The sequence below is a fragment of the Somniosus microcephalus genome, chromosome 25, assembly GCF_052327205.1.
Source record: "Somniosus microcephalus isolate GS21.2 chromosome 25, FLI_Smic_1.0, whole genome shotgun sequence".
NCBI classification, from domain to species: domain Eukaryota; kingdom Metazoa; phylum Chordata; class Chondrichthyes; order Squaliformes; family Somniosidae; genus Somniosus; species Somniosus microcephalus.
The window spans coordinates 41,397,352-41,541,530 of NC_141011.1; the positions used below are offsets into that span (position 1 = coordinate 41,397,352).

The following is a 144,179-nucleotide window of genomic DNA, read 5'->3' on the forward strand; positions in this document are numbered from 1 at the left end:
TGAGGTGATTTTCACAACACTTTGTTGTGCTATGTCTTTCCAAGTGTAGTGAACCAGCTTGCTTAATCTGTGGATTGTTGACCTGGTTCCTTTTCATCTCCTAATTGCTAAGATTTCCATAACCTTTTTCACTTGGTTGGATTTGAATCCTGATCCTAGATTTCTGAGGCTGTGAAGGGACAAGGCCCTTCGGACCATCACCAAGGTTGAAAATTGGGTATGCTGAACTTGGGATTTAGAAGCTTTGAGTAGTATAAACCATGATGCAATACAAGTAGCTGTTTAATGGTTTTGAGTATAAAATGTTACAATTGATTAAATATTAAATTTCCTGTTTAAGTTTCCATCTTTGATTGGAAATTATAATTGAGCTTAAATAAGAAAACTATATTGGGTGAATGGCTGGAAGCATGATAAAGATGGAGAACTGTCCCAGTACACTGGGGTCACCTGCTTCTCCTGTCTGAGAGCTGACCTACAACCCTAGGCTCGATTTGGAAATCAGCATTGAAAGAATCTGGTTTGATTGTAGTTGTCATTGTGGATTTGTTTTGGGTGTTGATTACAAGTCTGAACAAGTTTTACTAACATACAAGAATATGTTTTTAATCACCCAACCTCAAAGACATGGGTCCATTAGAAAAGGTTCAAAGAGTGACGAGAATATTCTGCACCTCGGGGGGACAAAGTTTCGAAGAGATGATAGTTCTTCAATACAATGAAAGGCACAGATAAAGTTGAGTTAAACAATCCTGGACAATGAGTGTGCAAGAGAACACAAGTAGAAAATTCATGAGCCTTGAGGAAGGTTGCAGATGAAATTTCCCCATAAAATAGTGGACATGTGGAACACATTCCCAGAGAAGGGAATTGACTTGGGGTCAATTAGCACTTTATTTTCAAAGAGCTGGATCAATATCTATTGAGTAGGATTGAAGGTTAGAGATATTTAACCCCCCACCCAAGGGGCAATGGGAATGAAGCTCATGTTCACTAATGAACAGGGAAATCCATAACACTGACTAAATAATCATGCATAGGCTCTGGATGAAGTGGGTTTGTTGGGGTTAAGAGAAGTTGTATAGCTCTGGGTTTCTTAAATTGCATCTTTTGATTGTCACATGCCATTCATAGTCTTCAAAACTGAAAGATGCCTCCATACCATAATGTTGCATATTTAACGATATCAATTTTATTAGCATTTGTGATGGTTTTCAATAAAGTACAGAAAAATGCTTACAAAAGACTGGATCATAGTTAGTGTATATCACTACACTTAACACATTGTAAGCATCTTTTCTCATCATCCCGTTTCTGGATTTAACAAGCATGCTTCTTGTTAATCTGGCATTTTTAATTGACTAAAGTCATACATAGCTGAGCTTTCAAATACTAACTTCAGAACTACCTGTGAATGTGGTTTGCAAATGTGCCATTTCCTTTATGGATCTTTAAAGATTAAAACGTGTTGAATTCTTGTTGTGGAGAGTGATGTAGCCTGTCCTCCTGCAGCGGTGGGCTTTACACACTTGCTGCTTGCTTTCATGTCACTGTTGGGGAGCAGAGTTCCGCTTTACACACTTGCTGCTTGCTTTCATGTCACTGTTGGGGAGCAGAGTTCCCACCAGGGCAAGGTTAACGACAAAGCACAGGCTCCCATGTCTGACTCATTCATTTAAAGACTTAAGGAATCACTTTTTTGAGGGGAGGATGCATTTGATTGCATAATTGAATCTGCAATATGGGTTGAAATGTTTCGGTCAGTGAGTGAGTGGTGCCAGATACTGAGCAGTGAGTATAGTTGCACCAGTGATAGACTTTTGCTGCTTTAAATGTTGTGAAAAGGTTGGTTGTTGCTTTGCTAGTTGGCCTGGGGTGGTTTGATTTGTCATGATTGTGTCTACAACTGCATGGCTTGCCACTTCAGAGCAAATGAACCATCACCTGTATAGTGCAGAGGCCAGACTGGGTAGAGATGTTGGGGTGTTTATGAACCAAGTTTTTTTTTTTTTTTTTTTTTTAAATCGGCAGCTTTCGTGATCTCTTATTCTGGTGCGAGCCCACTACTTACCAGATTTTTTGAATTTAATTTCACAACTTGTCATTGTGATTTCGAGTTGCTAGTCCAGTACCATAACCACTATACTACTGTACCCTCTACTTACCACTATTGGTCAGTATTTAGTATTAGTGAGAAACTCCAGCCCTTATTCATCGTGCTGTGATTATCAAAACTCCACAACAGTTTCCTTGTAATGGACTACATTTTTGTCTGGATTATAACCATGGTACTGACATCACAAATCAGTTGATTTTTCATTGTCTCATATTCTTAAGGTAGAATATTTGCACACTGTTACAAAATAAAATAGTAAATAACCATTAATGAGTGACTTCAGTACTGTTGCACTTGGTGCTCAGCTGGTGGTTTTAACTGCATTATATGTCTAATGGATGGAGTGATTGCAACCCAAGCTTTGTGAAAATGTATAATACAAGGTACTCTATACATTTAAAAGGGTTTTCAGCATTTGCACAAGACTTACACCACAATCTGCTAGTTTGAAAAAAATAAACTGGTCAAAGCTGTGGTTTTTAATGATAAAAATAAATGTGACTACTTAAAGGTGAAACTGAGCTGTCATTTCTAGTCAACACTCTGCTAGTCAAGGTATGCAAGACATTTAAATTGAGCTTTTGGCCATATTTGGTTGCAGTTTCAACTGTTCACTCGTTTTGCTTTTTCTTTTAAACTGATGAATCTCACATGGTGCTGTTCCCAATTCAGAGGAAGAACTGTTTGATAAGAATGGAAAACCTTAGTGTAAAACAATGTATTCTTTTAAAATTACAATGTCTAACTGCGGCTAAGTAAACACTGGCTGAGGTCAATTAAGAGGCTGCAACCATTCTGGCTCTGGTGTTTTGTACTCCATTGTTTACTTTTTTTGAAGTGACACTTGAGATATGTAATGAAAATGCATGCTATATGCATTTCTGCAAGATACATATAGAGATGGAGGGTAGTCGTTTGAGATTTTGTGCCTAATAAAGGTCCTGTATCAAAATGGATCTGGAACCTCTTATGCAGTGGAAGGCACTGGGAAAATGAATGAGATCAAACCTCCGTAGATTGGGAGTGTGCTGATTGTATTGCAACATTCTATCTGAGATACATGGCTGCTGTTTCTAGGCTGACAATGTTGCTTACACTACCTGTGTTGCTGTGCTGGTTTTCATTAATATCGTGTCACAACTTAAATACAATTCTCATTCAACAAGCATTGAGACATTATTTGCAACTCTGAACATTACTGACCTTATTGCAGTCCAATACCACCGTACAAAGATGCTGGCATAGCGTAGTTTCATCTGGCCATCATTTCAGAGCCATGACAAAACTCTAGTGCATACAGTAGCTGTTTGTCTACATTCCTTTGGAAGTACTGACTAAACTGGTTCTTTATCACAGGGTTTGTTTTACATCATCTGCCTACCCAACTGTGATTGTGTTCAGACTCCCCTCACTTTGGGACAACTATCAGAGGGTATTCACACTATCTGGGTTGAATTTGAATCCAGCTTCCCTCATCAGAGAGAGAGATTACTACTCTCTGCTACATTTGAACCAGAATCCAAAGGTGAAAGGGTAGTGTAATAACTCACCGCACCACCCACCTTCCCCTCAGATAAAAGCACAGACCTTCATTTCCTCAGGCTCCCGGGTGATAGAATAGCATTCTAACCCTCTTAACAGGCCCCGTTTCCATTAGGTTTCAAAAACACAATTGCTTAAGCACAGTAAGCAGGTCCATCAATAAACAATAACACACCTACAATACAAGCAGGACACTGTGCTTATCATTTTCCAGATTACAATGCTGTATTTTCTTGTGTATAATATGCAATAATTCTGAAGCAGTTTGCTTTTAAAAATGACACTGTACCACATGCTACAGTCTATATAATGTGCTCTCAGGATAGAATGCAACCTTGCCTGGTATATCCAACTCCACAACAACATGCACCCAAAACTGTCCAGTTATTGTTGGATTAATAGGAATTGAAAAGGTACAGAAGAGGCAATGTAAAATACCATACAGGTGGAGGAAGATCCCACCGACTGTGCACAGCAAAGCTTAAAACCTTCGGTTTAAAATCCGATTGTCCCCCTCGACATTGAATAGCCCAGTTTGGCTTCATTGTTAATGAAGGACATTAGACCAAGATAGGTCTGGATGAGAAGGGGCCGCTCCAGGATCAGCACTCCATTGGCCCGGCCGGGCAGTGGTGCCTCTTTGTGAGCCTTCTTCACGGCTTGGATTAATTGGGTCTTAAAATTCTCCAGCTGGAATTTAATAAGAGAGTGTCACAGTACAGTAAAACTGACAAAGTTGACCGGTTTCAAAATTGGTCACTGACTGAACAGTGTACGTTGGGAATTAAAAGTGAATGGGCAACTTACTGAAATTCAATGACCGAAGCTTGTTAACTAAAGATTCATCTTTCATTGAAGGATGAATTAGCTCTATGATTACTCCTACAATTACATAATGACACCCTATACACTAAATAAGCCAAGGATAACCCTACAGTGCATGTACAGATGTCCTATAATCAATGTGCAGTTGAACATTTTGTTCAGACTGGATCCCACTCAGGTTCATTTGGTGGGGAATTGGGTAGCAATGACAAGAAATATTTAAGGGGAAGCTAGATAAGCACATGAAGAAAGGAATAGAAGGATATATCATAGGGTTAGATGAAGGGGGGTGGAGGAGGCTCGTGTGGAGCAGTTGGGCCCAATGGCCTGTTTCTGTGCTGTAGACTCGAATTCTATGTTAGTCAGACAAGTGATTTGTTACAGCTCAGAAACCAGCCTCTAGGACCTTTATGCCAAATTACGGTGCTTAGACAAGAGGCTATACTGCATAGCCAAGTGTAGAAAGTGTCAGCGTGTGGCATAGGATGCCATGTCATGCCTTGTCACTTGCCCTACTCATTGATTACCAGTTCTGGATGCTTGCCCTAACCAAAAAGGCTGAACGCTTCTTACCTGGCAGAGGGATGCGATCTTCTCATCTGCGTTTGCCATGGGGTGTTCAGTGAAGGTGGCATACGGCATATCGGTGGACCACGGATTCCAGCGGTTAACAAAGGACGGCGTATCCCGCTTGTCCCACTGAACGCGAATCCCATGTCCCTCTCTCCTGTGGAAACAAACTAGGTGAATGACGCCTCCACTTAAAAGTATTTACAGTGCAACTCCTTGGAAGCAATATTTGTGGCTTAACACAAAGGAGAAAAAATAGGCTTATAATTTAAACAGCAATTGGGGAACTGAGTGGTTCAGACACTGCCAAACAAACCTATGGGCACAGGCAAAGAAGGACTCTGAAATAAAAACAGAATGTGACAGATACACAGCAGGTTGGCTGGCATCTGTAAAGAGGATAGACAGGTTAACGTTCCAAATTCAGACCTTTCGTCAGAATAGGCTAATTCCACGTCTGAAAAGTAAATTGGTCTTTTCTCGTTACAGGTACGAATGGACTATTTTGCATTTGATCTCAAGATGTAGGTATGGTCGGCACGGCCGCATTTATTGTCCATCCTTGGTTGCCCAGAGGTGGAGCTGGAGGGCTTCCTTCTAGCAAATGAATAGAAACCAGTGGCCATTAAGGGTCAACCACGTAGTGTGGGACTGGAGTCACGTGTTGGTTGGTGGCAAGCTCCAGTTTGGATTTATGACCATGCGGTAGCTTTCATGGTTAATTTGCCAATTCACAAATTACCAGACTTATTGAACGTGCCATAGTGGGATTTGAACTCAACCTTCTGGGTTGCTAGTCCAGTACCATCACCATTTTCTGCTTTTATTTCAGATTTACAGCTTTTTCTTTGTGTTGATGAGGAGCTTGACTGATGGGAGTCCTGACACTCCAGGGGTTTGAGAAATCTGTAACAGATTTAATTACAAACTTTTACATAGAATTTACAGCGCAGAAACAGGCCATTCGGCCCAATCGGTCTATGGCATTGTTTAAGCTCCACACGAGCCTCCTCCCACCCGACTTCTTCTCACCCCATCAGCATATCCTTCTAGTCCTTTCTCCCTCATGTACTTATCTGGTTTCCCCTTAAGTGCATCTATGCTATTCGCCTCAACCACTCCATGTGGTAGCAAGTTCCACATTCTCACCACTCTCTGGGTAAAGGAAGTTTCTCCTGAATTCCTTATAGCATTTATTAGTGACTGCCTTCTAATTATGGCCCCTAGTTTTATTACAACTTCCATTGTATTAATCCAGAACCCAGTGTGGGATCCTCCACAGGGTCAGTGCAGAAAGACTGGATAAAACAAAGATTTCACTACAGTACTCACTTATTCAGAGACTTTGGAGGAAACAGAAACTCTCCAATTGAAATGGTATCCACTGCGTTAAGTGAAATTCGAATAACCTGTCGGCAGATGAGGCTGATGAAGTCATATTTACAGAGGAGCAGGGATCGCTCGGTGATCAGCACCAGACGCTCCTTCTCGTTGTTCCAATGGTCGATCCTGTGACACGATGGGAAAAATTCATGTTCATCAAAAAAAGTAGATAAATATCTAAAATATCTTTCACACCATAGAAATCACAATTTGTTCTGTCTCCCCTCCCCTGAAGTTTCTCCCCTCTTCTGAAGGCGCTGAGTCCTGTTGGAGTATAGCTCGACAACTTCCCCCAGCGCCTCATACTACACGTGAGCCCAGAAACTGAGCGTTGGCAGGTTATTTGACTGTGATGGTCATCACAGCTGAACCCGCCCCGTCTGCGCTTGATGTGTACACGTCAATACATACATGTGCACACACACGTATCCCAGCAGTGCTACCGTGACAGTGGATCGGGTTGGCCAATATTTCGGAACTATAAACTAGTGGGAAAACTGCACAACAAAGGAACAGAGGGAGGTGGTATTTTATCTGTTTTTAAGCACACAGTGGCCGAAGCAACTAAAAAACAGAACTCGGTACACAATCACCACATGCTGGCTCGCAAACGCACTGCATCTGACAGGTGTTGGGCAATAAATGCCAGCCTTGCCAGCAATGCCCACACCCCGAGAATGATTTTTTTTTTAAATCAGCAATGTCTCACAAACAGCAATGAGATGAATCGGTCAACCTGGGTTTTCCTAGAGGTTGCAGCTGAGATCTGAAGGCTGGGAAAACCCTCTATTCAAATATTGTTATCAGGGATTTTACATCCTACTGATCCACTGGAATAGCCAGACAGGAGCTTGGGTTATCGTCTCATCTGAAGGATGGCAATAATGTGAAGCTCACAATTGAGCTTTGCTCACTTGATAAGGCGTACCTTCCTCCTCTGAATGTGCAGACACCTGGCATTAAGTCACTGCTTTGTAACTCCTTCTGAAATCCACCAAGCAGTGTTAGGTCTAACAATGATCAAATGTACAATGGTCACTGGCCATCCCAATTTATTACTATGGAAATAAATCAAATTAGACAGTCTGTGCGTAGAAATTTGAAAGTAATGCCGATGTTTTTCCACTAGATGGTACCACCTCACTTGCTAGATCCTGGGTCTCACTCCACTCAAACTCTGCAAGAGACATCCAACAGCAAAGTATCAACCTCACAATACCTTTTTCAACATTTTGACTCTCCGAATCGTATGTTAAGTTCCTGAAAAATTGGATGTGGAAGTCGGAACGGACTGTTTAATGTTAGAATACTGGGTAACAGCATTACCTAGCAACCATATAGAGCAGTACACAATCCCACTTGTGGAAAGGCCTTAAGCCCCATCACTTACTCCGTCAGCAGCCACACACTCTGCACGCCTCCGTCCTCTGTTGGCATAGCGATGGATCGAATATCAGAAACAGCTCGTTCAATGGTCCCTGGCTGGAAGGAGGAGAGAATGCTTACGGTGAGGAAATGTCCCAAGACGAATTTTAAGAGGTTAAATATTGGTTGATAACGTCACAATATCATGATTAACCTGCAACTATTCACTTAAAGACTTCTATCGTGGTCTTTACGACCTGTCCACCAGTAACTTCTGCTGGTCTTCCTATAGCAGCAGGGAACAGCACTGAATCCCAGCCCATCGGCCTGAGAATGAAGGCCAGAGAGACACAAGGAGCAGCATGTCAGCTGAGAGCCTTAGGAGAAGGGGAGGTGACCATCACTCCATGTAATACAGACGAGTGAGGTTTGTGGGGCTGGTTTTATTCCACTTATTTCAATCAGACTTCATTCAAACCTCTGGTGATTTTGTTTTCTGCCTCCTTGTTGACTCATGAAAAATGAGCTCATGGTTTATTCACCCCAGGTTAAAACAACTCCCATATCGCCACAGCTACATCAAACACAAAAAACCTTTCTAAACACCGCACACCACTTGAGCAAGGTGCTATTAGGACAATGAAACTGCTTTCATGTTGTTTTAATGAAATAAATGAGAGATTCTCAAAGGCCTATTCAGACCACCTCCCCACAGGACATATCTGAGCAGCGGCTTTGGTCAGACCTCACCTGGAGGACTGCACTCGGTTTGGGGCACTGCACCTCAGGTGAGGATATATTGGCCTCGGAGAGGGTGCAGGGCAGATTCACCAGAATTATACCAGGGCTTAAAGGGTTAAATTATGAGGACAGGTTGGCTTGTATTCCCTTGAGTTTAGAAGACTGAAGCGCGATCTGATCGAGGTGTTTAAAATATTAAAAGGATTCGATAGCGTAGATATGGAGAAGCTATTTCCTCTGGTGGGGGAAATCAGGGGCGAGGGGGTATAATCTTAGGCCGTTCAGGAGCAAGATCAGGAACCACTTTTTCCACACAAAGGGTAGTAGGAATCTGGAACTCTCCCCCCTCCAAAAAAAAGTCTGGGACAACTGGAGCTTTCAAGACTGAGATCAATAGATTTTTATTAGGTAAGCATATCAAGGGATATGGAGCAAAGGCAGGTAAATGGAGTTGAGGTACAGATCAGCCACGATCTAACTGAATGGCGGAGTAGGCCCGAGGGGTTGAATGGGCTACTCCTGTTCCTTAGAAAAGACCTACCCAGTTTGCAGCTAACCATCACAAACATGCTCGAGACCCCAAACTATCCATATATTTTTTTATAAAAGCCAGCGCTCTCGTTCCCTAATCTCTCCGCTAGGCTCTGGCTATGAGTCACTCTATCTGAAATTAAATACTGTGATTAGGATAAAAGTGAAAAGGAGACGATCACACTGTGACAAGCTCTTAAACACATCAATCAATAATTCAAACAGCATTTAGCATCACTTTTCCTTTGAATTATCACCACTCTGCACAATCCAATACCAATTCTTTGGCAGAATCCTGGGCGGCAATCTCTCTCTCTTTAAAAATACTTCAAAGCAGCTGCCAGGATTGGAGTAAAAGTCACAAAATAATAGGAAGGGCCATCTTACTTCAAATCCATGGCAAGCAATCACTGAACAGGGCGCCATAGATACCAGGACATCAGGAGGAGCCGCTCTCTCCTGGACAGTGACGTGAGCTGCCCTTCCTCTGCCCAGAATTTGGTGCCTGGTTTACAGTTTAGAAATGTTGTGTATTGTCAGTGATAGATATAGAGAGAAATTATATAAATATAGACTAGATGGATAAATTCAGATAGATTTAAATAAATATAATCAGATAGATACAGATAACTAAACAGACAGGTGAAGGGGTAAATAGGTCTGCTGCTGACAGTAATTACTTATTTGGATAAATTTAGAAGACTACATGCAATGTTCCCTGTAAGCTGTGCTTTGTTCTGCGCGGCCTGTTTCTTTTACTGCGCGGTCCCTTTAGAGGGAGCATTGACTATACGGTAACGATGGTGTAGTGGTTATGTTACTGGACTAGTAATCCAGAGTCCCGGACTACTAATTCAGCGCGAGTCCAAATCCCACCAGTTTGAGAATTTGAATTCAGTTTTAAAAATCTGGAAATAAAAAGCTGGCACCAGTAAAAAGTGACCATGAAGCAGTCAGATTGGAAAAACCCAACTGGTTCACTTTAGAGAAGGAAACCTGCTGTCCTTACCCGATCTGACCTGTACATGACTGCAGTCCCTCACAAATGTATTTGATCTCTGAAGTGGCCTAGCAAGCCCCTCAAACTATCAAACCACAAGGAGACCCCCCACCCCATCCCATCACCTTCTCAGGGGCAACTAGGGATAAGCAATAAATGCCAGTCCTGCCAGCAAATAAAATATAGAATTAAAAAAACGTATAAATAAATATATATCTATAGATTAAGATTTAGAGATATAAATATTGAAAAATAGATTTAGGCATATATAGGAAAAAAATTATACATATATAAATCGAAAATCAAATATATATGTTTATATATATCACTATATATAACTAGATTTGTATATATTAATACATTATATTTTATATATAAAACTAGATTTAAATAGATACAGGTATAAATAAATAGAAATATATACAAAGATTTAGCCATGGATACAGACAATTAAAAAGCCATAAATCTATCTATGGTTATATATGTAAATATATATGAGAGAGAACTAGATGTAGATACAGGTACAGATGTAAATAAATAGAAATATATGCAATGATTTAGATATAGAGATTTAGAGCTGTCAGTGATGGAATGGCCTGGCCCGGCCCGGCCTCCGGCTCTTACCCTGAACACGAAGTAGTCTTTGATCCTGGCCTGCAGGGTGGGCTCCTTCACACTGAACGGTGTCAGGGTCTCGGGCCCGCAGGCCGCCGGAGCCGCGCTCTCCAAGCTGCTGACGGCCGCCGTTGGGTGAGAGGGAGGCGGCTCGGCTCGGGCGGCAGCTCCCGCCGGAAAGCCCGGGCCCGCGATGCCCTCGGTGGGGAGCACGGCCGCGTCCGGCTCCACCGAGTCATCCATCTGCAGCATGACGGCGGAGCAGAGCGGGGCCCCGGGGAGAAGGAGAAACGGCAGCTGGCCGGAGAAGGCGGGGCATGGGGCATGGGCGGGGGGCGGGGCCAGGAGCAGGGCGGGGGCGGGGCAAAGAGCGGGGGCGGGGCCAGGAGTCGGGCGGGGGCGGGGCGTGCGCCGAGGGCAGGGCCACAGGGTTTGGGGCGGGGCCAGCAGATTGGGACGGTACCCGGGAAGGGGCGGGGCCAGGGATCTGTGGGAATTGGGGGCACAGAGTTGGGGTTTGGGAGAAGATGAGGTTAAGTTGGGCCTGAGACTGAGGCAGGGCCTGGGTATCAAGATAGTGTCTGTACTGTGGGATGGGTACTGGGACTAGGAGAGGGACTGGAGTAAGACTGGGAGTGGAATAGGGACTGGAGTGGGACTGGAATAGGGACAAGGACTGGAGTGGGACTGGGATAGGACAGGGACAGGGACTGGAGTGGGACTGGGCTAGGGACAGGGACAGGGACTGGAGTGGAACTGGAATAGGGACAGGGACTGGAATAGGGACACGGAGTGGGACTGGGATAGAGACAGGGACTGGAATAGGGACTGGAATAGGGAGTGGGATAGGGACAGGGACTGGAGTGGGACTGGAATAGGGACAGGGACTGGAATAGGGACACGGAGTGGGACTGGGATAGAGACAGGGACTGGAATAGGGACTGGAATAGGGAGTGGGATAGGGACAGGGACTGGAGTGGGACTGGAATAGGGACAGGGACTGGAATGGGACTGGAATAGGGACGGGGACTGGAGTGGGACTGGGAGAGGGACTGGAGTAAAGACAGGGATCAGGGAAGGTTTAGGGTTGGGGATTGGGACCGGGAGAGGGACTGGGATTTGGAAAGGTTGGGGTTTGGGGACAGGCTGAGCTCAGGATTTTTGAGGACAGGGAGTTGTGGCTGGCAGAAGAGCTGGGGTTGGAAAGGAGCTGAGATCAGGATTGATGCACGGGCTGAAACTGAGGTAGGGCCCGCATATCAAGGGAGTGGTTGCACTCCGGGAGAGGCTGGTGAGACTAGGAAAGGAGCAAGGAGTGGGAATCAGGGAGTGGGGGACGGCTAAAGTAAAGGCAGAGCAAGGCTTTTGGATAAGCTAAGGCAGGAGGACAAGGGGGCTAATATTCAAGTCTGGGACAGATAACGTGTATTTCTTTACAATGCGGCTGACCAATAACTGAAAAAAGATACCAGGAATGGAGATTGAGGCCAGGACAGGGGAGAGTAGGGTCAGCCTTCTGGAAGAATTTGATCAAATAGGTCATAGGCCCCTCTTCACCCGAACCTATCTTGTATACACCGGTTTAGTGCCAGCATCACTGTGCAGAGACTAATCCTGCCCTTGCCTGATGCCCAAACAAGTACATTATCCACTTGATAGCGATCAGGAGTGGGAACCCATGACGATTTTACTCTCTCTAGACTGGAGGTGCTGAGGCTAACTGTGGCATTCCTGCTGTTGCTCCAGGTGAGATCAGGTAATTCGGCATAGACTGAGGATCCAACGCTGGGACCTTGTTGGTGTGAATGGCTCAGTATTGTGCTGGGCAGCGCAGTTACTCACTGAAGCCTTAAGGGGCATTGTTCTGGCATTTTAAGGGGAAGGTATCCCGACAGTGAAATTCTGGTGTAAATAATGTGCTACTATCACCCATCAGCATCACCCCTGTGCTCGCTGACCTACATTGGCTCCTAGTCCGGAAACGCCTCGATTTTAAAATTCTCCTCCTTGTTCTCAACTCTCTCAATGGCCTCACGCCTCCCTATCTCTGTAACCTCCTCCAGCCCTACAACCAGCATTCCCCCGAAGGTGCGTGGGCGCGTGGCCGTGCATTGATCGGGAGGTTCCGCGCAGGCCGCTCACCAGCTGTTGCCGCAGCGGATTTAAAGGGACCACGCATGAAAAAAATTAGAGGGATCATTGCCTACAACACTCCGAGATCTCTGCACTCCTTCAATTCTGGCCTCTTGTGCAATCCTGATTTTCATCGCTCCACCATTGGCAGCACTGCCTTCAGCTGCCTGGGCCCTAACTCTGGAATTCCCTCCCTAAATTCTATATTTCTTAAGGCTAAAGGGATCAAGGGATATGGGGAGAAGGCAGGGACAGGGTACTGAATTTGGATGATCAGCCATGATCTCATTGAATGGTGGAGCAGGCTCGAAGGGCCGAATGGCCTACTCCTGCTTCTATCTTCTATGCTTCTATGCTTCAAAACCACTCTGCCTCTCCCCCTTTAAGATGCTCCTTAAAACCTACTTGTTTGACCAAGATTTTGGTTGCCTGTCCAAATATCTCCTTGTATGGCTCAGTGACAAATTTTGTTCGATAACGCTCCTGTGAAACTCCATGAGATGTTTTAGTACGTTAAAGGCGCTGTATAAATGCAAGCTGTAAGTTGTTGTAGCTACTGGTCTCTGAATAAAGTGAGGACTTCCTTCATTGCTGTCTCTCTGACTAATTTGTACCATGTGTGCTCTCAGTGATTTGTTTGTACTCTTGTGCTAGTTCACATGAGGTGCGACGGTGCTGAGGTAAGCAGTCATTTTTTAAATTTTGCGCCCAATCTTCGCATCAGGATCGGAGCTGTAAAGGACAGATGGAGCTCACAGTTCCACATATATTAACCCTCGCTCAGGTCAGGGTTACCAAAGGTCAAGCAGAACAAAAAGCTCCCTTGACCTGACTCAGCCCAGCACCCTCAAGACACAGCTATCAGCGGTCAATCAGAAAGCAGAGGTCCCCACTATATTATCCCGCTGAGCATTCTCTGGGCAGGGTCAGTTGGAATGTAAAGCTCCACATGTATTAACCCCAGTAAGGAGGGATGGCACATCGTTAACCCATTGGACACACTCGGGTCAAGCAGAAGTGGCTGCAATTCTCTTGAATTTCTTGCTATTACAAATTCTCCCGCCTTCTCTCTTGAAGGGGTTGCCTCCTTGCTGGCGTACAGTTTCATTCACGCCAGTCGCTATTCGTACCTCGTCCAAATTGCAGTTCCTCCTGTGTGAGTCCAGGTCTAGTCACCCGGGTGAGTGGGGAGTGTCGCAGCCGAGCCCACGACCGTTCTCGCCCTTTGTCCACCCATTGCCACTTTTCACAAGGCTCACTGGACAGCAGTCAGAATCGGAGACATGACGGGGGTTTCCCCTTCCCCCAGCCCTGGGTTGCCTAGGCCAATTGCAGGATCCCTACTGTTGCCCTGGCTCAGGACATCTAACTCGGCGCAGAATCAGGGATCAGGTTTGGCACCTTGCTGACCCTGTACAGCTCAGTTTTGCACTGGCCGATTTGTCACTCTTTCTCGCCGACTGATACGGTCAAGCAAGTGTACCATGGTCAGATAATGTAGTGTATGTTCACCACACAATGGACATGCACTCTCCACACACCTGGAGATTAACCTTCATCCCATTGTGTACTCAAGACTGAACACCATGATGTGTATATGCACTCTGTGCCTATCATTGGTTAAACTTGATAGTTCACACACACCTTCTCTCTTGAAGGGGTTGCCTCCTTGCTGCCAATTCAGAATAGTATGTGAACTATTAGCCGTGGCTCAGTGGTAGCACCCTCGCCTATGGGTTCAAGTCCCCACTCCAGAGACTTCAGCACAAAATCTAACCATCTTTCACGACCTCAGGGCAACCCAAAGCACTTTGCAGCCAATGACCTATTTTTTGAAGTCTAGCCTAATGTAGGAAAATCTGCGGCCAATTTGCGCACACCAAGATCCCACAAACAGCAATGAGATAATGACCAGAAAATGTTGGTTGAGGGATAAATATTGGCCAGGGCACCGGAGATAACTCCCCTTCTCTTCAAAATAGTGCTGGGGATCTTTTACATCCACCTGAGAGGGCAGACAAGGCCTTGGTTTAACGTTTCATCCGAAAAACGGCACCTCCAACGGTGTAGAACTCTAGATCAAGAATTCAGCGTATGGTGGAGTCACGGGCATAAGTCCTTCCCCCATTCCACTAACGCTCTTCCACCAAAAAGAACAAGTTAAACATTAGTTAGGAGTCGGAAGGGAAGTTCGGTGAAACTTTTTCACCTAAATGTTACCAGGGAAGGACATTGAAATAAGTATTCAAACAGACATTGGATATATCTTTGGACAGAGAACAAATTGCAGGATATGGTGCAAAAGTGGTCGGTGAGGTTGAAAGGCGCCTAATGGCCTTTTCATGTTCCTAAAAATTATTATTCTAGACCCTGGTATACTCTAATGCATCGAAAAGATTTTCAACAGGCAGTAGGTGCCTGTAGGTGTCTATGCGAACACTAGGGGGCAGTAAATCCCGAGCAAAAAATAAATCTGCACTTGAACAGTAAAGAATTTTCCTTTGGAAGGGCAGGAGATTCAGTAATCTGCCTCTTTCATTACACAGATGAAAAAGGGAAGATATCTACTTGTCTTAAATTGGATGGATGTCCCATAGAGATTGTACAGTTAAAAACAATTAGAAGTGTAAACTTTAATCACTTTTATCCTGGAAGTGTATTTTATGTCTACATTTTCAAGTTTACATTAGATATTTCACACTTTTTCCTCAGTTTTCACCCCATCTCTCTGAAGGCGCAGACTCTTGCTGGGGTACGGTTCCATGGGTGCTGGTCACGGGCAATAGGCTCATATTGAGGTCAATTGTTGGGGAGGGAAGTTGCCAGATTGGCAAGTGCTTGTAAATTTCTGGACTCTAGGTCAGAAGAAACCAGCATGAAATGACTGGCTTTCTTGCTCTTTTTAAAAACCATATATATATATACATTTTGAAACTTAAAGTGTAATGTCCGAAGTGTGACTGAGACACACTGGATGGAAGTCTTTTATATTTGATACAAGGAATATATATATATGGAGATTGATATGGTCTTATAGTATTTTACTGTTATTTCTTAGTGCTGATGAGTGGAATTGGAGCCAGTTCAAATTCGAATTCTGTCAATACTTCCTAGTACTGCATTTCCTAGCCACTTGAGCCAGGCCCAGTTCCAATTCTTATTACAGAAACCGGATTTCAGTGTTTTTAATATAAATCTTTCTGTTGAAAACTGCAACAGTAAGCATGACGTTAAACAAGATCAATTTATGGTCACGGTCGCTTTTAATAACATTTCTGCCAATTCAGATTACAGTGAATACATTCCTTACTGATGGTGTGCACTTGTCATAAGTAATTCACTGTATGAGAAGACACCTTGGGTCAGAAAGGTGGGAAAGAGAAAGAAAGACAGCCTTGCATTTATACAGTGCTTTATCCCATCTCTTGTGCTTCGCGCACAATGGAACGGATTTTAACCAGCTACGCCTGACAGGAACGGGGCAGGAGGGCTGTTAAATTCGAGGTGGAGTACTTGCCGCCACATTTCCGATGCACTCCCGCTCACCGGTATCTTAACTGCACCTTTTTCTGAGTCAGTCGAGGTGCCAGTCAGAGGCAGGAGGGACCTCGTGAGTACATGTAACTCGGGGTCCAAGAACGCAATTAGGACCCCGATTTAGGACTGTTGTAATGCGGGAAATGCGGCAGCCAAATTGCTCACTGCAAGCTCCCACAATTTCCCTCGTGTCCCGGGCATCATTGATTGCACACGCATCGCCATCAGGCACCAGAGCTCCCGCCAGCAACATTCGCAAACGGGAACAGCCACCACTCCATTAATGCCCAGCTAGTGTCCGATCACAGAAACAGCATCGTGCAAGTTTACGCACAATACCCAGGCAGCTGCCACGATGCATTTATCCTGCGACAGTCAACCATTCCCCCCCACCTTATTTGACACCTTCAGAAATGTGGCAGGGTAGCTGCTGGGGGTCAAGGAATACCCCCTACAGATATGGTTTAGGACACCTCAGCAATTCCAGCACTCCCGAGCGACACAGGTACGATCAAAGCTAGGGGACCACCGGGATCATTATTGAGCACTCCATAGGGGGTGCTGAAGCAGAGGGTCAGGTGTCTCGACCGATCTGGGGGCTCCTTACAATATGCCCCACAAAAAGGGTCTTCTGCATCAGTGCTGTGTCCTGTGCAACACCGTGACAGGCCTGCATTTGAAGGAGACAGAGTAGCAGCAGTTCCCATCGGACGATGAAGACCAGAGGGAAGGCGAGGAAGCACCAGCAGGTGGAAGAGAGCCACCTCGACACCTTGCAGCAAGAGATGTGAGAGGAGTTAATCGCCCAGCGATTCCAGTGACCTGCTCATTCCCCTGCCGTGAAAACACACACAAACCCTCTCTGCATTACCAGTCCTTGTGACCTCCCTCACCGCTCCTTTAATCCTGCATTAAAAAATATTGAAACCATTCAGCCAGCTTCTTTATCAATGACATACTGACGAAGCAGATTCAGAAGCTGCTATTAAACCGTACTGCCGACCAAATGTGATAAAGGTGATCAATTTAATTCACAACACAGTAATTGCTTTCTGTTCATTTCTCACCCAAGTGTCAACTCGCAGTGCCTTTTAGGAAGGTTTCCTCACATTCTACCCCATTGAGCCAAGGTTACAGGGCACTGCAGTATAACTGAGGTGCACCTCCAATGACTCCGGCCCGAATGTTTCCGGGCACCTCCATGCTACACCAGAGGCCTTTGATTAAGGGAGAGCACAGAAAGTGAGCGTTGGGAAACTGTTCGATTATGGGGAGGATATCAATGCCAAGCCCTATGCAAGATGTCAGTCTCCTGTTATTGAATGAGTGCAGCAGGGCTCGGAGCTCACAGGTCGTAGATTTCTGTTGGGCTGCCGATGTCCTGCATCCCGAACACCAATGTGGAGGTGACTAAAGACAGAATTAGTCTGTGATTGAGATTAGACCGTTAGTCGCTACTGATGGGCTGAATGGCCTCCTGCACTGTATCGTTCTATGATTCTATAATATATTATGGAAAGTTTTCATGTTTGTTTTGCAAAAGCTAATTCCTTCAGCTGCCTATGTTTTTTTTTGAGTTTCTAAAGAAATGTTCAGATTCTTGCCTCAGACCTGCATTCATCACACAATTCTGAATTTAAATTAAGTGCATGCTTTTTTTAATATGATTTTCTTCCTTCTCTTCATGTAGGTGTTGACTCTGGCTGGGTTACAGTTCCCCAGGGGCAGGGAGGCCTTGGTTACCTCACCCAATGCTGAGCCTAGATGGTGAGTGTTAACCTGTGGAGGGCATTGTAGCGAAGCCCGATTCTACATTACAACAGTGACTACACTTTAAAAATAAAAGTACTTCATTGGTCCCAAAGTGCTTCACAGCCAATGTTCCCTCTTAATTTTTTTTTTGGCTGCGCGGCCCATTCAAATTTCCGCGCATGCCTGGTTTTTCCCCTTTGAAAGCTGGTGAGCGGCCTGCGCGGGACCGTGCAACCACGCAGCTTAACGGGAATATTGCTTGGGACATCCTGAGGTCATGAAAGGCGCTATATAAATGCAAGTCTTTTTTTTCCCCTTTGTTGTACTAAGCTCAAGAAGGTTCGATTGCTGCCCTGTGCTTGGAATGAGGTACGTGCAGATGCTCGGCGCAGACAGGATCAGACTTGCAGTGGTGCTTCCCCCTGTGGTTGAATAGCTCACGGCTCGCACGTACAAAATGGCCACTTGGCTGAGGTACCGGAGGGCAGCCGTGGCACCTTGTGGAACCGGACCTCAGAATGGGCCGGTGTCAGCAGGAGACTAGAGCTGGCTGGGATCTCCAAGCCCCCACTCACAACTGCAGCAAAGTCCCACCTTCTTCTTGCAGGGCCTGGAGAGAAAATCTGAATCAGTCGCAGACAGGTGATCGATGCACACACCAGCAGACAGCCTCTTCCCCTATTGGTTGCTGCTTAGTTACCGATTTTTAAATCCCCAACCGCAGTGACACAAAAACAAAATACTGCGGATGCTGGAAATCTGAAATAAAAACAGAACATGCTGGCAACACTCAGCAGGTCAGGCAGCATTTGTGGGGAGAGAGATGGGTTAATGTTTCAGGCTAATGACCTTTCATCAGAACTGGAAGATGTTAGAGATGGTGGGTGTAAATGATCCCATGGCACTATTTAGAAGAGCAAGGGTCCTGGCCAATATTACCCCGCAATCAACATCACAAAAAAATAGATTGGTCATTATCACATTGCTGTTTGTGGGAGCTTGCTGTGCGCAAATTTGCTGCCGCGTTTCCTACATTACAACAGTGACTGCGATTCAAAAGTACTTCATTGGCTGTAAAGCGCTTTGGGACGTCCTGAGGTGGTGAAAGGCGCTATATAAATGCAAGTCTTTTTTTCCCTGACCGTACAACGCCGATTCCCAGTCAGTCTTGAACCTGCATTTCGTTCTAACCCAGTGCAGGTACGTATAAAAGACACCTGTATTAGGGCTGAATCATTGCTCTCCCCTCTCTCTGTTCTAATGGTCTGAAGAGAGTTCGGCTGGGTTTAGGACTGGGGGGCGGGGTAGAGTTCGCCCAGTGGATGGAGGGAGGGGGGCGTGTCTGACCTGAAACTCCTCCTCCAGGATGGGATGCCAGTCAGGCGGGCTTTAGGACCGGGTGTATTTTAGCAGTGATGTGACTGCTGTGTGTGTGTGTGAGAGAATATTGCTCTGTCCTTAACACCTCTTCCATTTGAGCTGAGTCATAATAACGATCGAAGCTGCATCCTTCTGTGCGGCTGACTATCACATGACATTTCAGATTAAATGCCCTTCCCACAAATAATTTGAGAGAGGGATGAACCTGTGAAATTATCAACATCGTCTTTTGATTATTTTTTTTGAAGCTGTGAGAGATTTTTAATGAAAGGAAAACAAAAAGACAGACAGAGGGAAATCAGCATTCCAGGAAGCCCCAGAAATATTTAGCTTTCCCTGAAAAGATGCCTGTCCGAATTGGAGGGGAGTTTACACTGAGCGGCTGTTGAACTTTTTTTGTCGTCTTTTGGGAAAGTTTTGCAATTTTGGAAGTTCTCAAGAGGCAGAAATCGGGATCCTTAACAGTCTTGAAAGAGAGACAAGTACCATAAACAGCACGCCAAAAATGGACCAAGTGTCAGCAAGTGTGTGTGTGCTGTTCCTCGGGGTGACCGCTGCTATTAACTCGGGAATATTGCAGCCTGACATGTAAGTACCGATTTAAAATACGACAATAGTTAAAGACGCTTCGTGACTTTAAAAGTTAATTTTAGGATCTCCGAAAACTTTTATTGGTCCAATTTGGATATTGAAGCGTTCTTTCCAACTGGGCAGATGAATGTACAACTCGGACAGTCAGTGGCTGGGGTTTGTTTTGAACGGGAGCGCCGGTTCATTGCTTGGCTGTTGGATCAGAAACACATTTATTTCACTATCTGTCTGACACGATCGGGTCATGAGGTGGAGCCGAGGGGGAGGAGATGGGTTCCACCCCGGTGAATTTCACTAATAACTCTTTAGCATTTCAAGCAACCGTTTGATTAACTTCATAGAATGATACAGCACAGAAGGCGGCCATTCGGCCCATCGTGCCTGTGCCGGCTCTTTGAAAGAGCTCTCCAATTAGTCCCACTTGCCAGCTCTTTCCCCATAGTGCTGCAAATGTTTCCCCTTCAAGTAACTTTGTTGAAAGTTACTAAACTTTTAGAAAAGTTTCTCAGTAGCTGGTACTTTGTTAGATTATCCCCATATGTTGTGGCGTTTCATGTAAAAGCAATACAGAGTTTTTAAAAGGCATGTTTGTAATTCCTTATTACATTTATTTTACTTTGGCTTCAATTTCCTCCCCTCCTCTTCAGAACGTGCTGTTCCTCATTCCTGCACATGGCCCAAATGACCATTCTCGATGTGTCAGTCTTGATCGTGAGTGTGGGCAGGATATTTCACTGTGGAGGGCTCATCACAGCCAAACCCAACATCTGCATCGAACCACACCACAGGAGTTACTGGTTAGCCACCGGGAGCAGTAAACCTGGCTGATTGTGACCCGCCCCTTCGCTACCCAAGGGCGCCTGAACCCAACTGTTGCATTCCTACTGCCACCCTGGCTGAGCTCAGTTAATGCAACACAGACCAGGGGTCTAAGCTGGGATCTTACTGCCCTGTGCAGCTCAGTACCACATCAGGCAGTCCTTTTACACACTGAGCCATGGGGCAGACAAGTTGCTATGATTTTTAAAAACTATTTATTCTGTATGTTTATAACTCTCTTGTAAATGTACACATCTTTTGGGGGGGGGGGCAGGCGGGGTGGCGGTGGGGGAGTAGCATTCAGGGGAGGCATCAGGATTGTACAAACCTGGGCCTCGAGCAGATCCAAGGAAAGGGACACCTACACAATGGTAATAGCTGATCCCTAATCATTCTGTCAACTCTTTTTATATTACCTATTGCAAACGTGCCTTTTCACAATCTGATCTGATACCAGATTAAGTCGGTATTTAGTATCATTGTTTAGTAAAATGTAGGGCCCCCAAAACAGACCTTTTCACGAGATCCCCGGACGGAAAATGCCGCTCCCGGTAGCATTTGGAGATTATAGAGAGGTTCCTGCCCTATAAAACCAAAGGGACGAATATCTGAACCGAGGCCCCGTCTGCTCTCTCAGGTAAAAGATCACATGGCACTATTTGAAGAAGAGCAGGAGAGTTCTCTCCCCCACCCCGTGTCCTGGCCGATATTTATCCCTCAACCAACACCTAAAAACAGATTATCTGCTCATTATCACATTGCTGTTTGTGGGAGCTTGCTGTGTACGAATAGGCTGCCTCATTGCCCTTACATTACAACAGTGACTACACTTCAAAAGTAACTGTGGGACGTCCTGAGGTTGTGAAAGGCGCTGTATAAATGCAAGTTCTTTCTTTCTTTGTGTAGTTGACTGGCTCTCTACTGAACCAGTCACTCACTTCCACTGGAAATCAAATGAAAAATGTTTTTTTGGTACTGGAGTTGATATTAGCTTGCAAGTGAGAAATTAGCTCTGGGCTTGGATTTTCATTTGGGCTGTGATTCATGGGATTAAGATAAAGTTGGCGTACAACCTGAGCTGTGAAGTAAAGGATTAGCATCAGGCTGGGATACATACCAGGGCTGTGATATTAGGGATTAGCATCAAACTGGCATTCGTACCTGGGCTGTGATATAGGGGATTAAGACCAAGCTGAATACGTACCCGGGCTGCGATATAAGGGATTAACATCAGGCTGGATCTAAGAATCTCAAACTAATGTTCTGCTGTTTTGCGTAGAGAAAAAAATTCATTGCGTCCGCCAGGCCGGTAACTTAATATAGCACCCGCCTCGTGTATATGGGGAGACTTGGCACCAACATATTCGATTGTCACAGTCAACCGGGGCTGTAACATAAATCTCCTGTGAATCATTGTTATTTGATTATCAAATTAATCCAAAAGGTTTTCCTCCTAACAACCGTCTGGAGCAAAATATTTTTAATATTTTTCTTTCGTCCCCCCCCCCCCCCGCCATGTATGTGCATGCACCATCACACCCTTCATGTAACAAGATCCATGTAAAACACATCACGAGCAGGTAGGGTCGGTTGAGGAAGGGGTTTGTGCTATCTGCGATTCCTCCCATGGTGGAATATCTCACCACACTTGAACTATAGAATGGCCACTTGTTGTGCCTGGCACCTAGGGAGCCATACCCCAGGAAGAGTCTGTACCTGCAGGGAGGAGGGGAGTAAATTGCTGAGAGAGGGATGGGGAATTCACAGTGCTGGGGGGGGGGGGGGGGCGTCTGACATTTCTTGAATGAGAAACAGGAGAATTTTCTGCTAGCAACATTGTTAGTTGGTCATTAACGGAAATGCTATTTTCCCATTCTTTTTGTTAATAGAGGAATTCCAAGCCCTCGCTACTCACTGGAACGCACCTGCAGCGGGATCGCGCTGTGCAAGATAAACCTGTCTGTGTGAAATTCCTCTGTCCGCTATTTCAACGGGTCAAGTTAACCCGTTTATTTTGCATTTATCTGGCACTTTTAATGTAGAAAACGTACCAAGTTGAGGGGTTGAGAGAGAGGTGATGGAGAGGTAGAGCTGGGTGTGGCTGGCGCACACGTGGAAGCTGATACTATATCGGTGAATGATGTTACCAAGGGGCAGCATGTTGAAGAGGAAGAGGAGGGGACCAAAGAAAGATCCTGAGACCACTGTGTGGGGGTGGGAAGAGAAGCCACTGCTGGAGATGCTCTGGCTTCTCTATTTTTGTCAGGCAAGGGTATTAAGGGATATGGAACCAAGGCAGGTAGATGGAGTTAAGATACTGATCAGCCATGATCTGATTGAATGGTGGAACAGGCTGGGGGACTGAATGGCCCACTCATGTTCCTATGTTTGATTGGATAGGCAAGCGTGCAACCAGACAAGGGGCAATTCCATCAAGCTGGGCAGCGGAGGAGAGGAAGAGGAGGATGAGAAGGGGCAATACACCACAGTCACAGAGAGAATGTTGCTTGTGACTTTGTTTAAGCCTTTCGTGCTGTGGAAGGGATTGGAAGGATTCTAACACGGAGTTGCGGCGAAGGTGGATATGGATCTGAGAGACAACCGCACGTTCCGAAACCTTGGAGAGGAATAGCGGTGGAAGATGGGGCAGGAGTTAGCGAGAACAGAGGGCTTGAGCGCGGGTTTTTGGAGGAGGGGGGATGACGACGGTGGTTTTGAAAGGGAGAGGGACAGTGCTTGAGGAGAGGGAACCATTTACAATTACAAACAGTGGGTGGAGGAGCAATTCGGTGTGGGATATTTTGGGTTTCGAATCGCTCGAAGACACACTTTGTGTAGTATCTGTGAAAATCAGGTTAACCTCATGAGCATTGAATGAGAAATTTAGTGCCCCAATAACCTTTACCCAAGATTAATTCTTTGGGTTTTGTATTAACTTTTTTTTAAATGTTCAGTATCACAAACTTAGATGATGAAAAGGTGGCAATTGTGGTCCTAATGTATCAAACCTTGGTTAGACCACACTTGGAATACTGTGTACAGTTCTGGTCGCCATATTATAAAAAGGATATGGAGGCATTGGAAAGGGTGCAGAGAAGATTTACAGGGATGATACCAGAAATGCGAGGGTATACACATCAGGAAAGTATGGACAGGCTGGGTCTCTTTTCTCTTGAAAAAAGAAGACTGAGGGGTGACCTAATAGAGGTCTTTAATATCATGAAAGGTTTTGATAGAGTGGATACAGAGACAGTTTCCACTTGTGGGGAAGAGCAAAACTAGAGGCCATCAATATAAGATAGTCACCAAGAAATCCAATAGGGAATTCAGAAGAAACTTCTTTATCCAAAGAGTGGTGAGAATGTGGAACTTGCTACCACAGGGAGTGGTTGAGGCGAATAGTATAGATGTATTTAAGGGGCGGTTAGATAAGCTTAAGAGGGTGAAGGGAATAGAGGGTTATGTTGCTAGAGTTAGATGAGGAAAGACGGGAGAAGGCTCGAGTGGAGCATAAACGCCGGCATGGACTGGTTGGGCCGAATGGCCTGTTTCTGTGCCGTATATCCTTTGTAATCCAATGTAATGTCTCACACAATGAGTTGCCGAACCAACTGTGCTGGGAGGCCAAGTGCTTCCCTAGCACACAGTGAAGACGTGGCGATGGGGTGGCGGGTGGGTAAGAGAGAAACTTGCTCCCAAGAACTCTCACTTGCTTGGAGTAGATTATTATAGAGGGCTAATGGTAGAGGTCTTGGAGGAGGCTGGTCTGTTAGCCTAGGGTACCTTGGAGGTGGAGGTGGGAGATGAGTGAAAAATATAAGAAATAACTTAAGAAAAACGAAGTGTGGAGGCTGTTAAAGATGGCCAGTACTCAGAGTTAATCAGCCCTCTGTGGGGGTTCCTGCTGCAGATCTGTTGACTAGGTGCATGTTAGTATAATACGTTATTCCGCTACATTTCTCCTGGTTCTGCCCCACTCCCCCCATCTATGATATCTTGTTCAGTGAGGGAGGGTCCAGTTCAGAGATATCCTCCTCCCTCTCCATTCCACAGTTAGCAAGGACGGTCAAGGCCTATCTGATACCTCGCCACACCCAGTCAGCACCCCCCCCCCCCATCTTACTCAAACAACCACACTTGAAGCTCGAAGGAGAGGAGCCACCAAGTAAGCTTTCCTCAGTCATCCAGGGTAGGTGGACCAGCCTGAGGATGAAAGTGTTGAGACTGGGATGTGACATTGGGTTTCCTAGTCAGGACTCTTGCTCTAGGCCCTTATCGGGATGTCTGGGATACCTGTGTTTTTTGGGAGGGAGTAGAGGGAATGTTGGTGGTTAACACCTTTTACACAGAGTGTGCAGCACAGAAACAGGCCGTTTGGCCCAGCTGGTCTATGCCGGTGTTTGTGCTCCACACGAGCCTCCTCCCACCCTTCTTCATCTCACCCTCCACCCCTCTTCATCTCACCCTATCAGCATATCCTTCTATTCCATTCTCTCTCATGTATTTATCTAGCTGCCCCTTGACTCCATCTAGGCTAGTCACCTCAACCACTCCCTGTGGTAGCGAGTTCCACATTCCCACCACTCTCTGGGTAAAGACGTTTCTCCTGAATTCCCTATTGGATTTATTAGTGACTATCTTATATTTATGGTTTTAGTTTTAATAATCAATACCACACAGACTTCTGAATGGAACACAGAGGATGTGATCCTGATCCTGGTTTGCTCCTGAGCCAGGTATAATCCTGACCAAAGTAAACTTGGCTCGAACCTTCTCGGCGCAGAGGTAGACAAATTCCAGATGCTCCGTCTACTTTCTTAAAAATGTTAGGAAAGCCCATAGCCTGCAGGTAAGGATCTGCATTTCAGGAATTCCTACTTGAACTCTAATTATACAGACTGGCGTCTGAGATGAATCTAGTGTAGATCTGCCTGGCATGTGATCACACGGCTCTGGAAGTGAGCTGAGCTTGATACAGTGATCCCAGTTCACTTTGTTCCTTTTACATTTTTCCCTCTAATTTTTCTCTTATTTGAAGGGATTGACTCGCACTGATCCCACGTCCAGTGCTCACCCTTTCAGTTCCTCAGCCAAGCGCCCACTTTTTATGTGTGAGCGTCACCGGGCTATTTGACTGTGGAGAGGCATCACTGCCTGTTAGTCGGCCAAAATTCACACGTGAGCCTTCCAGCGGGGATTGCTGGATAGCGACAAGGTGGGTAGATCTTGACATTGTGCGTCAGTGTAAAGCGGGTGATAGCGAGCCGGCAGCCCATTTCACGTCACAGCCCATCGAAGTCAACGGGAATAAAAATCAGGAGCGATGTAAAACGGGCTGCTGACTTGCTAGCACCCACTTTACACTATTGCACAAAGTTAGGATCTACCTCAAGGCGAGGAGGGCTCAGGCTGAATCCCTCTCCCTTCCCATAGCCCAGAAGAAATGAGGCCATTTTAACTGCAGTTGGGTTTGACTAGTTCCTGCACTGGTAAGGCCAGTAACCCATCCTCGGAATTTCCAGGATTGTTCCTGAATATCTCCTACGTCCCGTGATCAATCTGGTTGTATCCTTGGCTGACGCAAAATATAAGTTGAAGGGCCACCACCTTTGACCAAGGCAGTGACCAGCACGACGATGGATGGCCAAGGGGCCAGACTTATTGACAGAACTTTTTATAAAAGTTTCATAAAGGCACGTTATTCCACCCACGGTGTGACCTCAGCATTCATCTGATAAGGGGCAGGGGGTTATTTATGAACTTCATTTTGAGGTCCCGGTAGTTTGAAACTGCGGGAGCCGTTCAAATCCATGAATATGTTAGTGCAAAAAAAAAGAGAAAAATTACCAACCACACTTTGACTTGCCGTAACATTGGACAGCCTGCTCAAGGGTGGCAACATTGATGCCTCTCATTTGCAAAACCCAAGTTTTAGCCCAGATTTTATTTTGGTTGCTGAGACGATGAGGCCTATAGCTCAGGATGCCATCAAGCTTGAAAAGAGATGGTGAGGTTAAGTTGAGTAGTAGCGGTTAGGTGACACCAAGCTTGTGTTTTTAAGACTTTGGGAAGAAGGAAAGACTGAATGAGGTGAGAGTCTCTCAAAACTGTGCACAAGAGTTAGAGGGGGGAGACAGTGCGAAATGTGTTGATTTTGACATGATAAAGGATTGCGAGTGGAGGAAGAGTGTGACGGATGGCCTATTTGGACCTAGGAAGGAACCTTTCCCATTGACCGTGATGGAAGATGGTTCATGCATGAGTCTGAGGAGTTATCTGAATTATCGGCTGCAAGAGGAAAGGATAACTCTAGTAGCATGTCAATAAAGTGGGAAAATTGAGATTGGCATTGATCTCCAAGTGGGAAAACCCCGGAGAGATGTGGTTTGTTTGCGTACAGAGATAGGAATGGCCTGTTCCTACTGCCCACGGGGTGAAACCTGCTTCGTTGTCTGAGAGAGGAACATTTGGACCCAGCAGCCTGTAGCAAGACACTTGGAGAAGGATTATGGGCTGGTGTGTGGCCCACTGGGAGGAAGCTGGAATAGCCCCAGAGTAGTGAGCCTCTGCAATGCTGGTTAATATGGTGGGTGCGGACTCTCTGTTCGCCTTCAAGAGGGAGCTGGACCAGCTCTTGACTGGGGCAGGGATCGCATCATATAGAAGGTAAGTGTCTTTCTAGATGCCACTTGGTCAATGTGATCTCCTGGATTGGTTTTGATCGCCTGAGAGGTTCGGAGAGGAATTTTCCAGTGTTTCTTTCCCCCTTATTGACCCTGGGTTTTTCTCTGGTGTTTTAGCCTCTGGCTGCGAAGGGTAGGAAATGTCTAGTCGCGATGCTCCAGCCATCATGAGGTGTGGGGCAGGCTTGATGGACCAGCTGGTCTTTTCCTGCCCGTTCATTGTCGTATGTTCGTCCACCTGTGCGTACAAGGAACTGCCTGTAATCCAGTATCGTTTAATCCCCTTGTTTAGGCCCAATGTTTGTGCGGAGAGGGAGGTGATGATGATTAGCCACAGGCAGCCGTGCACCCAGGCCTTCACCCGGATGGTTAAAGTGTGGAAACAAGGGTGTGGAGGACAGAAGTGGTGCGTGGGACATGAGAGGAGGTATGTGACCACAGCAAAGTCACTCAAATCAGCAGCCGGACGTGAATAGTTCACTGAAATGAACAGAAATTCAAAATCCAATTCTGTTTTCTATCCACATCTGTTGACTGAGTCATTTTGGTTGTACATTCTTGTTAAAAGGGGATTGTTAGGGAAGTTCCTTTTCTCCATTTTTCCTGAAGGTGATGACTTGTGCTTGAGTATAGATCCACAGCCTCCAGCCCATAAACCCACCCCACCCCCCGGTACCTCCCCTAAGCGGCCATTGTTCGCGTGGGACCTTTAACAGAGAGGTGCTGACAAGCTGTTCAGTGGTGTAGAGCATCACAATTGAGGCCGATTCTGTTGACATCCACACACACTTCCGGCCGGGGTCACTGGATAACGATCAGGAGCAGGAACCACGGCTGATTTCCCCTCCCTGGTGGAGGGGTGCTGAGGGCAAACATATTACCCCTAACTGCTCTCCTCGCTGAAGTCTGCTCACTCCATACAGGCCAGAGGTCAAACCTGGGACCTTCCTGGTCTGAATGGCTCGGTGCCCATGCTGCTCAGTGCATTTTCCCATGGAGCCTAATATCCAACACATAATAGAACAATTTTGAAAGGATTTTTTTTAGCAGGAATGATGCATCATAAACTTATCAGAATTATTTGAAAAATTATTGGAAAGAAAAGATAAAAGATGAAATATACCTTTTGAATAAATCTACAAATGAAATTATAAACCCTGTTTTTAAGCCTTTCATGAGCACTACAATAACCTTATTGTGAGCCTCAATCCTTTCTCTCTCTCTTTGTCTCACTCTTGTTCTCTCTCTTGCATTTTCTTTCTTATTCTTGCTCTCCCCTCTCTCTGTTGCTCTTGTTGCTCTTGCTCTTCCTCTTGTGTTTTTTCTGTCTGTCTCTTGCATGTTTTCCCTCTCTCATGTTTTCTTTCTCCTGTTTTCTTTCTCGCTCTCATCACTTTTTCACCCTCTTTCTCTCTCTCTTGCGTTTCCTCTCTTGCTCTTTTCACCCTCTCGCTCTCCCCGCGCTCTTCACCCCTCCTGTCTCCCCCCTTCCCCTCTGATGCTGGGCGTGCTGATGCTGCAATCATTCTTTCCTTCCGTTGGTACCCTGAAGTTGTGCGCCCGTTGGTCCTGCTCAGATTCACGGTTATAAAGAGGAGCAGGTCTTTTCATTGCCTCCAGGAATTTTAATGGACGGCAAACCAATGTGCATCCAAACGTAGAAATTCATGGGGTTTATTGTGCGAGGCCACGTTGCACCGAATCACTTACCCTACCCGTAACTCACTTGATGGCTCCCCCGGTAACTCAGCTTAGAGCAGGGATAAACCATCGGCGGCTACATAGAATATACAGCACAGAAACAGGCCATTTGGCCCAACTGGTCTATTCCGGTGTTTATGCTCCACACAAGCCTCTTCTCACCCCTCTTCATCTAACAGCCCTTTGTTACCTCTGGACTTGACTATTCCAACACACTCCTGGCCGGCCTCCCACCTTCTACCCTCCGTAAACTTGAGGTCATCCAAAATTCTGCAGCCTGCATCCTAAGTCCCGTTCACCCATCACCCCTGTGCTCACTGACCTACATTGGCTCCCAGTTAAGCAACGCCTCGATTTAAAAATTCTCAATCTTGTTTTCAGATCCTTCCATGGCCTCGCCCCTCCCTATCTCTGTAACCTCTTCCAGCCCCACAACCCTCCGAGTTATCTGCGCTGCTCTAATTCTGGCCTCTTGAACATTCCTGATTTCAATTGCTCCACCATTGGAGGCCGTGCCCTCAGCTGCCAAGACCCTAAGCTCTGGAATCCCCTCCCCAAACCTGTCCGCCTCGCTACCTCTCTTTCCTCCTTTAAGACCCTTCTTAAAACCTACCTCTTTGACCAAGTTTTTGGTCAACTACCCTAGTATCTCCTTCTGTGTCTCGGTGTCAAATTTTGTTTTATAATGCTCCTGTGAAGCGCCTTGGGATGTTTTACTATGTTAAAGGTGCTATATAAATAAAAGTTGTTGTTGTAACCCTGGCAACATAACCTTCCATTCCTTTCTCCCTCATGTGTTTATCTAGCTTTCCCTTAAATGCATCATTCTTTAACTACAATCTATATTTAATAATTAAAAGTCCCATGACCTTTCTTTAGAGTAAACATGGGTTTTGTAAACGTTTAGATTTTTTTCAGTTCTTCATTATCTGTTCTGCTTTTGTTTATTCAGCAGGGTAAGGGTTAACAATCGGCTCAGTGTCCACTTACGGCACTTCATTGAGCAATACTGTGTACATCTGCTCCTGTTGCTATGTGTGTGTGAGTGTCTGTACACAAACAGAGAGTCCCTGTTTACTTGCTCTAATACATTGTCAGGACAAAGCAGTAAGAAACCTTTACTTAAAGGGTGGGAAGCTGAAAGTACACAGGCCTGGTCAGAGAATTCAGGGGGCAGAGACACTCATTGACCTTTTATTTTGCCTCGGTTAGGGAGGAGAAAATTGGCTTTGGTTTTTGCTACCACTGCAATCTACTGACCGCTCTGGAAAATGACACTAGGTGAGGACACGGTCCAGTTCCCTACCAGAGTTACTCACTGAGTCATCTTGGCTCAGTTGGTAGCACTCTTGTCTCTGAGGCAAAGGTCGTGGGTTCAAGCCCCACTTCAGGATTTGAGCACACAACCTAGGTCCAAACTTCAGCTCTGAGGCAGCGCCGCATTGTCAGAGATGAGGTGTTAAAGTGCCGGCCTGCTCCGGTAGTTCAGGTAGATGTTACAGATCTGCTTGCACTAGGCGAAGCAGAGCAGGGAGTTCTCCTGGCCAACTTTCCTCCTTCGGCACATGCCACCAAAAATAGGTAGTCACATCATCGGTGCTGTGGGATCTTACTGTGTACAAAATAGCTGTTATTGTGCTGCTGTGTTTGCCTACATTTTTTTTTATTTAGTCATTCTGGGGACGTGGGCATCTCTGGCAAGGCCGGCACATATTCACAGAATCACACAGAAACCCCACAGTGCAGATAGAGGCCATTCAGCCCATCGAGCCTGCACCAACACATATCCCACCTGATCCCCGTAACCCCTACACCAACACATATCCCACCCTATCCCCGTAACCCCATGTATTTAATCCCCCTAACACTAAGGGTCAATTTATCATAGCCAATCAACCTAACCCGCACATCTTTGGACTGTGGGAGGAAACCGGAGCACCCGGAGAAAACCCACGCAAACACGGGGAGAATGTGCAAACTCCACACAGACAGTCGCCCGAGGCCGGATTCGAACCCGGGTCCCTGGCGCTGTGAGGCAACAGTGCTAACCACTATGCCACCGTGATGACAAGCCAGCACTATCCATGGACGACAAAGCTTTCCTAACCATCATGGATGAGGAGGTTTACCAGGACGATGGACACAGCTGGGTGGCACCCTTACCATTTCACTCTCCCAGACGCCGTCTTCCGAGTAACAGGGAACAAGCTATGAAGCGCCTCTGCTCACTCAGGAGAACACTGGAGAAAAGGCTAGAAATGAAGGGCCATTACATAGAGTTCATGCAGAAGATGCTGGACAACGACCTACTTGCCCATCCCTACTTGCCCAGAGGAGGTGATAATTCTTGAAGCTGCAGGGTAGCGGTTTGATACAATTGAGTGGCTTGCTAGACCACTTTAGAGTATAGGTAAGAGTCACATATAGACCAGACCAGGTAAGGACGGCAGGTTTCCTTCCCTAAAGGACATTAGTGAACCAGTTAGTCACTGCACTTCAAAGTAATTGTTTATATAGAATTGTAGAATCATACATAGAAACATAGAAGATAGGAGCAGGAGTAGGCCATTCGGCCCTTCGAGCCTGCTCCACCATTCAATGAGATCATGGCTGATCATCCAAATTCAGTACCCGGTCCCTGCCTTCTCCCCATATCCCTTGATCCCTTTAGCCTTAAGAAATATATCCAACTCCTTCTTGAATATATTTAATGAACTGGCCTCCACCGCCCTCTGTGGCAGAGAATTCCACAGGTTCACCACTCTCTGGGTGAAGAAATTCCTCCTCATCTCAGTCCTAAATGTCTTACCCCTTATCCTTAGACTATGACCCCTGGTTCTGGACTCCCCGACCATCGGGAACATCCTTCCTGCATCTAGTCTGTCCAGGCCTGACAGAATTTTATAGGTTTCGATGAGATCCCCTCTCAATCTTCTAAACTCCAGTGAGTATAAGCCCAATCGACACAATCTCTCCTCATACGTCATTCCTGCCATCCCAGGTATCAGCCTGGTGAATCTTCGCTGCACGCCTTCCATGGCAAGAACATCCTTCCTCAGATAAGGCGACCAAAACTGCACACAATACAGCACAGAAGGAGGCCATTTGGCCCATCGTGCCTGTCCCAGATCTCTGAAAGAGCTATCCAATTAGTCCCACTCTTTCAGGCAATGCATTCCAGATCAGCATAACTCGCTGAGTAAAAAATGTGAAGCATTTTGAGATGATTGAGTGATGTGATAAGGCGCTATATAAATGCAAGACTTTCTAATCTAAACCTTTCCTTTATATAGCAGCATGGTTATGGGTTAGGGAGGTAGGGTATCCGTGAATGTCTATAAATGACTTTGGTTTTCTTTACAGGACTGCGTATTACACTGCGTACAGACAGGTCTACCGCATGGACTTTCAGATAGTCTACAAGTGTTGTCCTGGGTGGTTGCAGCTCAATAATGAAGCTGGGTGCCTGTACCGTAAGTTGCCTCTTAACTTAATTTGGGAACGGCTGTTCCTGCCAAAAAGTCGTTCAATGCTATGTCTTGGGTTTCATTAATAGTGTCGCTGGTATCGCTCCACTGTCACAATGACGGCCTCTTGCACGGCAGCCGTGAGCCTGAAGATTATCATGGCTGGAGTTAGGTATCACTGTGTCTGCAAAAAACGTTCACACAGGGGGGTTAATTCCTGTGGTATTGGATCGGTTAATGCCTTTGCATAAAACTCCTTTGTGTGGGTTAAAATGGTTACAGAGAGGAAATCTCTGTATTTACCCCTCAACCAACACCTGAAATCAGATGATCTGGTCATTATCACAGTGCTGTTTGTGGGACTTTGCTGTGTGCACATTGGTTGCCAATTCGTTATTGCCCTTTTTGCACTACCACCCAAAACAAATTTATACCCCAAGGTTTTTTTTAATCAAAATCCAAACTCCGCTTGCCACCTCTGATTTGGTGCCACGCTTGTTTTCTATCTGTAACTCGTACTGAACAATGCACTCTGTCCTGCTACTCCCCGTGAGAATGTCACTGGAGATTCACTAGCGACCCGTTCAAACCCCAGATGAAAGACCAAGCCTAAAGCACAAGGTGTTGCCCAGATTGGGTAAGGGGAAAGATTGAGCAAACCAAGAAGTTAAGGGTTGCAGTGGTTCTGAAAGAAAGGAAGAAAGAAAGAAAAAGAAAGAATTAGCATTTTTGTAGCACCTTTCACAACCTCAGGACATCACAAAGCGCTTTACAGCCAATGATGTACTTTTTTGAAGTGTAGTCACCAATGTTCCTCTAAATGTTTTTTGGGTGCGCGGCCCCTTTAAGGGGCTGCACGGCCCAAGGGAACGTTGGTAGTCACTGTTGTAATGTAAGAAACGCGACAGTCAATTTGCGCATAGCAAGCTCCCACAAACAGTAATGTACCAATGACCAGATAATCTGTTTTTAGTGATGTCAGTTGAGGGATAGATATTGGCCAGGCAACTAGGGATAGGCAGTAAAAGGGCCCTTGCCAGCGATGCCTTATTTGGAAGATGCAAAAACATGGACACAGACATGAACCCACAGCCTTTTGACTCCGAGGCGAGAGTCATGGCTGACATTGGGAGCCACAAGTCCAAAGTCACCTGTCCCTCCCTCATAAGCTACACTTACCACATGTCGGGCAGGATTTTCATTGGGCCGTGGAGGCGGGATTGGAGGCGTGTGGGGGTTTAAAATCCTGAAATCGGGGATCCCGACCCCATCCTGCACCCAACCCACCTCCATGCCAGTTTCAAAGGAGGCGGGTACCCGCCCCGCACTGGGACCCGCCTCCCTGAGGCGGGAAGGGGATTAGTGCCAATTAACTGCCTGTTAACAGGTAGTTAACAGGCAGTTTTTAGCCTAATCCCTATTTTTAATGTTGAAGTGTGGGATTCCTGACGGCTCCAAACCACGCCAAGTTAGAGGAGGCGGACCGTCGGGATGAAGGGCTTGGAGGGGTCGAGATGTCCGGTGTTCAGGTGAGTGATGGGTGCATGAGTGCAAAGGTAAGTGTGTTTGGTGTGTGTAAAGTGTTTAAAGAAGTTTTAATTACCTTTACAGCCTTCCTTCCTTCAGGTCTCGGGGGTCCTTCATCTCACCGGCACAGAAAGCAGAATGGCTGCGAGCTGTCAAAAATTGCAGCATTCAGCTTTCTGTTCCGGGGAGATCTCTAAATCATCCTGAGAGGAAGGAATTAACCTGGAGTACAGATTGTCAGTGTTTGACAGCTTCAACAGCTGTGAAACGCTGATATTTCATCTGTCAAAAGGTCTTGACAGATGAAATGTTAATCTGTGACGTCACCTGTTGCCGGGTGGCCCTTAATTGGCCGCGGGCTCAACAAGGTCAATCAAGTCAAAATCGTGTGGGTTGGCTAGAACTCGATGGAGGCAGGACTACAACCCCGAAAGTTGTAGTCCTGCCTCCTACCTGATTCCTCAATGAAAATCCAGCCCGTCATGTCTCAACCCTACTACCTGACGTATGCCACCAAGTTGGATTCTACATCTCATTCCTCCTTTTTAAAACAAACAGTTATCATTCCACCTTAACAGTTGCCAGGTGGCTTGGCTGGTTCCACGGTGAAGCAGACAGGCTGACAGCAGCCTGCCATGAAATGCTAAGCAGTTGATAAAAACAGAAAATGCCGGAAATGCTCAGCAGGTCAGGCAGCATCTGTGGAGCGAGAAACGGAGTTAACGTAACTGAGGGAGTTAAATAGTTAAATCTGTTTATCTTGCGGAGCATGGAGTGAAGACCGGATAGACACTGCGGGAGTCAGGGGCGACTGCTTAGATTATGATGTCTGGCGGCTGCCTGTTAGTGGCTGGCATTGTGGCACAATGTTTATAGTCTGTTGACAAGCTTGGCATAGAAGCTGGAAAATCAACACGGGTATATTAACTCCACAGGCCTGAGAATTCACTGATGGAGCTAATGAGGTGACAGGTAGTAAGGCTCTTCATATTCATTGAGAGAAATAAAGAACAATGTCCCAAAGCACTTCACAACTATTAGATTACTTTTTAAAGTCCAATGACTGTTGTTTTGTAGGTAAATGCGGCAGCCAATTTGCGCACAGCAAAGTCCCACATACAGCAATGAGATAAATGACACATTAAGCTGTTTTTGTTGGTTGAGTGATTAAATGTTGACCAGGGTACTGGGAGTACTCCCCTGCTTTTCTTTGAATAGTGCCTCAGGATCTTTTAAAGCCACTTGAATGGGACCTCTCATCCAAAAGACGGAACTCTGACAGTGCAGCTCATCTTTCGGATGAGACGTTAAACCGAGGCCCCGTCCGCCCCCTCAGGTGGACGTAAAAAATCCCACGGCACTATTTTGAAGAAGAGCAGGGGAGTTCTCCCCGGTGTCCTGGCCAATATTTACCCCTCCACCAACATCATTAAAACAGATGATCTGGTCATTACCACATTGCTGTTTGTGGGAGCTTGCTGTGCGCAAATTGGCTGCCGCGTTTCCTACATTACCACAGTGACTACACTTCAAAAGGAACTTCTGTAAAGCACTTTGGGACGTCCGGTGGGCGTGAAAGGCGCTATATAAATGCAAGTATTTTCTTTTGCTGCACTCCCTCAGTACTGCACTGAAGTCTCAGCTTAGATTATGTGCTCACGTCTCTGGTGTGGGGCTTGAACCCATCACTTTCTGACTCGGGGGAGAGTGGTACCAACAGAGCCAAACTGACAGTAGTTTAAATATTGCAAGCACAGTGCTTTAGTTTATTCAAACATAATGGCCACAATTGTACTGCACTAGGGGCGATTTGTAACAGCCGTTTACCAGCGACAGGTGCTTAGGCTGAAGGCTAACTCCTCCGTTGCTAACATTGCCTCCAAAGTAGCTTGGTTTCCTCTTTCATGCCAAATTATTCTTTCCCCTTCAATATCTCTGTACTCCTATTGTGGAGAGGCTTTAACACTCCTCAAACACGTCTGGGCAGGATGCAAGAAAAAGCTCGCTGTTGGATAGGTGACTTCTCTCTCGCCTCCAGCCACCAACCCCCTTCTGTCTTTCCATATCTTTTTCTTTCTGCCTTTTCTCTCACCTCTCTTTCTCTTGCTCATGCTCTTCTTTCTCTTTTTCCTTCTTTCTCTCCTCCCCTCTCTTTTTCTCACTCTTTTCTTTCTCATCCTTTTTTCTCTCCTTTCTCTACCTCTCTTTTCTCTCTCTCTCTTTTCTCATTCCTCCATGTCTTTCTCTTTCTTTCCTCTCTACTCTTTCACTATTCTCTCTCTCCTCTCTTTTCTCAAGGGTAAGGTAGCATAGTGGTTATGTTACTGAACTAGTAATCCAGAGGTAAAAACAGAAAATGCTGGAAATACTCAGCAGGTCAGGCAGCATCTGTGGAGAGAGAAACAGAGTTAACGTTTCAGGTCGATGACCCTTCGTCAGAACTGGAAAAAGTTAGAGATGTAACGGATTTTTAAGCAAGTGTAGGGGCAGGGAAAGGGACGAGGGGAGGAAAGAACAAAAGGGAAGGTCTGTGATAGGATGGAAAGCAGGAGAGATTAAAATGACAAAAGGGATGATGGTGCAAGGCAAAAGGAGATGGTAATGGGACAAGTTAAGAAACAAAAGATGACTCGAGATGAAGTGTAAATGGCAATGGCAGAATGATCGACAGCTGCCAATGTGAGAGAGAAAAAAAGTAGGGGCCAAGGCCATGGTCTGAAATTGTTGAACCCGATGTTGAGTCCAGAAGGCTGTAAAGTGCCTAATCAAAAGATGAGTTGCTGTTCCTCACCTTTCACCCCACCAGCCTCCACATTCAATGGATCATCCTCCGCCATTTCTGCCACCTCCAGCGTGATCCCACCACCAAACACGTCTTCCCCTCTACCCCCCCCTTTCAGAATTCTCTCACATGGCAGCTGCTGATGATTCTGCCATTGCCATTTACACCTCATCTAGACTCATCTTTTGTTTCTTAACTTGTCCCATTACCATCTCCTTTTGCCTTGCACCATCGTCCCTTTTGTCTTTTAATCTCTTCTGCCTCTCGACAGATGCTGCCTGACCTGCTGAGTATGTCCAGCATTTTCTGTTTTTATTTCAGATTTCCAGCATCTGCAGTATTTTGCTTTTGCATTAGTAATCCAGAGGCCTGGACTAATAATCTAGAGACACGGGTTCAAATCCCACCACGGCAGCTGGGAAATTTAAATTCAGTTAATTAAGTAAATCTGGAATAAAAAGCTAGTATAAGTAATGGTGACCATGAAACTATTGGATTGTCATAAAAACCCATCTGGTTGACTTTAGGGAAAGAAATCTGCCGTCCTTACCCGGTCTGGCCTAACTTTGACTCCTGACCCACAGCAATGTGGTTGACTCTTAACTGCCCTCTGAAATGGCCCAGCAAGCCACTCTGTCATATCAAAAAAACTGCTATGATGGACTGCAGCGGTTCAAGAAGTTGGCCCAGCACCACCTTCACAAGGGCAATTGGGGATGGCCAACAAATGCTGGCCTTGCCAGCGACGCCCACATCCCATGAATAAATGAAAAAAAACTCTCTCTCCTGTTTTCTCTTTCTCTCTACTCTTTGGGCAGGATTTTCATTGGGCCATGGAGGCGGGATTGGAGGCATGTGGGGGGGTTAAAATCCTGAAATTGGGGGGCATGAACCCATCCTGCCCCCAACCTGCCTCCATGCCAGTTTCAAAGGAGGCGGGTACCCGACCCGCACTGGGACCCGCCTCCCCGAGGCGGGAAGGGGATTAGTGCCAATTAACTGCCTGTTAACAGGTAGTTAACAGGCAGTTTTTAGCCTAATCCCTATTTTCATTCTTGATGTGTGGGATTCCTGACGCCTCCAAACCACGCCAAGTTAGTGAGGCAGGCCATTGGGCTGAAAGGCTTGGAGGGGTCGAGATGTCCGGTGTTCAGGTGAGTGACGGGTGCATGAGTGAAGAGGTAAGTGTGTTTGGTGTGCTTAAAGTGTTTAAAGAAGTTTTACTTACCTTTACAGCCTTCCTTCCTTCAGGTCTCGGGAGTCCCTCGTCTCACTGGCACAGAAAGCAGAATGGCCGCGAGCTGTCAAAAATTGCAGCTTCAGCTTTCTGTTCCGGAGAGATCTCTAAATCATCCTGAGAGGAAGGAATTAACTTAGAGTACAGATTGTCAGTGTTTGACAGATTCAAACAGCTGTCAAGCGCTGATATTTCATCAATCAAAAGGCCTTGACAGATGAAATATCAATCTGTGATGTCACCTGTTGCCGGGTGGCCCTTAATTGGCCTGCTGAGCCTGCTGGTCGGGCTCAACAAGGTCAATCAAGTCAAGATTGCGTGGGTTGGCTAGAACTCAATGGAGGCGGGACTACAACCCTGAAAGTTGTAGTCCCGCCTTCTACCCGCCTCCTGAATGAAAATCCAGCCCTTTCTCTTTTTTCTCTCTCTCCTCTCTCTTTTCCCGCTCCTGCTCCTCCTGGCCCCACAAAGAATTTAATGGGTCCTTTTGTGGAGCGGCCACCAGCGGTCCCTTTAAGCAGAAGCAGTTAGGCCGCCCACTGCCTGGTACAAATAGGCAGACGCGCATACAATGGGGTAGGATTTGCATATTTAAACCTCCTCCCGCCTGAAACAGGTGGTCGTGCTGTGTGCCCAGTTATAGACCCTCCAAAAAATTGCATCAGGCAGGACTTGGGTGTCCAAGGGGCGGCTGAGGTTCTCCCCCATTCCCCCCGACATTCGCCCCCCTCTCGCCCCTGATTTCCCTCTGCTGGCAGTCTGTTTTTCAGGCGAGAAACAGACGGGCAAAAGTTGAAAATCACCCCCAATGCCTCTAGGAAGGAGAGGAAGCAGAAAGGGCATTGAAAAAAAAAACACATGCGAAAGATTGCTGCTGTTCTGGAGGTGACGGGTGCATAATAACCCTGTGCCTGGGTTATGCTGACAGTCAGTCGCTAGCTCGGATTTGTGACGATCCGGACCTTTTTTCCCCCACAATGTTACTTGATGGTATCTTTCAAACGTCAGATGAAATAACAATAAAATCACAGCAAATAAGATTTTTTTTTACATAGGAAATGACTTTCCTGTCTGTAATGCAGAAAATTCAGAACATTTTGCCTTTGGCAGCCTCTCCCCCTGCGTTACTGAACCGAGAGGTTTAGTTGCAAGGCCAGAGTGCACCAGTCCATCTGAAGCAACAAGAAACTTAGCACTGACATGCAAACTAATAATTTAATCGCGCATTGTAGCAGCAGTTGAGGATGGACGGACTGGTTAAAGTTACACAGAGCCTGTCCAGGACTTTAGGACGTCAGCCAAAGAAATTCTTCTGTAGTGAGGTCACTGTTGTAATGTAGGGAAACACGGCAGCCAATATGTGCACAGCAAGCTCCCACAAACAGCCCTGAGATAACTGACCAGATCACCTGTTTTTAGTGGTACTGATTGAGGGATAAAAGTTCGTCGGAACACTTGGAGAACTCCCTGCTTGTCTGCGATTATTGCCGTGAGATCTTTTACGTCTACCTGAGCGGGCAGACGGGGCCTCAGTTTAACGTCTCATCCGAAAGACGGCAGCTCCAACAGTGCAGCACTCCCTCAGCGCTGCACTGGAGTGTCAGCCTAGATTTTTTTTTCTCAAGTTTCTGGAGTGGGTCTTGAACCCACAGTAGAGACGAGGGTGCTACCCACTGAGCAAAGGTTGACACCTTGGGTGACTGAGGAACAAGGCTGGAGGGTAAGTCGGTCAGTATACCAGTCCCTGTGTCATTTGGCAAGCCCCGTTATATGAAGTCCATTGCAGGTAATGAGCCCCACCTTATAGTTTGTGTTTCTATTCCTTATATTTGCTTTAGAACAGCATCAATTAAGTCTTTTGGGGGGTAGTGGGTGGACAGGTTGGTTACCCACTTTCTAGGGGGGAGACACAATGAGGAAAGGGGAATGTGAAGAAAACTCTAAGAATACAGGATAATTGGGCATGTATGATGGACTTACCGTACTAATTTGGCACAGGCTAGCACCCACACACAACTCCTGTGGTTGTTGCCCTTGCCAATGTAAAGGAGGACCACTTGGCATCTTCTGTGGCATCCAGGTGCTCTTCCCTCGTGGCTGCTGCGAGCTGCAGTCAGAGACAGTGAAGGAAACGAGCCCCAACCATAATGGACTTCCAGCAAAGACCAGTATGTCAGCTGTGGCTCAGCGATTGCACTCTCGCCTCTGAGCCTAGAAGGTTGTGGGTTCAAGTCCCACCCCAGAGACTTGAGCACATAATCTAGGCTGACACTCCCAGTGCAGTGCTGAGGGAGTGCTGCACTGTCGGAGGTGCCGCCTTTCGTTAAACTGAGGCCCCGTCTGCCCTTTCAGGTAGACCTAAAAGGTCCCATGGCACTATTTCGAAGAAGAGTAGGGGAGTTCTCCCTGGTGTCCTGGCCAATATTTATCCCTCAATCAACATCACTAAAAAAAACCCAGATTATCTGGTCATTATCTCATTGCTGTTTGTGGGATCTTGCTGTGCGCAAATAGACTGCCGCGTTTCCTACATTACAACAGTGACTACACTTCAAAAATACTTTATTGGTTGTAAAGCGCTTTGGGACGTCCTGAGGCCATGAGAGGTGCTATAGAAATGCAAGTTCTTATTCTTCTATCGGAGAGAGGTGGCACATTGTAAGCTACAACAAGCGGAGCGGCGCTTGTACTTTGTGGGTCTCCACTTGTGCGGCGCCCACCCGGTGCCCGAATCAACAGCGTGAAACCAGTTTGACCCTTGCGCTGACTCAGGAGGAAGTGGCCCAGACGCCCTGTGTAAACTCAGCCCGACCCTCATACTTCTGCTTAACACCAGGGATACAATCAGGGAGGCAGCCCACCAAATATTTTAACTGGAACTGTTATTGTGACCGGCTGCACTCGACATCTCTATAATTAGATTACTTTAATCGCCTTGGCTGTACTTTTTGTGGAGTTTGCTTTTCTTCATTCAGACCGCTGTAATTAACTGTCTTTCATTTTCCCAGACTTAACTTTCCTCACGGATCCCATTAGGAAAATGAATCTTTGGCAAAAGACTATCAGAGGAAAATAATTTAAATTTGTGTTGATGTTTTGACTGTTTCATTTGCTGATTTTTTTCTGTTGTGGTTTCATTTTGTGGTTTGATTGAGATTCCATGGCTGGAGATCGCGCTGGACAGGCTTGTAGTTCTCCCCAGGCTTCCTTGCTGGCACCCAATGTTCCCTGTAAACTGCGCTTTGTTCTGCGCGACCTGTTTCTTTCAACGCGTGGTCCCTTTAAATTTCTGCACATGCGCGGTATTTACAGTGGAGAAGCCGGTGAGCAGCCTGCGCGGGACCTTTGAGAATACACACCTTAGGGCGAACATTGGTTGGCACTTGTTTGAATTGTGGGAGAGCCATGTCCGAGCACCAGCTCCCCGTCCGTTTACACTGTGAAAACTGCTTCCCTCCTCCTTGCGGCCTAGTTGTCATTGTGAAGACCAGGACAGAAACAGATGCTGTTCCCTCGCAGAATGAACGGAACAAGTGCCAGCGTAAGTCCGACAGCTTGATCTACATATAATATATTAAAAATCTTGTTTCTGTGTGCACTTCCCCATTATAAATTCGTATGTCCACATTTATAATGGAAACTGCCTATGTAAACTCATCACATTGTAATTACACCTTCCCCCCAAATGGAGGCGCTACAGTGCCGCCACTGGCAAGAGGATGTAACGACAGTATGACAAATTTACATAGGCAGTTTTAATTATTGGGTGAGTGAGTGCACACAGAAATAAGATTTTTTAATATATTTATGGGTTCCTTGGCACCTGTTTTGTTTATTTATAATGGAAATATATAAAAATAAGGATAGAATGTTTGACTTTAAAATGGGGACTGAATTGCGTCTGCACACCAGTTATCTCCTGCCTCTAATCCCGCTCTATCTGAAGACTGTACTTGATATTGACTTCCTGTGAGCAATGCCGAGTAATATATAAACGTCTTTGAGTTTTCTCGCTTTATCTTAACTGTGACAGCACTCCATTGAAATCGAGGGTCACGCTGTCACGCCCCACTCCATTGAAATCAATGGGTCACGCTGCCACGCCCCACTCCATTGAAATCAATGGGCCACGCTGTCACACCCCACTCCATTGAAATCAATGGGCCACGCTGTCACACCCCACTCCATTGAAATCAATGGGCCACGCTGTCACACCCCACTCCATTGAAATCAATGTGTCAGGCTGTCACACCCCCACTCCATTGAAATCAATGGGTCACGCTGTCACCGCCCCCCACTCCATTGAAATCAATGTGTCACGCTGTCAAGCCCCACTCCATTGAAATCAATGGGCCACGCTGTCACACCCTGACTCCATTAAAATCAATGGTTCACGCTGTCACCCCCCCACTCCATTGAAATCAATGTGTCACCCTGTCACGCCCCACTCTATTGAAATCAATGGGTTACACTGTCACCCCCCCACTCCATTGAAATCAATGGGTCACGCTGTAACTGTAACACTTGTTCCAGGTGACAGCACTGTTACAATAACTTTAATGGAGTGTAAAATTGAATGGGGTGTAAAACGGGCGGCCAACTCGAACCCGCCCGTTTCCCATCTAGCGGGTAAGCTTAAAATGACCCTCATTGTACCTCACTGACAGTTTCTGATGGCTAAAGACTTGGGTGAGTGAGTGAGTGTAGGTGTTGGGTGAGTGAGTGTGTGTAGATGTTGGGTGAGTGAGTGTGTGTAGATGTTGGGTGAGTGAGTGTGTGTAGATGTTGGGTGAGTGAGTGTGTGTAGATGTTGGGCGAGTGAGTGTGTGTAGATGTTGGGTGAGTGAGTGTGTGTAGATGTTGGGCGAGTGAGTGTGTGTAGATGTTGGGCGAGTGAGTGTGTGTAGCTGTTGGGCGAGTGAGTGTGTGTAGATGTTGGGTGAGTGAGTGTGTGTAGATGTTGGGTGAGTGAGTGTGTGTAGATGTTGGGTGAGTGAGTGTGTGTAGATGTTGGGTGAGTGAGTGTGTGTAGATGTTGGGTGAGTGAGTGTGTAGGTGTTGGGTGAGTGAGTGTGTGTAGATGTTGGGTGAGTGAGTGTGTGTAGATGTTGGGTGAGTGAGTGTGTGTAGATGTTGGTTGAGTAAGTGTGTGTAGATGTTGGGTGAGTGAGTGTGTGTAGATGCTGGGTGAGTGAGTGTGTGTAGATGTTGGGTGAGTGAGTGTGTGTAGATGTTGGGTGAGTGAGTGTGTGTAGATGTTGGGTGAGTGTGTGTAGATGTTGGGCGAGTGAGTGTGTGTAGATGTTGGGTGAGTGAGTGTGTGTAGATGCTGGGTGAGTGAGTGTGTGTAGATGTTGGGTGAGTGAGTGTGTGTAGATGTTGGGTGAGTGAGTGTGTGCAGATGTTGGGTGAGTGAGTGTGTGTAGATGTTGGGTGAGTGAGTGTGTGTAGATGTTGGGTGAGTGAGTGTGTGTAGATGTTGGGCGAGTGAGTGTGTGTAGATGTTGGGTGAGTGAGTGTGTGTAGATGTTGGGTGAGTGAGTGTGTGTAGATGTTGGGTGAGTGAGTGTGTGGATGTTGGGTGAGTGAGTGTGTGTAGATGTTGGGTGAGTGAGTGTGTGTAGATGTTGGGTGAGTGAGTGTGTAGATGTTGGGTGAGTGAGTGTGTGGATGTTGGGTGAGTGAGTGTGTGTAGATGTTGGGTGAGTGAGTGTGTGGATGTTGGGTGAGTGAGTGTGTGTAGATGTTGGGCGAGTGAGTGTGTGTAGATGTTGGGCGAGTGAGTGTGTGTAGATGTTGGGTGAGTGAGTGTGTGTAGATGTTGGGTGAGTGAGTGTGTGTAGATGTTGGGTGAGTGAGTGTGCATTTGTGCCTTCAGTGGGAGCAAGTTCAGATTTGGCTCAAGTAGCCTCTTGACACTCGCTGTCTAGACACAAACATGAAGAATGACTGCATGACCGAGGTACCAGAGGACAGCTGGCGCAGACGGTATGTACCCCTGGGAAAGGTTGGTGCATTCCAGAGAGCAGGAAGGGAGAAAATTGCCAAAAGTTAAAAAAAAAAATTAAATCTAGAGATTTGCTTCATCCCTTTCAGGTCATGGCTCGTTCTTGATGCGATTCTGTGACCGAATGTTGAAATACACCATCAAAGAGCTTATCACTGGGAACACAGACTGCGATTGCTTTTATCAGAACAAGAAAAGACCCCATTTCACATAGCAGGCATATTTCTGTCCCGCGCACAGGAACCTCTTAAAGCTTTTCAAAGAACCTGCGCAAAAATGTCGATTTGTTGGATTCCCATCTTCCGCTGTCCTGTGAATGAGCTGTTTTATCTACTTTGAGCTGCGGGTTATGAGCGAATGATGTTACACTGTGCAAGAAAGATTAAATCTGCAGATAGGATGGAGGGTTTCAAAATTCTGTATTTCAACAGGGTCTCATTAGGAGAGGTATTCCAGGCTGAATACTGCCATTGTGCGAGTTGACTTCCGTGGCCAAGTTGGGCCCAGGCCTTTCAAAGACTTGCTAGCCTTTTTTGCATTCAGTGGGGGAGACTCCTGAAATCCTGTCTGCGGCCCCAGTCCCTCAGCTGTGAACTGATACCCCTCAAGGGTCAGTCTGACACTTTGTGCTTCAGTCGCTGTTACAGTACTGCATGTATGATGAATCTGTCGGTGAATCTCAGCTTCCCTTGTCTGCCATTTTCTCCATTTGAAGCTGTGGCTTTTCTATAGTGATTTGGACGGGAGTGGGGGTGGGGGGGGGGGGGGTCCGACACATTAACTTTGTTTTATTCCTTCATCTAATTGTCTCTGTTCATCTCCTGAGCTCACTGACTCTTGGGGTACGGGCTCCTGCCCTCCTATATCTCACCGTTCCTCACACATAAGGCTAGAGAGAGTGTCGCGAGCATCGCAGCTAATCCCGACTCTTGTCCTCATTCAGTTTAGATCTCGTAAGAAAAGGACATCATAACCATAAGTAATTGCAAAAAAGTTGACTATTCAGTTGCCCTATGATAGACACTTAATGTCCCGGAATTGGCTTGGATCTAATCTTCCTGAGGTGTGAGACCCAACCCAATTCACAATAACACGTACCATACACTTTAATACAGTATTGAGCACTCAGGTACTGTACTAATACTTTAATACTGTATTGAACACTATAAAACAGTACTGGATACTATGGCCTCGAAATTCGGCGCGGGCGGTATCGGACCGGCCGCCTGTTATACGCCGCGCCTGATATTCAGTTCCACTGGAGTCAATAGAACTAAATATCATCCGCTGCGTGTAATGGGCGGCCAATCCGACACCACCCGCTTTCTGCCACCGCTTGAGCTGAATTTCTAGGCCTATATACCTTACCGAACACTAATGCTCTACCAAACAATGTGATAAGGCACCAAGCACTTTAAGACAATATGGAACATTTTAACAGTGTGTTGAACACTATAATACTGCACTAAATATTTTAATACTGCACCAAAGATAATATCACACTGAACACTAAAACTGTCCTGAACACTATTACTGTATCTAAAAATTTTTTTAAAAATTTGCTTATGGGATGTGGGCATCGCTGGCAACGCCAGCATTTATTGCCCATCCCTAATTGCCCTTGAGAAGGTGGTGGTGAGCCGCCTGCATTGAGCACTATATTACTGTATTGAATGCTACAGTACTGTACCAAACAATATAATACTGCACTAACACTTTAATACTGTATTGAACACTATAATACCACAGCAAACACTATAATACTACACTAAACATGTTAATACTGTACCAAACAGTAAAATACAGTATGAAAGAATGTAATACTGTTCTGAGCACTAATACTGTATGAAATGTTCTAATACTAAAATAAACACAATACTGTACTGAACACAATGATACCATAATGAAGAGCATGGGAGTTCTCCCTGGTGCCCTAACATCACTAAAACAGATGATCTGGGCATTGTCACATTTCTGTTTGTGGGAGCTTGCTGTGCGCAAATTGGCTGCCACTTTTCCCACATTACAACAGTGACTGCACTTCAAAAAGTACATTATTGTCTGTAAAGCGCTTTGGGACCTGAGGTTGTGAAAGGCACTATATAAATGCAGTTTCTTTTTTCTTAACATATCCATTGTTTTTTGGGGAAGAAAACTGTTACCTATTCACCAGTCTCGTTAATGTGCAATCTGTGCCCTCATGTTGTGTGTTTTGAATCCAATTCAACCAGCTCGCTCTAGCCTACATCGGCTGCATTTTAAAAACCTGGATCATGTCCCCCTCAATCTTTTCACCAACGAAAATAAGTTCAGCCTTTACGCAGCGAGTTGTTATGATCTGGAACGCGCTGCCTGAAAGGGTGGAGGAAGCAGATTCAGTAGTAACTTTCAAAAGGGAATTGGATAAATACTTGAAAAGGTAGCATTTTCTGGGCTATGGGGAAAGAGCAGGGGGAGTGGAGCTCATTAGGGAGCTCTTTCAAAGAGCACGCACAGGCACGATGGGCCGAATGGCCTCCTTCCGTGCTGAAAATGTTTTTATGTTTCTATGATTTGTGTGGCGCTCCTCGTAATTTGGGGCCCTAAATCCCAGAATTGCCCTCGTCAGTCTTCTTTGGACCCAGACCAATGCATCAATGTCCTTTTGCCCAAAAGCCCAGAAGAATCCAGCTTTCTGCCTCTGCGATCGCCAATCCCGCGATTCTTTTTGCTCATTCCTTTTAATCGCCTTTCACAACCTCAGGAGGTCCCGAGGTGGTTCACAGCCAATGAACTGTTGGAAACGAGGCATCAATTTGCGCACTGCAAGGTCTCACAAACAGCAGTGAGATAAATGGCCAGATACCCTGTCTTTTGGTGGTCTTTGTTGAGGGATAAATGTTGGAAACAAACTCGGAGAAGCAGGAAGCACCCCCACCCCACCACCTCTTTTTTGATGGTTTAAATTTTTGGCCCTGAAATTCTGAGGGGGTCCTAACCGGTCCCTCACCGTAAATCCTGTGAGCGATGGGCGGAACACATGGGGAAACGGCACAAATGGCCATTTTCAAGCGTTTCCCCGGGAGTTACCTGGAATTACGGTTGTCCCACGGTGGAACATCAGGGCCCTGAATGTTAATCCATCCGTAATGCCATCAAAAAATCCACTGCTATATAGTTCATGGGAAAGTGGAGGGAATTGTATGATTCCCAAAAGATTGGTTAAAAAAAAACACCTTCTCGTGTAATAAAAACAGAGTTTGACTTGTTCAGTCACCGTAACCCAGTGGCCACAGCCATCAGCCACCCAATCTGCTGGATCATCTTTAATACTTTGATTACTAATGGGTATTCAGATTGGCATCGCTGTTTCCATAAACAAATACCAATTAGTAGATGACTTAATTGCAAAAATCTGATTGGCATCCAGGCAGGGATTAATTGCTGTTCCATTCTACATTCCTATTACATTGGTTGACTTTCAAAAAAAGCGCAATGTGGGCTCTTAAAGGGACTGGGTGCAGGAGGACTGGATGGCACTGAGCATTAGTGCACAGTCTCTTTCCAATCAAATTTAACCCAAACCGATGGGACAAAAGGAATGATTGTGCGCTCTCAGCAAGCACCAAAGCTTGTCGGAAGCACAGGCCTCAAGAACAAAGAACTTAACAAATAGGAGCAGGAGTAGGTCATTTGGCCCCTCGAGCCTGCTCTGCCATTCAATAAGATCATGGCTGATCTGATCTTGGCCTCAACTCCACTTCCCTGCCCGCTCCCCATAACCCTTGACTCCCTTATCGTTCAAAAATCTGTCTATCTCCGCCTTAAATATATTCAATGACCCAGCCTCCACAGCTCTCTGGTGAAGAGAATTCCAAAGGTTCACGACCCTCTGAGAGAAGAAATTCCTCCTCATTTCTGATTTAAAAGGGTGCCCCCTTATTCTGAAATGATGCCCCCTAGTTCTAGATTCCCCCACGAGGGGAAACATCCTCTCTGCATCTAACCTGTCAAGCCCCTTCAGAATCTTATATGTTTCAATAAGATCCCCTCTCATTCTTCTAAACTCCAATGAGTATAGGCCCAAACTGCTCAACCTTTCCTCATAAGACAACCCTTTCATCTCCGGAATCAACCTCGTGAACCTTCTCTGAACTGCCTCCAATGCAAATATATCCTTCCTTAAATAAGGAGACCAAAACTGTACGCAGTGCTCCAGGTGTGGTCTCACCAACGTCCTGTATAGTTGTAACAGGACTTCCCTACTTCTATACTCCATTCCCTTTGCAATAAAGGCCAACACTCCATTTGCCTTCCTAATTACTTTCTGTACCTGCATGCTAACCTTTTGTGATTCACGTACAAGGACCCCCAGATCCCTCTGTACCTCAGCATTTTGTAATCTCTCCCCATTTAAATAATAATTTGCTTTTTTATTTTTCCTACCAAAGTGGATAACCTCACATTTTCCCACATTAAACTCCACCTGCCAGATTTTTGCCTAGTCACTTAGTTCCCCAAGCTTAAGGAATAGGCCCCAAGCCTCCACACCCAGTTGCCTAGGGCCCTGTCGCTCAGTACTTTGAGTGCAGCTTACTACATTATCAGCCCCTTAATGGCACAGGAATCATAGCTATCACTCTTCCTTCACCATTTCCTGTCTGTAGGCTGGAAGATTGGTAGAGCAACAACTTGGATTTATATAGCACCTTTAATGTGGTAAAATGTCCCAAGGTGCTTCACAGGAGCGTTATCAAACAAAATTTGACACCGAGCCTCATGAGATATTAGAACAGGTGGCCAAAAGCTTTGTCACAGAGAAAGAAAGAAAGAAGACTTGCATTTATATAGCGCCTTTCACGACCACCGGACATCCCAAAGCGCTTTACAGCCAATGAAATACGTTTTGAAGTGTAGTCACTTTTGTAATGTAGGAAAGAGATAGATTTTAAGGAGCACCTTAAAAGAGGAGAGAGAGGCAGAGAGGTTTAGGAAGGGAATTCCAGAGCTTAGGGCCTAAGTAGCTGAAGACACGGCCGCCAATGATGGAGTGATGAAAATCAGGGATGCACAAGAGGCCAGAATCTGAGGACTGCAGAGAAATTAGAAAGACATTAAAACAGCAAGGATTAAAATAAACAAATCAACGACACTAGGGGCCTGTCTCATGCCATTGGCCCAGTGGATTGACAAATTGAGGCTAAGCCATCATGGTTTGCTTACATTTGTTTCCTCGTGCTGAGTGACACATTGGCATTCTCGGGAGTTGGGGATTAGCCTGCCTTCCTGCACACCCTCGACTGGAGAAAAAATTTGGGTGGGGGGGGGGCGGAATGGAAGAAAAATGGAGGGGGAATTTCTCTCTGGGTTTTTCGCTCAAGGTGGATGGAGTCATTACAGGACAGGGTTAATCCAGCAGCAGCTTTTAGCGAATGAATCCAGGTCACTCCAGGCACTTGTAATGGGCGTCTGCTTTCGAGGGAGCTCTGTGCAGTGTAGCACATTGTTTGGGTGTTTGTCAGCTCTAGGCTTGGCTTCCAGTCAAGACACTGTCCAAAGGATCGGAACCGATCGCTTGCTGCTGTCCTCTGTTTCCGGCCACTGAGGTTCCTCATTGTGAAAAAAAGTTGGAAGGAAGCAACTTTGGAAGGATATCAGTTTGGGAACATGGTTTAGCTCGGATATTATATAACGCTGTCATACAACATAGAACTGTGCCAGTAATATCTTTACCAGATGGCTTACTGTTAACCCCAAGTCTAACTGCTGTCAGTCAAAGCAGGTCTGCCTATTAAAGACAGAGTCTTGTCATGAGGATGGAACGAAACAACAGCAATGAGTTCTGAGTAATTTTAACATTCCTTATGATTTTTTCCCCTCTCTTGGGACAGTATCCTTTCCTGGCCTTGCCCCTTCCCTATCTCTGTAACCTCCTCCAGCCCTACAACCCTCCGAGATCTCTCTGTTCCTTCAATTCCAGCCTCATGCACATTCCCCAATTTTAATCGCTCCACGGCCGTGCCTTCAGCGGCCTAGGCTCTAACCTCTGGAATGCCCTCCTTAAACCTCTCCGCCACTTTAGCCCTCTCTCCTCCATTAAGTCGCTCCTTAAAACCTACCTCTCTGACAGAGCTTTTGGTCATCTGTCCTAATACCTCCTTATGTGGCTCGGTGTCAAATTTTGTTTGATAATCGCTCCTGTGAAGCGCCTTGGGACGTTTTGCTACGTCAAAGGCGATGTATAAATGCATGTTGTTGTTGGGTCCCACGGGGTAAATATTCCAATGGGTGCTGTTCCTATATGAACCCCCGTGGCCCTTGTATTAAATCCCATTGCGCTGGTTTCAAGTAACAGGGGTCACCTGATTCCGAGCGTGTTAAGCATTCCTCTGCAGAAAATGTACTCCTGTATAGTGACATCATGAGTGCATCAAAAAGAATCTGTTTACAATGTTTCCACAAAGCCCTCTTCGCCTAACCCTGTTTGTTTAGCTGTTGTGAGTGTGGAGTACTGATGACATCACTGGAGTAAACTGACTGTTAAAAATACTGACCTGTTTCTCAGCCAATTCTCCACAGTCCATTTTTCTTTCCTACTGACTCGCACTGGGGTTCGGGTTCCATGGACAATGGCTGCCCTCCAGTGCCTCAACCTCGAGACCGTCCTTAAAGTGTGAGCCTGGATTTGCGAGTATGAGCAGGCTTTGTGGTCAGGGTGGGCATCACAACCAGAGCCGATGCCATCCTGCCGCCCAGTGTCCACACATACATGTACCTTCCCGTAGTGGGACACTGGATAGGGATCAGGAGCAGAGGGTCAGTGAATAGGGATCAGGAGCAGAGGGTCAGTGAATAGGGATCAGGAGCAGAGGGTCAGTGGATAGGGATCAGGAGCAGAGGGTCAGTGAATAGGGATCAGGAGCAGAGGGTCAGTGGATAGGGATCAGGAGCAGAGGGTCAGTGAATAGGGATCAGGAGCAGAGGGTCAGTGGATAGGGATCAGGAGCAGAGGGTCAGTGAATAGGGATCAGGAGCAGAGGGTCAGTGAATAGGGATCAGGAGCAGAGGGTCAGTGAATAGGGATCAGGAGCAGAGGGTCAGTGGATAGGGATCAGGAGCAGAGGGTCAGTGGATAGGGATCAGGAGCAGAGGGTCAGTGAATAGGGATCAGGAGCAGAGGGTCAGTGAATAGGGATCAGGAGCAGAGGGTCAGTGAATAGGGATCAGGAGCAGAGGGTCAGTGAATAGGGATCAGGAGCAGAGGGTCAGTGAATAGGGATCAGGAGCAGAGGGTCAGTGAATAGGGATCAGGAGCAGAGGGTCAGTGAATAGGGATCAGGAGCAGAGGGTCAGTGAATAGGGATCAGGAGCAGAGGGTCAGTGAATAGGGATCAGGAGCAGAGGGTCAGTGAATAGGGATCAGGAGCAGAGGGTCAGTGAATAGGGATCAGGAGCAGAGGGTCAGTGAATAGGGATCAGGAGCAGAGGGTCAGTGAATAGGGATCAGGTGCAGAGGGACAGTGGATAGGGATCAGGAGCAGAGGGTCAGTGAATAGGGATCAGGAGCAGAGGGACAGTGAATAGGGATCAGGAGCAGAGGGTCAGTGAATAGGGATCAGGTGCAGAGGGACAGTGGATAGGGATCAGGAGCAGAGGGTCAGTGAATAGGGATCAGGAGCAGAGGGTCAGTGGATAGGGATCAGGAGCAGAGGGTCAGTGAATAGGGATCAGGAGCAGAGGGTCAGTGAATAGGGATCAGGTGCAGAGGGTCAGTGAATAGGGATCAGGAGCAGAGGGTCAGTGAATAGGGATCAGGAGCAGAGGGTCAGTGGATAGGGATCAGGAGCAGAGGGTCAGTGGATAGGGATCAGGAGCAGAGGGTCAGTGAATAGGGATCAGGAGCAGAGGGTCAGTGGATAGGGATCAGGAGCAGAGGGTCAGTGAATAGGGATCAGGAGCAGAGGGTCAGTGAATAGGGATCAGGAGCAGAGGGTCAGTGAATAGGGATCAGGAGCAGAGGGACAGTGGATAGGGATCAGGAGCAGAGGGTCAGTGGATAGGGATCAGGAGCAGAGGGTCAGTGAATAGGGATCAGGAGCAGAGGGTCAGTGGATAGGGATCAGGAGCAGAGGGTCAGTGAATAGGGATCAGGAGCAGAGGGTCAGTGAATAGGGATCAGGAGCAGAGGGTCAGTGAATAGGGATCAGGAGCAGAGGGACAGTGGATAGGGATCAGGAGCAGAGGGTCAGTGAATAGGGATCAGGAGCAGAGGGACAGTGGATAGGGATCAGGAGCAGAGGGTCAGTGAATAGGGATCAGGAGCAGAGGGTCAGTGAATAGGGATCAGGAGCAGAGGGTCAGTGAATAGGGATCAGGAGCAGAGGGTCAGTGAATAGGGATCAGGAGCAGAGGGACAGTGAATAGGGATCAGGAGCAGAGGGTCAGTGAATAGGGATCAGGTGCAGAGGGACAGTGGATAGGGATCAGGAGCAGAGGGTCAGTGAATAGGGATCAGGAGCAGAGGGTCAGTGGATAGGGATCAGGAGCAGAGGGTCAGTGAATAGGGATCAGGAGCAGAGGGTCAGTGAATAGGGATCAGGAGCAGAGGGTCAGTGGATAGGGATCAGGAGCAGAGGGACAGTGAATAGGGATCAGGAGCAGAGGGTCAGCGGATAGGGATCAGGAGCAGAGGGTCAGTGAATAGGGATCAGGAGCAGAGGGTCAGTGGATAGGGATCAGGAGCAGAGGGTCAGTGAATAGGGATCAGGAGCAGAGGGTCAGTGAATAGGGATCAGGAGCAGAGGGTCAGTGGATAGGGATCAGGAGCAGAGGGTCAATGGATAGGGATCAGGAGCAGAGGGTCAGTGAATAGGGATCAGGAGCAGAGGGTCAGTGAATAGGGATCAGGAGCAGAGGGTCAGTGAATAGGGATCAGGAGCAGAGGGTCAGTGAATAGGGATCAGGAGCAGAGGGTCAGTGAATAGGGATCAGGAGCAGAGGGTCAGTGAATAGGGATCAGGAGCAGAGGGTCAGTGACTAGGGATCAGGAGCAGAGGGTCAGTGAATAGGGATCAGGAGCAGAGGGTCAGTGAATAGGGATCAGGAGCAGAGGGTCAGTGAATAGGGATCAGGAGCAGAGGGACAGTGAATAGGGATCAGGAGCAGAGGGTCAGTGAATAGGGATCAGGTGCAGAGGGTCACTGGATAGGGATCAGGAGCAGAGGGTCAGTGAATAGGGATCAGGAGCAGAGGGTCAGTGGATAGGGATCAGGAGCAGAGGGTCAGTGAATAGGGATCAGGAGCAGAGGGTCAGTGAATAGGGATCAGGAGCAGAGGGTCAGTGAATAGGGATCAGGAGCAGAGGGACATTGAAAGAAAGAAAGACTTGCATTTATATAGCGCCTTTCACGACCACCGGACGTCTCAAAGCGCTTTACAGCCAATGAAGTACTTTTTGAAGTGTAGTCACTGTTGTAATGTGGGAAACGCGGCAGCCACTTTGCACACAGCAAGCTCCCACAAACAGCAATGTGATAATGACCAGATAATCTGTTTTTGTTATGTTGTTTGAGGGATAAATATTGGCCAGGACACCGGGGAGATCTCCACTGTTCTTCTTCAAAATAGTGCCATGGGATCTTTTATGTCCAACTGAGAGAACAGGTTTAACGTCTCATCCCTCAGCACTGCACTGGAGTGTCAGCCTGGATTTTGTACTCCAGGCCCTGGAGTGAGACTTGAACCCACGACCTTCTGACTCAGAGACGAGAATGTAACCCACTGAGACACGGCTGACACTGTGTAGTGGGCAAAGCTCACCAGAAAGGTGAACAATTCAAATTCACCCCACTGAGTTAATAGTTCTGTGTAAAAAAACGGAGAACTGTAAATTGTTCAATATTACTGATCCCTAGCCAAGGACCCTGAGCTTCCGGGAGCTGAGGTTGGGTGGTGGAGCGTGTTCCACTACAACTCCATTCTGCGCCCTGTGTCTGAATTCACTCCTCACTGGCAAAAGTCTTCACTCTGACAGCTGTTCAGTTCCTCAGCCCTTAGTGGGTGATGTAAGAAAACTACTAGGCACTTGGCCTGAGTATTAAACAAGGCTTTAATCAACTATTTTTCAACATGGAAATCTAGTTGTGTCCTTCACTAGTTCCTGTTAAAGAATGTCCTGAGCAAGCTGGGCCCATGCCCGAGTATTTATACTCTCCCTGGACAGCGCCACCAGCAGGCCACCCAGTATTATTTCATAAGTCATTTGCACATGAATGACAAGATTCATGTCAGTGGGTGCAAGTCTACAGCACTGAACTGAGCACAGATTCTCACTGGCGTAGGTCTATGGATGCGGAGAAGTAGAAATTAATGCCAGCCACGTTATTGTACGAAGGCTTCTATTGAATTCCTCTTCGCTATTTTCATGATGGTGTCGGTTAGTTTGAAATGTCCGGGCGGGGTGGGGGGGGGAGGGTGGTGGTGGGGTGTGTACGGAAAGCATGACTGTGTTCAAAAAGAATGGAAATACAGACCAGAAGAAGTTGTCATGGATGTATAGCAACGCATAGCAACTGGAGCAAATCTTCCCTCCCAAATTTGGCAGTGTCACTTAGCAAGCCCACAGGAATGCAGGTGTCTCATTGATGCAATAAAGGGGCTGGCGGGTGTTGAGGGGTTGTGGGGTGAAGTGTTCTTCTGTGATTTGAAAGGGGTCAAGGTTGAGACAGAATGGAGAGAGCTTTAACCTGCATCTAAACCTGCATAGTGCCTGTTACTGATTGCAGTCTCTAACGTTCTTTACATTGAACATGAAAATTCACTTAAAAAAAAAAAATGAATTCGATCTCATTCTGGGCCAGTTATCGTGCTGTTCAGAATGATTATTATGTGAGTACTCCACATAGATATCAATGCTGCAACGTACAGCCAGCCACTGGGGTGTCATTATCCTAACCGAGAAGCCAACATCCTTAATCCCATAACCACAGCTCCTGAGTATATTCACTTCATATGTTAACAAAACTCACTGCTGATGGTTTCAACATCTGTCGTGTTCCAAGAAGCATCTGTTTCACCGCGGCATTTCTAAATTGGACGCTTTTGACAGCAATCTGACAAGGAATGGAGCAATTAAAAAAAAAAAAATTAAACATTTATCAATGTTCTAGTCAGAAAGAAAAAAATTGCATTTATATAGCGCCTTTCACGACTGCGGGACGTCGCAAAGTGCTTCACAGCCAATGAAGCACTTTTGAAGCTGTAATGTAGGATGTGAATATAATATAATATATAGAATGTTTACATGCAGGCACTAGCTGTCATGATTTTGGGTCATGTTTTTATGTCAACATTTCACATCGAAACTGCTTACATAAACATTTAGAATGGAAATCTAGCATGTAAACAGTTACTTGTAACTTGTAGTTGCAGGCTATTGCCAGTAGGTGGCGCTATGCTGCATGTTTCTGAAGCCTGCTCCTAACTTTGCCGCCATTTTGTATATTAAAAGAAACTTCGATTTAAGCAAGTGGTCAACACCACTACCAGTTTTTTTTTAGTATTGTATGAAGACTGGTACGTCTACCGTACAAAGACTTTGTTCCAGATGGAAACATATGGGACAATGCCTGTTTTTTCACCATAATTAACGACCTGCTAATGAAATTGTGGGACATTTGGCTTTGGAGGGGGTGATTTCTCTGAATGCGATTTCATTAGCAGGTCAATAATGGCGGAGTGAACATGGCTAGTCTCCCATTTGTGGCTGAACATTGAGTTTTAATGCGCCTCTCCAAATTTCAAATAACTTCCAATTATCGCTGCACCTGAAAGTCAGTCGAGAATGAAAACTTTAAAGGAGAAGGTACGTGTTTGGCAGAGTATTATCACCAACAACTGCCAGTGCCTCACTCATGAGTTTGCGCTCCAGCCACTGGAGGGCCAGATATCGGGAATTTTGTTACGGAAGACAGTGAATCTTGTGGGATTTTCCACATGGATTGATGACCTCCGGGACCAAATTCCCAATAAGCACTCCCAATGGCTGAAACTCCTCACTAGGACTGCAAAGTGTAAAATTTACTCTTAAATCTTTCTGTTCTTGAAATGTGGGATAATAGCGTGCCGACATATAATGCATTCATCTGAAATTCATAGAATCATACAGCATAGAAGGAGGCCATTCGGTCTATTGTGGCTGTGCTGGCTCTTTGAAAGAGCTATTTAATTCCTCATATCAACATTCTGGGGGTCACCATTGACCAGAAAATTAACTATGGCTACAAGAGCAGGTCAAGAGCTGGGTATTCTGCAGCGAGTGTCTCACCTCCTGACTCCCCAAAGCCTTTCCACCATCTACAAGGCACAAATCAAGAGTGTGATGGAATACTCTCCACTTGCCTGGATGAGTGCAGCTCCAACAACACTCAAGAAGCTCGACACCATCCAGGACAAAGCAGCCCACTTGATTGGCACCCCATCCACCACCTTAAACAGTCACTCCCTCCACCACTGGCACACCGTGGCTGCAGTGTGTACCATCTACAAGATGCATTGCAGCAACTCGCCAAGGCTTCTTCGGCAGCACCTCCCAAACCCGTGACCTCTTCCACCTAGAAGGAGCAAGGGCAGCAGGTGCATGGGAACACCACCACCTCCAGGTTCCTCTCCAAGTCACACACCATCCTGACTTGGAAGTATATCGCCGATCCTTCATCGTCGCTGGGTCAAAATCCTGGAACTCCCTAACAGCACTGTGGGAGCACCTTACCACACGGACTGCAGCGGTTCAAGAAGGTGGCTCACCACCACCTTCTCAAGGGCAATTAGGGACGGGCAATAAATGCTGGCCTTGCCAGCGATGCCCACATCCCGTGAATTAATATATTTAAAAAAAATTAGTTCCCCTTCCCCGAGGACATGCTCCTCCTGGCTCAACATCAAGCTGTTAAAAAACATTTTTTTACTTACTTTGTTGGTGGTGGCCGTTGGCTAGGCCGTGTCCACGACAGGGAAACATGAGGTTTCATGCCGGCTCGGCTGAGTGCAGCCCAATTTGGCAGAGGGGCCCTAAAACAGGTGTTAAGCCCCTCATTGACGCATGCAAGGGGTCGAACGCCTGTTTTTGGCGGCAGCTAGGGATGGAATCTTTCTCGGCACATTCCTTTCTTACTGAATCACCACCTGGTGAAGTGTCAGTGGATTTGGGTTGCGGACACATGGATGGAGAATACTTCCAGGGCCGAGGTTGGATGGTTTCCTAATGCTTCAACATACTCAACTAATCCTTCCATTATGCACTCCAACAAGAGGCAACTGTTGGGTTCATGTTGATGCATTTGGGACTATTTGACACAGCGGAGGAAGGGCAGGGCAGGGTGCTGTTTAACTTTCAACAACAGAAACTGCTGAAAATACACAGCAGGTCTGTCAGCACCTGTAAAGAGAAAAGACAGATTAATGTTTTGGGTGTAGACCCTTTATCAGATTAACACATTCACTATATCTTCTTCTTAGGCAGTCCCTCGGAACCGAGGATGACTTGCTTCCACATTAAAAATGAGTTCTCGGGTGGCTGATGAGTCCAATGCGGGACCTACAGTCTCTGTCACAGGTGGGGCAGACGGTTTAAACAGAGAATAACACGGTGCATGTTACAGAGTACAACACAGTATATCTTTTATGGAAACTACCACATGCAGTATACTGTATATCGTAGAAATAGTCCAGCCCATGCTCTACTAGCTCAAAAAATACTGCTGTGAATGTAATGGGTGAATGCTTCATGAGTTCGTTCCTTAGCTCAGTTAGTAGTGCTCTCATTTCTGAGTCAGAAGGTCGTGATTTCAGGCCCCACTCCAGGACTTCAGCCCATTATTGAGGCTGACACCTCAGTGCGGTACTGTGGGAGTGCTGCATCGTCAGAAATGTCACCCCTCAGATGAGATGTTATGGGTTCAAGCCTCGCTTCAGTAGATATAAGCTGACAATTCTGTGCAGTACCGAGGGAGTGCTGCACTGTTGGAGATGCTGTCTTTCGGATGAGACGCTAAACCAATCTGCCTTCTCAAATGTAAAAAATGTTTAAAAAAATCCCATGGCACTATTTCGAAGAAGAGCAGGGGAGTTCTGCTGATGTCCTGGCCATATATTTATCCCTGAACTAAAACCAGATTATCTGGTCATCTGTCTCATTGCTGTTTGTGAGATCTTGCTGTGTGCAAATTGGCTGGTGTCTTTGCCTAGACAACAACAAAAGTGATTCATTGGCAGGTGCAGTACCTTGGGCCATTCATCTCTTTCTCAGATCAGCAGCAGTAACTGTAGAGAAAAACAGGAGAGCACAGTGAAAGAAGGAAAGACTTGCATTTCTATAGCACCTTTCACAACCACCTTACGTCCCAAAGAGTTTTACAGCCAATGAAGTACTTTGTGAAGTGTTCTCACTGTTGTAATGTAGGAAACGCGGCAGCCAATTTGAGCACAGCAAGCTCCCACAAACAGCAATGTGATAATGACCAGATAATCTGCTTTTGTTATGTTGATTGTGGGAGCAAAATACTGCCATGAGCTAATGTTAGTGGGAAAATCAGCACCAGGATAAAGTGAAGATTGACTTGTACTCATCAGACCTTTTGTGAAAATGAATGAGCGCAGGAACTTTACCCCTGTGTGTTACAGATAGAGCAGCACAATCTTTGTTTCATTGGAAAATATACCTTCATGTTGTTATTCTCAATCAGTTCTGTTTGGGTTTTAAAGCTTAACACATTCGTACCAAACTCCTGTGCCTGCTGTTTTAACCCAGGTGTATAAGGGATTCTATGCACAGTAACACAAGCCATGATGCATATCAGTCGGATCAGTATATATTACACACAGACTAACCTGCCAGTATAATAAACTATGCTCCTCATTTTCAGATGCAGCTTTATTTGGGAATGCCATGTATGTGCCCTAACACCCTGCCAGTGCATAGAGATTGTCCCAGTCTCGGAGTGAGTCCATCTCCAACTTCATCGTCTGTAAGCTGCTGCAGAGCAGATGTGCTTGTAAAGAGTTGTTGGGGAGGGGGGAGGAGATTGGGATTTGGAGCAGGGGCTATTAACCCATATTAACAAGCCCCCCCCCCCTTTCGCAAGCGTCTATACTGCAAGGTGGGCCTTCCCTTGGCAGTACATCTGTGTCACTTCTGGTGTGGATGCCCACCGCTCCCAGGAGACGTATGCATCGCCACTGTGCCAATAAAGGCAGGGATGCAGTGACATTGATGTGGCAGGGTTTCAAGTAGCAGTTTCCCACATTAGAGACCGTGGCCAGCATCTGCCAAATAGAAGCGGGGGGCTCCCAACCAGCTGTGAGCTCGTCCTATCACATTACACCAGGAGAGTGGGGCTTACGCTGCACTGATGTTGCAGGATATAAAAACCAGAGCAGAAAAAGTTACATTCCTGCTTTGCATTACATTTCTTGCCCTGGGTGTTATTGAACTAACCTCCTCACAAGTTGATGTGGCGACATTAATAATGAAAGAGCTAACTCATCAGTATGAAATTCCTCTGCTGTTCTTCTCAGACCCGAGCTGCAGTACGAACTGGTGCAATGCGTCTCAGCTTCACTAATGGGTTAAATCTTTTAGTTAAAACAGCAGAAAAAAGAATTTCACATGGATGCATTTTAACAGCATGTCTTGCCATTGATATTTGCATGGCGATTTTCAATCCTTTCAGACTGTTGATGTGTTCTTGCCTGTGGCAGAGTAGCTGGTCCACTGTGGGCACAGATCAGAAAATTGTGGGCAGCATGCCTGCGATATATTGATCTGCACTTGCAGTGGGCCAGGTATCACACTGGGCCAGGTATCTGTCGGTGGGCCAGGTATCTGTTGGTGGGCCAGGTATCTGTCGGTGGGCCAGGTATCTCACTTTGGTCAAGGTATCTCACTGTGGGCCAGGTATCTCTCGGTGGGCCAGGTATCTCTCGGTGAGCCAAGTACTTCTCGGTGGGCCAGGTATCTCGCAATGGGTGGGGACTCGGAGAATCTATCCTCTTAGGCTTCCATTTATCTCTTTTAAAGGCAGAGATTCTTCTTCCCCCTTATTTCACATTCCCCCCGTTCTATCATCAAGTCACTGACTCATGTTGGGGTAAAGTTCGATGAGGGCGGGCAGCCCTCCAGTATCTCAGCCAAGTCCTGATTGTTTGTGGGTAAAGCAACCTAAATGACTATGGAGGGCACCATAGGCATGTCCGACCACACACACACTGGAGCAATTTTAACCTAACCTGTTTGAGCTATACAGGGCGTATACAGGAAACTTTCGATTTACCGGCACCTAAATAACCAGAAATCTCGGTTAACCGGCAAAATTCAGGAGTAGGTTCCGGTAAGTTTTACTTCATATTGTACTTGCCTTCCTCGATCTGTTGCTGTGCAAGGGTGTGGCTGCAGCTGTTGCTAAGCTACAGAGACGCTTGGAACTTGTGGCCATTGTTCTGAACCTGTTGCTAAGCAACAGGGTTTGTTGCTTTATACGGAGCTCTCAGCTCTCCGTATCTTTTACTATAGCTTTCGGTTATCCGGAATGTTTGATGAACCGGCACCACGCCGGTCCCATCGGTGCCGGATAAAAAAAAGTTTCCTGTACACGATAGTGATATTCAGGAGCTGGCCTTGCAGCATCTGACGAGGGCAGCTCCTGCTTCTGATGACATGCAATTTAAGCCATGCACATCGCTCCTGGTGTCTTATTGGCCCAGATCACTAAATCGATTCAATGGGAAGGGAGGTCTGTGGCTGGAGGTGAGAGATGGAACATCTACGGGTGACGGGCTTTCTCTTGTAAAAGTCAAAAAAATACATGTGTTCTTTTCACAGATGAAATCCACAGATGTTTCAAATAGGAGCTTGTATCTGACATCATTCCTTAAAGCTCATAAATATATCCAGTGCTACATTTAGATTTCTGCTCTTCACTAGCCCCCTCACTGCATCAAGTGGTGTCACTGACTAATTCTGCGAGTTTAAGATGTTTCTCCGTAAAAGTCCATCTGGCACTCGGTCTGTTCCCCTTTCAACCGCCACAACACACATAATCCATCCCAATAAATGTTACTTGCATGTTTGGTTTGGTTTATGTATCTCCCACGTGTGGAAAAATTGTAATTTTAACCCTCCATAACTCACCAGTTGGGCCAGATTTGGACTATTTGTAGGGAATGTTTGGCACTCATCCTTCAGAACTAATTGGTGTATCAGCAAAGGTTCGGGAAAGGGCAACGAGGATGGTTGTCAAGGTTTCAATGATGAGGAAAGGGTTGTTTTAGACCATGAGCTGGTGTGAGGATCCAACCCTGAACTATGAGTTTATTGTATTGCAGAATTTTATTCCGGATCTGACCCATTCCATTCCTGACCCAGCAGAGTTATACTCCGGATAGTAACCCATTCCATTCCTGACCCAGCAGAGCTTTACTCCGGATATTAACCTATTCCATTCCTGATCTAGCAGAGTTATACTCCGGACAGTGACCCATTCTATTCCTGATCTAGCAGAGTTATACTCCGGATAGTGACCCATTCTATTCCTGATCTAGCAGAGCTTTACTCCGGATAGTAACCCATTCCATTCCTGATCTAGCAGAGCTATACTCCGGATAGTGACCCATTCTATTCCTGATCTAGCAGAGCTATACTCCGGATAGTGATCCATTCCATTCCTGATCTAGCAGAGCTTTACTCCGGATAGTAACCCATTCCATTCCTGATCTAGCAGAGCTATACTCCGGATAGTGATCCATTCCATTCCTGATCTAGCAGAGCTATACTCCAGATAGTGATCCATTCCATCCCTGATCTAGCAGAGTTATATTCCGGATAGTAATCCATTCCATCCCTGACCCAGCAGAGCTATACTCCGGACAGTAACCCATTCCATTCCTGATCTAGCAGAGTTATACTCCGGATAGTAATCCATTCCATCCCTGACCTAGCAGAGTTATACTCCGGATAGTGACCCATTCCATTCCTGATCTAGCAGAGCTATACTCCGGATAGTAACCCATTCCATTCCTGATCTAGCAGAGTTATACTCCAGATAGTGACCCTTTCCATCCATGACCCAGCAGAGCTATACTCCGGATAGTGACCCATTCCATCCCTGATCTAGCAGAGTTATACTCCGGATAGTGACCCATTCCATTCCTGATCTAGCAGAGCTATACTCCGGATAGTAACCCATTCCATTCCTGATCTAGCAGAGTTATACTCCGGATAGTAACCCTTTCCATCCATGACCCAGCAGAGTTATACTCCGGATAGTGACCCACTCCATTCCTGACCCAGCAGAGCTTTACACTGGATCTAACCCATTCCATTCCTGATCTAGCAGAGTTATACTCCGGATAGTGACCCTTTCCATCCATGACCCAGCAGAGCTATACTCCGGATAGTGACCCTTTCCATCCATGACCCAGCAGAGCTATACTCCGGATAGTGACCCATTCCATTCCTGATCTAGCAGAGTTATACTCCGGATAGTGACCCTTTCCATCCATGACCCAGCAGAGTTATACTCCGGATAGTGACCCATTCCATTCCTGATCTAGCAGAGTTATACTCCGGATAGTGACCCATTCCATTCCTGATCTAGCAGAGTTATACTCCGGATAGTGACCCATTCCATTCCTGATCTAGCAGAGCTTTACACTGGATCTAACCCATTCCATGCCTGACCCAGCAATGTTTGATGTTGAAACTGACTGCTGAAAGAAAATAGGGAAGTGCTCCATTCCCCAGCGCTGACACCCCTCACCTCAGGGAACATAACATTCACCCAAAAAAAATCTGTAAAAACACACAAGAAATACCACTGCAGCACACGAGGCCCCCTCACATTCCAGGCTTTGTGCTTTACCCGATCAGCATTCACTACAGCACAACAGTACGAACAATGGCAAATGCCGCTTTATTAGTGAGCAGAGCAACCTGTGGACAGTCTGTAATCCATTAACGTTGTAGCAGAAAGGGTTTGTAGGAACATATCTCAGAGAGGTCTTAGGGCAAAATGTGGAGGTGTAGAAATGTAAGCATCCCTGGAACTCCTTTTGAGTATTCAGTGTCATTAGCAGATTTCCAAGCACATCTGTTTCCTGTCATTCCACATCTGGGAAACTGATTTCCCAAACATTTCTATCGCTAACATTGCATAGTGGAATGAAACAAATGCAAAGAAACCAAAGCAAATTCCTTAATTCACAGTAGTCGTTGCGTGAACTTTAAAAAAATATACATTTTAAGGGGGAGAAATTCGGTATCGCCCTGTTTGGGGCACAATTATCGTCCGCGTGCAAAGTTTAGCGCCTGGCGCTAATTAGCGTCTCCCACTGCAAACTTGGCTTCTGTCGCCCCTGGAGATGATTGGAACACTAAATTAGGCGCTGCACACCTCTCTTAAGGCGCAAAGGCCAAGGAGCAAGGCGCTACCTCAGAGCGCTGGCGAAGCTCATGTGATGTCAGTCAGCAATGGAACACGGACACACTGTCGCCGGCCAGTTCTTAAAGGGGAGGGTCGATCTTGCTCTCCATCCACATCCTGCTCATTGAATCTTGGCCTGGAGAGACCTGTACATCAATTCTGCTGGAAAGAACAATGGAGAGGCCCAGGGAAAGAGCTCAGAATGCAGCCCCCATAGTCTCTTCTAAATCGATACAAGGAAGGTCAAATCAAAATGAACCTGCAAAGTGCTGCTCAGTACCCAAAACTCCTTCACACAGCGTTGAATCTCTCCAGAAGTCTCTCTCTCTCTCTTTCAGAATGCGTGATGCAAAAATGTCGGCAACAAAAAAAGGCAGGAAGTGGCCGCCTTTAAATAGTGCTCCCCCAGTCCCTTCCCGACTGCAAAACGCTCCCCTCTACCTGTAGTTGCTAGCGGCAGGCGGAAAGGCAGGGGGCGCCACTCAATATCTGGTCCAGGGCGCTACCACGGCATTGCACGCTCGACTGGCGTCATGATCTGTGGGCGCAGGAGATCGTGGTGGTAGTGTTTAGCGCCGCCGCAAAATGTCTGGTCAATTTTGCGAGCGGCGCACACATCTCCGCGCCCGGACACTAGTTGCTTCCTCTTAGGGTTAATGTGGGACTCAAATACCAAAAGAAAAGTGAATCCATGATGGAGAAAGAGCAAGTTCCTCTTTTCCCTCTCGAACTTAAACTTTAATGGGTTAATCTGGTCGTTACATGCTGCTGAGGTGGGGACATGTGGCGTGTTACACAGGTGTCTTCGTGGAGGCCAAGAACAAGTTGCTGGCTCCCCTTCCTCCCCCTCTGCCCCACTACCGTAGCCCTTCTGTAACTCGGTGTGTAAATGCAGTGAACCACACGGATCATGATCGTCCCAGGCCCCAGCCGGTGCTGACCTGAAGCCGAGACAGAATTGGGTTGTTCGAATGCCCCTTGGGTTAGGGTAATGAGATAAACCACCCAGCGTTCCCATCCCAGATTGCCATCTGGTGACCCCTGCTGGAAGGTGCTTGGATGATGAGTGGGGGCAGCACGGCTGTCGTAGTCCCCTCAGCGATGGAAGCCTAGCGGTTGTGGTACTGCACGAGTAACCCAGAGTGAGTTTAAATCCCCTCATGGCAAGATGTGAAATTGGGCTATTAGTAGGGCGAGGGGGTCAGAGGGCGAGGGGGTCAGAGGGCGCGGGGCCGGATGGCAAGGTGGCAGAGGGTGAGGAACCAGAGGGTGCCCCTAGAATTGTACTGCTGCATTAGCCCGTGCCTTTGGGAGAGGATGGGGGCGGGAGGTGGAAGCAAAACAGAATAGAGATAGTGAGAAAATAAAACATTAAATTAATTAAAACACAGCTCTCATCAAATCTCTCTCTCAAATAAGCAACAAAAAGTGATAGTAGTCCAACGCCAGTATAGCCCAGATCCCATCACTGCTTCAAGCCCACGCTGCACTCGATGCCACATTATATGAAGCCCACTGCAGTAAATCTGTCCAGCTCTATTGGACCCAAGGGTACAATTCATTAAACTAGCCATAAATCCAATTGTCTACAGTCACATACCTCAACACACACATGCCCCACGGCCCTGCTGAGTGACATCCTCTGACAATAAAGGTATAGGCATAGTTTGCACTCCGGGCGAACACTTCTGACATTCTGTGCTGTAGCCAGGCAAGTGGGAGAATAAATTTTTAAACGGCAGTAGATTAATCCTAGACATGTATAAGGGAAGGGCAGAGGAAAGCCCTTAGACTCTGGTCCCGGCCTTGCCTTTTGCTCCACCTGTCATCACTTCTCTCTGGAGGCGAGGGCTTTACTACCCCGGCTCTATCCCGGGTCCTCGGGTAGGTCTAGATCTGCCATTGGAGGCATGCACTGCTCATGATTTCCTGATATCCACCACTGGGGGAGGTGACTTGTAAAATTGAACCAGTGTGAGGACAACGCTCAGCGCTCGTGAATTATATACCATGGGGTATGCTTAATGAGGCGCACAGCCGCTCAGGGGCATATTGCCTGCGTCAGCTGTGGCTCTGTCGGTAGCACTGTCTCGTTTCTGAGTCAGAAGGTTGTGGGTTCATAGTCCCACGCCAGAGACTTGAGCACATAATCTAGGCTGACACTGCAGTGCAGCTCTGTCGGAGGTGCTGTCTTTTGGATGAAACATTAAAGCAAGGCCCCGTCTGCTCGCTCAGGTGGATGTAAAAGATCGCATGGCACTATTTAAAAGAAGAGCAGGGGAGTTCTCCCTAGTGTCCTGGTCAATATTTATCCCTCAACCAACATTACAGGGGATGGAGGTGTAGAGGGATTGGATCTCCACTCCCCACCAGGATGGCCTGAGGTCCCTCCACTTCTTCCTTGAATGGAGGCCCAACCAGTCCCCATCCACCACCACCACCGCCTGGCTGTACATGTTCTCACTTTGAACAAATTCTCCTTTGACTTCAGTCACTTTCTCCAAATAAAAGGTATTGCCATGGGAACCCTGGCTGGCCTCCCACATTCTACCCTACACAAACTTGAAGTCATCCAAAACTCAGCTGCCATGTCCTAACTCGCACCAATTCCCGTTCACCCATCTTTCCTGTGCTCGCTGACCTACATTGGCTCCCGGTTAAGCAACGCCTCGATTTTAAAATTATCATCAATGTTTTCAGATCCCTCCATGGCCTCGCCCCTCCCTATCTCTAACCTCCTCCAGCCCCACAACCCCCTGAGATATCTGCACTCCTCTAATTCTGGCCTCTTGAGCATCCTGATTTTAATCGCTCAATCATTGGTGGCCGTGCCTTCAGCTGCTTAGCCCCTAAGCTCTGGAATTCCCTCCCTAAACCGCTCCGCCTTGCTACCTCTCTTTCCTCCTTTAAGACGCTCATCTGCCCTAATTTCTCCTTATGTGGCTCTGTGTCAAATTTTGTCTTATAACACTCCTGTACAGCACCTTGGGATGTTTTACTATGTTAAAGGCGCTATATAAATACAAATTGTTGTTGTTGAACCCGTATCGGTCCTAGCTATGCCTGCCTTTTCGTGGGATATGTGGAACATTGTTTGTTCCAGTCCTACTTAGGTCCCCTCCCTCACCTCTTTTTCCAGTACTTTGATGACTTTATCAGTGCCGTTTCCTGCTCTCACCCCGAACTAGTAAATTTCATCAACTTTGCTTCCAATTTCCACCCTTCCCTCACCTTCACATGGTCCATCTCCGACTCTTTCCTTCCCTTCCTCAACTTCTCTCTCTCCATTTCTGGGAATAGGCTATCGACCAATATCCACTATAAGCCCACTGACTCCCACACCTACCTTGACTACACTTCCTCCCACCTCGCTTCCTATAAGGACTCTATTCCATTCTCCCAGTTTCTCCATCTCCGTCGCATCTGTTCTGACGATGTCACCTTCCATACCAGTGCTTCTGATACGTCTTCCTTTTTCCACAACCGAGGATTCCTCTGCACCATAATTGACACGGCCCTCGACTGTGCCCATCCCATTTCCTGTAATTCTGTTCTCACCCCTTCCCCTCCCTCCCAAAACCATGATAGGGTTCCCCTTGTCCTCACCTTCCACCCCACCAGCCTCCACATTCAATGGATTATCCTCTGCCATTTCCGCCACCTCCAGTGCAATCCCACCACCAAACACATCTTCTCCTCCCCTTCCCTTTCAGCATTCCGAAGGGACCGTTCCCTCCAAGACACCCTGGTCCACTCCTCTATCACCCCCAACACACCCTCCCCTTCTCACGACACCTTCCCATGCAAGCGCAGGAGATGCAACACCTGGGCCTAGAAATTGAGTTTTGGCTTAGCCAGGGCTTTAGCGCCGGAAGTTAGTGCCGGCGCTAAGTCCCCCTGTGCGCGCCAAAAATTCAGCAGGGCCGCGCCCAAACGGCTGCCGGCGCTACTGAAGGGTCTTTGCGGCGGTAAATCGGCGCTAACTGCCGTTTCGCGCCGCAATTCCGGCGCTGCGGCACCCGATGCGGTGCGGCAGGCTCGGGAAGTGCAGGCCTCCTCCTCCCCTTAAGGAGGAGCTGCCTGCACCCGATCGCGGCCCGCGAAAATCTTTTAAAAAATGAGCCCGGCACCTCGGACAAGTGCCGGGCTTGCTTCTGTTCCGGGGGGGGGGGGGGGGGAAGTCCGGGGAGGGAGCTGCGGCCAGGCGGCCGGCGGGAAAGCGGCCGGCCGCCGCGGGGCCTTTAATGCGCCGGCGCAAAGACTCGTAAGACTCTGTTGCCAGAGTCTTAGTTGCGGCTGTCACGGGCGAGGCGGCCGCAACTGAATTTCGGCGCTGGGGCCCGTCGGCATGGCAACCGGGACGCTGCGCACACCGATGACGTCATCGGTGCCGGCGCAGCGCTACCGGTCTACCGCGGCGTAAGGGCCCCAGGCAATTTCGGCGCCGGCGCCAAATGCAGCGCTAGGCCCTCTAGCGCCGTAAAATCGGCGCTAAGGGCACTCAATTTCTAGGCCCTGAACTTTTACCTCCTCCCTTCCCACTGTTCAGGGCCCCAAACAATCCTTCCAGGTGAAACAGCGATTTATTTGTACTTCCTTCAATTTAGTATACTGTATTCGCTGCTCACGATGCGGTCTCCTCTACATTAGCGAGACCAAATGCAGATGAGGTGATCACTTTGCCGAACACCTCCGTTCAGTCCGCAAGTGTGACCCCGAGCTTCCGGTTGCCTATCATTTTAATTCTCTACTCCCACTCTGACCTCTGTCCTCAGCCTCCTACACCGTTCCAATGAAGCTCGAGGGACAGCACCTCATCTTTCGATTTGGCACTTTACAGCGTCCGGACTCAACATTGAGTTCAACAATTTCAGATCATAACCACTGCCCCCATTTTTTTGGACAGCAGCTGTTGGTAATGAATCTGCTGTTAACATTTACATCTTCTTTAGACCCATCTTTTTCTTTACTTGTCCCATTACCACTCCCTTTTGCCTTGCACCATCATCCCTTTTGTCTTTTAACCTCTCCTGCCTTCCATCCTATCACAGACCTTCGCTTTTGTTCTTTCCTCCCCTCCCCCCTTTCCCTGCCCCTGTACTTGCTTAAAACCTGTTATATCTCTAACTTTCTCCAGTTCTGATGAAAGGTCATCGAGCTGAAATGTTAACTTTGTTTCTCTCTCCACAGATGCTGCCTGACCCGCTGAGTATTTCCAGCATTTTCTGTTTTTATTTCAGATTTCCAGCATCTGCAGTATTTTGTTTTTGTATCACAGATTATTTGATCATTTGGACTTTTGAAGTGTAGTCACTGTTGTAGGAAACGCGGCAGCCATTTTGCACACAGCAAGCTCCAACAATCTGCAACAAGATAATGACCAGATAATCTGTTTATAGTGATGGTCGATTGAGAGATAAATATTGACCAGGGCACCAGGGAGAGCTGCCCTGCTCATCTTTGAATAGCGCCACGGGATCTTTTACACCCATCTGTGAAGGCAGACAGATCTCAGTTTAACACCTCATCCGAAAGACGACACCTCTGACAGTGCAGCACTCCCTCAGTCCTGGATCAGATTATGTGCTCAAATGTTTGGAGTGGAACTTGAACCCACAATCTTCTGACTCAGAGGAGCGAGTGCGACCCACTGAGCTGAAACCAGGAGAGTTCATTGTGCTCCTCTAAGTTGTTAAAGTTTTAGTTGTTCTCCTTAGGGACCTCAATGGCCATTATATGCACCGACCTCAGATGCCAGTGCTATCTTTTCCTAAACCATGTTGCAGTGACCGTTAATCCATAGCCAGTGTTTGATACGAACAATAGTTGGCTCTGTGGTGGGCGTTGAGCGGATATTTGTTTGTTGTGTGATTGATGAGAGCTCTCCTGTTTGCTTTATAGCAGATCTGCACCTGATTGATGTCCAACTTCCTCAGTTAATGGGGAAGAAACATAAGATGCCATGTTTTCACAGAGCGAGGCAAAGCATCATTCCTTCCAGGGTTCCTGAACAATATTAGCTTCGATCAGCATTTCTAAGCTGGCAGCCTTTCCTGGGACATTGCCAGGAGGCGATGACCACTTCCTCTTACTCAGGAGGTGATGACCACTTCTTCAAGGTCCTTTGGAGTTTAAGGACTCTTTCCAAGTATCTTGTTTCAAGCAATCAGACCCTGGTAAAGCTCAGAGCCTGTTCAAATACTAAAGACCCACTGTGGTGCAGTGTTATTCACTAACTTTTTGACGAGGACCATTATCCTGCATAACAACAGTGACTGCACTCCACTATGTCTGAAGCTCTGAGAGACATGATAAGGTGCTCTACAAGTTAAAGTCCTTCCCCACCCCCTCGTTCACTCCGTCCCTTTCTCTCCGTCCCTTTCACCAGGAACCAATGACGTTTTTAAAGCTTGTACAGGTAAGGAAGGAACTTCTCTTTATATAGTATCGTTCATGACTTCAGGATGTCCCATCGAGCTTTACAGTGAAGTACTTTTTAAAGTGCAGCCACTGTTGTAGGGAAATGCAGCCGCAAACAGCAATGAGATAAATGGCCAGAAAATCGGTTTTAGTCATGTTGGTTGAAAGAAAGAATTTGCATTTATATAGCGCCTTTCACGGCCTCAGGACATTCCAAAGCGCTTTACCGCCAATGAAGTACTTTTGAAGTGTAGTTACTATTGTAATGTGGGATAACGGGCATGGTCCGGGGATGGGCGGTGGGCTCAGGTAACCTTAACCGTGCAGCTTGAACTTGCAGTTAGGGATAAAATGCACCCACTATTAGAGCCAGGGGAACTTAAACAGCAGAAGAGAGGAGATTGGGGGGAGAGAGAGCAAAGGATGGCCAAGGATGGCAAAGGAGCTCCCTAGGGAGCTGCCAGCACAGGAGCCATCTTGGATATAGTTTGGATACACGATATCTTGGATACACACCTCCTGTCGAAATGCTTAGAACATGGCCTTGTCATAACCAACACCTTGTTCCATCAGAGAGGCAAGTACAAGGCTTCATGGCAGCACCCTTGCTCCAAGCACTGGCATCTGCTGGACTACGTCATCGTCCGAGTGAGGGACTGCAAGGACGTCTGCGTTACCCGCGCCATGACAGGAGCTGATGACTGCTGGACAGACCACCGCCTAATCCGCTCTGTCATCTCCATCAATGTAGCCCCAAAACAACGGCGGCAACAGAAACAATGCCGCAGGAAAATTAATGCTGGAGCACTCAAAGACCCCGTTAAGAAAGCCCTATTCAGCCTGCGCCTCACAAACAACCTGACGATTCCCAGTGATGCAGAGACACAGAGTGCCCACAGCGCCTGGTCTGCACTCAAGGCCTCCATAATCAGCACCTGTGAAGAGACGCTCGGTCACTCGACCAGGAAACACCAAGACTGGTTCGACGAGAATGACCAGGAGATCCAGGAGCTAATAAGCCACAAGCGCAAGGCATTCCTGATCTGGAAACAGCAACAGAACTCGAGAGCAAGAAAGCAGCTCTACAGTCGCCTGAAGGCCCAGGTCCAACAAAAAACTCATGACCTAAAGAACAGATGGTGGGTGAAGAAAGCGCAGGAGATCCAGCAGCTAGCCGACAACCATGACGTGCGTGGATTCTTTAGCGCAGTCAAGACCATCTACGGCCCAAGCACCCAAGGCCCTACCCCACTGTGTGCCAAGAACGGAGAGGTACTCATCAAGGACAGAGAGGCAGTCAGTGCCCGCTGGAAGGAGCACTTCGAAGATCTCCTTAACCGCGACTCTGTCTTCGACGTGAGTGTCCTCAACTCCATCCCGCAGCATGCTACCCGCCACCATCTCAGCACAACCCTTGCCCGGCTTGAGGTTGAAAAGGCCACCCGACAACTGAAGAACAACAAGGCCTCAGGAGCAGGTGGAATCCCCGCCGAGGCACTAAAGCATGGCGGAGAAGCACTACTGGCGCGAATTTGTGAACTCATTTCTCTTATCTGGAAGGAGGAGAGCATGCCAGGGGATCTCGGATGCCGTAATTGTGACCATCTTCATGAAAGGTGACAAGTCCGATTGCGGTAATTACAGAGGAGTTTCCCTGCTGTCTGCCACAGGGAAAGTCATCGCAAGAATCCTCCTCAATCGCCTTCTCCCAGTGGCCAAAGAGCTCCTTCCAGAGTCGCAGTGCAGATTCCGCCCACTAAGGGGCACAATGGACATGATCTTCACCACGCGTCAATTGCAAGAGAAATGTAGGGAACAGCACCAACTGCGGTACATGGCCTTCTTTGATCTCACAAAGGCCTTCGACACTGTCAACCATGAGGGATTACGGAGTGCCCACCTCAAATTCGGCTGCCCTCAAAAGTTTGTCACCATCCTCCGCCTGTTTCACGACGACATGCAAGCCGTGATCCTGACTAATGGTTCCACCACAGACCCAATTCACGTACGAACCAGGGTCAAGCAAGGCTGTGTCATCGCACCAACGCTCTTCTCGATCTTCCTTGCTGCAATGCTCCATCTCACCCTCAATAAACTCCCCGCTGGAGTGGAGCTAATTTACAGAGCAAATGGGAAACTGTTCAACCTCCGTCGCCTCCAGTCCAGATCCAAGGTTGCCCCATCCTCTGTCGTCGAATTACAGTATGCAGACGACACTTGCGTCTGCGCTCACTCGGAGGTCGAACTCCAAACCATCATCAACACCTTCACTGAAGCATACGCGAGCATGAGCCTTACACTAAACATCCGAAAGACAAAGGTCCTCTACCAACCTGCCCCTGCCACACAGTACTGCCCCCCAATTATCAAAATCCACGACAAGGCCTTGGACAACGTGGACCACTTTCCATACTTTGGAAGCCTACTGTCAACAAGGGCAGACGTTGACGACGAAGTCTAACACCGCCTTCAGTGTGCCAGTGCAGCCTTCGGTCGCCTGAGGAAGAGAGTGTTTGAAGACCATGACCTCAAACCCGGCACTAAGCTCATGGTCTACAGAGCAGCAGTGATAACCACCCTGCTGTATGCCTCAGAGACATGGACCATGTACAGCAGGCATCTCAAATCACTGGAGAGGTACCACCAACGCTGCCTCCGCAAGATCCTGCAAATCCATTGGCAGGATAGGCGCACCAACGTCAGTGTTCTTGCTCAGGCCAACATCCCCAGCATTGAAGCTTTGACCACGCTCAATCAGCTCCGATGGACGGGTCACATTGTCCGCATGCCCGATAAGAGACTCCCAAAACAAGCGCTCTACTTGGAGCTCTGGCACGGCAAGAGAGCCCCAGGTGGGCAGAGGAAACGCTTCAAGGACACCCTCAAAGCCTCCTTGAAAAAGTGTAACATCCCCATCAACACCTGGGAATCCCTGGCCCAAGACCGCACAAAGTGGAGGAGAAGCATCCGGGAAGGCGCCGAACACCTCGAGTCTCTTCGCTGGGAGCAAGCGGAAGCCAAGCGCAGGCAGTGCAAGGAGCGCACGTCAACCCAAGCACCCCGCACACCCGCCCCTTCAACCACCGTCTGCCCCACCTGTGACAGAGACTGTAGGTCCCGCATTGGACTCATCAGTCACCTGCAAACTCATTTTTAATGTAGAAGCAAGTCATCCTCGGTTCCGAGGGACTGCCTGAGAAGAAGAATAATGTGGGATAAATATGGGCCAGGACACCGGGGAGAATTCCCCTGCTCTTCTTCAAATAGTGCCACAGGATCTTTTGCATCCACCCGAGAGGGAAGACGGGACCTCGGTTTCACCTCTCAGCTGAACGACGGCTCTTCCGACAGCGCAGCGCTCCCTCAGCAGCACCGCAGTGTCAGCCTGGATTACGTGCTCCAAGTCTCTGGAGTCAGGCTTGTACGGAGGATCTTCTGACTCAGAGGCCAGAGTGCTACCCACTGGGCCACGGCAAACATCAAACACTGAAGTGTTCAGTCATTGAAGTGTTTGCCAATCATCCCAATTAAAATCTCTTTTTATTCGAGTTGCATCCAAACAGAACAAAGCCTCTGAAAGCCTTCTCCAAAACTGCCCCAGTGATATAAACACATTGAGAAAAATAACAAGTTTGTTACAACAATCTGAACTCAATTTTAAACCCAATGTTACTGCTTATGTTGATCTTCCCTACTGTAAGATAGAAAACTCACAGATCAGCATTTATTGTAAACAAGTTTTTATGTCTCTCGTGCTATGTCTGGATATATAAAATGATACAGCACACAAGGAGGCCATTCGGCCCATCCTGCCTGTGCCGGCTCTTTGGTACAGCCCTCCAATTAGTCCCACTCCTTTGACCTTTCCCCACAGCCCTGCAATTTTTCCTTTTCAAGTATATAACCAATTCCCTTTTGAAAGTTTCTATTGAATCTGCTTCCACCACCCTTTCAGGCCATGCATTCCAGATCACAACTCGCTGCATAAAAAAAACATTCTCCTCATCTCTCCTTGAGGACCACATTTTTAAAAAAAAACAGCAAAAAAAAATTGAAATTTGTATATTAAAAAAATGCACCCACTCCCTCCTGTGTGTCCCATTTGGCGCAGGCAGTGTTTCTGTTTGGATTTCGCTGATGGGTCTTTCATTTTAATTGGCCGAGTGGGCAGGAGGTCCCCTGTAGTGGGGCGGGGATAGGGATAGGGAAAGGGACAGGGCGGGGATAGGGATAAGGACGGGGCGGGGACAGGGTGGGGATAGGGGGGGGACGGGTGGGGGTGGGGACAGGGAAAGGGACGGGGCTGGGGGCGGGGGCAGGGACGGGACGGGGGCAGGGACAAGGACGGGGCGGGTGGGGACGGGGCGGGGACAGGGGCGGGTACGGGGGCGGGGACAGGGGCGGGGACAGGGGCGGGCGGGGATAGGGATAGGGAAAGGGACGGGGCGGGGATAGGGATAAGGACGGGGTGGGGACGGGGTGGGGCTAGGGGGGGACGGGCGGGGGTGGGGGCAGGGACGGGACGGGGTGGGGATGGGGGGGGACGGGCGGGGTGGGGGCAGGGACGGGACGGGGGCGGGGACAGGGACAAGGATGGGGTGGGTGGGGACGGGACGGGGTGGGGACAGGGGCGGGTACGGGGGCGGGGACAGGGGCGGGGGCGGGGACAGGGGCGGGGACAGGGGCGGGGACGGGGCCAGGGGCGGGGACAGGGGCGGGGGCGGCGACAGGGACAGGGACGGGGATGCGGATAGGGACAAGGGCAGGGGATAGAGCAGGGGAAATGACCTGTTGGTTCTATATGATTCTATATCTAGAAATAGCACGAGAGACACGGTAACTTGTTTACAATAGACACTGATCTGCGAGTTTTCTATCTTCCAGTAGGGTAGACCAGCACAAGCAGCAACTTTGAGTTTCAATGGCTGGGTGGATAGCAGGTCTTGTTGCTGCAGCCGGAAGTCTTGCAGACCTGAAGAAAATCAAAAATGAACGCTGGAAAAGCTCACCGTGGAGAGAGAAACAGAGTTAACGTTTCACGTGTGGGCTCTTCGTCAGAACACTTTGGATGAAACGCTAACTTGTCTGCTCTCTCCACAGATGCTGCCTGACCAGCTGAGCGTCTCCGGCATCTTCTGTTTTTGTTTCAGATTTCCAGCATCTGCAGTATCTTGCTTCTTGAAGTGCAGGGATGGGCGAGTACATAACCCATGTCGAAATACTTTTGGTGAAACACATCCCCTCCATCCCCTCCCTTGTGCTTGCGCCTATGGTGAGACCCAGTTTAATTTTCCAAAATGTTTTACCCAGATCAGAGGCCCAGTCAGGTTGAGCTCTGCTGGGGCCCTCTTATGTCAGGGGCCCTCTGGGACTGTGGGATCCACAGCTGCCTTAAGCATTGGAACATTAGAAACAGGAGGAGGCCATTCAGCCCTCGAGCCTGAACCGCCATTCAGTCGGATCATGGCTGATGTGCATCTCCACTCCATTTACCCACCTTTTCTCCATATCCCTTGATTCCCTTACCCAGCAAAAATCTATCGCTCTCAGTCTTGAAATCTCCAATTGTCCCAGCCTCCACAGCCTTTTGGGGGAGAGAATTGTAGATTTCCATGATCCTTTGTGTGAAGAAGTGCTTCCTGGTTTCGCTCCAGAACGGCCGAGCTCTAATTTTAAGATTATGTCCCCTTGTTCTTGATTTCCCTTCGAGAGAGGAAATAGTTTCCTGTACCTCCCCTATGGAATCCATTTCAAATTTGAAACCCCTCAATCTTCTATACTCAAGGGAATACAAGCCAAGTTTATGCAATTTAAGTTTAAATTTAAAACAGTTTAAGCACTGTATGCCTGTGCGTGCGTGTGAGTGAACGTAAGAACATAAGAAATAGGAGCAGGAGTCGGCCATACGGCCCCCTTGAGCCTGCTCCACCATTCAATAAGATCACGGCTGATCTTCGACCTCAACTCCACTTTCCCGCCCAGACGTGTGTGTTTGTGTGTCTGTACGATTCTGTATTTGTGTAACAGGAAACGCTGGAAAAACTCAGCAGGCCAGGCAGCATCGGTGGAGAGAGAAACAGAGTTAACGTTTCAGGTTGAAGACCCTTCGTCTGATGCTGCCTGGCCTGCTGAGTTTTTCCAGCGTTTCCTGTTGTCATTTTGGATTTCCAGCATCCGCAGTATTTTGCTATCTGTATTTGTGCGTGTCTGTGCACACACATGCATGTGCAGGTCTGTATTTGTGTGTGTGCATGCGTGTCTATTTATGTGTGTGGTTGTATCCCACCATTGTACAAAGGCGTATGGCATGCCCACGCAACATACCTGTCCAGTTGAAAGATGCAGGGCAAATGAGCGACCTTAATGTGCGGTATAAAAGTTGATTTATTTCTACTTGGAGGCTCAGTTGCCACGTGGAGCTGGTAACTGACTGATTACCATCTGCTTCAGATTTCATACTCCACAGCGTGACTGCCATCCCATTCAGGAATGTGTCTTGTGCATCAAGGCACCTTTGAAATCTGCTCCAAGACTGTACAGCAGGACCTTGATTGATAGCGAGTGGCACGCTACCTGTCTCAATGAGAGGATTGAGCGGCTCTGCTAGTTATACCATCATAGTAACATGATTCAGGATAACTTTCCGATTCTGTGCTGCCAGTGGGGAGCCTCACCCACCAGGAGCTCAAAGTCGAAAAATGGCCCCTTGCTTTTCTGTCACTGTTGGAGAGCGGCTTAAAAATACAAAGGAAAAAAAAACAACAGGTTGCTGCGGAGTTTAGAAACCTTATTAACCCAGTAAATTAGTACAGACTGGGAAGGTCCTGGCGTTGAACCCGGGCCTGTGCTGAGTTAGATGACCTCAGTTAGGGCAGGAGTAGGGAACGCTACAATTGGCCTTGACACCCCTGGGGGAAGAGGGGAAATAAATTGATCAGAGTTCCCAATTCTGATTACTGCTACCCTGGGAGTGTTTGATGGGACAGTGTGGAGGGAGCTTTACTCTGTATCTAACCCGTGCTGTACCTGCCCTGGGAGTGTTTGACGGGACAGTGTAGAGGGAGCTTTACTCTGTACCGAACCCGTGCTGTACCTGCCCTGGGAGTGTTTGATGGGACAGTGTAGAGGGAGCTTTACTCTATCTAACCTGTGCTGTACCTGCCCTGGGACTGTTTGATGGGACAGTGTGGAGGGAGCTTTACTCTGTATCTAACCCATGCTGTACCTGCCCTGGGAGTGTTTGATGGGACAGTGTAGAGGGAGCTTTACTCTGTATCTAACCCGTGCTGTACCTGCCCTGGGAGTGTTTGATGGGACAGTGTAGAGGTAGCTTTACTCTGTATCTAACCCATGCTGTACCTGCCCTGGGAGTGTTTGATGGGACAGTGTAGAGGGAGCTTTACTCTGTATCTAACCCATGCTGTACCTGCCCTGGGAGTGTTTGATGGGACAGTGTAGAGGGAGCTTTACTCTGTATCTAACCCATGCTGTACCTGCCCTGGGAGTGTTTGATGGGACAGTGTAGAGGGAGCTTTACTCTGTATCTAACCCATGCTGTGTCTGCCCTGGAAGTGTTTGATGGGACAGTGTAGAGGGAGCTTTACTCTGTATCTGACCCGTGCTGTACTTGCCCTGGGAGTGTTTGATGGTGTCGTGTATTGATTGCGAGTTTGACACCAGTCAATACGGTAAGGTAATGTGCGAGTTTGACACCAGTAAATACGGTAATGTAATGTGCATTGCATTATGGGAATTACCCGGGAAAGCTGCAGTCAGCCATTTTACCAATAAAGGAAAGATCACAGTTAGAAGCCTGTCTGCCTGACTCTGATTTAATTTGACGTATCTACATGCTTGATTGAATGTATTAAAGCATAGATACAACAGATGGGACAGTGTAGAGGGAGCTTTACTCTGTATCTAACCCGTGCTGTACCTGCCCTGGGAGTGTTTGATGGGACAGTGTAGAGGGAGCTTTACTCTGTATCTAACCCGTGCTGTACCGGCCCTGGGAGTGTTTGATGGGACAGTGTAGAGGGAGCTTTACTCTGTATCTGACCCGTGCTGTACCGGCCCTGGGAGTGTTTGATGGGACAGTGTAGAGGGAGCTTTACTCTGTATCTGACCCGTGCTGTACCGGCCCTGGGAGTGTTTGATGGGACAGTGTGGAGGGAGCTTTACTCTGTATCTGACCTGTGCTGTACCGGCCCTGGGAGTGTTTGATGGGACAGTGTAGAGGGAGCTTTACTCTGTATCTAACCCGTGCTGTACCGGCCCTGGGAGTGTTTGATGGGACAATGAGGCTCCTTTGCTCCAGAGGCACAATCGTCACCCTCAAGTAAAACCAACTGTAGTTTTAAAGTGGATTTCAGTTTCTGTTCTCTTTGTAGAAATGCTGTCTTGGTCTTCAAAGTGTTCATGTTTACTAAGCCAGAGATTTGAAGTAACCTTTGACAGTGTACGATTTCAGTCTGTCTTACTATGTGCTGCTAATAAACTGTAATTTGTATGTTTTACTGGGAAACCAAGCCTCCTCCAGGAACTGTGCCGAACACAGTCAGGAGATTGACCTTGTAATATGGAGACAGAGCAGGTCATTGCTTAAAACAGCCAAAGTTCCACCAAGTGATTTATTGACAGCGATTCAGTCAGATAAACGCAGTGAGGGCGGAAGGGTTCTGAAGTGAGAAAAATACCAGCAGTCTTTGATATGACAAGAGATATTTTGGCTAGAGCTGATTGGACTGTAATTGGAAACATCACTGTTTTGAAATGATTTATTGTTCCCTAAAAGGGCAGGTAGGTAGAAGTCTGGTGGTGCCGTATCTGGGGAAGGTTTTCCAGAGCGTCTCCCATACATCTGGGCAAATGTAAGATGAAGATTGTCGTCCAATAGTTGACCCCTCTCTCTCACCTTGAGCCTCCAACACTATGGTGGCCAGCCTGTCTTTCCCCTCCTGTTCCTCCTAGGCTGCAACTCCACCTGTCCTTCACATAGAATCATACAGCACAGAAGGAGACCATTCGGCCCATCGTGCCTGTACTGGCACTTTGAAAGAGCTCTCGAATTAGTCCAATTCCCCTGCTCTTTCTCCATAGCCCTGCAAAATGTTCCTTTTCTAGTATATAGACAATTCTCTTTTGGAAGTTACTATTGAACCGCCCTTTCAGGCAGCGCATTCCAGATCATACCAACACAGTGTGTAAAAAAAATTCTCCATCTCCCCCCTGGTTCTTTGGCCAATTATCTTTAGTCTGTGTCCTCTGGTTACTGACCCTCCCGCCAGTGGAGACAGTTTCTCCTCCTCACTACATCCTCGCTGTGTTGAAGTCAAGGCTCACCCTCCAATCCCCCCACTCGAACACCTTCCTTCCCAGCGACTCAAACCTTTGGCGCCCCTCACCTGTGTCGTTCTTCCTTTTTGCTTCTACACTCTACTGGCTGTTGAAACCCAAGCTTGGTGCCGCCAACTGGTACATGCGAACAGGTGTGCGAGGGCACACTGCCAGCTCCCTCTGTGTTTAATCTATCTCGGAGAACGTTAGATAATGGATGTTCTTACTTATTGCACAAGATAATAAGGTTCAAAGGCATTTATTGACTTTCCTAGGAATTAAGCATACAATGATAACTTTAATTACCAATATCTAGGCATATACAATGATAACTATTACTAATAATAATTATTCATTTACTTGGGATACGGTAAAACAAATTACCGGAGAATTCACCGTGTGTCAGGTTTTGAGCTCAAGGGGGTCAGCTCTTGTCGAATTCTGAAGTATTTATGCTAACACCCTTCTCTTTATACCTTTCTTTCACTCTGGCTATGTGAGAACCCGCATGTTTCAAAGTACTACCTCATCCAATTAGCTGGACTTCAGTTTTAACAAGAATAACTCCCATAAATTGATCTATTGTAGGTGTCTGAGCTAACAGACAGTTTTGTGGCCTCTTATCAGATAAAACACTGGCTAACTTGAATCCCTTTTACCAACTGAGCATTGCTAACGAAATCTCACTTAAAAGCACGGTGGCATAGTGGTTAGCACTGTTGCCTCACAGCGCCAGGGACCCGGGTTCGAATCCGGCCTCGGGTGACTGTCTGTGTGGAGTTTGCACATTCTCCCCGTGTTTGCGTGGGTTTCCTCCGGGTGCTCCGGTTTCCTCCCACAGTCCAAAGATGTGTGGGTTAGGTTGATTGGCTATGATAAATTGACCCTTAGTGTTAGGGGATTAAATACATGGGGTTACGTGTTGGTGTAGGGGTTACGGGGATCGGGTGGGATATGTGTCGGTGCAGGCTCGATGGGCCGAAATGGCCTCTATCTGCACTGTGGGGTTTCTGTGATTCTGTGAAATAATGAAATGGGTGCTATTCAGATTTGATACATTTGCCTAATGGGATATCTCTCTCTCTCTGTGTTACAGCCGTTTGCAGTTATGGAGTGTGCTTTAATGGTGGCAAGTGCATTGAGGGAACGTCGCAGCTATGTCACTGTCCACAGGGCTTCCAAGGACCCCGTTGCCAATACGGTGAGTAGTCCTTTAACATGCCTGTTCCATTTCACATGTTAGATTTGTACTTTTGGTGTAACAGTTTTTATGTTGCTGGGTGTGAGGGATAGGGGAGTAAGTGGTGAGGGTGGGGGGCGGGGGGGTGGTGGTGGTGGGTGGTGGAGAGTTAACAGAAGTCTCCGCTTCAGAATGTTAAATCAAGGAGGAATTTCAAATGAGTGGAAATCTCTCGGCCCACTTTAGGAATGGATAATATTCCACACAATCTACGTGACTCTTTCAATCAACTCCGTAATCTTCATCTCGAGACTGTGAACTGCTGGTCATAGGAACATAAGAATAGGAACATAGGAACGGCAGTAGGCCAGTCAGCCCCTCAAGCCAGTTCCACCTTTCAATTAGATCAAGGCTGATCTGTATCTTAACTCCATATACCCGCCTTGGTTCCGTAACCTTTAATGGCCTTGCCTAACAACAATCTATCAATACAATAGCAAAATACTGCGGAGGCTGGAAATCTGAAATAACAACAGAAAATGCTGGAAATACTCAGCAGGCCAGGCAGCATCCATGGAGAGAGAAACAGAGTTAACGTTTCAGGTCTGTGACCCTTCATCATAACAATCTATCAATGTCAGTTTTGAAAATTTCAATTGACCCCCCCCCACCAGCCTCAGCAGCCTTTTGTGTGGGAGCGAGTTCCAGATTTCCACTACCCTTTGTGTGAAATAGTGCCTCCTGACATCGATGGCCCAGAATGGCCTAGCTCTAACCTAGCTGAAGTGAGCTCAAAGCTCGGTGGTATGGAAAGTGGAATGGGGGTGGGGTCAGAGTTACCCGGACGTGCTGCAAGTGGAACGCCACCTGTGATAAGACAGGGAACGGAGGGGTTGGGGGTGCAGTGCGATATTTGATATTAATTCATACTCGCTGGCTCCCCATGGCTCAAAGGTGAAGTTACTGTGTCTGAGCCACACCGAGCAGGAAAGTCCCAGGGTCGATCCACGGCCTGTGCTGGATTGGCTGATCTTAGCCTGAACAGCCATAGGACACTACAGTTATCTGCAGTGCCCCTGAGCTATCCAACCTAGCTCCTTGCTAACTGGCTTTACAATCATGATCTCTATTCTACCATCCCTATTCATTCCAAACAACCTATCTAACTGGACTGTATCCAGTTCCCCCCTCCACCCCCCAACTTTTAAAAACTTTACTCATATCCCCTCAAAGTCCAGCATCACCTGAGCCAGTCCAGCTGAGCCCAGGGGAAGGGATGGTCAGCCTACAGTGAGCAACCCACTCTGTTGCCATGGCACTGCCTGTCCTGGGAAACGAAATAGCTCCAGTATAACATTAACATCACTGCCCCCTCACCAGAAGCAATTTGCTGTAGACAGTGAAACAAAAGAGGAGTGATTAGCACTGCCCCCCACTCCCACCCCGAGGACAGCAGCCATTTCCTGAGAATTAGACCCCAGCCGTGCGGCTAAATCATAAAGGACTCAGTGATGGGCAGCGGGCCCATCTCTTGTGGAGAAGTAACAGAGAATTTGGTGCAACAGTAAAGCTAATGTCAGTACATGGCACACGCTAACTAAACCACCCGGTAGCATAAGGCACACTCTAACTAAACCCACCGGTAACATAAGGCACACTCTAACTAAACCCACCGGTAACATAAGGCACACTCTAACTAAACCACCTGGTAGTATAAGGCACACTCTAACTAAACCCACCAGTAACATAAGGCACACTCTTAGTAAACCCACCGGTAGCATAAGGCACACTCTAACTAAACCCACCGGTAACATAAGGCACACTCTAACTAAACCACCTGGTAGTATAAGGCACACTCTAACTAAACCCACCAGTAACATAAGGCACACTCTTAGTAAACCCACCGGTTACATAAGGCACACTCTAACTAAACCAACCGGTAGCATAAGGCACACTCTAACTAAACCCACCGGTAGCATAAGGCACACTCTAACTAAACCCACCAGTAACATAAGGCACACTCTAACTAAACCCACCGGTAGCATAAGGCACACTCTAACTAAACCCACCGGTAGTATAAGGCACACTCTAACTAAACCCACCGGTAGCATAAGGCACACTCTAACTAAACCCACCAGTAACATAAGGCTCACTCTAACTAAACCCACCGGTAGCATAAGGCACACTATAACTAAACCCACCGGTAACATAAGGCACACTCTAACTAAACCACCCGGTAACATAAGGCTCACTCTAACTAAACCCACCGGTAGCATAAGGCACACTATAACTAAACCCACCGGTAACATAAGGCACACTCTAACTAAACCACCCGGTAACATAAGGCTCACTCTAACTAAACCAACCGGTAGCATAAGGCACAGTATAACTAAACCCACCAGTAACATAAGGCGCACTCTAACTAAACCCACCGGTAGCAATAGCGCACTATAACTAAACCCACCGGTAACATAAGGCGCACTCTAACTAAACCCACCGGTAGCATAAGGCACACTATAACTAAACCCACCGGTAACATAAGGCGCACTCTAACTAAACCCACCGGTAGCATAAGGCACATTATAACTAAACCCACCGGTAACATAAGGCGCACTCTAACTAAACCCACCGGTAGCATAAGGCACACTCTAACTAAACCACCCAGTAACATAGGGCACACTATAACTAAACCACCCGGTAACATAAGGCACACTCTAACTAAACCACCCAGTAACATAGGGCACACTATAACTAAACCACCCAGTAACATAGGGCACACTCTAACTAAACCACCCAGTAACATAAGGCACACTATAACTAAACCCACCGGTAACATAAGGCACACTATAACTAAACCCACCGGTAACATAAGGCACACTCTAACTAAACCACCCAGTAACATAAGGCACACTCTAACTAAACCACCCAGTAACATAGGGCACACTCTAACTTTCAGATCCAGTGTGTGCTGTCAGATCACTGAGCTGACTCCACATCTAACTTGCAACTTTAGCAGGAACCAATAAGCTGCACGATAATTGGGCCCTATTGAATCTATAGCATTATCCCCCTGCTCCTAAAAGGTGTTCTTCTGTGTCACTTATCCTGCAATTTTAGGCCTGGTAACCTGGTTGAAACCTGTTATTTTTAAGCCGTAATAACTGGCATTGAGCAGTGAGCTCCTTGACTAATTCAGTAATGGTTTTGAGTGCTGACTGCTGCTTGGGGAACATTTGGCAAGGCTCCTGTGATCAGTCAACAGGAGTCCCTCGCAGTTTCTTTCCTGATCCTACTAAGTGTGAGCAGCACGAAGGATGTGATCCCCACCAGAAGTGGGAGCTCATTCTCGAGATGTGGGCATTGCTGGGCACGGCCGGCATTTATTGCCCGTCCCCTAGTTGCCCTGAGGTGGTGGGCCTTCTTAAACTGAGTGAGGTTTTGATACAACTGAGTGGCTCGCTAGGCCACTTCAGAGGGCAGTTAAGAGTCAACCACATTAACTGGCCGGCCTCCCACATTCCACCCTACGTAAACTTGAGGTCATCCAAAACTCGGCTGCCCATGTCGTAACCCGCACCAAGTCCCGTTCGCCCATCGCCCCTGTGCTTGCTGACCTACATTGGCTCCCAGTTAAGCAGCGCCTCGATTTCAAAATTCTCATCCTTGTTTTCAAATCCCTCCATGGCCTCCCCCCTCCCTATCTCTATAATCTCCTTCATAGAAACATAGAAGATAGGAGCAGGAGTAGACCATTCGGCCCCTCGAGCCTGTTCCGCCATTTAATGAGATCATGGCTGATCATCCAAATTCAGTACCCTGTCCCTGCCTTCTCCCCATATCCCTTGATCCCTTTAGCCTTAAGAAATATATCCAACTCCTTCTTGAATATATTTAATAAGTTGGCCTCAACTGCCTTCTATGGTAGAGAATTCCACAGGTTCACCACTCTCTGGGTGAAGAAATTCCTCCTCATCTCAGTCCTAAATGGCTTACCCCTTATCCTTAGACTGTGACCCCTGGTTCTGGACTCCCCCACCATCGGGAACATCCTTCCTGCATTTAGTCTGTCTAGTCCTGTCAGAATTTTATAAGTTTCAATGAGATCCCCTCTCATTCTTCTAAACTCCAGTGAGTATAAGCCCAATCGACCCAATCTCTCCTCATACGTCATTCCTGCCATCCCAGGTATCAGTCTGGTGAATCTTTGCTGCACTCCCTCCATGGCAAGAACATCCTTCCTCAGATAAGGCGACCAAAACTGCACACAATACTCAAGGTGTGGTCTCACCAAGGCCCTGTACAACTGCAGCAAGACATCCTTGCTCCTGTACTCGAATCCTCTCGCTATGAAGCCCAGCATACCATTTGCCTTCTTAACCGCCTGCTGCACCAGCCCCACAACCCCCTGAGATATCTGCGCTCCTATAATTCTGCCCTCTTGAGCATCCCTGATTATAATCGCTCAACCTTTGGTGGCCGTGCCTTCTGCTGCCAAGGCCCTAAGCTCTGGAATTCCCTGCCTAAACCTCTCTGCTTCTCTACCTCTCTTTCTTCCTTTAAGATGGTCCTTAAAACCTACCTCTTTGACCAAGCTTTTGGTCACCTGCCCTAATTTCTCCTTCTGTGGATCGGTGTCAAATTTGTTGTCTTAAATATTCCTGTGCAGCGCCTTGGGACGTTTTATTGCGTTTAAGGTGCTATATAAATACAAGTTGTTGTTGTTGGTGTGTGGGATTGGAGTCACACAGGCCAGACCAGGTAAGGATGGCAAGTTTCATTCCCTAAAGGACATTAGTGAACCAGTTGGGGTTATTACGACACTTGGTCACTTTTACTGATTTTTATTTTCAGATTTTTTTTCATAAACTGAATTCAAATTCTCGAACTACCCCGGTGGGATTTGAACTCGGGTTCTCTGGATTATTAGTCCAGTAACATAACTGTAGTAGTACTCCCAGCAAAACCTGAACTTAATACTCGGGGTTTGCGATTTCTTTATTCCCAGGGCAGGCAGGCATTCCTCCCCAGCTGAGGGATCCAGCAATTCCCCCAGTCAGAGAGTTTCTCACAAGAGGAGGAGTGAGACTCCCTTCTCCTAAAGATGCAATGTGAATGCACCTCTTAGTCTCATAATTATCGACCAGTCTGAAAATCCCACCGTCCTCGGCTTTGAACTTGTTGCCGTTTGCTTCAAGCTGTCGTGCATGGTAAAGCGCATGTTTGGAGGGGATAATCATGCTGCAAATGATCAGGTTAGTGCTCAAGAGGTTAAGTAAGAGTCTGCTTCAGTAGCTCGAAATGAAAGGGCTTGACCACGGACTTGTGAAGCATTTACACTGTGTCCTTCGCGAGAGGAGTGCCCCACAGCCCAGTGTGATGGGGTTAAACCACCTTGATTTCTTCAGTGTTATTACTCAAATTCAAAGGCTTTTGGTTCTCCCTGTTGTTTTTCTCTCGGTTCACTTCTTCCCTCCTCCATTGCTCACTTTTCTCAGATTGGCGGCACGGCAATGGATACCTGCTCCCACACCCTCTAACAATGACCTTTGCAATGCTCCCCTGGCCGGTCTCCCATCTACCACTCTACGTAAAGCTGAACTCATCCAAAACTCTCACCCTTGTGTTCAAATCTCTCCATGGCCTCGTCCCTCCCTATCTCTGTAACCTCCTCCAGCCCTACAACCCTCCGAGATCTCTGCGCTCCTCCAATTCTGGCCTCTCACACACCTGATTTCCTTTGCTCCACCTTTGGTGGCCGTGCCTTCAGCTGCCTAGGCCCTAAGCTCTGGGATTACCTTCCTAAACCTCTCCACCTCTCTACCCCTCTCTCCTCCTTTAAGATGCTCCTTAAAATCTACCTCTTTGACCAAATGTCCTAATATCTCTTTACGTGGTTCGGTGTCAAATTCTGTCTGATAAAGCTACTGTGAAGCACCTGAGGACATTTTTACTACATTAAAGGTGCTATATAAATACAAGTTGTTGTTGACGTTGATGGCAATGCAGGAGGTAGCAACATCTGCGAGATAGTGTAAACACGGAGGGAGCTGGCAGTGTGCCCTCGCACACCTGTTCGCATGTACCAGTTGGCGGCACCAAGCTTGGGTTTCAACAGCCAGTAGAGTGTAGAAGCAAAAAGGAAGAACGACACAGGTGAGGGGCGCCAAAGGTTTGAGTCGCTGGGAAGGAAGGTGTTCGAGTGGGGGGATTGGAGGGTGAGCCTTGACTTCAACACAGCGAGGGTGTAGTGAGGAGGAGAAACTGTTTCCACTGGCGGGAGGGTCGGTAACCAGAGGACACAGACTAAAGATAATTGGCCAAAGAACCAGGGGGGAGATTTTTTTACTCAGCGAGTTGTTGTGATCTGGAATGCGCTGCTTGAAAGGGCAGTGGAAGCAGATTCAATAGTAACTTTCAAAAGGGAATTGGATAAATACTTGAAAAGGAGAAATTTGCAGGGTTGTGGGGAAAGAGTGGGACGAATTGGAGAGCTCTTTCAAAGAGCCAACTCAGGTCAGATGGGGCGAGTGGCCTCCTACTGTGCTGTATGCTTCTATGAACAGATGCCTCATGAGAAATGGCCTGAAGGGATGACAGACCCTTGGCTTTGAGTTTGAATCGGTGACTCTCTCTGTACAATGGAGGGTGCTGGGCTCGCTGATGGCTGTTTGGTAGAGATAATGAAAGACAGCTGGATATACCAGAGTTCAGGACATAGCTGTTGAGGCCTGCCTGTAAGTTAATTATATAGCCACAGGGAGCAGGGGGCTTCAAGCAGAGCTTTAAGAAAGGGGACTCCAAAGCACGAGTCTGAGCTTTCTTGATATAATGCCCCAGTCACACCGGCAATCGGAAAACAGAGGTTCAAATTTCTCACACATTCCAGATGCCAGTGAAGATGCAAAACCGTGGCTGAAGAGAGTGAACTGGATCCGTACTTATGATAAAGTGCTCCTGAATTCTGAGGACCTGATTCAGATTTTTTTCCCCACCTCTTGTTAGAGAGGCGGAGAGGTTTAGGGAGAGAATTCCAGAGCTTAGGGCCTCGGCAGCTGAGGGCACGGCCGGCAATGGTGGAGCGATTAAAATCGGGGATGTGCAAGAGGCCAGAATTGGAGAAGCGCAGATACCTCGGAGGGTTGTAGAGCTGGATGAGGTTATTAATTAGGGAGGGGCGAGGCCATGGAGGGATTTTAAAACAAGAATGAGAATTTTTTAATCGAGACGTTGCTTAACCGGGAGCCAATGTAGGTCAGCGAGCAACAGGGGTGCTGGGTGAACGGGACTTGGTGCGAGTTAGGACCTAACTATAGTGTCACCTAACTATTGCTTCTTGATTTACCTCATCTGTTCTTCTACTGATTTTAACCTTGGTGCTGTTCAAGAGCCTTGAACCATCACTAAGCCACCTCAATAATTACATCAAATAATTACACCACAGTGCTGCAGTCACTGGAGAAACCAGATACGGCCGGTACTTTGATCAGCATGGTCCTATTCAGATGATTACATTTCTAACAGGACTTGCCTCATGCTCCTGTTGACTTTGTTGATTCAACAACTATATATTTTATTGTACCACCTAACATCAGTGCCGTAGCTAAAAGCTGGCATTCACTAAACCGCAACTGCTATGTAATCCCTCCATCCAACGATCGACCTCCTAACGCGCCCCAAATACGATCGCCTTTAAAACCCACCTCTTGGACAAAGCTTTTGGTCACCCCTCCTAATAATTCTTTCTTTGGCTTGGTGTCCGTTTTTCCTCGGGCCCCTGTGATTTGCCTTGGTGTGTTTATGCACATTAAAGGCGATGTATAAATGGAAGTTGTTGTTGTTGTTGAATATCACCCTGAGTAAAACAAGATTTGCAGTTTTATAGCTTCTTAACACGTCACTCAGAAATATCTCAGTACGCTTCACGTACAGTTAATTGCTTTGAAGTGCAATGACTGCTGTTACGTAGGCAAATGGGGTAGCCATTTTTGTGCACAGCAAGATCCGACAACAAGAATGAAGTGGATGATCAATGAATCTGTTTATGACGTGTTGGTTGAGGGAGAAATGTTGGCCAGGAAACTAAAATAACTACCTGCTCATCTTCAACTAGTGCCATGGGACCTTTTATATCCACCTGAATAGGCAGACAGGGCCTCGGTTTAACGTCTCATCTGAAAGACGGCACCTCCGACAGTGCAGCACTCCCTCAGTACTGCAGTGGGAGTGTCAGCCTGGATTATGTGCTCAAGACTCTGGAGTGGGACTTGAACCCACGACCTTCGGATTCAGGCAAGAGTGCTACCCACTGAGCCAAGGCTGACAGCTAAATAAAAAAGTATTTGGCAAACTTCTTTTTTCTTTTAGCGAGGCAGAAAGTTTGTGCGTCGCTTTCATTGGGATATCAAACGCAAGTGATGAAAGGATACAGTTTGATGACGCTTAGCTTCCTCTTTCTCTCTGCCTCTTTATCTGTCCCTTACCTTCTGTCTGTGTGTGTCTCAGTCTCTGTCTGTCAGTCCATCTCTCTGTCACATTCTCTGTGTCTGTGTCTCCTTTTGTCAGTTTCCCTGGCTGTCCCAATCTATCTCTCTCCAAGGCAAAAGGGGTGAAATTGGTCTTCGACAGTGGTGTGTAACGGCTCGTAGCGAATCGGCAGTTCAATGTACAGCCTGCCCAATTTCCTTTTCCATTCAAGTTGGCAAAGACCAAATTCGCTGCCAAAACTCTCCTGTCATGAGTGTCAGCGGTGGCTCAGTGGGTGGCACCCTCGCCTCTGGGTCAGAAGGTTGTGGGTTCAAGTCCCACTCCAGGGAATTGAGCACAGAAAGAAAGCTAGGCTGACATTCCCAGTGCAGCGCTGGGGGAGTGCTGCACTGTCGGAGGTGCCGTCTTTCGGATGAGACGTTAAACCGAGGCCCCGTCTGCTCTCTCAGGTGGATGTGAAAGATCCCATGACCACTATTTCGAAGAAGAGCAGGGGAGTTATCCCCGGTGTCCTGGGCCAATATTTATCCCTCAACTAACATAACAAAAACAAACAGATTATCTGGTCATTATCTCATTGCTGTTTGTGAGAGCTTGCGGCGCGCAAATTAGCTGCCGCGTTTCCCACATGACAATAGTGACTCCACTTCTAAAGTGCTTCATTGGCTGTAAAGCGCTTTGAAACAGCCGGTGGTCGTGAAAGGCGCTGTATAAATGCAAGTCTTTCTTTCTTTTGATTACACCTGGGAAATGCCTTCCTGTTGCACAGCCCCATGCAGTGAGGTGGATCAGAGGCGGGACGGTAAGTTGTCATGTCCTTTCATTTAGGTGGCTCGTGCTGTGGTGGGGTACAATAGCTGCCTGTGGTAGGAGTGGGTAGTTGCTGAGATGCCTCAGTAACACGGCACCACCGTGCCGTGTTACTTTAGAGAAGGCAGGGGGATTTCTGGAGTTAGACACTGGGCTTCCTTGGCTCAGAAAGCAGTTTTATTTTAAGGTGAAGGACAGATTGTGAAAAAAAATTTAAGGCGTCATGCTTGATTGAGGGGCAGTGAATAATCAGCAGTGAGGCTGGTGAACAGACATTTAAAGAGAAAGAAAGATTTGCATTTCTATAGCGCCTTTCACGACCTCAAAGCGCTTTACAGCCAATGAAGTACTTTTTGAAGTGTAGCACTGTTGTAACGTAGGAAATGGGGCAGCTAATCTGCGCACAGCAAGCTCCCACAAACAATCTTATAATGACCAGATAATCTGTTTTGGTGATGTTGATTGAGGGATGATTATTTGCCCGGACACCGGGGAGAACTTCCCCTGCTCTTCTTCGAAATAGTGCCATGGGATCTTTTACCGCCACCTGAGAGGGCAGACAGGACCTCGCTTTAACATTTCATCCAAAAGGCAGCACCTGCGACAGTGCAGCACTCTCTCAGTACTGCACTGGAGTGTCAGCCTGGATTCTGTGCTCATGTCTCTGGAGTGGGACTTGAACCCACGACCTTCTGACTCAGAGGTGAGAGTGCTGCCCGCTGAGCCACCTAAATTTTAAGAGTTACAGCTCCAGGCCAATGAGAATACGTTTCAGGAATTTGGATGCAGAGCCATTTTATGGACAAGAACGCGTGTGGGCCACGTATCGGGCAGGCTGACCTTTGCACCTGAATTCTCATCCTTTGAAGCTCTCTTGCCAAGAGCAATAGCCTGTTAATTTAGCCCTTAGTTTAACATGTCTGTTATCTAGCATTCTGGGGAGTGAGGAATTACTATAGAACGATCAGGAGCGGGATGGTTTTTACACCTCCCTAACCCAGTGGTGCAGAGGCCAAATGTAGCATGTCTGTGATTGGCTAATTCAGCACAGATTGAACCCATGCCTTTCTGCTCTGCATCACATCAGCTACCCACTAAGGAGAGCTAATGAAACGCATCTTACAATTTGCTGGCGTTAGGGCAAAGCACAGTACGATGCGGTAATACGGCCCAGTCTCTGGGTGAAGTTGTCCCCACACGGTGAGTGGAGAACAATCCAGGAAAGTCCCAGGTTTGATTCCCGGCCTATGCCAAATTAGCAATCTTAACTCATCGATACTGTCAGTGCAGGTCAGTAATGCTGACCCACCTGGGGCTGTTCAAAGGGGGATTCCCAATTTGTTGGGAGATGGAAGGGGAGATAGCCAGTCCGTGTTCCATTGTAACTTTCTGGTCTTCCCAGATTCTTTAATGGACTGACTGGCCCTTATTGTGTAACGGAGTATCCTGTATGGCTTTATCAGTCTACTCTGAAGTATAATTTCTCACAGACCACATCTGTCCTTCCCATTTAAAACAAACAATAGATTTTATCAGGAAACATTTTGTTTAATTTCCTCACAGTTTAGTTCATTGTACAGCGTCAGTTCATTCATCATAAGAAATAGAGTAGCCTGGCGATACTGGTTAAACTCCGAATACGACACAGACACGCAGACACACACAGACACCAATACATACATAGACACCAATACATACATAGACACCAATACACACATAGACACCAATACACACACACACACAGACACACAGACACACGCACACACACACAGACACATACAGACACCAATACACACACACACACACATACAGACACCAATACACACACAGACACACACACAGACACTCACACAGACAGACAGACAGACACACACACACACACACACACACAGACACACAGACACAGACACCAATACACACACACACACACATACAGACACCAATAGACACACAGACACACACACAGACACTCACACAGACAGACAGACACACACACACACACAGACACCAATACACACACAGACACACAGACACTCAGACAGACAGACACACACACACACACACACACACACACACACAGACAGACACAGACACCAATACACACACACACACACACACATACAGACACCAATAGACACACAGACACACACACAGACACTCACACAGACAGACAGACAGACACACACACACACACACACACACATCAGACACACACACACACACAATACACACACATACACGCAGACACATACAGAGTCACTGACAGACAGACAGACACACACACACACACACACACACATACACACACATGCACGCAGACACATACAGACCCACACACACACACAGACAGGCACACACACACCTACAGACAGACACAGACATCAGACACACACACACACACACACACACACACACACACACACAGACACCAATACACACACATACAGACACATACAGACAGACACATACAGACAGACACACACACACACAGACACCAATACACACACAGACACCAATACACATACAGACAAAAACACACACACACCAATACACACACAGACAGACAGACACCAATACACACAGACAGCCAGACAGACATATGTATAGATGGAATAAAAGCACAAAATGCTGGAAACACTCAGCAGGTCAGGCAGCATCTGTGGAGAGAGAAACAGAGTTAACGTTTCAGCTCGATGACCTTTCATCAGAATGTGTCCAGTTGGATGTTAACACATGGACCCACAGACACTGACCGTAGAATCACACAGCACAGAAGGAGGCCATTCAGCCCATTGTGCCTGTGCCGGCTCTTTAAAGAGATATAGAGACAGGAACTAACATGACTATGTACAGTCAGACAGACAACTAGACGAGACGGACAGTAATACATAAACTTGCACAGACACTAACCTGCGCACTGTGAGATAGGGAGACAGCAATGTGAGCAAACACATGAGAATAGCACACACCCGATAGAAACTAACAAGGACTTGCTGGCAGACGGACACAGCTGAACAAGTTTATTTTTTTGGAAATATTGACTGACCCGTGTAAGTATACAAATCACTTACAACCATGCCTGCACTCGTGTATACACATACCATGCACAGCAGAAGCTCTGTGTTTAAGGACTTCTTATTTGTAGCTTATAAGCACAGAGTGAGCCTTTAGCTCTGTGGTAGCATCCCACCTCTGTGTCAGAAGGTGACGGGTTCGAGCTCCACTCCAGACAGCCCCTGGGAGCGGAGACCAGAGCGACGTCTCTGAACCCTGGATTAGCGCCCAGCGGGGGTTCTTGTGTCCAATGGGTGGTCCCCCATTGTAAGGGGTAGCTGGGGCTCTTCAGCTCACCTAGGAGAAGGTACTCTGAAGAATAAAAACTGTGAGGCAACCGGAAACCATCTCAACTACTCTCCCTAGTATGTGGCTCAAGGATCTTGTGTGTGAGACTTGACTTAGGACCTGCCCTGGGGCAGAACACAATGCATGGACAGATTGGTAAACACTGCCCCTGTCCGAGACAAAATGGACAATCTTTCTCATCCCTTCCCTGTTGGATGTTGGATTGGTGTCAATGGCCTTGGGGAGACCCTGATTTTGGGATGGCTGGAGCACAGGTATTCCAAGTGAGAATGGTCTGGATGTAGCCAGGCTGTAAGCCATGGGCTACCTACACAACAACACTTGAAAGGTGGGGGGGCAACAGGTCCCTTTACTTCTCCACCTCCTTCGGGCAAGTTGCCTCCATTGGGCAAGGAAGCCTTCGGCCTTTACATGGATTTCACCCAACTCTTTCTGGCTGGAAGATGCTGAGCAACCACTTTATAGGAAGGACAGACCCGTCTGAAAGATCACATTCCGTCAAAGATGATGACAGCTAAGTCTGCAAGAATCCAAGACGATTAACGTTAGACTCCAAATGATGACAGCAATGTATTAGTAATTGTGGAAGGGAAATATTTTCATGGGGTTATTTGTCTTTTGGTTGGGGGGGTGGATGACAGAAGATGTAATTCATGTAATCTAAAGGGACACAGCTGCGGACGTTGAGTTGACTGAAGCAAGAATGTGTGGAACGTAAAGTGCTCGCACTGTTTGATTCCCACTGCCTCAGAGCCCTTATTTTCATACTTGAGTGTGAGAACTAAACTCCGAAACTTAACCCTTCGAAGTAAACCCGGAACGGTACTCTCGGCTGCACCAGGGCTGCAAAAAACATGAGCCGACAGGATCAGGCTCGCGAAGGACTAGCTCAGGACAGAAGTCGGGCAGTGTTTCTTTTTGCACAGAGTGTGCTCATTAGTCACTTGGGTGGAGTGAGCCGAGCAGAGTTGGGGGCGAGCTACTGCGAAAGGTGTTTAGAACACACACTGCATTTAACACACCTGGAAGCAGGGTGTTCATAAACACATCATTATACAAGAGCTTTGCAAAGTGGTGTTTAATGTAAAAAGAACAGACTCAATAAATATCTCATTACATTTATTAAAACTGTCAGCGGGAGTACCACATGCAGCTGATACGAGTTGCTAGGAAGGGCGGTTGGACTCATTTAAGAAGCAGGGAGATGCTGTAATGGGAGACGGTGGGCTTGGTTTTCTGGAAGGCTGGGATCAAGTGGGCTGCAGGGCCTTCTTCATTCCAACCCATCCGCGACACGGTGTCAACACAAGTGAAATAGCAGGGAGGGAGATTTATGGCCTCACAGAGCGAGACTAATCACAGGCCCATTTCAACACAGGTAGCTGTGTTTGTTTTAAGAGTCAGACGTAAACAAGTGACATTTTAAACTAAAATGAGGGAGTTTTAAAAAAAATCTACCTAGGGGGTTGCTAACTCTCCAGGATTGCCTCCAAGAATTAAAGCTTAATCTCCAGGACACTGCTACGAACACACCCGGGAAAAAAATGATAGAGGAATCAATAAAAATGGTGCTTTTTTTTTCATTTTTTTGGAATACTTTTGTTTATTAGTTAATAAAAATATTGGAGATTGGGGGGGTAAAAGGCTGTTTGATTGACAGTCAAGAATCATCCAATGAGGTGACAGAGAATCTGTTCCCTTTCCAATTGGGGTAGGAAGGCGGGGCATCGCGAGGATGGACATGTCAGGCGACCAATGGCGGGAGCCTTGGGGGGCGGGGCGCGCAGGGTGGTTGGAGGTCATGTGATGAAATCTCCGGGAATACATCCAATCAGAGTTGGCAACCCTACTGCTCAAGGACCATTGAGGGCTCCCCGGGATTGAGTGGAACGAAGCTGAACTCATCAGATGCCAAAGAGTTCCCAATAGCTGCAATTACTGGCAGGAAACTAGCAGAGCTCCCCCCGGTGGCCCCAGCGAGTGACTGTGCCACTTGGTGCCTTGCTGAGCCGTGCAGGCCAGGAAGAGCCCAGCATTGATTCCCAGCCTACTAACTGTGTTAACCGATCTCAGCCAGGCTGGCAGTAGGCAGGCAGAGGCTCCTACAATTGGCCTCGATGCCCCTGAATTAGGGAGGGCGGCGAAATCAACGTGGGTTCCTGCTCCTCATCTCTTCTCTCGCCTTGACCCTGCTGGAAAGTGCAACTGTGCCGACGTTGGTATAGGATTTTACTTGACTGTGATTCCCTCCCGAAAACCTTCTGCCTCTCCACCTCCTTCTCCTCCATTTAGACCCTGATTTAATCCTACTTCTTCAGCCAAGCTTTTGGTCAACCCCCCAAATATCTCTTTCTTTCCCACATTACAACAGTGACTCCACTTCAAAAGTCCTTCATTGACTGTAAAGTGCTTTGAGACGTCCGGTGGTCGTAAAAGGCGCTATATAAATGCAAGTCTTTCTTTTCTTTCAGGGTTAATTTCTCCCCATTACGCCACCGTGAAACGCCTGTGGGCATTTTTTCTACTGTAAAGGTGCTAGACACATGCAAGTTTCTGTGATGCCCTCCACACTCGAATAGCCCATTGATGCCCACTGTCTCGGTTTGCCCCTGAAGAGTAACCACTTGGGTGAGATTGCTGGTGGGAAGGGGACGTGGTGTTGTCGGGGTAAACCACTCGCGGACGTTTATAATAAACATTTCTGGGAACTCGCCCAAGAGCAGGAACCCCATAAACGCAGGACATTCGCCAATAAAACAGTCCAAAACTGTGCTCAATGTTAAAAACACCAGGCTCAATCAATCCAGCACTACCTCGATTAATCACATGTAACTCTACACAAACACAAATTGTAGAGCACCAGACACAAATGAACTGTAAGCTGAATGTGAATGGACAGATTTGACAGTTTGTTGAATATGATTAAGGTTCCCCACCGCCCCCACGGACCCCCAGCCTGGCTCAGTAGGTTGCGCTGTTGTCCCTGGCTATGGGTTTGAGCTCATATCTAGGCTGACACTCCAGTGCTGCATTGTCGAAGGTGCCGTCCGTCTGCCCGCTCAGGTGGTCGATAACAAGAGTAGGGCCTCCCTCCTCTGAGCCGTGTTAATGGAACAATCATGTCGCAAAGGATCTGGGGGGGAAAATTGGGTCGCGCCACTTTTGCGGTGCTAACTTCGCCAGGGCGCTAAAGTTAGCACCCCTGCACCCGAAATTGAATGGTAGTGCCCCAAGCAGGAGGCGGGGCACTGCTGGAAGCACTCCCCCACCCTCTTGGGGTGCGCCCATTGAATATCGCGGTGCTACGTGCAACAGCGCCACGCGCATTGGCATGTAGCGCCGCGGCACTACAGGCCTCCCTCTCCTCATTAAAGGGGAGGGGCCTAGCGCGGCGCGCACCGGGGCCCTGCTGGACCAGCGGGGAGCGACGTGCCGGCAAAAGAGCCTGGCACTCAAGAGGAGTGCCGGGCTGACCGATCGCGGCCAGCACCCCATAAGAGCAGACGAGAGGGGGCAGGTGCTGACAGGCGGCCCCCCAGAAAAATGGCCGCCCGGCACCTGCCCTTTAATCTGCGCCGCCGTAGCCGCCAACACAGCACCCTGACGCCGTCAGACATAGCGTCCGGCAGTAGGTCAGGGGGCGTGAGCAGGGCGCTGCGCACGGCGATGATGTCATCACCGCAGGCGCAGCGCCGCGGGGCGCTACCGGCGACTGCCGCCGCTAACCTCCCGCTGAATTTTGCGGGAGGCGTTAGCGGCGCCACGCCTGGGCACTAGGCACTTTGCCCCCTCGGGCGCTAACGGGAGGCGCAAAACAACTGAATTTGTTCCCCCTGGTGTTGGGAGCTCACAGACGTGCAATGGCACTTTTCCCTTGCCTTGATGCATGAGGATGCTACTTGTTCAGTTGAGTGCGTAAATCCGTGAAAAGATTCCCCGCAAGAGCGAGGGGCTTTGAACTTTGAGCTGGGCTTCAGCCTAGAGGGAAAGAGGAGCAGGAGGTGAAGGTCTGGTTCGAATCTGAGGTCTTCTGTGTGATGTTCCCTGGACTGTGATAGTTGCGTAGAGAGGGTTTGAATTTGGGCTCCCGTGTTTTACCTCAAGGTCCAATCATGCATTCACAAAGCAGCTCTCTTGTGGGCGTTTGAAGGCAGAATGGGTCTGCTTGCATCTGTCCAGCTGTTTTGAGCATCGGCGCCTATCGTGTGCAGTCGTCCATTTCTCTTTACATGAAACCACGAAGGTTATTGATGCAGTGGAGAAAGGGCAGAAAAGATTTACAAGGATGTTACCAGAATTGAGAGGCTGAGGCTGTTTTTTTTAGAAATTATAAAAGGATGCGATAGGGTGGATGCGGAGAAACTGTTTCTGCTTGTGGGTGCATCCTGCATAAAGGGGCATAAATACAAGATAGTCAGTAACAGATCAAATAAAGAATTTAGGAGGAATTTCTTTACACCGAGAGTCGTGAGAATGTGGAACTCGCTGCTACATGGAGTGGTTGAAGCAGAGAGAATTGATGTATTTAAAGGAATCTGCAAACATGAGGTAGAAAGGAATAGAGAGATACAGGGGTCAGGGTGGGAAGAGGTAATTAGAAATGGAGGAGGCTCATGTGGAGCATAAATACCAGCATAGACCAGTTGGGCCGAATGGCCTGTTTCTGTGCTGTAGATTTGATGTCAACGACCTTTGCTGTCCTGTTTTCAAAGAAATGTAACCCCCGACCCCCCCCACCCACCCTAAAAAGATGAGAGTCACCTGAGATTGGATTATACGTCATCCCTCAATTTCACACAGACCTTGAAACGTGGAGAGGTTTGGCGGGGGGACGGTTAGAGCCTGTTACGTGCACAGCGGACAATCACAGACACCGTCCCAGGCATTACTGGAGAATGACCCCAGTGCCCTTTTCACACTTCCTTTTTCGAGGTAGATTCCGTTGATTTTGCTCGCGCTGAATATTCAAACAGTTTAGGCGCCAGTTTAAAATCTATCACATCAAACAATTTTTACACCACATTTCACAGCACCGTTGCTGCCTAATCACCTCATTCAGCCATTTGGAAGGTTAAAAGGGCTGGCCTTTGACCCCTAACCTCCACGGGGAGGGGGTCAGTCTAATAAAACGAGACTGAGAAAGGCCCAGAGAGGATTGATGTCAATGTGGAGACCTTTTCACTGGCCTGCTTGTCAAATCCAATAACTAAAAATCAGCAGAGCCCTGGGAAGGTGGAATTGATCAGGTCAGAAGGCCGAAAACAAAGAGCAAGATACTTGAAGCAAGAGGAGTGAGGCTGTGCCAGCAGTGATTTGCACGTAACCAGGCGAGATTGGATGACAGCGCACTGATGTGTAAGACCGCCTAGGGTTGCCAACCCTCCTGGAGTCTCCAGGAATTGAAGAATAATCTCCAGGAGACCGGTGGGAGCAAAAACCCAGGAGAAAAATCATATAAAAAAAAATCAGTTTCTTTCAACGTTTCTGTTTATTAGTTCTAAAAAAAGAAATCATCAAATTGGGCCTGTTCCCTTTCCAATTGGCTGGGAAGGCATTGTGTCACGAGGATAGACATGTTGGGTGACCAATGGCGTGCGTGTGGGGGCGGGGCAGTTGAAGGGAGGAGGTCATGTGATGAAAGCTCCAGGAATACATCCAGCCAGAGTTGGCGACCCTGAGCTCCCCTGCAGAGTGTGCTCCCTCAGGACACAGCATTGCTGAGCAATCACGATGGACCTGGGCCGCCAATGAACGGAGCTGCCGATTCACAACTTCAACGCAACGGCCTAGAAACCACTGTTGTAGATGTTAAGCAAAGGCCTGATGCGTTTGCAGGAGCCCCTGGTCTCAAGGTTTTGCCCTGCCACCACCTTCTCAGGGTCACACAGTCTCAGAATAAGGGGACCGGCCATTTAGGACCGAGATGAGGAGAAATGTCTTCACTCAGAGGGTGGCGAATCTTTGGAATTCTCTGCTCCAGAGGGCTGTGGAGGCGCAGTCGTTGAGTATATTCAAGACAGAGATCGATAGATTTTTGAATATTAAGGGAATCGAGGGATATGGGGATAGTGCGGGAAGGTGGAGATGAGGTAGAAGATCAGCCATGATCTTTATTGAATGGCGGAGCAGGCTCGAAGGGCCAAATGGTCTACTCCTGCTCCTGTTTCTTATGTTATTATGTAACTAGGGGATGGGCAGTAAATGCCGGCCTGGCCAGCAACGCCCACATCCCGAGAACAAATATATTTTAAAAATGCCTCTGACTCTTTTAGCAGATGTGCCAAGACGTTTAAACTAAAGGGGCCAGCTTGTTAAACTGGCCGACACAGGAATCCCTTACAGACCTGTGAGTCGTTGGTCGGATAATATCATCAGTGGTCATTTCTACACTGGTGTCAACAAACACACAATCGTAAATCAAAATTTAGATCAAAGTATTGCAAATACCGTCTATAGTTTCTGTGCTTAGTGTAGATCTCACCCCGATAGTGAAGCAGAAATATCCTGGGGCTTTACAAGGCATTGAAAACAAGACCTTTTTATAGACTTTCACCGTGTTTAATAGGTTTTTCAAACACTTAATTAACGCAAACTAAATGGGTCTGTTTCTTATCATTAAGAATAAGAAGTAGTTTTTTTTTCCTTTATTGAAGATGCACTGACCCTCAGGAGCTCCACGTTTAGAGTTATCTCACATCTGTGCAAAGGATAAGAGGACCTCACGCTATGGAGTAGAAAGGAAGAGCTTCTTCCCCACAACACTTTTTTTAATTAGTTCCTGGGATGTGGGCATCACTGGCAAGGCCAGCATTTATTGCCCATCCCTGAATACCCTTGAGAAGGTGGTGGTGAGCCGCCGCCTTGAACTGCTGTATGGTGGAGGTGCTCCCACAGTGCTGTTAGGGAGGGAGTTCCAGGATTTTGACCCAGCGACGATGAAGGAACGGTGATATATTTCCAAGTCAGGATGGTGTGTAACTTGGAGGGGAACTTGCAGCTGATGGTTTTCCCATACATCTGCTGCCCTTGTCCTTCTAGGTGGAAGAGATCGCGGGTTTGGGAGGTGCTGTCAAAGAAGCCTTGGTGAGTTGCTGCAATGCATCTTGTAGATGGTACACACTGCAGCCACGGTACACCGGTGGTGGAGGGAGTGAATGTTTAAGGTGGTGGATGGGGTTCCAATCAAGCGGGCTGCTTTGTCCTGGGCGGGATCGAGCTTCTTGAGTGTTGTTGGAGCTGCACTCATCCAGGCAAGTGGAGATTATTCCATCACACTCCTGACATGTGCCTTGTAGATGGTGGAAAGGCTTTGGGGAGTCAGGAGGTGAGACACTCGTCGCAAAATACCCAGCCTCTGACCTGCTCTTGTAGCCACAGCATTTATGTGACTGGTCCTGTTAAGTTTCTGGTCAATGGTGACCCCCAGGATGTTGATGGTGGGGCATTCGGCGATGGTAATGCCGTTGAATGTCAAGGGGCAGTGGTTGGACTCTCGCTTGTTGGAGATAGTCATTGCCTGGCACTTGAGTGGCGCGAATGTTACTTGCCACTTATCAGCCCAAGCCTGAATGTCGTCCAGGTCTTGCTGCATGCGGGCATAGACTACTTCATTTATCTGAGGAGTTGCAAATATAACTGAATGCTGTACAATTAACAGTGAATATCCCCACATCTGACCTTATAATGGAGGGAAGATCATTGATGAAGCAGCTGAAGATGGTTGGGCCTAGGACACTGCCCTGAGGAACTCCTGCAGCGATGTCCTGGGGCTGAGCTGATTGTCCTCCAACAACTACAACCATCTTCCTTTGTGCTAGGTATGACTTCAGCCAGTGGAGAGTTTTCCCCCTGATTCCCATTGACTTCAATTTTACTAGGGCGCCTTGATGCCACACTCGGTCAAATTCTGCCTTGATGTCACTGTCACCTCACTTCTGGAATTCAGCACTTTTGTCCATGTTTGGACCAAGGCTGTAATGAGGTCGGGAGCCGAGTGGTCTTGGCGGAACCCGAACTGAGCATCAGTGAGCAGGTTATTGGTGAGTAAGTGCCGCTTGATAGCACTGTCGATGACACCTTCCATCACTTTGCTGATAATCGAGAGTAGACTGACGGGGCAGTAATTGGCCGGATTGGATTTTTCCTGCTTTTTGTGGACAGGACATACCTGGGCAGTTTTTCACATTGTCGGGTAGATGCCAGTGTTGTAGCTGTACTGGAACAGCTTGGCTAGAGGCGCAGCTAGTTCTGGAGCACAAGTCTTCAGCACGACAGCCGGGATCTTGTTGGAGCCCACAGCCTTTGCTGTATCCAGTGCGCTCAGCTGTTTCTTGATATCACGTGGAGTGAATCGGATTGGCTGAAGACTGGCTTCTGTGATGGTGGGGACCTCTGGAGGAGGCCGAGGTGGAACATCCCAGAATGGCATCATACAATTCCACTTCTCCACAGGGATAGGGGCCTGAGAGTACCGGTGACATTGCCTCAATCAAAGCTGCTGGAAAATGATTTGATAAACTCCCGTCGCCTGGAGATTGACATCAGAGGGTACGTGAGTTCAAACTCCAATCTCGACTGGTATTACAGCTCAGCACTCTCGCCTCTGAGTCAGAAGGCACCGACGGGACGAGCTGTTGCCGTTCCCTCAAAACTGCCGGACACTCCAGCGCTAATGTTGAAAGATACGGAAGCTTCTGAGCTCCGTATCTGTCAACAAACCCTGTTGCTTAGCAACAGCTTCTGAACAGTCCAAGCGCCTCTGTAGCTTAGCAACAGCTTCAGCAGACCTTGCAGAGCTTGACTGTTGAGGAAAAAAGCAACGAGAAGAAAAAAAACCTTACGAAAACGGCACCTGATTTTTGCTGGTGGCTCGAGCATTCCGGACAGTTAGCCTCCGGATAACACAAAGTTTCCTGTATCTGGTCATTGACACATTGCTGTTTGTGGGATCTTGCATATTGTCTGCTGTATTTCCTACATTACAACAGTGAAAAGTACTTCATTGGCTGTAAAGCGCATTGGGACGTCCTGAGGTTGCTATAGAAATGAAAGTCTTTCTTTCCATCTTTCTTGAAAGAAGTTTCACAGCTTTTAAGCCACGTTCAGAACCTATTCAGCCCCTTTCAGGCTACAGTCACAAGAGAGTCTTTCACAGTTTCATTGAACAGAGCAACAGAAGAGAGATTGAAGCCAGTTAAATAGTTGGGTTTTTTTTAATGGAAGGAAATCATTAATTGATCAGAATTGGTTGGGTTTTTAAGACACGAGCTGGACACTTGGGTTGGAGTGAACAACTGAATCAGTTTGGAGAGAGGGGACTATCCCTCCTTGTCCTTCTCGACCTATCTGCAGCCTTTGACACGGTTGATCACACCAACCTCCTCCAATGCCTCTCCTCCGTCATCCAGCTGGGTGGGACTGCACTCGCCTGGTTCCAGGTTGTTATTGTTGTTGACTGCAATGGGGTTCAAACAAAGCATCACTCAGAGCGGCCTGGCACCGTGCCTTGCATGCAATGTGGCCCCTGCCCGTCGTAAACCTTCATGTAGTTAAAGTGAATTCAGTCAGAAGGTGCGACTGCGCTACAGAAGCCTGATGTATGTAATGTGATGTGCCATGAGTTATTGGACTTTCACCCAAACCCTTGCGTTTTCCAATCCGTTTTGATGTCCTTGGGGAGAAAGAGAAAAATTCCCTTTTTTGTTAAGTGGCCTTTGATTATGTGAGACTAAAGGTGACAGATATCTTCTCTCAAACTGATTGGATTTTCTTTTTTATTTCGCTGCTAACAAAATGGGAAAGTAATTAAGGAAAAAGCGGGAGGATCCTATCTGTCGGCCTGCTCCGGGTGTGGGGATTGAACAGACTCCGAAATTTGAGCTGAGAACCTCCAGCAGCAGATCCATATACCTTACAAAATCATCTGGCAAGGAAAATAGACAAAACAAAAATGCTGAAACTGTACGAGCAGTGTGTTATGTAATTGGAGAGGTCTTTCACAGAGTCGGCACAGGCACAATGGGCCGAATGGCCTCCTTCTGTGCTGTAAGAGCCTATGATTCTCTCCCACCAGCTCATCTGCCTTGAAATTGGGCCATTCAAATATCAGTCGACAACTCATTGAGCTAACGTTCAGCGAGCCCAATTTCAAGGCAACCCTTTGTCCGTTTGTGAGCCTCACTCAGTGGGAATGCAGGTTACAGACAGGACCATCAACATAATTCTGCGACGCACTTTGCCTGTGCTCCCATTAAGAAACTTTGTGAACTGAGCCTCGCAAATTCAACAACAACAACGATTTGCATTTATATAGCACTTTTAACATGGTGAAACATCCCAAGGCGCTTCGTGGGAAATGCAATCAGACAAAAATTGACACTGAGCCAAAGAGGGAGACATTAGGACAGATGACAAAGAGGCGAGATAGATTTTAAGTAGCATCTTAAAGGAGGAGAGGGAGGTGGAGAGGTTTTGGGAGGGAATTCCCGAGCTGGAGTCTAGACAGCTGAAGGCACGGCCGGTAACGATGGGGCGAAGGAAGTCGGGGATGCTCAAGAGGCTCGAGTTGGAAGAATGCTGAGATCTCGGAGGGTTGTAGGGCTAGAGGAGATTACAGAGATAGAGACAGAGATTTGGCCCTATAGTGAGGGCGGTGACTGCATCCCATATGGTTGGGAGGATTCAACAGTTCGATATACTAACCCTGATAGTTGTAGATAGTTAAATCTACTCTGAACAGAATATCTGAACGCCAGTCAACATTGAGCGTCATAGCATGAGGTGTCGCTTTCATCCTTGAACTGCCACTTTCCTTCTAACTCGTAAAGCTGTCCAGACCCCGGCGATAAACTGCACAGGATGAAGTTAGGACACACTGGCTTTCTTCCCCGTGGAATGTGAGTTTGAGGAGGTTGAAGTATTCCAGCAGAGTCTGCTACTGCTGGGAATTCGGAGAAGTTGGATCACTGTTGGATCTCTGAACAATGTCAAAATAAATGCCACGGAGCAAAAACAGCCATCAGCGCACAAGGATAATGCTGAGTTAAGAACTCTCACAGCTGCGTCTAATAGGAACAGTCAGGAAGGATGTAAACAGCCTACATTGGACCTTGTTCTTCAGGTACGGAAAGATGTTTTGAAGGGAGGAGGAGAAAAAACAGTGGAATCCAAGCAGGTGGGAATGGAAAAATTGAAGTGGGAAAGGCTGAAGATGCAACTGAAGAGAAGGGTTTGAGGAGGCCTTGAAGGCAGAGACTGAGCTGGTGAGGTGGGTGGATCTGGGGAGGCAGTTCCAGATGTCAGAAGCATAGGTGATTGAAAGAGCCACCACTGATGGCACAGCAGAGGGTGTGAATGGGAACGCACATCTGGACTGGTTGGTGAGCTAGGGTTGGGTGGAGGAAGGCAATGGAGGGCTTCATCTTAAAATACTCACGGTGTTTATATCTCTGGTGGGATTGACCCTGCTCTGTTGCAGGTCAGTCATACCACGGAGTTTGCATTGAAGCAAAGCAGGTTCATCTTCGCTTCCATGCAAATCGTGCAGCGTAATACGGGTGCAACGTCTGCCAAGCACATTGAGGGACAGCCCAGTGATACTGGCTCAACCTGTTGGCAGCTGGAATTCACCACCACCCAGTTTAGAAACACAATCATTCGGGGACTTTTCAATTCAAAAAGAAGAAAAGAAACTGCAGGATAGCAAAATACTGCAGATGCTGGAAATCCGAAATAACGACAGAAAATGCTGGAAAAACTCAGCAGGCCAGGCAACATCCGTGGAGAGAAATTAGAGTGACATTTTGGTTCAAAACCCTTTATCAAGACTAAGGAGGCACAGGGAATGAAATAGATTAAGAGGCCAGGCTGGGAGAGAACAAAAGAGAAGAGGTGACATTAAGAGGTATTCAAAACAAGACGAGGTGGTGATAGGACTAGTGGAGACAAAAGACGGCTCAGATTAGGTGTGAAATGTGCTGGCAGAATGGGAGACAGCTGCCATGTGGGAGAGAGAAAAAAAAGGAAAGGGGGGGGGAAAACAAAACAAAGGTGTGGATAAAACATATAAGTAAAAATGTAATGGGGGCCGAGGTTATGATCTGAAATTGTTGAACTCGATATTGAGTCCGGAAGGCTGTAAAGTGCCTAATCGGAAGAAACTGCAGGTTGTTTTCCTTAGAGCAGAGAAGGTTAAGGGGAGATTTGATAGAGGTGTTCAAAATTACGAGGGGTTTTGATAGAGTCCATAGGGAGAAACTGTTTCCACTCAGAGAAGGATTGGTGGCCACAGATTTAAGGTTGTTGGCAAAAGATCCAGAGGGGAGATGGGAATTGTTTTTACACAGCGAGTTGTTGTGATCTGGAACGTGCTGCCTGAAAGGGCGGTGGAAGCAGATTCAATAGTAACTTTCAAAAGGGAATTGGATAAATACTTGTAAAATAAAAATTTACAGGGCTCTGGGGAAAGAGCAGGGGAGCGGGACTAATGGATGCAAAAGCAAAATACTGCGGATGCTGGAAACCTGAAATAAAAACAGAAAAATGTTGTAAATACAGGTAGACTACCCTTTATCCGAACTTCCGAAAACCGAAACCCTCTAAAAACCGAAGGTTTTTTCGTTCAGCGTAAGTCGTGCGCACGACATGACCAGAGTGACGCACGACTTACGCTGAGCAGGGCAGAGGGTCACTGAGTTCCCTCCTGGGTAGGAGATTGCAGGCCGAGCCGGGCAGTGTGAAGGAGGTATACCGGGAGAGTGAACCCAACAATACAGCGGCCCGTCCGATAGCTGCAGCGGCCTGTCCGATATTCTTTTCTCCCCCCCCCCCCGACCCCCCACCCTTTCGGATAAGGGATAGTGTATCCTTTATCCGCACTTCCGAAAACCGAAATCCTCTGAAAACCAAAAGTGTTTTCGTTCAGCGTAAGTCATGCGCACGACCCCGACCCCCGCCGACCCCCCCGCCGACCCGACCCCCGCCGACCCCCACCCTCGACCCCCACCCCCGACCCCCCGCTGACCTGACCCCTGCCGACCCCGACCCCCGACCCCCCGCCGACCCCCACCCCCGACAAATTTCCCAGTCTTATAAAATACCTTCCGAAATCCGAAATTTTCCGAAAACCGAAACACGGCTGGTCCCGAGGTTTTCGGATAAAGGATAGTCTACCTGTACTCAGCAGGTCAGGCAGCGTCGGTGGAGAGAGAAACAGAGTTAACGTTTCAGGTCAGTGACCTTTCGCCAGACTAATGGAGAGCTCTTTTCAAAGAGCCGGCATAGGCATGATGGACCGAATGGCCTCCTTCTGTGCCCTATGATTCTAAGATGCTGGAAACATCTTGGAGAACAGACAAGTTAATGTTTTGGGTATAAGCCTTGGCCAGAACCTTCTGGGCTTCAATTTGGTTGCTTTTTAAAAATATTAGCCGGCTGCCAAATGAGTTCTCCAACATTCGGATTTAGCCGGTGTTTGGTGCTGGAGACGAGAGCTCCGAGTACGGGGGGAGTTGGGCGAGGTGGGGCTGCCAGGGCATTGCCCAGAGCCCTGTCAACCTGTGTGGAGGAATTACATGCCCTGTGTCACTCCCTGCAGGTGCCAGTCTGAAGCCAACACAGAGGCTGGAGCTAAGCACAACACCGTGCAAGTATGTTCCCTTCATGGACAGATGAAGCAACTCTATCAATGAGAGAGGATGGAGCAGGTCTTAATCAGGGGGGCTAAAAATAGAACGGAGCTTAGTTCCAGAGAGAACATGAAACATGGAGACAGATTGCAGACCCTGCACTTCTCACTGTTTATCTTGCTCTGTGGAATGCTCCAGCCCAATTAACGAGGCTCACTTGATCTCCAGAGCCTGTAACATCTACAGCAACCGCGGTCAAGTTTATTTTGTTTTTGGTTTAGATTCCATCCTAACTCTGAGAAAATGAGTGCATCGTGTATAGAAAGCAGCCCAGACAGAACAAAAACACTGAGTGAAGTCTAGGTGTGATTATGTGGGGCTGGGTGCAGCTGATTAGAGCTGGCTGCAAACAACAACAACTTTTATTTATACAGCACCTTTAACATAGTAAAACATCCCAAGGCACTTCACAGGAGTGTTATCAAACAAAATTTTACACCGAGCCACATAAGGAGATAATCCCCGATTTTCATCGCTCCACCTTTGGCAGCCGCGCCTTCAGCTGTCTAGGTCCTAAGCTCTGGAATACCCTCCCTAAACCTCTCCGCCTCTCTACCTCTCTCTCCTCCTTTAAGACGCTCCTTAAAGCCTACCTCTTTGACCAAGCTTTTGGTCACCTGGCCTAATGTCTCCTTGTTGTTGTCCGGCTGAGGCGTCCAGGTACTGGAGAATGGGCACGCCTTGGGACGTTTCGCTACGTTTAAAGGCGCTATGTAAATGCAGGTTGTTCACTCATGATGTGGGTGTGAAGGCCATACTTACATTGCCGAGTTATTGACTGGACAGATTTATGAGTTACACACTCCAACTTGCGTGTGGTTGTGTTCTTTCATTTCACATTACAGCTGTTCACGCAAACCTCAGAGACACAAGGGAATCGTCATTAGAGGGACTGGATGCTCTTGAGAGAAAGTAGAGGTTAACAGAAAAATATGAGAGTCAGGAAAAAAACCTGTGACAAATCTGAATAGATTAACTGAGTACATTAGATGGAAGGGCTGCATTGAATGAAAGGATTTAAGGCTCTCGTCTTTGGCACCTGATTCGGGTTGACATGGGGGAGTCCAAATGCTTTGTGTTATTTTTGATCCAAAGGCCAGCTTTGGAGACCAGAACCAATCAAGAAAACCCAAACTTGAGACTGGAATTTGGCTTTGGACCATCCAGATTCTGCTGGAAGCCAACACCAAGTCTGAGGCCAGATTCAATGCTCATCCCTTCCACGGAATTCTTTCTGTTTCCCTGAATTTTCCTCCCTCCTCTCACCTGAGAATATTCGAGAAGGTGTGAAAATACTATAAGGCCCATCAAGCGCACCCCCATCTTGTGTACGACATGACCTCGCACTCGATCCTCCCCTGGTAATGCTATCTCCCGATGCTGTGGCACAGTTCCACAGGTGCCAGTAGCTCTAACTTTTTAAAAATCCATTCACGGGAGGTGGGCATCGCTGGCCAGGCCAGCGTTTATTGCCCATCCTTAATTGCCCTTGAGAAGGTGGTGATGAGCCACTTCTTGAATCGCTGCAGTAGTAGTTTGTTACAACTGAATGGCTTGCTAGGCCATTTCAGAGGGCCGTTAAGAGTCAACCACATTGCTGTGGGTCTGGAGTCACATCTAGGCCAGACTGGGTAAGGACAGCAGATTTCCTTCCCTAAAGGACATTAGTGAACCAGATGTGTTTTTAATGACAATCCGGTAGTTTCATGCTCACCATTACCTGTATAGCTTTTCATTCCAGATTTATTTAATTAACTGAATTTAACTTCCCCAGCTGCTGTTATGGGATTTGAACTCACGTCTCACAGATCATTAGTTTAGGCCTCTGGATTACTCATCCAGTGACATAGCCACTACTCTACCGTACTCTGTAATGGGGCCATGCTACATGTGGGAGCCCAGACAGGTGGGTCAGCAGGCTACTTGAGCTCATGACGTTTGTGCCCGATCTTGTCCTCGCCTAATGCTAACACAGGCACCCGTTCCAGCAGAGGGTTCAACGGACAGCGTCCAGGAGCAGGAACCCTCCCCAGAGTTTTCCTCTCCTCTCCCCACCTCAGCCCAGGGCCGTTGAGAAGCCAATTATAGTATCACTGCTGCAATCAGCTGCTGCAGCACAGAGCACAGATTGAATTTGGGACGGTCCTGGTCTCCAGTCCACACTGTGCCTTTAAACACTGTTGGGAATGCTGTGCACAGGAGAAAAGAGCCACTTTCTGGAGTCCTCACTCATTGTAGTTGCAAGCGTCTGATCTTATGAAGCAAGGAAAGGATTTAAGAACATAAGAACAATAAGAAATAGGAGCAGGAATAGGCCACTTGGCCCCTCAAGCCTGCTCCGCCATTCAATAAGATCATGGTTGATCTCGGGCTCAAAGCCACTTCCCTGCCCGCTCCCCATAACCCTTCACTCCCTTATCTTACAAAAATCTGTCTATCTCCACCTTAAATGTATTTAATGACCCAGCCTCCACAGCTCTCTGGGGCAGAGAATTCCACAGATTTACGACCCTCTGAGAGAAAAATTCCTCATCTCATTTCTAAAAGGGCGACCCTTTATTTCACTCAGTGAAAAGAATTGTTTGTTCCTTGGTTCCTCAAAGCTGAAATAATTGTCGAGATAAGAAAATAGGACTTGCATTTCTTTAGGACTCAATTATACATAGAAACATAGAAGATAGGAGCAGGAGTAGGCCATTCGGCCCCTCGAGCCTGCTCCTCCATTTAATGAGATCATGGCTGATCATCCAAATTCAGTACCCTGTCCCTGCTTTCTCTCCATATCCCTTGATCCCTTTAGCCTTAAGAAATATATCTAACTCCTTCTTGAATATATTTAATGAGTTGGCCTCAACTGCCTTTTGTGGTAGAGAATTCCACAGGTTCACCACTCTCTGGGTGAAGAAATTCCTCCTCATCTCTGTCCTAAATGGCTTACCCCTTATCCTTAGACTGTGACCCCTGGTTCTGGACTCCCCCGCCATCGGGAACAGCCTTCCTGCATCTTGTCTGTCTAGTCCTGTTAGAATTTTATAAGTTTTAATGACATCCCCTCTCATTCTTCTAAACTCTAGCGAATATAAGCCCAATCGACCCAATCTCTCTTCATACGTCATTCCTGCCATCCCAGGTATCAGTACGAGTTAGTGTTCCTATGAAGAGCTTTGCATGGGCAGGAACATGTATTGGGAATTTGGGCGAAAGGAGTCAGCGTGTCTGATGTGCAGCCAGTGCAATTTTCAATCCATTAAAAAGAACGGACGTCAAATTGTACGAGCTGCAGCTCGGGTTGCATTGACCTCCGCGGCCAATTTTAAGAGTTGCCGCTGCCAGCGCAATGCTTCCCGCGATGGGAGTGCCCCCCTACCTCCACCGGGTTTGGTTTTGGGACTGCCAACTCTTAAAATATAGCCGTCGCACGTCTCTCAGAAGCCGCTCTAAGCACTTACGGTGCACAGCGAATTGTTTGGGAATGCAGTCATCTGATGAAGCAGCGACCAGGGCTGATTTTCTGAAGGCGAGCGCCCGCCGGGGAGCTTTGCCCACTGGGAGTGCGCGTCGGAAAATTGCGGACGCACGTCCTGCGATTTTCCGTCCGCAATCTGCTCGGAAAGTTTCCCATCTTACTTTTGTTTCCCATACCGACTTACTCCCAGGGCTCGACTGTGACTTACAGAACGAGACCGAGAGAGAGAGTGGGCTTCTAAGTGAAAGGTGTTTCCTGCAAATGTGAGACAAAGCTTCCCACGTGAAAGGAATGGTAAAGGCAGCCCTGAGATACTCTGGCTGTGTTGATGGGATTAAGCACTTTGATGTTAGCAGAGGGGGAGGGGCCACTAATGAGCAGAACTGGCTAAAACGTTCACAAAAGCTCTGCCCCGTGATTCTAGTTTGAGAAGCAGAGTTATTTATTAGGCTGCAGGTGGCTTGGCCCGTATCGCTGCCTTTCATGTGCTGCTGTCTCGCTCAGTTGGAACCTCAGTCTTCTTTCTAGTGCTGCTGGAAACTGCCACTTAAAGGGGGAATTGTTGCCGGGGCAAGGCAACACTCGAGGAGCAGTCATCAGGACAGGCAAAGGACATTGCGGATTGTTGAGCAGACAGAGCATGTGAAGGGCTGTTGGCTGGGTGAAGGGTTTCAAGAAAGAAAGACTTGCATTTCTATAGCGCCCTTCATGTCCTCAGGACGTCCCAAAGCGCTTTACAGCCATTGAAGTACTTTTGAAGTGTAGCCACTGTTGTAATGTAGGAAATGCAGCAGCCAATTTGCGCACAGCAAGCTCCCACAAGCAGCAGTTAAATAAATAGCCAGATCAGGTGTTGTAGGTGATGGTTGATAAATGATGGCCAGGACACCGGGGAGAACTCCTCTGCTCTTCTTCAAATAGTGCCATGGGATCTTTTACCTCCGCCTGAGAGGGAAGACAGGACCTTGGTTTAATGTCTGATCCGAAAGACGGCACCTTCGAGTTACAGCTCCAGGCCAATGAGAGCATCTTTTAGGAATTTGGATGCAGAGCCATTTTATGGACAAAAGCGTGTGTGGGCCACATATTGGGCAGGCTGACTTTTGCAGCTGAATTCTCCTCCTGTGAAGCTCTCCTGCCGAGAGCAGCAACCGGTAAGTTTAGCCCTGAGAGACGCACCTCCGACAGTGCAGCACTCCCTCAGTACTGCACTGGGAGTGTCAGCCTAGATATTATGCTCAAAGTCCTGGAATGGGACTCGACCGCACAACCATTCTAACTCGGAGGCGAGAGTGTTACCCACCAAACCATGACTGAGACCTAGGCTGGAAGCCTCTGGATAGTGGCGTGCCTCTCCCTCTTCCTGATGCCTGTCAACTTGCACCAGATGATCAAAATCATTAGGCAAGCATTCCAATTTTCCCAGCGTCGAAGAAGGAAGAGACTCTCAGAAAGCCTTGGGGGAAACAATTCGGTTGGTTAGCGCCACTGGGGGCGCTAACGGGGCGCTAGTAACTTAGCACCCGAGCGTGGCGAGTTTAGTGCTGCTCGCAAAATTGACCAGTTCTTTTGCGGCGGTGCTAAACACTACCGCCACGATCTCCTGCGCCCGCAGATCGTGACGTCAGTCGAGCGTGCAACGCCCCAGTAGCGTCCTGGACCGGATATTGAGTCGCGCCCTCTGCCTTACCGCCTGCCGCTAAGAACAACAGGTGGAGGGAAACGTTTTCAAATCGGGAAGGGACTGGGGAAGCGCTATTTAAAGGCAGGCGCTTCCTGCCTTGTCGGCAAAATTATTGGTACACCCAGGTTGAGAGGGAGAGAGACGTCTGGAGAGATTTATCGCTGTCCTAAGGAGTTTTGGCCCTCAGCACCACTTTTGAGGTTCCTAAGTGCCGAACTTGTTCCCTGGCCCTATCCATTAGTGCTTCCAACACAATTGCTTTAGAGGTCTCTCCAGGCCGAGATTCAAGGCTGCAATGAGCAGGGTGTGGCTGGCCAGCAAGATGGCCCCTCCCCTTTAAGATTTGGACGACGTCAGTGTGTCTGGCTTCCATGGTAACGGACATCGCCTGAGCTTCGGTAGCGTTCTGAGGTAGCGCCTCACTCCCCGACGTTAGCGCCTTAAGAGGGGTGTGTAGCGCCTGATTTATTGCTCAAATAACCTCCAGGGGCGATAGAGGCGAATTTTGCAGTCGGAGGCGATAATTAGCGTCGGGCGCTAAACTTTGCGCCCGGCCGATATTAACGCCCCAAAATGGGCGATACCCAATTTTTCCCCCTTGAAGTATTGAGGCTAATCTACATTCTCCGAAAGGGAAGTTACTTCAAAAAAAAAATGGTGGCTTGGGATGGGAGGGCTGCGTGTACACGACAACACAAAAAAGTAACGTCTCTGCACTGAAGAATTCGGGAGGAATACTCATTTGCCCGCTCTCTGAAAAAGTATTGAGCTTCTAGACTGAGATCGATAGATTTCAGATCATAACCTCGGCCCCTATTATATTTTTATATATGTTTTATCCACACCTTTGGTTTGTGCCTTTTCCTTTTTCTCTGTCCCACATGGCAGCTGTCTCTCACTCTGCCGGCGCATTTCACACTTCATCTAGAGCCATCTTTTGTCTCTTTACCTGTCCTATTACCATCTTGTCTCGCCTTAAATATCTCTTACTGGCCCTGAAATTAGGATCGGGTGCTTGCCGCGCGTGCAAGCCCCCAATGTGCACTCACCCTGCGCGCCGACATCTGAAGCCTGGGCCTGCTTGCATTTCCTGTCACTGGCCCGGTTCAGATGTCGGCGCGATGTGCTTACCTGATCCAGCGGCGTAGTTAGTGCGATGTGCCGGCTGGGATCAGGTGAGCACTGTGCAGCCAATCAGGGGAGGGGAAACTCATTCATGAGTTTGACGGAAAGAGCTGTCAAACTCATGAAAACTCCTGGCCCCAAAACACTACTTAAACCTGAAAGAAAATTTAAAAAAAACATTGCACTACTTAAATGAACAATAAAGAACTCTGAAAAACTATCTTAAACAATAATTTAAAAATTTGAAAAAATATTTTTTTTTTTTTTTTTAAATCGGGGCTAAAACTAAACTTACCTTACTGTAAATTCTTTAAAAATAACAAACCTGTGGAAAAAATGTTTCTCAATTGTACTAAAAGCCCGCTTACCTGAAAAACTAAGTACTTACGTGTGGTTTTTCAATGCGTAAAGGCCAGAGGCCTTTACACATGCGCAACTCTGAAAAAAAAAGGAATTTCACTGCGCACGCGCTGCCTGTGCGGTCGCGCGCATTCTGCCTCTTAACCCCTTGGGTCAGAGGACAGGAAATGCCGGTTTTCAGCGCATGCGCTGTGCATGCTGAAAACCGGCAATTCCTCCGGGCACACACGTGAGTACCCCGTCCGTACTCACGCGTTGTGCCCGGAATTACTGGGCCACTGTCTCTTCACCTCCCAGACCTTCCCTTTTGTTCTTTCATCCCCTCCCCCATTTCCCAGCCCCCAAACTGGCCTGTTTATCTGTTTCATTTCCTGCCTTTTTTTTTCAGTTCTGAAGAAGGGTTTCGACCTGAAACGTTAACTCTGTTTCTCTCTCCACGGATGTTGCCTGGCCTGCTGAGTTTTTCCAGCGTTTTCTGTTGTTATTTCGGATTTCCAGCATCCACAGTATTTTGCTATCGATAGATATTTGTTAGGTAAGGGTATTAAGGGATATGGAGCCAAGGCGGGTAAATGGATTTGAGGTACAGATCAGCTATGATCTAATTGAATGGTGGAACAGGCTCGAGGGGCTGAATGGCCTCCTCCTGTTCCTATGTCCATATGACCGCTGCTAAAACAGAGGCAGCTTTGGACTCAGAGGCCACTTGAGCAGCATCAGGCCCAGTGATCACTGAAGCAGTTGATGTTCAACTGAGGGCATGAGAAGGGAAAGCTGTTTCACTCAATACCTCCTCCCCCCCCCAGACAACGACAGTGGGTGAAAAGGGATGGCGCGCAAACACGATACCCACTGCAGCAGACTCGGAACAGGAGAAAGAAAGGAGGGAATAAATATTTTGAAACGTTGAGACAAGTAGCTCGGAATGTTGCTGCTTCACTCCCAGTAAAGCTTTGAAATCGAGGGTGTGTGTAGGCTGGAGGGAAACAGATCCAATCTTCCTAATGGAGCCATCAACACTCAGGGACTGCTTGTTGTGGTTTGCGAAGGAACTGAAGAATTTGTTACGTCCAGCGGCAGTTTGATGTTTTTAGCAAAAACCCTGGAATTCCATTCCAACTCTCCCACTGCCCCCTCCCCTCCCAACACCCCCCTTAAAGAAATGTGCCACCTTTTGAAACAAGCAGTGGATTGTAATCTCCATGCTGCAAACATTGCAGGTTAAGGAAGTGAGCAAACGTCTCTTGCCATTTTTTCGGTTAAAAATCTCCGAGATTGCCAGCATTAAAGGGCAACTGTTAGCAGGAATTCTGTGGTTTTCAAAATAGAAATTCCTGATGTAGACCGGCTGCCAACTTAGCGGCATTTGGGAGTAGGTGAGCATATTTCGGTCAGCGTGAGATTCACACGGTTGGAAGCTATGCTACTAAAACAATTGCTGCAGATTTGCCCTCCACAGCCCTCCTCCCTGTGTTAGATGTGCTTGAGCTTCCTAGTTTGGGTCCGCCTGTCGTCAAAGAATTTATTGGAATAGGAAAAGGCTATTAGGTCCCACGCAATAACAACAACTTGCATTTATATAGCGCCTTTATACGTCCCAAGGCGCTTCACAGGAGCGTTATCAAACAAAATTTGACACCGAGCCCATAAGGAGATATTAGGACAGGTGATCAAAAGCTTGGTGAAAGAGGTAAGTTTTAAGAAGTGTCTTAAAGGAGGATAGAGAGGTGGAGAGGTTTAGGGAGAAAATTCCAGAGCTTAGGACCAAGACAGCTGAAGGCAGGGCCGCCAATGGTGGAGCGATGGAAATCGGGAATGCGCAAGACACTCATCCCTTATTGATGAATCCCAGGCGCTGTGAGTTACAAACCTACCTCCCTGCTCATCATATCCCCCAAACCCATCTCTCGCTCCAGAATTGCATTCAAGCCTCTTAAACTCACTTATTACATTATCTGTGTCAATGTTCTTCCCTGGTAACCTATTCCACAACTCCACTATTACCTGCTGGGTGAAAAGGTTCCACCTGACAAGGAAGTTGTGCTAAACCTTTATAAATCACTGGTTAGACCTCAACTTGAGTATTGTGTTCAATTCTGGGCATCACACTTTAAGAGGGACATCAAGGCCTTGGAGAGGGTGCAGAGGAGATTTACTAGAATGGCACCAGGGATAAGGAACTTCAGTTATGCAGAGAGACTAGAGAAGCTGGGATTGTTCTCCTTAGAGCAGAGAAGGTTAAGGGGAGATGTAACAGAGGTGTTCAAAATGATGAGGGGTTTTGATAGAGTAAATAGGGAGAAACTGATTCCACTGACAGGAGGGCCGGTAACCAAAGGACACAGACATAAGATAATTGGCAAAAGAACCAGAGGGGAGATGAGGAGAAAAATATTTATGCAGCGAGTTGTTGTGATCTGGAATGCACTGCCTGAAAGGGCGGTGGAAGCAGATTCAATAGTAACTTTCAATGGGGAACTGGAAAAATACTCGAAAAGGAAAAACATCCATCACCCACGAGATGGTGTCGTCATGGCAAAGGGGCTGTGCTTGTACAGTACGGAGAGCGTGATGATATTATTCATCACCCAAGGATAGAGGGAGTCCTTTGTCTTGAACCCCTGAACTCCTTCCCTTGGAGTAACATTCCATTTTAAGCCGGGACAGGAATCCATCCAGCTTGTTTTAAAGCTTTGACCGAAAAAATCCTGTGTTTTCTTTTTAAAATATATATTTTTAAGAAGAAAGGGTCCCTGGATTCTGCACAGCACCGATGAACAAAACGTTATTGTTCCTGCTGCATCTGTAAAAATAGGTTTGCAAGCCAAAAATATTCTCTGGATGGCCTGTTTGAGACTGTGGTAGAGCCAGTGCCACGTGGCCTGTTTGCTGGCATTGTAGAGTTCAATCTGGCAACCTTTCTTTGGTAATAAATCTGTAGGCAAAGCTTCAGAGGCCTGTGCCAGCAGGCCATCTTAGTGAACTGGAGCCAATTAACGGCAGAATCAGGTTTGATCTTCACCCATTAACTTTTTAAACATAAATATATCATGAGCCCTACAAAGTAAGAAAGAAAAAATTTGCATTTATACAGCGCCTCTCACGACCTCGGGGCGTCCCAAAGCTCTTTACAGCCAATTAAGTACTTTGGAAGTGTAGTCACTGGTGTAGCTTCCACAAACAACAGAGATAAATGTTTCAGTGATGTTGGTTGAGGGATAAATATATTGTCCAGGACACCGGGGAGAACTCCCCTGCTCTTCCAATAGTGGCGTGGGATCGTTTACGTCCACCTGAGAGGCCAGACGGGGCCTCGGTTTAATGTCTCATCTGAAAGACGGCACTCCCTCAGTGCTGCACTGGAGTGTCAGCCTAGATTATGCGCCCAGGTTTTTGGAGTGAGGCTTGACCCCATGACCTTCTGACTCAGAGGCAAGCATGCTCCCCTCTGAGCCAATGTACCAGCAGGGTGCAGCGAAGATTCACCAGACTGATACCTGGGATGGCAGGAATGACGTATGAGGAGAGATTGGGTCGATTAGGCTTATATTCGCTAGAGTTTAGAAGAATGAGAGGGGATGTCATTGAAACTTATAAAATTCTAACAGGACTAGACAGACTAGATGCAGGAAGGATGTTCCCGATGGTCGGGGAGTCCAGAACCAGTGGTCACAGTCTAAGGATAAGGGGTAAGCCATTTAGGACTGAGATGAGGAGGAATTTCTTCACCCAGAGAGTGGTGAACCTGTGGAATTCTCTGCCACACAGGGCAGTTGAGGCCAATTCATTAACTATATTCAAGAAGGAGTTGGATATATTTCTTGAGGCTAAAGGGATCAAGGGATATGGGGAGAAAGCAGGGACAGGGTACTGAATTTGGATGATCAGCCATGATCTCATTAAATGGCGGAACAGGCTCGAGGGGCCGAATGGTCCACTCCTTCTCCTATCTTCTATGTTTCTATGAAGGAGATTATAGAGATAGGGAGGGGGGAGGCCATGGAGGGATTTGACAACAAGGATGAGAATTTTGAAATCGAGGCGCTGCTTAACCGGGAGCCAATGTGGGTCAGCAAGCACAGGGGTGATGGGCGAACGGGACTTGGTGTGAGTTAGGACACGGGCAGCTGAGTTTTGGATGACCTCAAGCTTACGTATGGCCTACTTCTGCTCCTATCTTCTATGTTTCTATGTATTACGAGTCCATGAAGGGAGGAACTGGTATAACACAAGGAGAACTGCTAGGAAGGGCATTCCTCACAGGGAAAGACAGCTTTAGAGGTCATTGAAATTACAATAAAGATATCAGCATAAAATGAAGGAAAGTCAGACTTTTCCCTGGGGTGGGGGGAGGGTTTAGGCCTGGTCACTGGGGTCTGATGCAGCTTATACCCTGTAACGTGAACGTGGCAGTAGGGTGTCTGCAGACGGTGAGCAATGAACGAGGCTTCAGCTTCAGGGGAATATACTGGTGGGTTTTTTTTGCTCTTGTATGGATTGTGCCTTGTCTGGGTGAAACTCGGCTGTTTATGTGTCTGTGAGGTGGTTTGGTACACGAGCAGCTTGTTAACCTGTGTGCCAGCTTGGCTCAGTTGGTAGCACTTTCACCTCTTGGGTCAGAAGATTGTGTGTTCAAGCCCCACTCCAGGACTTGACGGTCCAGTGCAGTACTGAGGAGCGCTGCATTGCTGGAGGTGTCATTTCTTTGCTGTGGACTATGGTGCTATTTGTAGAAGAGCAGGCGGCCTGGCCACTATTCTTCCCTCAACCAAAAGCGTTGCTGGTGGGGGAACATGGCTGTGAAGAAAATAGCTGTCACATTTACCTTACACGCTGGCAGGATAGGCGCACCAACGTCAGTGTTCTCGCTCAGGCCAACATCCCCAACATCGAAGCTTTGACCACGCTCGATCAGCTCCGATGGACGGGCCACATCGCCCGCATGCCCGATACAAGACTCCCAAAACAAGCGCTCTACTCGGAGCTCCGGCACGGCAAGAGAGCCCCAGGTGGGCAGAGGAAACGCTTCAAGGACACCCTCAAAGCCTCCTTGAAAAAGTGTAACATCCCCATTGACACCTGGGAATCCCTGGCCCAAGACCGCACAAAGTGGAGGAGAAGCATCCGGGAAGGTGCCGAACACCTCGAGTCCCTTCGCTGGGAGCAAGCGGAAGCCAAGCGCAGGCAGCGCAAGGAGCGCACGTCAACCCAAGCACCCCACCCACCCGCCGTCTGCCCCACCTGTGACAGAGACTGTAGGTCCCGCATTGGACTAATCAGTCACCCGAGAACTCATTTTTAATGTGGAAGCAAGTCATCCTCGATTCCGAGGGACTGCCTAAGAAGAAGACACGCTGACAGTCACTGTGCCTCGGAGTGATTCATTGTAGGTGTGGCTCTTTGAGATGTTTCTGAGCAATGTGATAAAGTGTTAAATAAATGCAAATACAAATAGACGAGCAATGAAGGACAGGAGAAGATCCACTGGTCCATCTAGCCTGTCCCCCACATCTGCCACGGCTTGTACACCGCAATATATACACTCCCCACCCCACCCAAAAGCCATGTGATCTGGGAGAGGCACAAAACCAGATAAAAACCCAGGCCGATTAGGGAATAAAATCTGGAAAATTCCTCTCCGACTCCCTTAGAAAGAATTAATTTGCATTTATATAGCGCCTTTCACGACCTCAGGATGCCCCAAGGTGCTTTGCAGCCAATGAAGTACATAGGTTATCGAAATTAGGCCAGGAGAGAAATCTTCCTTCCTATACATTTCTAATAACAAAAGAGGAATTTAGAGAACTGTTACAGAGCAGGAAATATTTCCTATATCCCATTATGTAGTTCAAGTAATATAAAACTCCATAATCCTGTTACATTTTCATTATGCTTGTGATACTTTATATGCCATACATCAACAGTAAATTGAGTCAAATCCCCAGTTGATGGACCTTTTCAGTAGGTCTTGGATCAAGTTCCCTCTTGCTCTGGTTTCTGTGTGCGAGTCTGTATTGTGACTGGAAATCTGGGATTGTTTGATACGGATCCAAGATTATTCACTTCAGGTGCCTGAAGCAACAAAACAGTGACATAAGGAATAGTTTAAAAGGCTCGTGCTTCTTTTTCTAACATCTATTTAGAATTTAATTAGTGCAGAATAATGCTGGAAGAGTACAAAGTGCCTTTCAAAGGGTTGGCAAGAGGAAATGCTCCTTTCTATGCTTTAAGTGAACTTTTAAGAAGTCAATCCAAAAGTCAAAAAAAAACTGAACGATTTTTTTTGTCACATATTACCTGCACATCTGCCACATGGGACTACATTGAACTCTCCAACTTTTACCCCTACCCTCCTCTCCACTCCAGCAGTGCTGCCACTTGCCAGGGTATGGTTCCACGGGCACCCTCTGCCCTCCCGTGCCTCGCCCAAGTGGCCATTCTTGATGTGCGCGTGGAGACGGGTGAACGCCGGCAGGATGTTTGACCCGTGCAGTTCATCGCAGTCAAGCCCAGCCCAGCCCACTGCCACCGGCCACAAACACACACGTGTACTTTTTAGCAGGAGTCAAAAGAAAGTCCCGCACCAGAGACTTGAGCACATACTCCAGGCGGACACTCCCAGCGCAGTACTGAGGGAGCGCTGGCCTGTTGCGGCCGCCGTCTTTCGGATGAGGCGTTAAACCTGAGTCTGCTCTCTCAAGTGGGCGTAAGAGATCCCATGGGACTATTTCAGAGAAGAGCATGGGAATTCTCCCTGGTGTCCTGGCCAATAGTCAAGTCCAAGCAATGAAAAATAATGACAATCAGTGTGGTACTGAGCCATACAGAGTGGGGAGATTTTCCTACATTACAACAGTGACTACACTTCAAAAGTGCTTCATTGGCTGTAAAGCATTTTGGGATGTCCTGAGGTCGTGAAAGGCGCTATATAAATGCAAGTTCTTTCTTCTTTCTTTAGCTTCTCATTCGCTGCCTCCGGTGAACTCTGCTAATGTGATACAAGCTGGAGACTGAAGCTGAGGTCTTCCCACTCTGTATGTCTCAGCACCCCACTAATTGCCGTTATTTCCCATTGCCTGGGCTTGAGTTTTGACAGTAGGACCCAATCCACACCCTTGACTCACCCTGGGCTTGATTGGAGCCTGGGGAATGGTGAGTCTTTCCTCTCACTTCCCCTACCTGCGATCAATGTAACCTCCCTATACAAGGTCTCATTTCAATAACAGTGCGGAGCTGTGAAATGAGACTAAGCAGAAGCCGAGTGCAAGGCGAGTGGTTACAAAGCAAAACAAAAATCTGTTTGATGGTGGGAAGCTCTTTATGGCTCCGAGGGGACAGTGTAATGGAATCTGTGCCCTTTCCGAGTGGGGGAGGATTGAGCAGTGAGCTCTTTCATCCTGTCCTCTTGATATTTCCTCAGAGTTTTTTTTGTAATTCTGCCATTCGGCCAAATTTAAAAGTCCGTGTGAATCCCGTTCACCTCTCACTTCTTTTTCCTGTATGACGACAATCAAACACTTGCAATCCTTACTTATCTGGGCAGAAACTGCAGTGCAATACTTCCATAAAAGGCCCTAAAAATACAGGAAATAATGTACATGATATCCTGTACTCAACTGGATCATGTTTATCTATCTATCTATCTATCTCTCTTTATCTATATCTAATCTATCTTTCTATCTATCTCTATCTATCTATCTATCTATCTCTCTATCACTCTTTATCTATATCTAATCTATCTATCTATCTCTCTTTATCTATATCTAATCTATCTATCTATCTATCTATCTATATCTATCTATCTATCTCTATATCTAATCTATCTTTCTATCTATCTATCTATCTATCTATCTCCATCCCTCCCTCTCTCTCTGTCCCTCTGTACCTATCTCCCTGATCCTGTTCCCCGTCGCTCTGTTCCCCTGTCCCCCATCTCTCTGTCACTCCGTCTCCCCTTCTCTCCGCCTTCCTGTCTCGCTATCTCCTTGTCTGTTTGATACAATGATCTGTTGATCCTTGTACAGTGTACAGTCCTTTGCACCTGTTTCCTGCATTTTAAAATGTAATTCCAGATTGCTGAACCCATTAGCTGCCTCTTTGTGAAGCCAGTTAGCGCATTTGAACTGGGACTCTAGCTCTTGTGCCTTCCTCTTTGTTTCTGTCAGTCCTTTGAAAAACGCCTCCTCCAGCCTGACTGCCAGGTCTGATGTAGGGTCGCCCCTGAAGTATTAACCGACCATTCCCAACCTTGTCTTCTCCTACAGGTGCTCCTGTACATTTGCCAATTAAGTCTAATGTTTGGACTCCGGGTTTTCAGTGATGGTCGTCCTCCCATAGTTGTCCATCTGTGGAGTTGGTTGAACTTGTGAACATCATGGAGACTTCCCCCATATGAGATCATGCATGCCGTGATGATGAGAGGTGAAGGTGGATTGTCCCTTTTAAGGAAGTGTCCCCGAAGTCTAGCAGAAGCCCTTCCAGCAGGCAAAGTGAGTCGAGAGAGTGGTTTGAGTGTAGAAGGTGCTTGAGTGTTTGGAGAGGTTGCCCTTTGCAGAATCATAGAATCAGAATTGTTACAGCACAGAAGGAGGCCATTCAGCCCGTTGAGCCCGTGTCGGCTCTCTGCAAGAGCACTTCAGCTAGTCCCACCCCCCTGCCCTTTCCCCGTAGCCCTGAAAAATCTTTTTCTTCATGTACTTTTGAAAGACACGATTGAGTCTGCCTTCACCATCCGTTCAGGCAGTGCATTCCAGATCCTAACCACTCGCTGCGTAAAAAAGTTTTTCCTCATGTCGCCTTTGGTTCTTTTGCCAATCACTGTAATTAAATCTGTGTCCTCTGGTTCTCGACCCTTCTGCCAATGGGAACAGTTTCTCTCTATCTACCCTGTCTAGACCCTACATGATTTTGAACACCTCTATCAAATCTCCTGTCAACCTTCTCTGCTCTAAGGAGAACAACCCCAGCTTCTCTAGTCTATCCACGTAACTGAAGTCCCTCATCCCTGGAACCATTCTTGTAAATCTTTTCTGCAACCTCTCTAAGGCCGTCTCCGAGAAGTGAATCTCTGATGCCCAGGCGCTGTGAGAGAAAGAGCGTGACAGGGTAAGGAAATGAGTGAAGCTGTACGAGTGGTAGAGGATGTCTATTAGCACCAGAGCCTTGACTTACCTTGGTTGTCCTTGTGAGGTCATTGAACCTCTTCCCACACTGTGTGGCAGTGCTTGGGTTGGTGGGGTTGCACTGACTGCCTCTGCCATTTCCCTCCACACAACCTGCACCTCTCTCTGATGGGGCCTCCTGCCCTTATTGCCCATCAGACGGCCCCTCCTGGCCCTCAGTTCTGCCAGCAGCACCGCCACATGCACATCGGAAAATATGGGGGACCCTTCCCGCTACCGACACCCCCGACCATGCCATGCTCCTTCTGCCACCTTGCTGAGAAGAGATGTTGCCCTTTAACTGGCTTAGCCTTTTAATTGCTGCACCAGAACTGTATTTCCCTCCCTCCCAGTGGCGGTAAGCCAGTGAAGGGTGGTTTTCTGGCTTGCAAACCTCCTGCATGGCTAAAAAAGTTTCTGGGAGGAAATTGCATTGGTTTCGAGGCGGTTTCAAATTGGTGGGCCTCAGGACCATCCCTCTACAAACCCACCAACGGGTGGAGAATCTAGGCCAAGGGATCCAAACTGGATAGCCTTTCAGCGTAATAAAAATCAACGTTGGCTGCTGTATTTTGCTCCTTGGAATTCCGATAGGCCTGCACCCGGGAACATTTACATAGCGCCTTTAATGTAGGAAAACATCCCAAGGCACCTCACAGGAGCGTAATCAGACATAAGCTGACACCGAACCAAAGAAGGAAACATTAGGAGAGGTAACTAAAAGCTTGGTTAAAGAGGTAGGTTTTAAGGAGGTATTTAAAGGAGGTGGCGAGGCGGAGAGGTTTAAGGAGGGAATTCCAGAGCTTAGCACCTAGAAGGCTGAAGGCACGACCGCCAATGATGGAGCAAAGGCAGCATAAGAGGCCAGAGTAGGAGGAACGCAGGCAGTGAGCTTTTCTTTCAGTCCTCAAAGGGTTGAGATTCTGATGGGAAACAGTCTAGAGAGACATATAGTTGCTTCATCGTGATTTTTAATCTTTTGGCAAGAAAATGTCCCCATCGACCATTTGACTGTCCAGATACGGATTTTTCTTTTACTGCTCCCAGTGCGTGGGGTTTATCTGTTTTTTTTAGTAATTCCTTTCATTTCAGTTGAGAACTCTAAATCAGGAAAAGCAGAGGAGACGAACTCGACTCCCACAGTTGCTCGTCAGCTCCTTGTAATTAGCTCCATGCGACATCTAACGATCTGTTCTCCCTGCATGCCTCAAATGCATCATCTTATGGGGCGCTGGTGGTAAGGAAAAGAGGCTGGTGGGGGAGGGGAATGAGGGCAGGAGTAATTGGAGACTTAAGGCGATGGGGGCAGGTTGGCCCACGGGAACGGAGAGGAGATGAGAATGGAATGGGGGCTGGAGCAGGAGGGAGGATGGAGACAGGATAGAGGCAGAGGAACGACGGGGGCCGGATGGGGATGGGATAGAGGCAGAGGAACGACGGGGGCCGGATGGGGATGGGATAGAGGTGATGGGACAAAGGGGAACAGGGATAGAGGGAGACAGAAGAGAATAGCAACAGAAGGGGGAGTGGATGGAAGGTCATGGGGCAGGAGGGAGGATGGGATGGGTTGGGGGCAAAACGAGGATTGCTTTGGGATTGGTCGAACGGGCAGTGGGGTAGAGGCGGGATGAGTACAGGAGGGAGATAGGGCAGATGGAGGATGGGGTTGGGGTGGGGTCGAAGGACAGTGGGGCAGAGGAGCAAATGGTGGCGGAAGAATTAATTGAAGGGACTGAATTGGATAAAAAGGAATTCAATAACAGTAAAGAAAAAAAGTGAATAAACAAAAGATTAAAGGAAAAATATGAAGCCACAAAATAGACACAGGTTGAACAGATTAAAAAATGAAAAAAGTAAAAGAGAGAAATAATTAACGAGCAGAAATCACAAGGCACGGAGGAGCAACAACATGAAATAAAGTAAAATTGTGAGAAGATTATGCCGAAAAACTGAATGAGAGGAAGAAAGTGAAGAGCTTCACATCACTGGGTCTAGCTGGAAGCAAATGTGTCGAATTTAATTGAGGTTTTGGACACAAAAGGAGATTGAAAGAAAGGAAATGAATGGTGAAAGGTTTTGGGGTTTTGCAAAATTAGAGGCTGCGTATCATTAAAGGCTGGTTCGCCAGCCAAGAAAATTCCTGTTTACAAACCGAGCAGTTTGTTAAAAGGAGGGAGAAGTGCATGTGTCTGCCCCACATGGAATAACAGCTGTTTCGCGGGGGGAGATCGCTGCAACCAGTGCTACACGGTGGGTCTGGACCCTGGGGTGGCAGGTAATGGGGTCAGGTCTGGGATACTCTGTGCAGTGAGTCGTCAGTGGTGGGAGGCGTGGAGAGGACATCAGAGCTGGTCATTTCCTGAGGGGCTTCTGCCAATTGGTGGAAATTCCCGGCTGGGGTTTTTACCAGTGGCGCCCCAACTCCTGCCCTCGCTGAGATCGACCCACTCAGCACGGAGCGGGATTGACCCTGGGACCCTCCTGCTCTGTACGGTTGAGGACCACACTGGGTGGTGCGTTTACCAACTGAAGCTTACTTGGTGTGGGACCTGCACTGTGCTAATTGAAGGCAGTAGTTGCAGGAATGTGCATTTACATTGCTGACTCTCGTTACTAGTTTAATGTTGGCTACGGGTATTTGAGCTTATTTACATGCTTCTGGTTCATGCTGCGGTCTTCATATTTCAGTACGAATTCTCCGCGGCACATTGACCCGGCTCCCCGCTGTCCTTCTCTGATATGGCACACAGCGTGGCATCCAGGCCAAGTGAGGGTTCATGGCTACAGCTCCTTACGGCTGCTGTTCAGGTCCTGGGGCGGTTGTGGATGCTTTATCTGTTATTCTGGTTTCTTCTGAAGCACTAAATCAAGGTACAGAGATGTGGGAGAGAAAGGGGCAGAGAAAGGGGAAAGAGGCAGGGTGACAGGAGAGGGGTGGGACTGAGGGGCATAGAGATGGGAGAAATGGAGAGGGGGAAGAGAGAAGGGGGAGATGAAAGGAGATGGGAGGGGGCAGAGATGGCAGATGGGGAAGAGAGAAGGGGGAGAGAGGGGCAGGAATGACAGAGGGGACAGAGCGAAGGGAGAGAGATGAGAGGAAGGACAGGAGAGGGGGCAGTGGGACAGGAGAGGGGACAGAGGGAGATAACAACATACAGTGGAATTGGCAGTTTATATTGCTCTGTTTGGATTTGTCATGCATAGTTTGTTTGTTTTGCAGCTTTTCTGATTCATGTTCTGTTTAAAGGTCAAAGCACGTCTGGTTCTTGAAAAAGTGAATACACTGTGAAACGCAGACTGTGCATCTGAAATCTCGCTACTCAGAAAAACTATTGTAGTCAACAATAATCCCTTCTAAATACTGACAGTGACAACTAATCCCAAATTACTGTATGGTGAACATCTCTGATGGGACCAGTGCTAATGTTTACATCTGTCTGGACACCAAGAGTATCAACCTGTGACAAACTCTAGAAGTGGGATTACAGTCACAGGCCATATACCTGAGGGGTCACCTTGCCCTAGAATATTAGCACAGCTAAAAATGACAAGTTGTATCCGTTGTGTTTTTATTTGTTCCTGGGATATGGGCGTCTCTGGCAAGGCCAGCATTTATTGCCCATCCCTAATTGCCCTTGAGAAGGTGGTGGTGAGCCACCTTCTTGAACCACTGCAGTCCGTGTGGTGAAGTGCTCTTATGGAGGGAGTTCCAGGATTTTGACCCAGCGACGATGAAGGAACAACCGATATATTTCCAAGTCAGGATGGTGTGTGACTTGGAACGGAACTTGAAGGTGGTGGTGTTCCCATGCGCCTGTTGCCCTTGTCCTTCTAAGTGGTAGAGGTTGTGGGTTTGGGAGGTGCTGCTGAAGAAGCCTTGGCGAGTTGCTGCAGTGTATCTTGTAGATGGTACACACTGCAACCACGATATGCTGGTGGTGCAGGGAGTGAATGTTTAAGGTGGTGGATGGGGTGTCAATCAAGGGGGCTGCTTTGTCCTGGATGGTGTCAAGCTTCTTGAGTGTTGTTGGAGCTGCACTTATCCAAGCAAGTGGAGAGTATTCCATCACACTCCTGACTTGTGCCTTGTAGATAGTGGAAAGGCTTTGGGGAGTCAGGAGGTGAGACATTCGCTGCAGAATACCCAGTCTCTGACCTGCTCTTGTAGCTACAGTATTTATGTGGCTGGTCCAGTTAAGTTTCTGGTCAATGGTGACTCCCCAGGATGTTGATGGTGGGGTAATGCCGTTGACTGTCAAGCGGCGGTGGTTAGACTCTCGCTTGTTGGAGATAGTCATTGCCTGGCACTTGTGTGACGTGAATGTTACTTGCCACTTATCAGCCCAAGCCAGAACATCATCCAGGTCTTGCTGCATTCGGGCAGGGACTGCTTCATTATCTGAGGAGTTGGGAATGGCACTGAACACTGTGCAGTCATCAGTGAACATCTCCATTTCTGACCTTATGTTGGAGGGATGGTCATTGATGAAGCAGCTGAAGATGGTTGGGCCTTGGACACTGCCCTGAGGAACTCCTGCAGCGATATCCTGGGGCTGAAATGATTGACCTTCAACCACCACAACCATCTTCCTTTGTGCTAGGTATGATTCCAGCCAGTGGAGAGTTTTCCCCGATTTCCATTGACTTCAATTTTACTAGGGCTGCTTGATGCTCTGTCAAATGCTGCCTTGATGTCAAGGGCAGTCACTCTCACCTCACCTCTGGAATTCAGCTCTTTTGTCCATGTTTGGACCAAGGCTGTAATGAGGTCTGGAGCCGAGTGGTTCTGGCGGAAGCCAAACTGAGCATCAGAGAGCAGGTTATTGATGAGTAAGTGCCGCTTGATAGCACTGTCGACGACATCTTCCATCACTTTGCTGATGATTGAGAGTAGACTGATGGGGCGGTAATTGGCCGGATTGGATTTGTCCTGCTTTTTGTGGACAGGACATACCTGGGCAGTTTTCCACATTGTCGGATAGATGCCAGTGTTGTAGCTGTACTGGAACTGCATGGCTAGAGGCGCGGCTAGTTCTGGAGCACGTGTCTTCAGCACGATAGCCAGAATGTTGTCAGGCCCTTTGCTGTATCCAGTGCGCTCAGCCGTTTCTTGATATCACGTGGAGTGAATCAAATTGACTGAAGACTGGCTTCTGTGATGGTGGGGACCTCAGGAGGAGGCCGATATGGATCATCCACTCGACACTTCTGGCTGAAGATGGTTGCAAATGCTTCAGCCTTGTCTTTTACATTCGCATGCTAGGCTCCGTCATCATTGAGGGTGGGTATATTCATAGAGCCTCCTCCTCCCGTTAGTTGTTTAATTTCTACCACCATTCACTGCAGAACTTTGATCTGATCTGTTGATTGTGGGATCGCTTAGCCCTGTCTATAGCATGCTGCTGTCCTCTGTTGCAGCTTCCCCAAGTTGGCACCTCATTTTTAGGTACGCCTGGTGCTGGTCCTGGCATGCTCTTCTACCCTCCTCATTGAACCAGGGTTGGTCCCCTGGCTTGATGATAATGGTAGAGTGAGGGATATGCCAGACCATGAGGTTACAGATTGTGGTGGAATACAATTCTGCTGCTGCTGATGGTCCACAGCGCCTCATGGATGCTCAGTTTTGAACTGCTAGATCTGTTCTGAATCTGTCGCATTTAACACGGTGGTAGTGCCATACAACACGATGGAGGGTGTCCTCAGTGTGAAGACAGGATTTTGTCTCCACAATGACTGTGCAGTGGTCAATGCTACCATGGACAGATGCATCTGCAACAGGTAGATTGGTGAGGACGAGGTCAAGTAGGTTTTACCCTGAGTGCTTCTTCAACATGGCGGAGTACTGATTCATCAGCTGAGGGAGGGCGGTAGGTGGTAATCAGCAGGAGGTTTCCTTGTCCATGTTTGATCGGAAGCCGTGAGACTTCATGGGGTCTGGAGTGAATGTTGAGGACTCCTAGGGCCACTCCTTCCCCCTATACCACCACCCACTGGTGGGTCTGTCCTGCCGGTGGGACAGGACATACCCAGGGATGGTGATGGAGGAGTTTGGGACATTGGTTGAAAGGTATGCTTCTGTGAGTATGACTATGTCAGGCTGTTGCTTGACTAGTCTGTGGGACAGCTCTCCCAATTTTGGCACAAGTCCCCAGATGTTGGTGAGGAGGACTTTGCAGGGTCGACTGTGCCATTGTCGTGTCCGAAGCCGCACCGGGTGGTCCGTCCGGTTTTATTCTTAATATTGTTTTTTGTACAACTAAGTGGTTTGCTAGGGCAGTTCAGAGTCAAGCACATTGCTGTGGGTCTGGAGTCACATATAGGCCTGACCAGGTAGGATTTCCTTCCCTAAAGGGCATTAGTGAACCAGATGGGTTTTTACGACAATCTGATAGTTTCATGGTCACCATTACTGATACTAGCTTTTTATTCTGGACTTAGTTAATTAACTGAATTTAAATTCCCCAGCTGCCTTGGTGGGATTTGAACTTACGTCGCTGGGATCATTAGTTCAGGCCTCTGGATTACTAGTCCAGTAACATAACCACTAGGCTACCGTTCTCACAAGGGGTAGCGAGGGGCTTTAATGCATTGCTTCCTCTTTTATGTTTTGTTTCCTGTTTTTCTTCCTCGCTCTCTTTTCTCTCCCTCTCTTTCTGTTTTCCTCTCTATCACCTTTCTTTCTCTCTTTGCACTCGCCCTCTCTCTCTCTCTAGCATTCACGAATGTTCCCTCTCCTTCAACGAGTGAAAGAAACCAAGAGAGCGCAATGAAAGTGGGACTGTCCCAGCATTCACAGAAGTAATACGCAGAAAGACTTGAAAAATGACGGCTGTTTTTGTTAGGACTGAGGAGATGTGATAGCGGTATTTAAAATTATGAAAGGGTGAGACAGAGTAGATAAAAACAGATGCTTCCAGTGAATGAGGATACATAGATATAGGATGGAAAGCATGAGAACAATTTTTATACAGAGGGTTGTGAGGCTGTGGGATGCACAGTGATTGAAGCTTAGACCATGTCAACATTGAAGAACTGATTAGATAGGCGCTTGAAGGAAAAGGGGATAAAGGGACCTGGGAACAGAGTGGGCACATAGGATTAGGACTACAGCATGTGTGGAGGATAAACACCAACGCGGACTGAATGGCCTCTCTCCATGTGTAATTACACCAGCTCTGCAGAGGGCTTTCACGACCGCTGTGGATGCTGGGATAAACCCACTTCCATTGCACTTTGTTGCTTTCTCTAAATCTCTAGTGAGGGAAAGTCAGAGAAATGCAGCTGGGCGTTCTGGGTCTTAAGGTGGGGAGGACAGGGGTCATTTTCATATGTTCAACACCAAACAGAAACGTTGTCTGCTGTAGAACACAGAATCGCACGTGGAAGGCTGCACCCGTTTTTTAATTGTAACTCACCGAGGAAACGGAAGACTGCATTTAATAAGGTAAACAAGGCCACACATTCCCTGAGGAATCAGCTTTTTCCATTACAATTTATCTGGGACGACTTGAGATGCCTTTAACTGGTCTTTGGCATGGGTAGAAAATGGCCTCTGGAGCCCCTCCTCCTTCTGTAGGCTGGAAATTCGACAACAACTTGCATTTATATAGTGCCTCCAACGTAGTAAAACCTCCCAAGGCGCTTCACGGGAGTGTCCTGCACGCAGCATCGAGGAGCCAAATTCAGCAGCTGCGTCACCCAACAGAGAAGACTCGCTCTTCTTGGACACGTGTCCGATCACGTCTCTCAAACACCACAAAATGCTTTGCGTGAATTCTTTGCAGTCGCTGTTGTTACACAGGCAAGCCTGGCGGCCATTTTGCGCACAGCAAGATCTAACCAGCAGCAACTGGATGAGAAGGAGCGAGAGAGGGTGAAGGCCAGCAGTGAGAGAAAGGTGTCGAACAGATGTATCTTGTATCCGCTCTGACATGGATAACAATTTAGTAAATGGTCATTACTGTTCTTTATTCTTCTGAAGTGCAAGTGCCTGCGTTTCACCAGTGCTGTGAATCGGCCTCCTTATGGCCTCTTATTGTACCTGGTTTTCCCGGCGACCAGCTCTTTCATCTTAGCCGGCTGTGAACTGCTTTTATCGCATGCTGTTTCTTTTGACCTACAACCCCTGACCCGCACACAAACCGCCCCCTCACCTTTTACTCGTTTCTTCTCCTCTCTGTGATTGTGGGGAATTTTTTTGTGTGTTTCCTTTCTTGACACTGTTTCATGTGAACAGCTGATTCCTCCCATTCCCACCCTCACCACTACCGTACTTGCTTGTGGCTCCGCTCAGCCAATACCGAACAATTATGGTACATTACCACAGAAACATCTGCTTTTATAGTTGAAGGAATATCCTCCACCACCGTCCCAATAGGAACGAGACATCAGCACAGGACCCACAGATGCTTGCCAGTTAGATAACCTCTGACAATCCAGTCGCAATATTCTAGAATACCTCACTCGAGTGAAGATCCAAACCCCATTCATCATAATGAGCCCCCTTCTCAGTATTATTAAAGGTTGTCGCAACCCTGAAATTTGCCGTCTTTATGCTGCGGGGCAAATTCATAACTCGGATGGCAAGCTTTATTCAAAAGCTCCGATTGCGATTTTAAAATGGCCGCGGCTCCTGATCTGGCTGGTGCTCAGTAGTTCAACCAAGAACCTTCACTGACACTGGTGGGCAAGGTTACATAGAAGAAGATAGGAGCAGGAGTAGGCCATTCGGCCCCTCGAGCCTACTCCGCCATTCAATGCGATCATGGCTGATCATCCAAATTCAGTACCCTGTCCCTGCTTTCTCCCCATACCCCTTGATCCCTTTAGCCTTAAGAAATATATCCAACTCCTTCTTGAAAATATTTAATGTATTGGCCTCTACTGACTTCTGTGGTAGAGAATTCCACAGGTTCACCACTCTCTGGGTGAAGAAATTCCTCCTCATTTCTGTCCTAAATGGCCTACCCCTTATCCTTAGACTGTGACCCCTGGTTCTGGACTCCCCGACCATCGGGAACATCCTTCCTGCATCTAGTCTGTCCAGTCCTGTCAGAATTTTATAAGTTTCAATGAGATCCCCTCTCATTCTTCTAAACTCCAGCGAGTACAAGCCCAATCGACCCAATCTCTCCTCATACGTCATTCCTGCCATCCCAGGTATCAGCCTGGTGAATCTTCGCTGAACTCCTTCCATGGCAAGAACATCCTTCCTCAGATAAGGTGACCAAAACTGCACACAATACTCAAGATGTGATCTCACCAAGGCCCTGTACAACTGCAGCAAGACATCCTTGTTCCTGTACTCAAACCCTCTCGCTACGAAGGCCAACATGTCATTTGCCTTCTTAACCGCCTGCTGCACCTGCATGCTTACCTTCAGCGACTGGTGCACAAGGACTCCCAGGTCTCGTTGCACTTCCCCTTCTCCCAATCTATTGCCATTCAGATAATAATCTGCCTTCCTGTTTTTGCCACCAAAGTGGATAACCTCGCATTTATCCACGTTATATTGCATCTGCCATGCTTTTGCCCAATCACCCAACCTGTCCAAATCATCCTGGAGTTTCTCGACATCCTCCTCACAGCACACACGCCCACCCAGCTTTGTGTCATCTGCAAAGTTGGAGATATTACATCTAGTTCCCTTGTCTAGATCAGTAATATATATTGTGAATAGCTGGGGCACAAGGACCGACCCCTGTGGTACCCCACTAGTCACTGCTTGCCACTCGGAAAAAGACCCGTTTATTCCAACTCTTTGCTTTCTGTCTGCCAACCAGTTCTCTATCCAAGTCAATACCTTGCCCCCACTCCCATGTGCCTTAACTTTACACGCTAATCTCTTATGCGGGACCTTATCAAAAGCCTTCTGAAAGTCCAAATACACCACATCCACTGGTTCTCCCTTACCTATCCTACCAGTTACATCCTCAAAAAATTCCAGTAGATTAGCCAAGCACGATTTACCTTTTGTAAATCCATGTTGACTTTGTCCGATCCTGTCACTGTTTTCCAAGTGCTCTGCTATTACATCTTTTATAATGGACTCTAGCATTTTCCCCACTACCGATGTCAGGCTTACCGGTCTGTAATTCCCCGTTTTCTCTCTACCACCTTTTTTGAATAGTGGGGTAAGGTTCCCTTGTAGGCCTTACTTGGATCTCAGCCCACCCATCAGTAGAATAAAATGAGGGAATGCTGCACTGCCGGAGGTGCCGTCTTTCGTATGAGACGTTAAACCGAGGCCCCGTCTGCCCTCTCAAGTAGACGTAAAAGATCCCATGCCGCTATTTCGAAGAAGAGCAGGTGAGTTCTCCCCGGCGTCCTGGCCAATGTTTATCCCTGAACCAACATCATTAAAAAACAGATTATCTGGTCATTTATCACATTGCTGTTTGTGGGAGCTTGCTGTGCGCAAAGTGGCTGTCATGTTTCCTGCATGACAACAGTGACCACACTTCAATAAGTACTTCATCGGCTGTAAAGCGCTTTGGGACGTCCGGTGGTCGTGAAAGGCCCTATATATAAATGCAAGTCTTTCTTTACAACAATTTGGCAACTCTTCTAACCTTTCTTGGCGCTAGCCCACAAACTACCGGCTTTATTGAATTCATTTTCACAACTTGTCAAAGGTGGTGAGCTGAACCCATAAGACCTGGGTTATGGCCTGTGCCGTAACTGCTATACAACTGTACCTGGGTCAGGGTGACTTGAGCTTGGCCATGATGCTCACTGCAGTCTGCCAGCACCCGCCGGTTGAAGGAAGGCCGCTGGTTTGGGGTTGCTGGTATGGCAGCGAGAACCGAGCTCTGCCGAGAGCTTCCGGAGAGAAGAGGAGGAGATTGGAAAGAATTTTATTTTGATGTCTTCCCCTGTTGCTGCCGCTGCGGTTTCCCATCACAGGACTAGACGAATAGGGCTTGACGGTGATAGTAGATGAGGGGAGGGAAGTGTAGCTGAAAATATATGTGTGGTCTCCCAACACAACAACTGACTGAAAAATAATACCTTCTCCAGAAAGTAACATGGTGTCAATGTTACATATCTTTAATGACAGGCCTCTGCGATAATCAGAATGGATTTTGCTCATTAATTAAGCTTTCACTCATCACAAAGTATAACTTGAGTAAAATCACCATTTTACTTTTAGCGATGGCTAACACATTTCACCTCAAGCCCGCTGTGTTTGTGTGCATCTATAATTACCTCCCCGCGGTCCCAACTCTGAATGTCCACTGTTTGCTTTGAGATGTTGAGATGCACTTTACCTTTTAAAGGGTAATAATTTAACGAGCTCCGGATAAATGTTTAACCACATCACTTTATTTCCCCAACGGCAAACCGGTAATTTATGATAAACATTTGTTTCACATCCGAGATCTCTGCGCGCCGCCAATTCTGGCCTCATGCGCATCCCTGATTTTAATCGCTCCACCATTGGTGCCTTCAGCTGCCAAGGCCCTAAGCTCTGGAGTTCCCTCCGCCTCTCTACCTCACTTTGCTCCTTTATGACGCTCTTTAAAACATACCTTTGACCAAGCTTTTGGCCATCTGCACTAATATGTCTTTATGTGGCTCGGTATCAAAGTTTGTTTCATAATGCCACTGTGAAGCGCCTTGGGACGTTTTACTATGTTAAAGGCGCTACATAAATGCAATAATTTGTTGTCGCTGTTGAATTTCACTGACCTTTTAGCTCCTTTGCTTTGGATCTGGAAATGAGTGTTGTTACACACACCGTCAGGTGCAATCCTTAGAATGCACTTGGGCTAATCTCACACTCCCAGTGGGGAGCTGCTGTCACAGGGATCTTGTACCAGAGAGTCAGGGCTATGATGCCTCTCACACACGCTCCCTTAAGATCCCATGGCACTGTTTCGAAGAAGAGCAGGGGAGTTCTCCCCGGTGTCCTGGGGCCAACATTTATCCCTCAACCAACATCACGAAAACAAATGACCTGGTCATTTATCACGTTGTTTGTGGGAGCTTGCTGTGCACAAATTGGCTGCCATGTTTCCTGCATTACAACAGTGACTACACTTCAAAAGTACTTCATTGGATGCAAAGCGCTTTGGGGCGTCCTGAAATCGCGAAAGGCGCTATATAAATGGAAGCTCTTTCTTTACAATTGGTGTTTTGCCTTCCGAACCCAGAAATATGCTGGGAAACCCTGTCCCAGTCGGAATTTCAGCTAACTCAGTGCCAATGGCTTGGATGATTGGGTGCCTTGACTCCCTCCAAACACGCAGTAAGGGTCATTTCTGCCTCCTACAATGGACCGTTTATTTTAACAATAGATACCGAAGATAACAAAATGGGCTTTTTGCGAATAGAGACGTGAGAGCACAGGCTGAGCCAGTGTTGCTAAACGGGCGATGTCAGGGGCTTTGAGGTGGGATCAGTGTTGTTGTAGATGCTGACAGCTGAATGACGGGAGCCGTGTGGAGGCTGCAACCAGACAGCCCGGATCAGCCGCTCTTGCTGAGGTGCTCACTATCCGATTCACTGCAGCAGGTCATCTGAGCACACTGCGCGATCTCTCGCTCATTGACTGGCCTCTGCTGCGCTCGATCTCTTCCTGTTAAAGATTGACGTAAGAAAACTACTAGGCACTTGGTCTAAGCGTTAAACAAAGCTTTAATCAACTGTTTTACAACATGGAGGTCTAGTTGTGTCCTTCACTGGTTCCTGTTAAGAATGTCCTGCGCAAGCTGGGCCCGTGCCCGAGTATTTATACTCTCCCTGGACAGCGCCACCTGCAGGCCGCTCAGTATTATTTCATAAGTCTTTCTTTCATGAATGACTGATTCATGTCAAAGATTCTATTAGCGTTCCTGTTGCAGACCTCGATTCAAATATAGATATCTCAGTCCCTCCCAGTTTGGTACTGAGCCACGGATGTCAAGTTGGGATGAGGGGGCTGCGGGGGGAGGAGGGGGGGTCTTTCCAGCATTGCCCACATCCCGAGAACAAATTAAAAAAAAGGACCAGGCTGGTACCAGAGTCAGCTCTCAATCTGTGCTGACCTGACACAGATATAGCACAGATGCTGCTGTTGCTCTCTGTGCCCCTGAGCTGCATGAGGTCTATTGTCAGGATAGCGTAGAGGGAGCTTTACTCAGCATCTAATCATATGATGCTTGCTGCCGAAACTGGGTACCTGAAATAGAAAGTCTTCCAACGCCAACATCCCACAGCTTGAGGAGCACAGTGGGAAATATCAGGGGTGGGTTGGCACAGTATGTCCAATGGGTTAGTTCAGTATATAGAATGGGTTAGCTTAGTAGATACAGGGGGTAGTTCAGTAGATACAAGGGTTAGTTCCGCCTTTACACTTAGTTCCTGGGTCCAGCGCCCCTCGATGTTCTCTCCCCCCCCCCCGATCATTCTCCAGGCCCCTCGATGTTCTCTCCCTCCCCCCCGATCATTCTCCAGGCCCCTCGATGTTCTCTCCCCCCCACCCCGATCATTCTCCAGGCCCCTCGATGTTCTCTCCCTCCCCCCTGATCATTCTCCAGGCCCCTCGATGTTCTCTCCCCCCCCACCCCCCCAATCATTCTCCAGGCCCCTCGATGTTCTCTCCCTCCGCCCCACCGATCATTCTCCAGGCCCCTCGATGTTCTCTCCCCCCCCCCAATCATTCTCCAGGCCCCTCGATGTTCTCTTCCCCCCCCCCCCAATCATTCTCCAGGCCCCTCAATGTTCTCTCCCCCCCCGCCCCCCCCCATCATTCTCCAGGCCCCTCGATGTTCTCTCCCCCCCCCGATCATTCTCCAGGCCCCTCGATGTTCTCTCCCTCCCCCCTGATCATTCTCCAGGCCCCTCGATGTTCTCTCCGCACCCCCCCCCCGATCATTCTCCAGGCCCCTCGATGTTCTCTCCCCGCCCCCCCCCCAAATCATTCTCCAGGCCCCTCGATGTTCTCTCCCTCCCCCCCGATCATTCTCCAGGCCCCTCGATGCTCTCTCCCCCCCCCCCCCCGATCATTCTCCAGGCCCCTCGATGTTCTCTCCCCCCCCCCCCGATCTTTCTCCAGGCCCCTCGATGTTCTCTCCCCCCCTGATCATTCTCCAGGCCCCTCGATGTTCTCTCCCCCCCCCCCGATCATTCTCCAGGCCCCTCGATGTTCTCTCCCCCTCCCCCCGATCATTCTCCAGGCCCCTCGATGTTCTCTCCCCCCCCCCCCCCGATCATTCTCCAGGCCCCTCGATGTTCTCTTCCCCCCCCCGCAATCATTCTCCAGGCCCCTCGATGTTCTCTCCCCCCCCCGATCTTTCTCCAGGCCCCTCGATGTTCTCTCCCCTCCCCCCCGATTTTTCTCCAGGCCCCTCGATGTTCTCTCCCTCCCCCCCCCCCGATCATTCTCCAGGCCCCTCGATGTTCTCTCCCTCTGCCCCAATCATTCTCCAGGCCCCCCTGATGTGCCGCAGTCCTACCCATCCACAGCCAGCCAGCCTCTCCATCTGGCTGGCTGTGGGTAGGAAACAGAGGTTTCAAATACAAATCAGGCCCTGCCTTATATTCAGCAGGGCCTGCGGGAAGCCCGTTCTCCAAAACCCGGAGCTCGAGCTCCTCCAGCTGAAGGCACTTCCTGCACATGTGGTTGCCCAGAACACGGGAAGCGTCCTGGAGTCTCCACATGGCACAGGATGTGCATTCCACGGGACTGAGCTGCACTGCCATGCCTTTACTTAATAAACTATTAACTAGAAACACTTACCAGCGACTCACCAATCAGCTCCTTCCCTGGTTGTGACGTCACTTTAGCCGTTTTGCAGTTGTTGCTTTTGTTGGTGTCGTTTTCGCTGCCCGCTGCTCCGGCCTACGCTCCCTCTGGGTCCTCTGCTGGATTTATATGCTGCCTCCTTCAAACGATTATTCTTACCAGCCAATCACCTACCTGCTCTCCTGTGACTCACTCCTTGTTTTTTGGGTTTTTTTAAGTCGCCGCTCAGCTCTCTTTATGCTGTTGTCACCTCCGCTCCAGCTCAGGTCCGCGCTGTGTCCTGGGCCTTCTCCTCTCAGCTCCCTTTATGCCGCCGCTCCAGCTCAGGTCCGCGTTGTGTCCTGGGCCTTCTCCTCTCAGTTCCCTTTATGCCGCCGCTCCAGCTCAGGTCCGCGTTGTGTCCTGGGCCTTCTCCTCTCAGCTCCCTTTATGCCGCCGCTCCAGCTCAGGTCCGCGTTGTGTCCTGGGCCTTCTCCTCTCAGCTCCCTTTATGCCGCCGCTCCAGCTCAGGCCCGCGCTGTGTCCTGGGCCTTCTCCTCTCAGCTCCCTTTATACCGCCGCTCCAGCTCAGGTCCGCGTTGTGTCCTGGGCATTCTCCTCTCAGCTCCCTTTATACCGCCGCTCCAGCTCAGGTCCGCGCTGTGTTTCTAAACCGCACAATGTGCCCCCCTCGAGAGTTAATATCGCAAGCTGACTGCAGCCCATAAAGGGGTTATTGCTTTACCCAGCCGCTAACATTCAGTTCCTTTTGGGAGAACTATTATACATTTAACATCTGTCCAGTCATCAATGACATCGTCGCAAGTGTCTTTATCCCCAGCACTTTTATTTGTCAAAATTCAATAAAATTTTATTGGAAGCAGATTGTTCTGCAAGCGTGAGACTAATTGCAAATCCGCGCTCTTGTGAGCAGCGCTTGACACTGGTCTTGAGCCATGGGAGCACGGCCTGTAGAGAGTGGCGCGTCGCTTGTGCGTGGAAACCACGTTAATGGGGCAACTTGAAAGGCTGGAGTGGAGGTGAGCTGTGAGTGATGGAACGTTTCTGTGTTTCGTCGGCTGCTGTGGATTATAACGAAACTGCCTCAAAAAAGAATCCCATCCCCCACATTGCTTCAGTCGGTAAAGTCATTATTGAATGTTGGAATGGCCCAGGACACTGTTGCACGCAAAACCCAGGAGAAAAATCACTGAGGCTGTTTTTAAAAAAGAGTGATTTTTTTTCACACAGCGCCAGAGCTTAAAATGACCCCGATATAATTTTATACAGTTTAAAATGATCCTAGTATCAGTGAGGCAACAGCCCTTTCCAAACCTCTTCACCCACAAACTGTAAAAAAGGGCAAACCAGCAAATAAGAAAATATGGAAGCAAATAGGATTGAATTTCCTGGGCTCCAAGGACCAGATTGCCAAGTCTCGGAGCCCAAACCTATTGGCCCAGAAATTCCGATCGCAAGCCTCCCGCGGGCGGAGGGCTGCGATCTGGAAAAATCTGCGCCAAGACCAGAGGGCTCCCGGGAGGCGCAGAGTTCCGTTGCTGGGCCTCTCCAAACTGCCGGTGCGCAGAGCCCACGTATCCCAGAGTCGCAGGTAGTTCGCAGCGTCCCTGGGATCATGGGGAGCCAATCAGAGAAGGGAATCTCCCTTCATACATTTGACAGGAAGACCTGTCAAATATATGAATGGAGATCACCCCGAAAACATAGTAAAACTTTAAATATTTTAAAAAGAAAATCACATTTTTAAAATGACTTTAAATTACAATAGATTAAGTATTTTAAACAAAAATTTTATTTTTTGAAAAAAATAATTAAAGTTTTTAACGGGGCTAAAAATAAACTTACCTTTCTTTAAAGTATTTTTAAATGATAAATCAGTGGAATTTAAAAAAAAAACTTTTTTCAACTCTTATCCTGGTAAAAGCAGGCCTTACGCCTGCTTTTACCAGGCGCAAGAATTGTAAGGATTTTCTGCGGGCGGAGGGTCTCCAAAAAGCGGAACTCTCCGCCCGCAGAGGCCCTTCTCCCAGGCAGGCGGAGGATCTCACAAGAGCTTTCTTGACAGATCGGAAATGCCGATTTCCAGCGCATGTGCAGTGCATGCCTGAAACCGGCATTTCCATTGGCCCTATGGGTGAGTACACAGCGCGTACACACCCGTAGGGATCGGAATTTCTGCCTCAATGACTATTAGGAACATTAGGAACAAAATTCCATCTTGCAGACTCCTGGCTAATGCAGTCTGGGTCTAACTGATTGCCAAATTGATACATTGTCAGACACTGATTATTAAGAGAATGACTCTTAAACTAATAGGAAATCAACACTTAAGTCGGGAAACGCCTATAAATGTTCCTACTATATCATTACAGTGAGCACAGTGCACAGAACTCTTCCACATTTCCTATCGGATACCCCATCTATGACTCAGTATCATGTTCACACAGAGCGCACAACAACAACTTGCAATTATATCGCACCTTTAATCTCCCAAGGTGCTTCACAGATGCATTATCAAAACAAAATTCTCTGTCCTGGCTGCTTCTTCCAAGAGGTGTCATCTGTCCATGACAGTATTGGTAGCAGTGACCACCGCACAGTCCTTGTGGAGACGAAGTCCCGTCTTCACACTGAGGACACCCTCCGTCATGTTGTGTGGCACTACCACTGTGCTAAATGGGATAGATTCAGAACAAATCCAGCAGCTCAAAACTGGGCATCCATGAGGCACTGTGGGCCGTCAGTAGCAGCAGAATTGTATTCCACACAATCTGTAACCTCATGGCCAGGCATATCCCTCACTCTACCATTTCCACCAAGCCAGGGGATCAACCTTGGTTCAATGAGGAGTGTAGAAGAGCATGACAGGAGCAGCACCAGGCGTACCTAAAAAATGAGGTGCCAACCTGGTGAATCTACAACACAGGACTACATACATGCTAAACAGTGGAAGCAGCATGCAACAGATAGAGCTAAGTGATCCCACAACCAACAAAGCTCTGTAGTCCTGCCCCACCCAGTCGTGAATGGTGGTGGACAGTTAAACAACTAACGGCAAGAGGTGGCTCCATGAACATCTCCGTCCTCAATGATAGCAGAGCCCAGCACATGAGTGCAAAAGACAAGGCTGAAGTGTTTGCAACTACCTTCAGCCAGAAGTGCCGAGTGGACGTACTTCAGCCAATTCGATTCACTCCACGTGATATCAAGGAATGGCTGAGCGCACTGGATACAGTAAAGGCAATGAGCCCCAACAACATCCCGGCTGCAGTACTGAAGACTTGTGCTTCATAACTAGCCATGCCTCTAGCCAAGCTGTTGCAATACAGTTACAACACTGGCATCTACCCCACAAAGTGGAAAATTGCTCAGGTGTGTCCTGTCCACAGAAAGCAGGACAAATCCAATCTGACCACTTACTGCCCAATCAGCCTTCTCTCAATCATCAGCAAAGTGATGGAAGATGCCGTTGACAGTGCTATCAAGCAGCACTTACTCACCAATAACCTACTCACCAATGCTCAGTTTGGCTTCCGCCAGGACCACTCGGCTCCAGACCTCATTACAGCCTTGGTCCAAACATGGATAAAAGAGCTGAATTCCAGAGGTGAGGTGAGTTTAACTGCCCTTGACATCAAGGCAGCATTTGACCGAGTGTGACATCAAGGAGCCCTAGTAAAGCTGAAGTCAATGGGAATCGGGGAAAACTTTCCACTGGCTGGAGTCATACCTAGCACAAAGGAAGATGGTTGTGGTTGTTGGAGGACAATCATCTCAGCCCCAGGGCATCACTGCAGGAGTTCCTCAGGACAGTGTCCTAGGCCCAACCATCTTCAGCTGCTTCATCAATGACCTTCCCTCCATCATAAGGTCAGAAGTGGGGATGTTCGCTGATGACTGCACAGTGTTCAGTGCCATTCACAACTCCTCAGATAATGAAGCAGTCCATGCCCGCATGCAGCAAGCCTGGGACAACATTCAGGCTTGGGCTGATAAGTGGCAGGTAACATTCGTGCCACACACGTGTCAGGGAATGATTATCTCCAACAAGAGAAAGTCTAACTACCTCCCCTTGACATTCAATGACGTTACCATCATCAGATCCCCCACCATTAACATCCTGAGGGTCACCATTGACCAGAAACTTAACTGGAGCAGCCACATAAATACTGTGGCAACAAGAGCAGGTCAGAGGCTGGGTATTCTGTGGCGAGTCACTCAACCTCCTGACTCCCCAAAGCCTTTCCACCATCTACAAGGCACAATTCAAGAGTGTAATGGAATACTCTCCACTTGCCTGGATGAGTGCAGCTGCAACAACACTCAAGAAGCTCGACACCATCCAGGACAAAGCAGCCCACTTGATTGGCACCCCATCTAACACCTTAAACATTCACTCACTCCACCACCGGCGCACCGTGGCTGCAGTGTGTACCATCTACAAGATTCACTGCAGCAACTCGCCAAGGCTTCTTCGACAGCCCCTCCCAAACCCGCGACCTCTACCACCTAGAAAGGCAAGGGCAGCAGGCGCATGGGAACACCACCACCTCCAAGTTCCCCTCCAAGTCACACACCTTCCTGACTTGGAAATATATCGGACGTTCCTTTATCGTCACTGGGTCAAAATCCTGGAAATCCCTCCCTAACAGCACTGTGGGAGTACCTTCACCTCATGGTTCAAGAAGGTGGCTCACCAGCACCTTCTCAAGGGCAATTAGCGATGGGCAAATGCTGGCCTTGCCAGCGACGCCCACATCCCGTGAATAAATTAAAAAATCTCAGCCAGGGTGGCAGTAAGGGGCAAGGTGACTGTCAGCTGCACACCCGGACTGGGGAAAGGAAATGTTGGCCAGGTGTCCACTGCTGAACACGCTGGAATGACTCAACGTGGAAAACCTGTGCATGCAACTGCAGGGGTGTGTGTGTGGCACGTGGGTGTGGCACATGTGTGCGGAACGTGTGTGTGACACGTGTGTGGATGTGTGTGTGCACGTGCATATGTGTGTATACAACCATTAGGGAGTGTGCGTTTGTGTGTGTGTGACCGTTCGGGAGCGTGTATGTGTGTGTACAGCAGGCCAGGCAAGAGGGATTCGGAGGGCTGGTCAAAGGGCTGGGTTTTGAGGCATTTTTAAAAGGAGGAGAGGGAAGTGAACAGGCAAAGGGGGAAGTTTCAGAGAGTAAGACCCAGCCAGCTCAAGGCACAGCTGCCCATGGTGGCCAAAGAGAGATGGAGGCGGACAAGATGTTGGTGTCAGAGGAATCGGGTGTTTGTGGGGGGTGTATATCTGGCTGGAGGAGGTGGTGGAGATAGGGTGGGGCGGAGCCATAGAGGGATTTAAAGAGGACAGGGATTTTAAATTTAAGGTATTGGGTGATGGGCAGCCAAAGTAGGTCAGTGAGGACAGGGAGCTTATTTATATAAAAAGATGGATGTATTATGACACCAAGTTTAATGATAACTCTGATAGGATAAAGCAGTCAGCAGTGTCTCTGGGCATGTGCATCATGCAGTGACCGGGAGCTCCCAGCTTCAATGCTGTCAGAAGGGGCCAAGGCACCTGTTTACAAAACACGAACTTGTCAAGGATGAATGCTTTACATTCCTGGATTTACACAGCGTTCAGCGAGGTGACTAATTGCTTAACGTTTTTACTTTTCTTCATTTCCACCGGTTCCAGTTGCCAAATCCACTGGACAGAGGGTAGGATTGTGGCCCTCATTTGCTGCCGATAAACGTTCCTTTGAAAAACCTTAACAAACTTAACTAGTAACTGATTTAACTAGCAACTAACTTAACTAATAACTGACGCCACCACATCACGAGATACAGAAGTTAGGGGAGAGGGGAAGGAGGGAGGGCTTCAGTCATTTAAACCAGACTTCTGCTGTCCAGAGTACATTTTAAGGCAGTCGACTAGAAATCAGAACCGTCTGGTCCCGAGATGGTTCGGCTGGCAATGGTACGCCTAATCATTTCTGTTCAACTCGAATGATCTGAGCCCAAAGGCCCGAGCCGGGCCTCGTAGTAGTTTAAGGAGCGATCTCGCGGGGCTGACTGATGTGCATAAAAATTCTGACATCATTGCGGAGAAATGTTTCTCGACCACCTGGGGCCTTCAAACTACTGGGAACCTTTTTTTTTGTAGTGTTGAAAACATGTTGTAAGAATGTTGTGGGATGTTGCTGTCAAATTTGTGTTGGGTTTTGGTTGTGGCTCCATGGAGTGGGATGGGCCTGACTAGTTTTACTTGGTTCTTTGACCCTGTTCTTTCCAATACACCTCTAGTAAGCCCTATAATATAATGGATAACATAATCAGTACTGTAATTATAAGAGATAATAAAAGTTATACTATTCTCTTTATTCTATGGATATTTATGTTCACACAGTTGAGGAATGGAACAATTTACCATTTTAGACATCAAGCACTACCTGCTCAGATACAGCATCCCTAAATCGCGAATATTACTTTGAATTAATTTGCGAGAGTAGGCCAGGGCCTACTACTAGATTCAAATTAGTAAAAGGCAAATTTAGGACTGATATCAGGCAGTTCTTCACGCAATAAATGATCAATACATGGATTGGACTCCTGGATGGAGTAGTGGAGGTG

At 47.6% G+C, this 144,179-nt stretch overlaps 1 protein-coding gene and 1 long non-coding RNA gene across 2 annotated transcripts; one reads left to right on the forward strand and one right to left on the reverse strand.

Annotated features, from left to right (window-relative positions):
* Positions 1–1,169: 1,169 nt before the first annotated feature.
* On the reverse strand, positions 1,170–11,008 carry tprg1l (tumor protein p63 regulated 1-like). Its single transcript, XM_085967274.1, has 5 exons — positions 10,698–11,008; positions 7,827–7,918; positions 6,386–6,562; positions 5,057–5,210; positions 1,170–4,348 (listed from the first exon to the last, which is right to left on the reverse strand). Exons 1-5 carry the CDS (start codon positions 10,938–10,940, stop codon positions 4,154–4,156), a joined length of 861 nt encoding a protein of 286 aa, XP_085823400.1. The 5' UTR covers positions 10,941–11,008; the 3' UTR covers positions 1,170–4,153.
* Positions 11,009–27,733: 16,725 nt separating this feature from the next.
* On the forward strand, positions 27,734–80,712 carry LOC147100732 (uncharacterized). Its single transcript, XR_015073543.1, has 3 exons — positions 27,734–28,010; positions 32,648–32,757; positions 80,611–80,712. It is a non-coding gene; the product is annotated as an uncharacterized LOC147100732 (long non-coding RNA).
* Positions 80,713–144,179: the final 63,467 nt, after the last annotated feature.

Excerpts from the sequence above, each read along its gene's own strand:
- tprg1l (XM_085967274.1), bottom strand. The coding sequence starts at position 10,940 with ATGCTGCAGATGGATGACTCGGTGGAGCCGGACGCGGCCGTGCTCCCC. Across the intron at positions 7,919-10,697 it reads AAGACTACTTCGTGTTCAGG|CCAGGGACCATTGAACGAGC; the intron begins GTAAGAGCCGGA and ends TCCTCCTTCCAG. Across the intron at positions 6,563-7,826 it reads AGTGTGTGGCTGCTGACGGA|GATCGACCATTGGAACAACG; the intron begins GTAAGTGATGGG and ends ATCGTGTCACAG.